Below are 144,179 nucleotides of genomic sequence, written 5' to 3' on the forward strand. Positions count from 1 at the left end.
GCTGAACAATGGGGTGGAGGCACACCTTCAGGAATAACTGGAATCATATAATTATATAATCATAGAATTGTAGAGTTGGAAGGAATCCTGAGGGTCATCTAATCCAACCCCCTGCAGTGCAGGAATCTCAGCTAAAGCATCAGCGACAGATGGCCACCCAACTTCTACTTAAAAACCTCCAAGGAAGGAGAGTCCACCACCTCCCGAGGGAGTCTGTTCCAATGCGAACAACTCTTGCTGTCAGAAAGTTCTTCCTGATGCTTAGTCGGAATCTCCTTTCTTGTAACTTGAAGCCATTGGTTCAAGTCCAGAGCAGGAGAAAACCAGCTTGCTCCCTCTTCCATGTGACAGCCCTTGAGATATTTGAAGATGGTGATCGTATCTCCTCTCAGTCTCCTCTTTTCCAGACTAAACATACCCAGCTCCTTCAACTGTTCCTCACAAGGCTTGGTTTCCAGACTTTTGATCATCTTGGTTGCCCTCCTCTGCACACGTCCCAGCTTGTCAACATCCTTCTTGAATTGTGGTGCCCAGAATTGGACACAGTATTCCAGGTGTGCTCTGACCAAGGAAGAATAAAGTAGTCTGGATTATGGATTTCCCCCTAACTTTCCAGGTGCTTTTCTGCCCCTGCTGAAATCCATGTTGGTGCATGCTTTGTTCTTTCCATGCACTTTTGACTTGCTTTTGATTTGCCTTCACTCTGAAACCACACATGGTGCTCCCCCATGCCTTGGGGCTGAGGACCAAGCTCAGAAACTGACCCCACTCTGTGGGCGTCAGAAGTTACTGGCGGCTCGCAGCGACTCTGCTCTCACCGGAGTCTGGCTTTATGGGCATGGCCTCGAGATGTTTCCCTCCACTTAATTAAAGAGACCGATAAGTATCTAGGTGGAGTTTGCAGATGCGTCCAGAACGAGTTAACAGCTTAGGCTGGTTCACTGCGCCTATTGTTGAAAGCCAAGATATAATATCAGATTAGTGTGTTCTATGTGCCTATTATAACTCTATGTCATCATTCTACATGACATCTTATAATTAAAGCTGGAGCTGGAAACGAAATCGTTTGACATGGGATGTGTTGCCTTAAATGCTTTCGTGGCCAGCGAGGGCTCTGGGTGTCTTGTTTTAACCCCTTGCACCACTGCGCATGTCTGCTTATCGAGAGCTCTTTTGCTCTGTCTATGTATTTCAGCACGCTTAGGAGAGGGAGAGATTTGGAGCTGGTGCACCCAGGTGAATGGGAAAAAGAAGAAGTGAGGACCAGGTGCAGCCCATCATTTCCCAGGGCAAAGCTTATCTGATAGGCGTGTGGGAGAAAGCTGGAAGGATTAAAAATCATTCCAGACATGGGAAGAAAAGAAAGTGTCACTGTCCTGGAAGCTTCCTTTTTCTCTTAGTTCTCATCAGCTGGAATATGCCCTTGAACTCCAAGAATGTTGTTTGTGTGGAGGTTACAGAGGGGTGTGTTGGTGTGTGTGCATGTGTGTGTAAAGTAAGATAACATACAGAGGTAAAATTTACATGTGCTACTCTGGCCACCTTTGCCTCTGGCCCCACCCAGCAGTGGCAGGCAACCCCTGGAGGGTTGCCCATGGGCTAAGAAGATTTCCCAACCCCTGGTATGAAGCTGCAAGAGGCCACCGCCTAGCTAAGGATACCCAAATCAGTGGGTATCCTTAGCTAGGCGGTGTATTCAGTGCATGGATGTGGGGAGATTGCCTGGGAACTACATGTATGTTCTGCAGTCTTGGGTTCCATCAAAAAAATCTGGGAGAGAGGGGAGATGCCAGCAATCTCTTTTTTTAAAAAAAGGTGACAGAATGGATTGCAGAACTATCGAGGCATGTCTTTATTAGCTGCGGCCGGCAAAATTCTTGCAAGGATCTTGGCAAACTGTCTCTTAACAATACCCAAGGCGACCCTTCCTGAATCCCAAAATGGTTTTAGGCGTTCTAGGGGGGCAATGGACATGATTTTCACTGCTCAAAAGCTTCAAGAAAAATGCAGAGAGCAAAACCAGCCCCTGCATCGATCAGACGGTCGGCGGTTCAAATCCCAGTGACAGGGTGAGCTCCTGTTGCTTGGTTCCAGCTCCTGCCAACCTAGCAGTTCAAAAGCGCACACACACACACACACACACACACACAAAGTGCAAGTAGATAAATAGGTACCACTCTGGTGGGAAGGTAAATGGCGTTTCCGGCCACTGCTCTGGTTTCAGTGTTCCGTTGTGCCAGAAGCGGCTTAGTCATGCTGGACACATGACCTGGAAAAACTGTCTGCGGACAAAGGCCAGCTCCTCGGCCTGTAAAGTGAGATGAGCGCTGCAACCCCAAAGTTGTCTGCAACTGTCAGGGGTCCTTTACCTTTACCTTTAAGGCCTTCGACACTGTAAATTGTAATGCCTTGTGGACTGTCCTTCTGAAAACTGGCTGCCCAGTTTGTGAACATCATTCGTCTCCTCCATCATAATAGGACACAAATGCAAGAAAATACAAATGTAGGGAAATTAATAGATTAGGATATAAATGTAAGAAAATAAACAAATATTTGACGCATCTGGACAATTCTCCTTCCTCCTTTGGGCACCCCTGAACAGCACACTTCCACATCTACATATGTTATATAGGGTTGCCACCTGTCCTGTATAATACAAGATTGTCCCGTATTTCAGTGTAAAATGCTATGTCCTGTATTGATACAGTTTTCTTCTGTATTTCAAGTATACTCTCTCTCTCTCTCTCTCTTTGCCAAGTTAGGGATACTCTCCAAAGCATGTATTTGAAAGCATGTGTGAAAGGTCATGTGTTTAAGCTCTCAGACATAACAGAGGCTCATTTATGGTTAGTCCAGTGTGACAAACTCTACACATGAGCAGAGATCATTACATCACATTTTCTGGGTTGAGACTTGCATTGCAAATACGTACCGCTGTGCTCTAATGGGCCCTGGCTCAAATGCAACAATTAATTGCAATGCTTTTCCCCCCCTTCAGATTTAGAGAAAAGGGTGTTTTGGATCAGGAATAGTTAAATGCAACTCTCCTGTTCCGTTTCTTAAATCTACCTGTGCTCTCTTCATGTAAAAGGGGAAGGAGGAATAATATGAAAAGTCACATAGATTAATGAAGAATACTGAGTAAACCCTAACAAAAATTCCATACCCTCTACATTGTGGGACATCTTCAGGAGGAGAAAAGGCTAAGGAGCAAACCCTACAAAAATCCTGAGTGCAGCCCCTAAGATGGATGGCAGGAGACACTGGGGCAGCAGATCCCAATGTGGATCTTGATTGATTGATTGATTGATTGATTGCAATTACAGTGGATGCTCGGGTTGCAAACGTGATCTGTGCGGCATGCACATTCACAATACGCAGTGTCCGCAACCCGCAGGAGCACGTCTGCGCACATGCAGGTTGCGATTCGGCGCTTCTGCGCATGTGCGACCGCCGAAACCCGGAAGTAACCCGTTCCAGTACTTCCGGGTTTCGGCAGTCTGTAACCTGAAGAAACGCAACCTGAGGCATCTGTAACACGAGGTATAATTGTACGTCCAAAACAAAACTTACAAACTTGAAAAAGAGAAAAGAAATTAAGAAAGAAAAACAGAAACGTAAGTAAATATCATATACCGATACAGTTGAATCTTAATAAAGAAAAAGGAAAATGATAAATAAAATGACATTAAGTCATTCATTACTAATCTAATACTTTACAGATCAAACACATATGTTTTAAACAATTTCCTCTTCCGTGTTATCCATTTCCCTAAGGTGGGTGGCAGGAGAGACAGGGCCAGCAGATCCCAACGTAGATCTTTATCCCCCTTGCTCCTGATACAGATTTTCACTCACCTCTTATTCCCTGGTGGGGAGGAGGGTGCCATTTTGTGACTCACCTCAGGTGTCAAAATGTCTTGAGCCGGCCCCAGCATTCAGAGACCTTGGAGAGTCATGCTTTCTGTTCAGAAACACAGCTTGGAGTGGACAAATTATAAAGGGGAGGGGGAAGAAGGGAAGGTGATGCTGCAAAGCTATATTGTCCCCGCCCAAGATTGGTGGTTTGTTTGCTTGTTTGCTTTGGCCGGTGTATTCTGCAACATGTCACTGATGCATTATTGTTGGCATCCGTCTGTCTTGGGAGACAATGGAAGAGTGCACCTTCAGGAGCAAAGTCAAAATTTTGGAGAGTTACAATGCCTGCTGGGGCAGCAGAGACTGATATGGGAGAGACATGTTTTATTGCAGGTGGGGCAAATGAAGACATCCAGTTTTCCTGCTACAGGTGTCCCATGGTGTTTTTTCTCTCTCTGTGCTTCTCCCAGCATTTGTGGATCTGTAGTGGATTTATACTGGACAGTCCACACATCATTCTGCTTTGTCAGTTGTTCTGCAATGGGTACCCAGCGTTACTGCAAGATTGCTACATGGAGGGGGGCACTCTTGCACTATAGTGTATCAAAAGCAGGACATTCCCCTTCCCCCCCCCGCCCCCAACTGCACATTAGTGGTATGAAAAGTTTTAATGATAATTTTAGGTTATATGTTAGTGACTAAGTTTCAATTTATATATTTTTAAACTGTTGCTATATCTGTATTGAGAAAAGCAATGACAAACCTAGACAGCATCTTATAAAGCAGAGACATCACCTTGCCAACAAAGGTCCGCAAAGTTAAAGCTATGGTTTTCCCAGTAATGATGTATGGAAGTGAGAGCTGGACCATAAAGAAGGCTGATCGCCGAAGAATTGATGCTTTTGAATTATGGTGCTGGAGGAGACTCTTGAGAGTCCCATGGACTGCAAGAAGATCCAACTTATCCATTCTGAAGGAAATCAGCCCTGAGTGCTCACTGGAAGGACAGATCCTGAAGCTGAGGTTCCAATACTTTGGCCACCTCATGAGAAGAGAAGACTCCCTGGAAAAGACCCTGATGTTGGGAAAGATGGAGGGCACAAGGAGAAGGGGACGACAGAGGACGAGATGGTTGGACAGTGTTCTTGAAGCTACCAGCATGAGTTTGACCAAACTGTGGGAGGCAGTGGAAGACAGAAGTGCCTGGTGTGCTCTGGTCCATGGGATCATGAAGAGTCGGACACGACTAAACAACTAAACAACAACAATATCTGTATTGTCCCTTTTATACCTAATTGCAAATTCAAATGTATTCCTATTGTGTTTTATGACTTCCTTGATATTGTATGTGGGCTGGAACTGGTCTGTGACCGAAATAATAAAATTCATTCATTCAAAGTTGCAGGATTTCAGCACATGCACTGGTTAAAAAAACAAAGCCATATGTCTGCCCCAAACATTTTGCAGTCACAAGCAGTATTGAAAGTGGCAGCACATCTAATTGCCCTGATACCATTAGCACAAATAATCCTGAATGCATTTAAAAAAAAAAATCAAGAGGGCCCTTTGCAAAAAAAGACACCCCGCACCTGTGCTTTTAAAGAAGGCAAGAACTTACCTAGGCTGCAAGAAGACACCAGCTCGTCGCTAATGTGTTCATGGAGGGAATCAGGTCTTGCATGTTTTCTTCTTGAGAGTGGATTCCCAGTTTAGATGGGCAGAAGATCCATTCTGCTGACTTTCAAGGTCATTCCAAGGCTTCCACATTTGAAGGGCCATCAATCTGCATTCTTGTTCTTTGAGGGAAAGCAGTGCTTGCTAATACAGTGGTACCTCGGGTTACAGACGCTTCAGGTTACAGACTCCCCTAACCCAGAAATAATACCTCGGGTTAAGAACTTTGTTTCAGGATAAGAACAGAAATCGTGCTCCGGCAGTGCAGCGGCAGCAGGAGGCCCCATTAGCTAAAGTGGTGCTTCAGGTTAAGAACAGTTTCAGGTTAAGAACGGACCTCCAGAATGAATTAAGTTCTTAACCCGAGGTACCACTGTAATACAACTTGACTTTGTTGCTTGAGGGGGAGATCCACAGCATACATTCAGAGCACATTCAATGAATGGTGATAGCACATAATCTCTGGTCTGGGACCATAACCAATTAGTTCATTCATTATAGAACATGACTTCTTCGAAAGAACCATGGGAACTGTAGTTTTCCTTAACACTGTACTATAATTCCCAGCACCTTTAACAAACTACAGTTCCCAGGATTATTTTGCTGGGAAGCCATCTGCTTTGAATGTGCATTAGATGTACTTTAAATGTATGGTGTGGATCTGCCCTCATTACATGGAGCTATATTCTTTGCCACAGATATCCCGTGTTGATTCCCCTGTACTAGCATTTTTCATTCTCAGTTTACACAACCAATCGGTTGTTGGGCAAGAAGTCCAAAAAAAAGGAGCCCCACCCTTCCTGTAACTTCAACTTACTTGAGCATCACAAAAAAATGTTTTACGAAGACATACTTTGTCTGCTGCAGAACTGAGCACACTAGATAACTCAAGCAGCAGAGTCAGTTTGCATATAGCAAGAACTGATTGCTTTTGTTTTAATCCCAAACACACCAGCAAGCAGCCAATGTGTTTTGCAATTTAGGTATGTTATTTTCCTGCTCTGCAAAAATGTGTTTTAAAAAATAAAACTAAGCAAAACAAAACAATGTAAAACTTGGGGCTGCCCTGCTAATTTCTCTGAGGATTAAACTGTCTCTCCTTTGCCAAGAGCTTTCTTTCAAGCCGTGTTTACTGAAACCCAATCAATCATAGTTGTCCCACTTTGTTTGATGAGTCAAGCAGAATTACAGAGAGGGTTTATTGCTATTACATGCTGTCACTGTACAGTGTATTATTAGGTACTTAATAAAACTGTGACTATTCCCACCAGCCTATGGAATGTCCTGCAGCCTAAGGGGAAGGCAACTAGGCTGGAGGGCTGACAGCAAAACTAGCAGTGTGTGCGTGCGATAACACATGAGACACTCTCATATAATTTCGGACCAAATTTTGGCCGGTCATTTCAGAACACAAACACACCACTGGGAAAAAAAGGAAAAGAAACAAAATTACAAATCCCCCTTTTACCCAGCCTGAAGGCATATTTCAGATGGGAGCAATAGCAGCAAAGTTCATTCAGGACGCATTTTGCAAGCTACAATTGTTTCAGCCTTCAGAGATTTTGGAGGTGGCCAAAGAGCTCTGCTAGAGCATGGGTAGCCAAACTAAGGCCCGGGGACCAGATCCGGCCCAATTGCCTTCTAAATCCGGCCCACGGATGGTCCGGGAATCAGCTTGTTTTTACATGAGTAGAATGTATCCTTTTATTTAAAATGCATCTCTGGGTTATTTGTGGGGCCTGCCTGGTGTTTTTACATGAGTAGAATGTGTGCTTTTATTTAAAATGCATCTCTGGGTTATTTGTGGGGCCTGCCTGGTGTTTTTACATGAGTAGAATGTGTGCTTTTATTTAAAATGCATCTCTGGGTTATTTGTGGGGCATAGGAATTTCCCCTCCCCCAAAATATAGTCTGGTCCCTCACAAGGTCTGAGGGACAGTGGACCGGTCCCCTGCTGAAAAAGTTTGCTGGCCCCTGTGCTAGAGGAACACAAGTTGCGGCTTTCCTCCACTCCCATCTTGGGTGCATAGATGGTTATCAGCAGCTTAAGCTTAGGAGGTGAGTTAAATCACCATCACTGCACAGCAACTGAAGGACCTGGAGCAGCTCCTTGTCCTTATCGGAGGTTGTTGCTCAGCAGCAAATGAGACAAGGTAATTTAAGGTTGCATCCAGATAGTGGGCAGCACCTAGCACGGGCCAATAATAAGCAGACAGGGTGTCCTCCTCTGCTGCCATCTCAGGACTAAATCAAGCAGCAAAGTTCACACCATGCGTTCTCGAAGAAGCACTGTCCTGTGTGTGTGTGTATATATATATATATATATATATATATATATATATATATGCTTTCGTAGATTTTCACGGGTACAGGAATGCAGGTTTTGGTGTCCTCGGGTGTCTTCCCGTGTAAAACTATATATATAGTTTTGAAACTACAGCTCTGTGCAGTTCAAAAGCTCATACGCACCACTGTCCTAATAGTAATAAAACGTTTGTCTTTTCTCCTTCCCAAGCTGCAACAGCTGAGGATCTTAACTTGTGAGTAAGAAAGTTGTCTTTATTCAGGCAAGTAGCGGGAGCAGCTCAGCAGTATACCTACCCAAATCGTAAGATCATCTTCAGAGGCCCTGCTCCCTGTGTCCTCTGCCCAGTGAAGTCAGATGGGTGGCTAATACAGAAAGGGCCTTTTCAGTGTTGGCACCCTGGCTGTGGAGCAGCCTCCTCCCATTACATGGGCCGCTACTGCTTCTCCCTGAGGCCTTTTCCTCAGAGGAATATAGTACAATATAGTGCTAGCATTTTATAGCTATACAGTGGGAACAGGTTTAATTCTAGAAAGTGGGAGAAATGGGAGGCTTCTTTTCTCTCTCTCAGATAGAATCATAAATCCCTGGTTTATAGTGCAGGGGGGGTGTTAAAAAAATTCACAGCATTCTCCTGCCCAAGCCTATCCCAGGATGCTTATTCAAAGCTGTTAGAGACTTAGAATTGTAAAATTGGAAGGGACTATGAAGACCATTTAGTCCAACTCCCTGTAGTGCAGGAATGTTTTGCCCAATGTGGGGCTCAAACCCACGACCCTGCAATTAAGAGTCTCATGCTTTATCAACTGAGCCATCCCTCAGGACTTCACAAGGTTGATTCACCTTAATTGATACTTCAGCATTTTGTACATCCTGGGTTTTAAGCATTATTATTTTTTGTTTAATTTGCAAATAATACAGTGGTACCTTGGGTTAAGAACTTAATTCGTTCTGGAGGTCTGTTCTTAACCTGAAACTTTTCTTAACCTGAGGTATCACTTTAGCTAATGGGGCCTCCCGCTGCTGCCGCGTCGCTGGAGCACGGTTTCTGTTCTCATCCTGAAACAAAGTTCTTAACCCGAGGTACTATTTCTGGGTTAGCGGAGTCTGTAACCTGAAGCGTATGTAACCCGAGGTACCACTGTACTTCGGGTTACAGATGCTTTAGGTTGTGTTTTTTGGGGCTATGGATGCGCCAAAACCCAGAAGTACTGGAACGGATTACTTCAGGGTTTTGGCAGTCGCGCATGCACAGAAGTGCCAAATCACAACCCGCACTTGCACAGACGCGGCACTACAGGTTGCAAATGCTGTGGGTTGCGAACGTGCCTCCCACACAGATCACGTTTGCAACCTGAGCATCCACTGTACTTCTGTGTAACTAAGTAATCCCCTGTTCCTGTTTATTGTTGTGTTGCAGTTGTTGTAGTGACCCTTTTTCACCTACAAACTGATAAACACTTGACTCCCCAAATTTTCTGTTGGTAGAACTGATAATACAGATTAACATTCAGAGTGCTCAGAAGAACACATATCTCAGTGATCATTGCAACAACTCAAGGATCATGATTCCCATATCATAAGGTAAAGGGTAAAGGAACCCTGACCATTAGGTCCAGTTGTGACCGATTCTGGAGTTGCAGCGCTCATCTCGCTTTATTGGCCGAGGGAGCCAGTGTACAGCTTCCGGGTCATGTGGCCAGCATGACTAAGCCGCTTCTGGTGAACCAGAGCAGCGCACGGAAATGCCGTTTACCTTCCCGCCGGAGCGGTACCTATTTATCTACTTGCACTTTGACGTGCTTTCAAACTGCTAGGTTGGCAGGAGCAGGGACCGAGCAACGGGAGCTCACCCCGTCGCGGGTATTCGAACCACTGACCTTCTGATCGGCAAGTCCTAGGCTCTGTGGTTTAACTCACAGCGCCACCCACGGCCCATTCTCATATCATAGGTAAAGGTAAATGACCCCTGGATGGTTAAGTCCAGCCAAAGGTGGCTATGGGGTCTGGCGCTCATCTCGCTTCAGGCCTCAAATTATAGCTCATATTGTAGAGTGGATGTTGAGAGATGGTTTATAAGCCAAATGCTACCTAATGCATTCCTGGACAGAAAGAATTTTGGAACCAGGGATGCTCACGCTTTTAGCCACAACAGCAAGACATCTCTTTAGGATTCTTGTTACCCGGTCAGCAATGCTGCCCAAGCCCGCTCCAAACTGCTAGCCACCTCCGGTGGCCAAACAAACCATGGAAGAAAGCTATGTTCACATGTAAGTGAAAACAAACCCAAACTTTGGCTTCAGACTGTGGTTTGTTGGCAGTAAATAAATCATAGTTAAGCTGTGTTGGGCAGATGTTAAGCCATGACTGAATAAACTGTAGCTTAATAAATTATGGCTAAGTGCTGTAGAAACTAGGCCGATGCTGTGCTCATTGGGTTGGTGGCTGGACTTAATAAAAAGAAGCATCACATACTCGTTTGCTTTCTCCGACTGGCTGATTGAGGCTCCGGGTCTCAGACATTTGCCCAAGCCACTTGCACCTCTCCCAGGCCCAGATTTGAAACTTATAACCCTGAATTTGCTTACATTCTTCTATGATAAGCGTTGAGGAGCCATTATTGATATCTCTGATGCTCTTTGGTCAATACTAGGTAGGTCATCGTTCTGATTTCAAGTGAGCTTTTCCAGCCAATGGAGGTGGCTCTGAAGGCCAAGTAGTCACAAACTCGAACAACCATCAGGGTATGGGAATGGAGTCAGTCACCATTTCCAGAAGATGATAGTGCAGGGGCAAAAGGCCAGACTGTCGCTCAGCTGGTGGGGTTTTGCCCATGATGAAACGCTCGTTACGTAGGAAGGTGATTCATGCCCTTTCCCATCTGCCCCAGCCTGTCTCCACTTCCTCAAAGTAGATGCCATGAAGCCTCAAGAATGAATGACAAGCCCTTCAAAGGGTAATTCCCACTTTGAGGCAGAAGGGATTGCGACACTCTGAAGCTGTGGATTTCTTCCCTTTGCTTTGGGTGACTTTGAAAACGATAAGTAGAATCCCAGCCTCTTTTGCATGGAGGAAGACGTCCAGAAGAGTCACCGTATTTATCATTTATTTATTAAGATTACGTTTATCTCACCCTTCAACAGACAATGCCAGGGTAGGCTACAATACAGTAAAGTCCACAATTACGCAAGGGTCACATTCCGGGGATCAGACGTAAAGCCAAAATGTGTGCATAGTCAAATTGCATTGGGTTCAATGATGGGTGGGATTGCCGAAGCCTTTTTCCTGGATGCCCGCCCCGTTTCCACTCCCTTTTCTAATTTTTTAAACATTTTTGCCAAGCGCATAAAACACACAAGTTAAATGTGCGTAAGTTGCAGGCTTATTGTAAATTAAAAGGCAAAAAATGGATCCAATACAATTTTAAAACAGTAGATAGAACACAGCACATCATTAAAATTTCAAAAAGCCCATAAACTCAATTGCATCAGCACCCAACACTAATCTTCTCTGAGAAATTGTGCCTGTTTACTCTCCGGGTGCTTTCAGGTGACCTGTTTATTGTGCCTTCGTCCTGATTTGTTTGCAGGGAGGTTAGATGAAGCTGTCTATTTATGGAGCATGCCTTCTGATCTTGTTCACGAGGAGTTTAGATGACATTCCCATCAAGCAAATGCTATTGCACGCTTTCCGGTGCGTTTCCCCAGCCCTTTTCTTATTGCAAAAGGTCCCATCTTTTTGGGAAGTGGCTTTGTTGCGGTGGACCTCCAACTGTAACTGCATAACCTGAAATGGCTGGTGCACGAGGGAATCCCACCTGAAAATAGCAACCGTCTGAAAGCTCCTTCTGTAAAAACCTTTCGAGGCTGTTCCACTTCAAAGTGTGTGAAGCTGATATTTGTGGAGACACCCTTCTACAAACAGCTCCCTGCATATTGTAAACTAGCACATCAGTGGAACGGGAATGTGAAAAGTCGAGAGAAGTGGAGCAAGAGCCGCCTTTTCACTGTTAGCTAAGGTCAGTCACTTGGCTGGACAGAACTATGCCTAGTTGATCTCGCCTCCCCTTTTTCCCATTTTCCTTCCACAGCAAACAACTGGGTTGTTGTTTTTTTGATAATAACATTCAGTCTGCACATGAAAATGAGCCTGTCTGGGCCACCTCTGCTCCTGCTGAGCATAGCTTGTCTCCTCCCCCCTTTTTTAAAAATAATTTTTATTTGATTTTAAAAGTATAAAATTATATATAACAACACAACCATACACATCCACATTTAAAGATTTCTCCGAATCTTTGGACTTCCCACCTTGCCCTCCATGGGTCCTGTTATTAATCCTTTTCTACTGCATCTTTTTCAATAGTCCATATTTTACAGAAGTCCATTATCTCCATAGTACTTGCTACATTGAGAGTGTTATTGCAATCCTGCTAATGTTTTCATCTGCTTACAGTGGTCTCCAAGATAAATTATAAATTACCTCCATTCTTTGTTAAAGTTTCGATCTTCTTGGTTCCTGAGCTTTCCGGTCAGTTTTGCCTTCTCAGCATAGTCCAACAGTTTAATTTGCCATTCTTCTCTGGTAGGAACTTTATCTTCTTTCCATCTCTGGGCTCATAACATCCATGCAGCTGTCGTCACGTACATAAAAAGTCTTTTCTGCTCCTTTGGAATATCAGCAACTACAATTCCTAATAGGAATGCTTCTGGGTTGTTGTTGTTTTTTATGAAAGTTACTCTAAACATTTTTTCCAATTCAGTATATATCATTTCCCAGAATGTTTTTATTACCTTACACATCCACCACATATGATGAAAGGTGCCTTCTTTTTCTTCACATTCCAGATGGAGATCCACAGTGAGCCCAATAAAGCTGCTATTTCTCCCTCTCTGTCTTCTTGGGGCAAGTGGCATGCATGACATCCACAGGTACTCAGGGTTTGACAATGTCCCACTAAGTTCTCCCTAACTGAGAGGTAATCATCACATGCACAGTGAAGCCATATGAGTTAGCAACTGCAGGGAAGCGGTCCAGCACCTACCTGCCTGCCTAGGTGGGCCCCTTATAGACATCGATTGGTGGCTGCCTCACTTTTGACACTGTTCACACCTGCAAAAGTTTTGGGGCATTTTAATGTCCTGCTTTCATTGTGCTATAGCTCTTGTGGACAGCAATCATGTGGTAGCATTGTGGAAGCATCACAGACCAAACTAAAGCAAAATAAATCCACCACGAATGCTCTGCTATTGTGTTAGGAACAGAGTGAACTCACAATAAGACAGCAGACTGGAGGGGTCCTTTGCGCAAATGTGAATTCCTCCTGATTTCAGACAGAAGCCAGTGCATGACCTCTTACTTGGTTGCAAGTATGGATGTTAGGGCATTGTCCTCAAAACACTCCGCTTGGGATCTCCTGCCAACGGCCCTGCTGTTTCGATTCTATGTCTCAGGGGGAAAGCTGCTGTGTACTCAGTGATGGCTCAGCGATAGCCATCATGGTGCTTGCCAGATGATGTGGACTCCCACCAACCCTGACCCTTGGCCATGCTGCCTGGGGCTGGTGGGAGTTGGCTATCCCTGTTGTAGTGCATCTGACCTAGTTCTCTCATGACCTTCAGCATGGCCCTGAGATGCTGAACGTGACAAGGAATGGAGACATCTAAGGGAGTGGTCCAAACCCAAGATCTACCACGATAAGATCCAGTTAAGATCCAGCAGATCTCCAACTCAGCTGGCAGGTTTCTGGCACCGCCAGGCTATGCTGGCATAAGCCCTACATATCACCTCAGCTGAAAATACACAAGTGTAAACCCCGAATTATGGGGGTTCCGGGGAAGGGGCCAGCAGGAAGGGGGGGACTTATTATGGATCCTAACTCTATTCAGCTTGGCCACATGACCTGGCAACCTGGTGGAACTTAAATCAACAAAAAAGATCATGTAAGTCAAACTCTAGTTTTCCCTTTGCCAGGCTTAGGCCAGCTCAGCCAAGGATATCCACACTCCAGAACGGAGTTTGGAATTGGGGTAACAAACTGAAGCTGAGGTAAGTCTCAGGGACTGGCAGGGCTCAGAAGAGAGTGTGGTGGAGGCAGGAGACCAGGAGAGGGGACCAGTGATATCTAGGGTGTCATGCCACCCATAACGCAGGAGCCAGGGGAGGAATGAGAGTCAGGGCAGTCTGAGGAAGACTGTCTCCTAGAACCAGGAGGGGTTAAAAAGGGAAGAGCAGTGATGACGTCCATGCAGGAGAAGTCTCAGGTTGCTAGCATGAAACCCTTCAGAGGAGGGAATATAAGCCAGAGGGGGAGCAGGGCTCCACTGTTGCTATGACGGCTTCACAGGGCCTAGACCTGTGGACAGCTACCTAGAGCCTCAATGTGTGTGAGCTTGTGTGTATCTGGAGCACTGTGGGAGCTGCTGTAAGTGTTTCACATAGAATCAAAGAATTGTAGAGTTGGAAGGAACCCCCAGGGTTATCTAGTCCAACCCTCTGCAGTGCAGGAATCTCAACTAAAGCATCCATGACAGATGGCCATCCAACCTCTGCTTGAAAACCTCCAATGAAGGAGAGTCTGTTCCACTGTCAAACAGCTCTTAGGGTCAGAAAGATTTTTCTTATGTTTAGTCGGAATGTCTTTTCTTGCCATTTGAAGCCATTGGTTCAAGTCCTGTCCTCCAGAGCAGGAGAAAACAAGCTTGTTCCATCTCCCATGAGACAGCCCTTGAGATGTTTGATACTTGTCAATAAAGCTTTAACTATCAGAAGTGTGTCTTCCTTATCTGGGACAGTACATTTCACTAGCTTCATTTAGTTAGGATTGCTCTGCAAGTAGGATTTCTACGTAGCCATCTTTTTATCTGCCAGGTTGGGTTTTTAGCAGCCTGAATTGTATTCCTGGTGGCTCCCTTGTCCATGATCTAGGACAAGAGGAGAAGTCTAACCTTCCACTTTTGAGTGCTCAGATCCCGGCAGGTGCACGAAGAACATTCCATAATCGGTTGCAATAATCTGAAGGCTAACAGACTAACCCAACTACTATATTATCTTTCCTGGTAAGGCTCCACTGGCTTCAGCTATTGTCTTCCAAACTGCTGGAGCCTATGGATCTTGGCACCAGACATTGCTAAATTAATAAGCTATTGCTTCACAAGTCTCTGATCCCCAGCCAGTTGCTAACACCCTGTTAGGTAGGCCAGGCACATACATTCCATATAACAGGGAACTCTCCTTGTCATTGAGAAGAACCAGAATTCTTAGTGGCCTGCCTGAGCTTGAGTTGACCTAGATTGGGAAGTCTGTACCTTCACTCTGGGGACCCAGGTTCTGCACGGCATTCGCCAGGCACACACCAGAACCACCTCAAGGCCACAGTAGAAAGCGCATCTCTGAATAAGCCTCAGGCCATCTCCAGACCGTACATATTTTATGAGAGGGATTTGAACACATACTGGCAATCGAGGCTTGCACAATTTATGTGGATTGCAGAGCTCAGTTACACAATAAATTCACTTTTTAAAAATTGACTTTTTGCAGTTAGGAAAGTGAAGGGAAAATGCAATGAAAAGTGTGAGGATGAATGATTAATGGGGAGATTTGTACACCTTTCATAAGCAGATGAAGATGAGTTTGCCTAGAATGCTTGGTTTCTCTGGTGAAAGACAAGTAAGGGCTTATCTGCTTTGTCACAGTGAAGGCTTCTCTAGATAACATATTTATTGAGAGTTCATCCTGCTTTGCTTGCACAAGGCTTATGTGGAGGTTAGTCAATGCCCAGTCTTTCCTGAACATCTGATTTGGTTGCACAGTTATAAGACAATGAACATTCCTTCCGATTTCATCCTGAGTTGCGTGCACAGTGCTTACACACCTTCTCTTTAATTATTCACCCACAGCACATTTTCTACTGCATTTCCTCATCACTTTCCTAACTGCAAAAAGTCAGAGTCTTTCTTAAGGTGGATTCGTTGTGGTAGAGGGATTGAGTATTTTTATCCAGTTTAAGTGATCAAACCTAACTTTATGGCATGCAGTTGAATCCCTCCTGTAAAACTGGGGCCCATGAAGTCCCTTCCCCACTCCATGAAGTGGGGAAGGAGATTACCATTTCCCCCCCTTGAAAAGTCCATAGAGCTGAAGGAGGAAGTTGAAAGAGTGGCGCACTTTCCGACTTCCTCTTCCAGCTCTGTGTGCTTTTTAAGGCTCAGATTAATTTTACTGGGTCTGACTTTTGCCCAGATCCCTCGGGAAAGCAAAGTATGTCTGTGAGCTTTCACTCTTTCTGTCTCTCAGGGCTGGGGATGATCCAAAGGAGAGACAAGAGAAATGACCAGCTGGGAGGCGCCCATGGCACTTTCTCAATAATCTGTAGGAGCCTATGGGCCAAAAGAGCTTACCAACCAACTTTATACTCTGCTTATTATCGCTGTGTCACATATTAATCATGGCCCATTTCTTAAGCTCCCATTAAGCCATCAGTCCTTTGGGAAATATATATTTGACTACATATACTTTAACCAAACTGCGAGAGGCAGTGGAAGACAGGAGTGCCTGGCATGATCTGGTCCATGGGATCACCAAGAGTCAGACACTACTAAACAACTAAACAACAACACTTTAATCTGATTATACCTTACCATTTGCCATCCTGAGCCCCTTTGGGAGAAAAAAGTGGGATATAAATTTAATAAAAGAAATAAAAGAAAAGAAACATGATGCATTTATCCAGATGGGTAGTCATCTTAGTCTGTTGTAAGCAAAAAGAGTCTTGTGACACCTTATAGACTAACAAATTTATTACGACATAAAGTTTCATAAACTGAACAGAACATAGGAAGACAATTGGTCCATGCAGCTCACTGTTGTCTAAACTGACTAGCCCTGGGACATTCCCAGCCTACCTGGAGGCAGCAGGAATTTAACCTGGGATTTTCTTCCTGAATAGCTGGTGCTGTATGGCCTCCCCCTTGAAAACTCACAGAGACCGTTCACAAAAACAGTGTTTGCCCTGGTAAACTAAGAAAGATATACAGCGGAGTAAAAACTTGTTACCTTGATTCAGGCCACAACTGAAATAGCAGCGGCTGTTTTCAAGCCCAGCGTTTGTGCAAATTGGCTTTCCAGTGCCAGGATGCTTGTGTTATCAACAGCGCTGCTTTGTGAAAGGTCCTTGGGACTGTTTTATAGATAGATTTGCTTCAAATGCAATTGCCACATTGCATTTTGTTCCTCTTTGCCATCACGGTTTACACACAAACACACACCCTGCTCTCTCTACATCAATATGGATGTAAATGTGGGTGTGGGTGTGCATGCACACATGTGTCCACACCCCCACACCCACACCCACCCACACAGCCTTTAATGAATTGGCCTCTAGCCCTCAAAAGTTAATACTGTAATAAATTATTTTTGTCTTTTATTCTTGTCTCAAAACTAGACAGGAGCCTTTGGTTAATTTTCATTGATTCCTATGTTTCCCCCTTTGTTTGATTTCATTTTACCTTTGAATCCTGTGGGTTAACTCTATAAGAAGAAGTGGGGAGCACTATGTAATGTTGCATTATCATTATTTTATACAGCCACACTATCAGATGAAGAGTTGCAATTATCACTAGAAGAACAGGCGCAATTCAGTGTTACCTGGTCTGAAGCAAGAGATCTGACCTGTGAATGGTTCCACAACTGTGAAAAGAACATGGGCATCTTGGTCTTCAAGCACTTTTGCTTGAAACTGAAGCAAGACTCCATTTCTAAAATAAATTTTAAATCTCTGAGACCAGTCTTGGGATCTTAGGGTGAAGAGCAGGAGGGTAGGTAAGACAACAAAAATAAATAGGAGGAGTAGGGTGGGGAAAAAGAAGAAAGCCCTATGAATCCAATCGGACTCATTTAGGAGGTTTTGGTTTTTTATTATTGCTGCTGTAAAGCTGGGGGAGCTGCTGGGTGGTTTTCCTGCCTCAGGTGACTATTTTTTATTTTATTTGCTGCCTTTGGGAACAATGCACCATGTCTGGAGGCAGCAGGGGAGGGGGTAGTTAGGGGTTGTCATTTGTTGCTTTGCCTCAGGTAGCAAAATGTCTTGGGCCTGCCCCAGAAGTGTCAGCTTAATTGTGGGTTTCTGGGGCTGTGGGTGCCATGCACTGTGCATGGCCCTGGCACCAAAATTTGTAGGTTCCTTCATAGGGAATTTTGTGGGTGCTCAGAGCCCCAGGGAGTTCACCCCTATGGCCTGCCCTGACCACATCCTAAAAAAGAAAACATGATTTAACGCCAGGGTGGCACTGTGGGTTAATCCACAGAGCCTAGGACTTGCCGATCAGAAAGTCGGCGGTTCGAATCCCTGTGACGGGGTGAGCTCCCATTGCTTGGTCCCAGCTCCTGCCAACCTAGCAGTTTGAAAGCACGTCAAAGTGCAAGTAGATAACTAGGTACCACTCCGTCAAAGTGCAAGTAGATAACTAGGTACCACTCCGGCGGGAAGGTAAATGGCATTTCTGTCCGCTGCTCTGGCTCGCCAGAAGCGGCTTAGACATGCTGGCCACATGACCTGGAAGCTGTACGCCGGCTCACTCGGCCAATAAAGCGAGATGAGTGCCACAACCCCAGAGTCGTCCACGACTGGACCTAATGGGCAGGGGTCCCTTTACCTTTTAGGAATAGGAACAGGAACTGAACAAAAGACTCAGCCAGCCAACAGATCCTCGCCCCCTCAGTCCCCTGAGAAGGCTTGGGCACCTTTCTTTATCCCTCCGAGCCTCCTTCTGTTTTATTCCAGCCAAGTAACTGTTTCATCATGTTGCAAAGAAACATTTTTTCCCATTGCAGCACTGCAACGTTAATTTCACCTCATTGACATATGCATAAATCTGGCTTGTAAAACTCCTGTGGACACAGATCGCTGGCAGCCCAGCGTAGGAGGTGGATAAAGTTTATAAACTTTAGCATTGGTTTGCGAGAGTCCTGATCGCCGTTACTGTCATTTGGAGGCCGATTTGGCGATCTTCCCCTGATACTAATGAATTGCTTTTGCAATCAGATGACAAACCCAAGGTATTTATAGAAAACAAACACGTCCCCATGCTTGTTTCGAAGGGGAGGACAACTGTAATTTTCAATGAGCTGGTCTTAACAACAGCTGTACTTTCTCAATCCCTTCCTTTGAATCTTCACTCTGATTGGCTCACAACTGTATAGGCCTGGGTTAGGGAGCCAATCAGAAAGCAGCTTATTTAATTTTTTTAAAAAGTCTCTGTGTGAAAAGTGAATGGAATTTAGGTACGTAGTGAATTTGCAGTAACAATTTTCTGTGCACTGATTCCTCAACATATAAAACTGGCTGGGAGATATATCCTTAACTGAAGGGGCGGGGGGGGGGGGAGAGATTTCTGTGAAAGCATGCAAGCTTTTGAGGAAGACAGAGCTACTCATGCATTGTTCTACTATATAGTTAATTTGAAAGCTTGCACTGTTCTCAAATGTTTTGTTAGTTCCATACTTACCAATTTCTGGCCCAGCTTAACTACAACAGCATAAACCCCACATCCCAGTTAAACTGATCCCAGTCTGTGTTAACTCCCTGGTCTGGGGTTATCCAGCTGAGCTGAATCCAGTGGATTTTACACCAGTTTAAGTCCTGAAAAATGGGTGTTCCAGGGGAATGGAAAAGGCAGGATTGAGCAGAGGAGATTTATGCTGGACCCTAACTGTGACCTGGTGACATAGCTGTCAACTTACAGATCTGAAAATAAGGGACCAGCAGCCTTGAAAATAATGGACCAGCAGCCAAAATAAGGGACCTGTTCCAGGCACTCCAGTCTTCCTGTCCTCCTGCAGTCTGATCAAACTCATGCTGGGTAGCTTCGAGAACACTGTCCAACCAACTTTGTAACCAGAGATTCAACTGAATAGAATCTGAATCACATGCACCACAAGGCCTATGCAGCCTCAACTTAAGATGGCTCCCCAGCCTGGCTTTGCACTGCAAAGTTTGCAGCAGCACGTGCAACAAAATGACGTCCAACATTCAAAAAACCCCTCAGCTTGCATTAACTAGCTACACACAAGGCATACAAGCTCCACCCCCACCCCCCGCCGTTCTTAGACTTCTTATTGGGTGAGCAACACAGCCAAGCAACACAGTTGGAGCCTCCCTCCTCCCTGGCCGGCAGGGAGGGAGGGAGAGGCGCTGCTTCCTTTGAAATATAAGGGACATCATTTAAGGGACATCCATCAATAAGGGACAGCAGCGGGACATGGCGCTGGAATAAGGGACTGTCCCTTCAAATAAGGGACACTTGACAGCTATGCCTGGTGACCTGGCAGAACTTACACAAGTAAAAGGTAAAGGTACCCCTGACCGTTAGGTCCAGTCGCAGACAACTCTGGGATTGCACATTCATCTCGCTTTATAGGCCGAGGGAGCTGGGGTACAGCTTCCAGGTTATGTGGCCAGCATGACTAAGCCACTTCTGGTGAACCAGAGCAGCGCACGGAAACACCGTTTACCTTCTCGCCGGAGCAGTACCTATTTATCTACTTGCACTTGATGTGCTTTTGAACTGCTAGGTCAAACTCTGTTTTAAATGCTTATTAAAGGCTTAGAACAGGGGTAATTTGCATCAGCTTAATTTAAGCTAGTGTAAATCCTGCTGGCTTCTACTCAGACATGTTTTTCTCTGCCAGGCTTCAGGTGCCAAAATAATTTTGACTAGCACTTCAGCTGGTACCCTTGCATGAGGATATTACGTGAAATGCCACCTCAGGCAGATAAATGTCTTGGGCCAACCTTGTCTACCAGAAAAGGTTTGGGAGTACCCTTAAGGTGGAACAAATTTGTCTATTCTTTCATTTATTCTCATAATCACCAGAGAGATGGTGGCATTTGAATTTGCTGCCTCTGACACCAAAATATCTGAGCTCATTTTTGCATTTTTGCAGCAGGGAAGAAAGACTAAACAACCAGAGCTGGTTCCTCCCACTTCTGACTTTGGAAAGGGTACAAGAGCATGAAGTCAGTGGAGAGCTGGCAACTGTACACACTCCCAGCACTTTGGTTATCCACCCACAAGGTTCTCATTCAGGAGAATGTGTGTTCTGTGGCCAATCCCTGCGCCATCTTTCTGAGATCAAATCTGGATCAAAGGGGAGCGCAATTGGGATCTTAGTCTGGCCGCTGTATGACATCCCAGTTTTCCAAGGATGATCTCCCCTGGATCTTGGCAACCATGTTGCACCTAGACATTTCCTGGGGAGTTGCAAGTTCCTTTTCTTGCTTGAGGAGTCCTTGCCAGCAAGAGCAGCAACTTCTGCATATACCTTCATTCAATGCTTGTCAACTCTTGTCTTTATGATTTATGTGGTTTCCCCCTGACTTTAGGGCTTGATCACAGATATGCTAAAATGGAGCTGGCTTGCGATCTGACAGGTACTGGATTTGTTTGTACTTTTTTGCAATTGGATTAACATAACTTTTTGTTTCAAAGGTATGACCATCAGCACTCCATTCAACATGAACATTGGTCCATTGAAGTCTCACACCATGGTCCTTGGCCTGCTTACTCAGCCTGCTGAGTCCAGGGGGACTTAAGGTAAAGGTAAAGGTACCCCTGCCCGTATGGGCCAGTCTTGACAGACTCTGGGGTTGTGCGCCCATCTCACTTAAGAGGCCAGGGGCCAGCGCTGTCCGGAGACACTTCCGGGTCACGTGGCCAGCGTGACATCGCTGCTCTGGCGAGCCAGAGCCGCACACGGAAACGCCGTTTACCTTCCCGCTGGTAAGCGGTCCCTATTTATCTACTTGCACCCGGAGGTGCTTTCGAACTGCTAGGTTGGCAGGCGCTGGGACCGAGCAGTGGGAGCGCACCCCGCCGCAGGGATTCGAACCGCCGACCTTTCGATCGGCAAGTCCTAGGCACTGAGGCTTTAACCCACAGCGCCACCTGCGTCCCAGGGGGACTTACTCCTTAGTAAATGTGTATTGCAGTGCAAGCGTCGGCTGTAGTCCTAAGCCCACATACCTGGAAGTGGGTAGTCTCACTGAAATCAGGACTCATCTTGGGGTGCTTAGGATCAGATCGTACCTGCTTGTTCTCAATTCTCAGCTCAGAAACCGCCCAACATTTATATAACTTCATGGAGTTACCTGTTCTTTTCAAGGATACCTTCCTTATCACCTTGTTCACTTCTGCAGTGGTTTATTGGCATGTTCTTTCGGCTTCTTGCAAAAGCAACTGGCACTGATGACACCTGAGAAGCTATCCCATATTCCTCTGTGTATTACTGACAATGTGACAAAGCTAACCAGCCGAGGCAGGGTGAAGGGCTCTCTGTTGTGAGACTGCCTGAACTGGCTTTCCAAAGGTGGAAGCAGCATTAGCCAAAGGACATGTTGGTGTTCCAGCAATGCTTTAGAATTATTTACGTGCCTATTTGGAACAGGACATGTGTGCCAATTTGCCAGGAGTCTTGAGGCGCTGTGCCTTTGTGCGCGTGCATAGGAAAGGGGAGTTTTTCAAAACAGCTCATCTCATCATGGTTAAGAGGAATATGCCTGAAGGCCTTTTGGAAGGAGACATGTCTTATCTCATCCAGGCCACACCTGGGGGTTCTAATCTTCTGACCTCTCTCTCCCAAGCCTGCTTATCCCCTTTGTACTCCATTGTCATCATTTGAATTCTTGGCCCATTCCCGCATATCTTATTCTGTCTGGCCTTCTTGGCCCTGAGCAGAAAATGGGCTAGGAGAGAGGACAGGCAGTCTGATTGCTTCAGCATCCCAGAGGAGATATATATAAATGTGAGTGCAAGGCCATCTCCCTCAGGACCCACCCTCTGCAAATTGTTGCTTCCTTTCATGTGCTAGCTTCAGGATTTCTCAAAGTCCCCCAAAGTTGGCTGGGTCCCAGTGGTTTATTTATTCAGCTCTAGGGTCTTCTTTTTTTCTCTTCAACGAAGTCTAATATGCAGGAGGGTGGAAAGACTGAGTGCTAAAAGAAGAAGCCTTTGCATAGCTGGCCCATTGTATGTCAGATGAAGGAGAATGTTGAAAACTCGTGTCGTAATAAGGACTTTCTCAACCCCATTTATTTGGGAAACTGAGGCAGTCCCATTAAAACCATCAAAGACTTACTCCCTTGCTGTGGGTGCAATGGCAGCACTTGACCACAGCCCAAAACGAGGGTAATTTTTGTGTCCATTGATTTTCATTGGGATTACACAAGCCAGCCCTGCATTTGAGGACTTCTTCCATTCCAAATATGGGTGTGGACACAAACCAGGCACTTTTTCACATGGATGGAAAAACCACAGCTGTGCCTTAGACAATGAAGAGAGAGACAGCTCCTACAAGGGGTGTCTGTCTGTGCTACAGTCCTTACCAGGCTAGTCGGAGATCGGATTAAGCAGGCTGCATCCGAGAGTTGGAAGGAAGGGAATTGACTAGCAACATTCAGTAGATCCGGGAGGAATTTATGCAATGTAACTTAAATGGCCCTTTCCACCTCACCTCCCTCTCAGTTCCCAAGACATGGACTGGTCCAATATGAGCTGATGTGGCAGGTGATGTCCCTACACAACAGCTCTCCGAACAAGACTAGCTCTGGTCAAACCTTCCCTGTGGTCTGAGCATCAGCAACACTTATGTGAAGCCCAGTTCTGGCCCTAAACGTTGCATGTCTTTGTGAGACACAGAATGCCCTCTTCACGTAGCACAGGTCTAAGGCACAGCTGCGGCATGATGCATGTATGTGATCAGTGCCATAGCTGTCAACTTTCAGATTTGCAAATAAGGGATTAGCAGCCTCACCTGTCCCGGGGACAGTCTATGGGATATCTAACAATCCTGGATAGCAGCGGGAAATGGCACTGGAATAAGGGAATTTCCCACAAAAAAGGGGTGGTTGACAGCTATGATCAGTGCAGTTTTTTGTGTTTTTTTAAGTATATCCCAACTTTCCTCCAAGTAGTTCATTCAGTAAGTTTCAGGACTGTGTGGTGGGATTTCAGCCTGCCCCCCCCCCCAATCCCAAGCAGTCACCTCACCATACACATGGAAATCTCTGCACATGGGCTCTAGGAGATGGGACTGTGACACAACTTGGATGACAATGTAAAAGGGTGGGGGGAGGTCCAACAGTTTGCTTTGCTTGTGCCTGACGATAATCCACATATTTCCAAAGAAATGATAATGTACAGTGTAGGCTTAAACATAATCCACCTAGGATTACTGTCTTTAAAAAAAGATTCCTATATATAGGTAGATTTCTAACATTCTCTTGAGTTTTTCTTTTCAAAAGTAAAAAAGCGGGGAGATTGATTTTGAAAACAGAATAACCCCCCACATTCACAATGGTGCAAGAAGAATGCACTTGAGAAAATGATGCAAGATACTTGGTTTATTCAAATATTGAGGGTGATATGAAACCGCGGTGGCCTGCTTGCACAATGGTTTGGTCTCATACAAACAGGACTGTTGCTTCCCCTCATCTGCACCTGAAAACTGCCAAACCCTGGAAAAAGAAACCTGCTCTGGGGTATTGGGGGGCCCCTTCTGCTTTAATTTACATCAATCTAATTCAAAATATGTTTTTCTTTTTAAATAATTATGACTAATTAAGCATTGCTTGAAAAACACAAAGAATGGCCTAGCTAGCATGTATACTATATCTCTCATTCGCACACTTGCGTGTGTACACACTTTTTTATGAATCTCTTTGCAATAGGGGAACCTGCAAATTCATATCCCTGAGACAGGTTAAGTTAACTGATCTGAAAGCACATTATAGGAAGCTAATCAGGTCTGGTTCTGATCAGACCAAAAAGAAGGTCACCTGAGAATCCATTTGTGCCACATTGAGTTGCATGCTGGGTGAAAGTTTGTTTATAAATGCAAAGAAATGAATAAAGAAATTATTGCTTACATTCTGTTTTAGATTTATGAGACTAGTTACACAATCTTCTTAAACCCATTTGCTAGTAAATATATTTCAACGTAGCATATTGGTAAAATCACACACAGTTTATTTTATCAGTGCACAATTGCGTTCGGAAGAAGTCTTACAATTCCTTAAGTCTATTGTAGCAAAAACTTTTGTGAAGAAGTCCGCTTATGCTACAGAAACTCTGCTAATCTTTAAAATACCACTTAAGTAATTTTTGTATGATGTAGTCAGCTGCCTTGGGCTTCTTTTCAGATAAGAAAAATGGGCTACAAATCATCAGAATGGGGGGAAACCCAAGATTTTTAAATTGATTTTGCTGTAGTAACAGACTAACAATTGTTAATACCATGAAATTGTAATCTATGTTTGTTTGTTTTATTATTATTATTATTATTATTATTAATTTATTTTTTAAAAAAATAAAAAGAATGTATGTGCATTCATATTGCTATTTTGGGACATAGGGAAGGCAACCACAAGCCATTGTTGAATGGAGAGAAATAAGGCATTAAATTTATTTAGATCCACAAACCTCCAACACCACAACAAATGCTACTACCAACTTCAAGATAATATATCGTGCCTAGTGGTGAGATGGAATTTTTAATTGTTTGAATCAAACCATTTTATATATTTTAAAAAAAAAACAGATAAGGTTGAGAGACTAATTTACACTGAACTTTAAATTAACTAGCAAGTGCTGAAATATATATAAAACCACTATTTTAAAACCCGGGAATCTAGCAGTCTAGCTCCAGAGGGAGAGCTAAGCACATACTTAAATCTCTCCCACTTAAGTAAATTAATTTTAAAGTGCCTAACCCTGCCTGGATCACACCTGGAACTGTGAACTTTTCAAAAATTCTGGAAATTTGTCTTTAGTTCTGAAATAACTTATTACATTAATGCTAGGCCAGAAGAGGGATATCAGAAAAGGCAAAGGATAATTATTCTCTCTGTTAAGAGCCATTAAAAATTGCCTCACCGAAACACATACAGGAATCAGCAAGAAAATCTGTCAAAGAACTGTGCTGTTAGTGTCGTGGAACAAGAGTTGCTTTGGCCTTTTGTATCGTGAGCAGCAGCCTCACATAGTGCACAGCAAACTATTTTCAAGTTTCAAAAGCAAGTTGTGATATAGAAGGACAGCTTGCTATTCAAATAACCCATCCTCAACAAAAAATCAAACGAGCACAGGAAAACCTTTTTAAAATCTAGGCCTTATTGAGTTTAATGAAGCACAATTGCAACCTTAAAACCACAACTCAAAAAACTACTTTAGGAACCTTTATTCCCACTCGCTCCCCACAACATATTTTTTTTCCATGAGATCATAAAGTGCTTCTGCTATGTGGCATAGGGAACTGCTGTACAAGAAATACAGGTCTTAAAGGCCTCCTGGGCACACAGAGCTTCTTCAGTTCTTGGGATTGTGGCCTGCATTTTGCAACTAAGAAGTTAGCGCTTGCCCCAAGAACCTGCCCTTTTACAATACATTGGACCTGAATACACACTTACTCCAAGCTGTTGCTTTTCCCAGACTAAGGCTGAACTTCCCACTTATTTAGGATGAAGTCCCACAGAGCTCCATGAAACCTACTGCCAAGGAGACATATATAGGGTTGCACTCTAAGAGACTGATCCTGTGCATAGTTACAAAGGCGGATTTAGGGGAGCTCGACTGGTTCAGCCACAATGGGGACCCCACAACTATTATTTAGAATGGAGCACGAGAGGCAGGGGGCGTGGAATTTTGGTGTCACACAGGGCACCGCTGAAATTTGAGTCTCCAAGGTCCGCCACTGCCTATTTACTCAGCAGACCAGCAAATTCAATGGCATGTTTTTTCCAAGGAAGCACGCACAGAACAGCAATCTGAGGAGGGCAATAATTTGTGTGAAAATATGTTAGATACAAGACTCTACTTTGCAGAGAGGTTGATCAGTTCCACTTGGGGAACCTGCGGCCTTTCAGCTGCTGTTGGACTACAACTCCCATCATCCCTGACCATTGATCATGCTTGGATCTGATGGATCGGAGATGGAGTCCAGCAAGATCTGGAGGGCCACAGGTTCTCCACCACCGGATACTGCGTCATTTCAGCAAGCCTTTGCCCTTGATGAAGGCCAATGAACAGAAACGGTTCACGCCGTTTTCACATTCCCTTACCTACGAACCATCTGCAAAGCAACATAAAGACATTATACCCTTGTTCTTCTTGGTATGCCTTTGCAAGCCTTTGGGGAGGTCATAATACAGTTTGGCAAACCAAACGATTGAAAGCCTGAACGTAACTGGGCTGTGGACCACTGTAGCTAAAAACTGAGCTCAACTTTTCCATGAAGCTGCATTCGTTGTTAGTGAAAACCTAAGTTTCATCAGCAAGCAGAGAATTAGGAGCTGCTGCTGCTTTTCCCTGAAGGGGATATCGACAAGAGCAATGTTTAGGTCAACAGCCTCCAAGCAAAGTGAATTCTGCATTTCATCAGTGCAAAGGGCAGCAGGGAAGATTTAAAGCTTTTTTCTTTGATACACGTATCAGAATTTAGAACCTAGAAGTACTTTAAAAGGGCCTAAATTTATAGTAAATTGCTGAATAAGACCAGTCCTTTACCAAGCTCTCCTCTACACACACACACACACACACACACACACACACACACACCAACTTCACATACTGTTAACATTTTACTAGCAGTATAGACACATGAGCAAACTATGCAAGGCTAAGAACATTCAGCTTCCTGGTCTTGAGAAATCATAGATTCCACAATCGCTAGCATGAACTTTTGGATATCTGCCTGTCCAGTGCGCTTCCCCTGTGCAAAAACACTGCTTGCTCTCAGTGCACTGGACAGGCAGAAGTTCTACATGAACATCACTGCTTTTGCCACAGGTTGCCTCGCTAAAGTAAGTAACTAAATAAAGTTGGACGGAAGATGCTAGGCTAGGCATGCTCTATAAATAAAGAACACTGGAAATCCACACGCCAGAGGCGGGGGTTAATTGCCTTATTTTTACCTGCAATTAACACACTTTGCATCTAATTCACTTTAATATGGTAGCTGCTAGGCTTGGGGGACATAGATCTCACTTATTCTGCAATCCCTTCTTTCTGTTGTTGTTAATTGCCTATGCAAGAATGTTGTTCGAGATTGTCACAAACAAGTTAGTTTGACATTTAAAAGTATGACATCCTTTTTTTTAAAAAAGCAATGAGATCCGAAAAAGAATTTTAACGCCTTACTTGGCATCTGTGTTTTGACACTGTATCGTTCTCAACCTAATCTGTGTCATGAGGCTTAGAAACTTCCCCCGCCCTTAAAACTAAAATCTGGGCATTCACAAAAATGGACTGCAGAGAAGTAGGCTGCCCACAACTCTTTCAGAAATTCTGGAAAAGTTTTGAAATAGATATGCCTAAAGAATTTATTCCAACCTTTCATGATGAATGTATTCTCAGTATAACCAGCTCAAATGTATCCCTATGACACACAAATCTATCTTTTTCTTATTCCTCCCGCCCGCCCCCCCAATCCTCTGCAGTTACTTAAACAGATCAGAAATATTGGTTTATCACACCAGGAAAATAAATGAGAAATAAAGGAAACAAGACCCATTATGTTTTTGTCATCCCCTTATACGTTACCTGCAGTTCCAGGTCTCCCCAATTTGTAGTCATTCACAAGCAGATCGACAGTTTCAGCAACAAGGCAGTGAACTGGAAGAAGTGACTGCTTTGGTTCCAGGCTGGTTCTCTCGGGAATTTCTGCTGAACGAAGAACTGGAAGAAATCTATATTCTATTTCAGCCGCTGGGACACCACTCAGTTATTTTAATGGTTCTAGATTGCCCCCCTCCCCCCCTTGATATAGTGGAGAGTTAGCACCTTGAAGAAAACAAGCTCTCATTTTCCGTCCTGACAATAAAGTTTTATTAAAATTGTTCATTAATGCTTCATGTGTAGCAAGAATGCATAGATCCCAAAATATACATATGTCTTTTTTTCTCCTTATAGAAATAGACCATTCTTTATAATAAAAAACAACTGTAGGAACATCTTTAACAGATTACTCAATCCATGACTGACAGTTACACGAGGTTGCATCATGTGTAGCCAGCTTTTCCAGCCATGTTTTAAAGATTGCATCACTCTGGCCTCTCTTTCTCTCTACTTTATTCTCTCTCTCTTCTTAAATAACACAAGCATTCAACCCAAAAAGAAAAAAAAGGGGGGAAAGGGGGGGGAACCGCTGCAAAGACATCAGATCGGAAATTAAGTGGCTTGTGTCGGGTTTGCCGTCACCTTTTTTTTTCTTAGAAAAAAACAGTAACAAGAAAAGTTGGAGGGGGTAAAAAAAAAAACAAATCACGATTCCTCCATGAGGTTTGCAGAGGTAAATGGAAACCGCCAGGAGACTCCCCGCGCCAGCCGAAGGAGTTGGACAGCACGTAGCTTAGAGCGGAAGGCTTCTCCCACCTTGAGCGCGCGAATTAAAGGTGAAATAATAAAAATAAAAATGATACGCATTCATATATGTAAACCCTCTGGGCTCGCTCTCTCCCTCGACTTCTCCCCCACGATTCTGCCTCGCCTTGTAAGGAGCGAAGAGACGCGCGTGTACAAACCCACCCCAGATCCCACCGCCCCCAACCTCGCCGATCCTTCCCCCAAACTCCATGCGCCGCCTGCGCCCTCCTGCTCCCCAACTCAACCCCCTTCCCCCCTCAGCTCTCGTCGGGGGTCTGTTGGGGGTCAGCAGTGTCCGGAGGTGGCCAAGAGCGGCTCGGGCAGCTGTTTGAACAAGTTCCTGAGCGTGCTGAGCTCCCGGGAGAGCTGGTCCACTTTCTTTTGCAGCCTCTCGTTCTCGGCAGTCAGTTCCAAGACTTTGTGCTGCGTCTCCATGTTGCGCAGCTTGGCTTTGTCGCGGCTCTTGCGCACGGCGATGTTGTTCCTCTCGCGCCGCAGCTTGTACTCCTCGCTGTGCTTGTCCACGCACTTCTTCGACTTGTGCTTGCCGCCGCCGCCGCCACCTCCGCCGCCGCCACTACCGGGGCCTGCCGGGTAAACGCCGCCGCCGCCGCCACTTCCTCCTCCGGCCGAGGCGGACTTCGAGGAATCGGACGGGTTCGGGGTGCCCGGCGGGCTGGAAGACGACGACGTGGAGAGGTTGCCGCTGCTGCCGCTCGGCACCGACTGGTAGCCCAAGTAGGAGCGCACGGTGCTGCCGTAAGGAGAGGACATTCCCCCCAGGCCGGGCCCTGCGCCGCCGCCGCCGCCGCCCTCGTCCTTGCGGGGCCCTTTGCAAGAGTCCAAGTGCTCGAAGACCGGCTCCACTTTGGTTTCCACCATGGGCGGGTAGCAGCCCAGCAGCGTGCCGGCCTTGTGGCCTGCTTGCCCGACGCCCGGGTGGTGGTGGTGGCCGTGCCTGGCTAGGCTGATGTACGCGTAATCGGGGTGCTTTTTCCCGCCGCCTTTATAGTCCTGCTCCGAGAAGAGGTCGGAGAGAAAATCTTGGCTGCTGTTCCCGCCGCCGCTGCTGCTGCTGCTGCCTCCGCTGCTGCTGCAAACCGGCTCAAAGTTGCCCCCTGCTGCCGCGGAAGGAGGCGGCTGCTGCTGCTGCTGTTGCTGCTGCTGCTGCGCCTGTTGCTGCTGCGATGCTAAAGGGTCCAGGTAAGGGCTGAAGTCGATGGCTCTCTCGTGGTCTCCGACGGTGAGCTCGGTCATGGAGCGGCCCCCTGGAGCCCGGGGGTGCAGCTTGCTCAGAGCAGCCAGACAGTCCGCCTCGTAATAGAAATTAGCCACTTCCATGGATTTAAAGGCCGGCGGCTGGAGCGGGAGGCATGCCTGGTCCCAGGCTACCAGGCGTTGCATGAAAGCAAAAGGAGAGGCGGGGAGCAGACGGGGAAGGGGGCGAGGGAGAAAGGGGGAGTCCCGGCCCCCCGGAGCTGCTGGGGCGGTCGAGTCGCTGGCTTCAGACGGCGAGCACGATCGGTCGCGCAAAGCCCTTGCGTTCCTTGGAGAGGGCTCCTTTCCCCAGCGCGCCCGCTGACCGTCCGCGCTCGCAATGCTTCAGAGACCCCGAAGCTCCAGGCTCTCCTGGACCCCGGTGCTGGTGCTGCTGCTGGTGCTGCGGCCGCTGGCTGCCGGGCTGTGTGGCTGCGGGTGAAGCTCGCTGCGGACCATCTGGTTGCTCCGGGTGCCGCGCCGTCGCTTAAAAGTCTCCGGACTTGGGAAAGTTCCTTTGCGCGCAGTTATTTATAGGGGCGGCGCGTCCCTTGGCAACGGGACGTCACGCCTAGCTGGCTGGCTGCCACGAGCTCGCGCAGCGCACGAAAGCGCCTCGCCCGCTGGCTGCAGCCTCAAAGGAGCGCACTCCGAGTGCGTGTGGACCTCCCGGAGCCTGGGCCATTCATAATAACAACAACAAGGCGCGGATCGAGGGGAGGGGAGGAGGGAGGCATGGGTGGATTGGGTTTGGCCTGGGGAGGGGCTTTATTCTCCCCAGCCGGGACAAAGTTTTCATTTCAAGTCGATCGATCTGTCTAACTCTCTCTGTGCGTGTCTTTACCACGCTGCTTGGATCTTTCCAAGGCAAGAACAGGCGATGCGACCTTGCAGCCAAATCCACCGGCTCTTTTGCAGCCTGGCCCTGGGAGACGCGCACTCAAAAAGAGGAGCCATTTGTCCAGTGTATTTCATGTTCAAGATGCACACTCAAGATTGTTTCCTTTTGCGTCCTGGTCCGTGGAGTTGAGTTGAGCTTACTTACTCTGGAGTAAACGTGCTGAGGATTGGGGGCTCAGCAGGGTAAGGAGGAAGTTCTTCTGTACAGAGTGGAGCTTCTGAGGAAGGAAGGGTCAGGATCAGAGGAGGGCAACAGCAGAGCCTCTTTGCTTTCAGTGCAGCGGGGTTTAAAATCTGTTTTAGGCTGCAATGCTAAACACACAACTAGGGACAGCAGGTTTTTTTCTTTCTTTAATACCTGAGCCTCGGTTTGTGCACCTCAGGGATTCTGAGCGCAGGAACAGAGCCAGTTGTGTTTCACGTTGAAGCAAATGAGGAAGAAGTGTCCACAAGTGCAAAACTGAGGCCAGTGAGGCAAAGTTACTCAAGTTTGGGGATGAGATCCTGCACGTTCCATTTTAGAACCCTGAGCCTTTTCTCTCTCTCCTTCTCTTTCACATGCTTCAGAGATGGCCACCTGTTTGAGGAACGGGAAGAGAAATCACGTAAGGGAGCCATGCCCTAGACTGGATTCAAAGGAGGCTAAAAGGAGGGTTTTAATGGGCCTCTGGAAGTGACTGGAAATGGTCATTGTGTGTCTGTCAGCCTTTAAGTCTTGAGCATGTCTGGGCATCACACCACTTGCCCAGTTAGACCTCCTTAATCCTAGATCTGGTTCTGGAATGATGGGAGGTGGAAAGTCACCCTGCCTGCAATCAGAACTACTTCCTTGCTTCACGCATTCCTGAGTTCTGCCTTGGCACTGAATACTTTCCAAGCCTTGGAAAACAATGGACTTCTAATATTTGAATTGCCCCAGAGAGCTGCACAAGACTTCTGAGATTAACCTGGCTGGGCAATTTCTTCTTGCAAAGGCTGTGGGCCAGATACTAAATTGTCACTATTTGGGTCTAGCAACTTCAGACGTGCCCAGGCAGAAAGCACTCCTCTTTCCAACATGAGATTCTTCTTTTGTTTTGCAACTGCTCCAGGCCTGCGTTTGACCTGGTAGTGACAGGTACCACACTTTAAGAAGCCTTGCTTGGTAGGGCAGTGACAGTATATGGCAAAATACAGCCCTGACGGACTCCTGCAGTCTCCTACTGGGACTGGGGAAGCATGACTGAGCTGGAAAAGCCGCAGCAAGCTTGGTGAAAAAGGAACCCTGGTACCCTCTTTAATTAAAGACACCCACCTTTGGAGCCAAGCGTATATTTCACCCTCTTTCACTCCCACATTTACCTGTTTACAAGATAGTGACTCACTCCCAGAATAAAGGACATCAATTTAAAACAAAACATATAATTAAAGAAAGTAGGAGTGTCCTTTGCAAAGACGACCCAGTGCTGAAGAGAACATGGCATTGCCTCTCAGAGTGATGTGAAGCAATTCTGCGGTGTGAGAAGCATTGTAACGTTAAGCCAGAGGAACAGGTATTGCATTATGTGATTCAAACAGTCAACAGTTCACGAGGGCTCAAACCTCAGAGAGATTCAAAAAGAGGAAGAATTCGGAAATCGGGTTGTACAGACCTGTGTTCCCTTCCCTTCTCTCTCTCTCTCTCTCTCTCTCTCTCTCTCTCTCTCTCCCCCTCATCTATTTTGAAAATGATTTTCTTCATTGGAAATGCAGTAATGACAGAACACCTAGAAGCCTTCAGGGCTGTTGTACCATATGTGCGCTCCTTTGGCTTCGTGGCCTTCTGGGTTGCTTGTTGTTGTTGTTTTTAAAAAAGTTTTTCCTCCTTAAAAGTAGGTTTCTAGTCCTCATGGTTTCTAGTCCTTTGAAGCATTGCATGTTTTATATGCCAAATGCTGAGAAAAGCTGAGGACATAAGGCGGCTATGTGCATGCTGTACCTTTAAAGCACATTATTTCCCTCAAAGATTTCTGGGCACTCTTGTTTGTTAAGAGTTGCTAAAACGCACCAAAAAGTATGTTTTCCCGGGGAATGTGGCAGGGTAAATGGAAAGCTGCTCAGACCTCTGCATTCTAGGCACGGGACAAGCAGAAGTGTAGGCAAGCCCTGAGGCCCAAATCAAACATGTGTTTTCAAGTCCCTCACCATTGGCCGGGCTGGCTGGGTCTGATGGGAGTTGAAGTCCAACGACATCTTGAATGGCCACAGGTTCCCCATCCCTGCTCTGTGCCCACCTTCACACCTGACTGTGAAGGCAAGCATCTTCATCTCTGTGGGTACCATGGCATCTTGTGTAGGCTGCAGGTGGTTGGTACGTTGCTCTGGTTCAAAGTTATAGGGTGGCCTCTTGTTTAAAAAACCAGAAGCCTTTTTACTGGGTATAGTGGGTGAAGAGATCCCAAGGGAAGATTAAAGACTGTTTATGTATGCAACAACCGCGGCAAGAATTCTTTCAGCCCCAAAATGGAAACAACAAGAAGGGCCAACGAAAGAAGAGTTGCAGATGAAGAGGATGGACTTTGCAGAACTGGCGAAGCTGACAGGAGAAATCCGAAACCAGCACAATCAAGTATTCCAAAAGGATTGGAGGAAATTTATACGATATCTGAAAGATTATTGTAAGCAATTAACATCACTAGCAGGGTTGTCTGAAGACTTGTAATGAGAAATTTTCTATCTTTCTATATTTATTTAAATTTTGAGCCATTTTGTAATGAGTATAATTAGAATTGGAAAACGTGTAAATTGCAATGATATAAAGGTTAATTTCAAAAGCTATGAGGCGGGAGGGAAGGAAGTCGATGTATAATATTAAATGGAAAATAAAAATTATACACAGAGGGAAAGAGAGAGAGAGTTATAGGGTGGCATTCAACTAACTTTTACTCGGAGTAAACTTATTGAAATTAATGGATTAATTTAGGCGTGGACTCTCAGAATTGTAGCGGCCCTGAGGGTCATCAATGAAACCCCTGCAATGGAGGAATCTCAACTAGATAAAACATGGCAGTTGGCCACCCAACCTCTGCTTTACAGCCTCTAAGGAAGGAGAAATCAACACTTCTCATAGGAGTCTGTTCCACTAAGAGCTCTTAGTGTCAGAAAGTTCTTCCTGATGTTTAGTTGGGATCACCTTTCTTGTAACCTCCATCTTCAATGTACATTATTTTTTAATGGTTAAATTTAGGTGGATATCACCGATAGCTAGTTCTGTATGCAGTTCTCTTCCTGTTCTGTGCCATTATCCTCTTGAAGAGTGGATCACAGCTGCTGCACCTGCATTTCAAGACAGACACTCCTCTCATCAACGGCTGAGAAGCCCTTTCCAAAGAGCTAAGAATAGCAGTATTTCTATTGCTGGTTTGTTTGTTTTTTTTAAAAAAGAAAAAAAAACCTGAGTGTGTGGATATATTTTTTTTCTTTGTCCTGTTTTGGAAAGGAGAGGTGCTGCTGCCAAAAGAATGTAGTGTGATTAATCTTTTTGAAAAGGCGAAGGGAGAAGCAACTGATCTTCAGTCAAGTCCAGGCTCATGGTTTCATGGTCTCCCTAGATTTCACTTGCTCTCCCCAAGATCACATAGTGAAACCTACTTGTTTTCCTTCTTCACATGATGATCCTTCCACCTAACAGCCCAATTCTGTACATGTCTACTCAGAAGTAAGTCCCGTTGTGTTCAGTGGGGCTTCCTTCCAGTGAACTGGATGTAGAGTTGCTGCTTTAAATCTGGAATGCGTTTTTCTAATGTTGACATATGAAAGATTGCAATTTCTAAATAGAAAAAAAAACCTTTTGTTTTATACATAATATTAAACTATGGTACTGGTGGCCTATTATTTTCTAGTTTACGGGCACTCCAAAATAAAATGAAATGGCACCACTTTTCTGACATTGGTATTCCATAACAAGGTTCCATAAGAGTCTGGAATTAATTGTTTGTTAGCTTAATGTGGTTTCCTCGTTGTCCCAGTACTTTACTAGTAATGTTTTAGCAGAAGGAAGGGCGGAAGGAAGGAAGGAAGGGCAAAGCTTCACAAGGTACTGAAAAAATACTTAAATTATAGCAGAAATATATTAATGGCTACATGTAATTAAAACCCATTGGGTCCACTCAACTCCCAAGTAAGTGGGAGCCTAAAATACGGAGCTTGTTTTTGATTAAAGCCTTCTTCAGAATCACTAAAATAACAAGAAGTGTATGGCTCAATAAATAAACCACAATACATGTTATTATTTATTTATATGAGTGCCTGAAGAAGCCATTGGGCTGTTAGCTGCTTATTATCAATTGCCATGTATTTTTCCCGAGTGCCATTTTGAGGCTTTCTGTTGTTGCTTTTTCGTGGCTCTCTTGCATGTCAGCACCCCCCCACCCCCTTCTTTCTCATTCTCAGTAATATTTTGGCACAAGTAAATGGATTCCCAATAAAGTCTCTGTGTTCCTTCATCACATTGTGTTTCAAGGATCCAAAGATAATTACTAGTAGGACTAATTAGAATTTCATAACCAATCATAGCCTTCATCTTCTCCACCAGTCTTTAGTAACCTGTTCCTACTGGTTGAAGTTGGGCAAAAGCGAGAGGGCAGACTCCTTCCTGAAGAACACCAACATGTTAATTCCTTGGCTATTATTGGCTTACGTGACCATAACAGGAATAAGATCGACTTCCCTACAAGAGTGGCCAGGTCAATGTTGCTGGACTACATTGCCCATTATTCCTTGCCATTGGCCATCCTGCCTGGGGCTGATGGGAGTTGGAGTCCTATTGCACTTGGCAGGCCACAGGTTCCCTATCCTTTATCTGTAGCTCCAACGAAGAACAGGAACCCACTCTCAGCCTTACCTGGAGATCCCAGGGATTGGACCTCAACCTTTCTACATGCAAAGCTTGTGATCATCCACTTTGAAAGACTAGCACATTTATTATGGCACAAGATTATGATCCACTCCATCAGATGCACGAAGTGTTGTCCTGAGTTAGAGGTATATACACATGACTGGAATGAGGATTGTAAACAGCGAGGTCAGAAGAGGAGGAAGTTCAGAAAAGTACATAGCATGGTAATTACTAATAGCGGCCATTCTCACACACAAGAAGTTGCTGTTAATCCAAACATCCTGGCATCGGTAAGACCATCAACACATGTAGTATGAAACAAAAGCTTTCTCCTGACTCTGCAAGGCTATAATCTGAAGAATGTTCTCTTGGATGCAAGGCTCACCCAAGTCAGTGGGGCTTGCATTCAAAAAAACCTCTATAGGGTTGAGGTGCTAGCTATAAATGTCAGTGTCCGTCCTTCCTTCTATTGCTTTGTGTATAATATTCACATTACAATGAACTCCAGACTCCACGAAATAAAATTAAAGTTGTCCCCTAGTTTTCATTGGTAGTCAAGTTTCCAGAGATGGGCTCAGAGTTTGCCACAGTCCTGCTTTCGACACTTGTCAGTACAGTCATACCTCTTCTTGCAAACACTTCATGATGCGTTTTTTCGAGTTAAGAACGCAGCAAACTTGGAAGTGTTTGCTTCCAGGTTTCGCCGCACCCGCAGAAGCATTCTGCGTGGTTCACACAGGCACAGAAGCGCCGTTCTGGTTACAGACTTTTCAGGGTGCAAACGGCACCCTGGAATGGATCGTGTCTGCAACCAGAGGTACCACACTGTACTGCCAGATAAAGAGATGTGTTGTCAATTGACTACTCCTAGTGCTCAAAAGCAATATTTCAACTCTACCTAGCCAAGTGATAGGCTCCCTGGACAAATTTCCACACAAAGGTGAGGCCAACACCATTTTGTCTTCAAAGTACATTACATTCCAAATTAGCTGTGAATATAAGTTTTCTCTCTTAATATTGCACAACATCCATTGGTTTTAAAAAATCAAGAATGGGAATGGTTTTAAAAAATCAAGAATGGGAATGCATGAGTCACTATAACTGTTGTTAATGCCTCACCTGCAGAAGACGACAGTTTTGTAAATGCTAATCTTTTCGGTCACTGATAATCTGTCTTTACAAATGGTCCAACAATACCAGTGTTTTCAGACACCTAAATGTTGAAACGTTTCTTTGATTGTCCTTGAATCTCTTCGCCACACTTGCTCTCCTCTCCTGCAACACCCTTTGAGAGCCACTGGGCTGATGTGAAGCAAGTGGCTTGATGGCACGGTCTCCACTGTTTGGGGGGAAAGTGTCAAAATGAGTTATGGATGAGCCCACCAAAGAGAAAACGATCCCTGGGTCCAATATTCAAAGCATGCCCTAGGAAAGCGGAAAGCGGGCAGGAGAAAAGATGAGCCTATCTTCCTAGCCCCTGCTTCTTCTGGTCTCCACCGTGCTTTAAACTCATCCTGTTCCAGGCTCACCTCTGACCCAGCACTCCCAACCTTTGTAGCACGTGAGGTTGCACAACCTTTCGCTTTATCTGCCCAAGCGATGCTCTTTGCCCTACAGGGTACATGAGAGACGTCACCTGGCCATCGGCAGCTCCTGCCTGTTGCCTGTGGGACAGCATGACCAAAATGCTTTCCTCTACCTCTCGGAAAATTTCCAGTGCATCGGAGAGGTCAAAGTAGCAGCTGCGTTTCTCGTCTTTATGGAGGAAACTGCTGGAAGGGCTAACCCACACTGACGGGGCATTTTCAACCAAGGCAAAATGGAATTTTTGCTTCAGACGCTTTGTCTGACTGAAAGGAGGCCTCTTTGCCTTTTACAAGTACTCAAACATGAAATCAGGCTGCGCATACCTTCATATGTAAAGTCTGAGCTGAATAAATGCCCACTTCCCTGGGTGTTTTTGCAGCCAGATCCCATATCTATCCCATGGTATCTGCGAGTCTTATTTCCAGGTAAGTAGGCTTACTACTATAGCCTTACAACATAATTACTAATCTCTAGGAAGCGATCATTGCTGCCTTTCATTAATTCATTGGCTAATTCGTTGCTTGGTCTGCTTATGGCTTAATCACTGCACTCCATAGGAAATGGATACTGAATACAAGACCTGAGAAAGCCCTTCCTAAGCTGCGAAGTCCCCATTTACATCTCTGTTTCTAGGGAAATTCATATAAAATGGCTTTCTCATTCAATGTAAACGCAAGAAATTGATTTTCAAACAAAACCAAGCATGGTACACTAATTTGTTACATACACACAGGATAGTGTGTATATTAAGATACACTGCTTTTAATAACTGTACAGTCATACCTTGGAAGTCAAACAGCTTAGTTCCCGAATGTTTTGGCTCCCGAACGTCGCAAACCCAGAACCCTGTCAGACGTTTGGCTTCCAAAAATAGCTCCCGATTGGCTGCAGAAGCTTCCTGCAGCCAATCAGAAGCTGCGCTTTGGTTTTCAAACGTTTTGGAAGTCGGATTCCGTTCACTTTCCAGGATACGACTGTACTTGGAATCCGTAGTGCATTCCAAATGCAATAATAGTAAGCTGGGCCAGTATTACCACCTTCATACTACAAATTGAGGGACAGTGACTTGACTAAGACAACCTAACATATTCACATCGGGATTTGAACTCAGCATTTCACAATGTAACTCTGATCGTATACAATGCCAGATACTTGCAAACAATCAAAATGAACAGTGCACCCAGCGAAAATGTTTCTGTCCAACCAAGCCTTTTGTTGATTAATATTCTACGGCCTTTTAAAAATATTTGTGGGAAGGGGTGTTATTGCTTTGTTTTTATTCTAACTATTTCTCCTTTTATCCTGTATTTTTATCTTGCAAACTGCCCTGAGATCTTCGAATGAAGGACAGAATAATAAATACGTAAGTAAGTCTAACACACAATACACCATACAGTCTTGCATGGCTGTATCTTATCTTCTTCCCTAGCCACTCCTGCAAGAGCGGTTCCCATCATAGTGGGATGCAGCAATGGATTTGTCAATGGTATGCATGGCTATCCTCTTCCCCTTCCCCTCCACTCAATCACACACTGACTTACTCTCCAAACAACTACCTAGGTGCAAAATGCTCTTGGAACGATCTCTCCGCCTTTGTGCAATAGCAGCTTGCATGTTTTTATAGCTGCCAACACAAACCCATTTAAGACAAGCCCATGCAGCCCAAACAATTACTTTATTCTTCTTTTCCCTATGTTTAATTGCTCTGTGCTCGCTTACTCCCTGAAGCTATTGACATCATTTCAGTTTATTTCCTCGGTCCAGATTTTGACAGATTGCAATGAGTTTTTGAATGCCAAGATAGATGCACGGGTACATAGTCGGAAAGTGGGGGGGGGGGAGGGATTTTAGACAGAGACAACAACAATTAACAACAACATAACATCATAATGAGAATAATAATAGCAAAAACTGGCTCCTAATTAGCTACTGGGTGCTGGTTGAAGGTGTTGGTTTTGGAATATAAAGTGGTATAAACATCTCTTCACTCTGGCCTTTGACACATAAGAGGTATATTTTTAGGATGCATCCTATTTTTGTGACTGTAAGTGGTTTTAAACTATTTTCAATGTTGTATTTTAAATGGTTGCACCTTAAGGTAAAGGGCAGGCAAAATTGATAGTGTTAGTAGTAGGACTAGTAGTAATCACACAGGTTAGGACCAGGATACCTGAAATATTGTTTCACCTCTTGTATACCCTAATTGATCACTTCACTCTGCAGGTGAGGTTCATGCATCACAGGGGGGTTGGGTTAGATGACCCTTGAGGGTCCCTTCCAACTCTCCAATTCTATGATTCTAGGCGGCACCATCTCATTAGGTGATCAGGTGCATACGGTACAGGAATCAGGCCATAATGCTGTGGAATGAGCTCTCCTTACCTGAAAAATAAGAAATCAAGATAACAAACTTTTTATAAAAGAATGGAAATGGTTTACTGAATATTTGCAAATTAACAGATAAGAACATTGGCAGGATTATTGTAATAGCCTGCAGTTTGATAAGAGTATATATTTAAAGTAGATGAATAAATGAGTAAGTTAAGTTAATTTGGAATATGCAGAAAATATAAAAAAATAAATTTAAGGAACCACAGAAAGAGGGGGAAGGAAGTCGAGTTTTGAAATGTTAAAATGATTGTAAAATTATTGAAATGTATAAAATTGAAAATCATAAATAAAATAATAAGAATTAAAAAAGGAATGAGCTCTCCTTGAATATTAGATATGTGTCGTCTCTGTTGTTCCAACAAGCCTTCTAAGTAGATAATCTGTATCTGTAACTGGAATTGGTTTTTAGGACATTTTTATTTTTTCACTTTCTGCTCTCTGCCCTGGACAGGAGGGGCAGGAGATATAAACAAACGAATGTTTCATTGTTCTTTGAATGTTTTCCCCCCTGGAAGCAGGGAAATGAACACTAAACCTGCCCCATGCACCATTGTATTTCTGGAACTGGCTTTTATGCCGTGTAGAAGCTCAAACGTAAGGCAGACATTAACAGTTAGGGGGAAGTTGTGGAAATGGAATAAATCGCTGTGTGCAACACAGGTCCCAGTGCTCTCTGGCTGCTGTCAGACTCCAAAACCCATCAGCCTCAGCCAAAATGGACAGTGGTAAGGGATGATGGGAGTTGTAGTACCAAACAACTGGGGAGCCACCACATTGGGCAAGGCTCATCAAAATATTTACTGGAGCTTCCAAGACACGAATACAGAGTAAAAAGGTAGAGGTACCCCTGACCATTAGGTCCAGTTGCAAATGACTCTGGGGTTGCGGCGCTCATCTCGCTTTATTGGCCGAGGGAGCTGGTGTTTGTTCGCAGAGAGCTTCTGAGTCATGTGGCCAGCATGACTAAGCAGCTCACGGAAACGCCGTGTACCTTCCCGCTGGAGTGGTACCTACAGTATTTATCTACTTGCACTTTGACGTGCTTTTGAACTATTAGGTGGGCAGGAGCTGGGACTGAACAACAGGAGCTCACCCCGTCGCGAGGATTTGAACTGCCAACCTTCTGATCGGCAAGTCCTAGGCTCTGCTGTTTAACCCACAGCGCCACCCCTGTCCCTTCCAAGACACGAGTACAGAGTAGCTGCTGCTAAAGCCCAAGAGGTAGGAATGCCTTCTTTTTGGCTTATCGGAACAGCGCCTACCAATTTGAACGGTCCTTTCTGCGCTACTCTAGGCTGACAACCTTTTGCATGGGGGACATCTCCCTGCGGTTTTGGGATGCTGTACCTGTGCAGCTCATTCTGCTTGCCTGAAGTCTTAACGCTCTCAAATTCCTTGCCCTTGACTTGAGATTTCCCCCTAGGATTTTTAATGACTTCAAGAGAGTTGGCAGTGAGCTCATGCTGCCATCTAGTGACCTAACAAAAGAAAAAGAAAAGCATTTCCCTCCAAAACGTGAACGCTTCCATGTTGTTGTTGTTGTTTAGTCGTTTAGTCGTGTCCGACTCTTCGTGACCCCATGGACCAGAGAACGCCAGGCACCTCTGTCCTCCACTGCCTCCCGCAGTTTGGTCAAACTCATGCTGGTAACCTCGAAAACACTATCCAACCATCTCGTCCTCTGTCGCCCCCTTCTCCTTGTGCCCTCCATCTTTCCCAACATCAGGGTCTTCTCCAGGGAGTCATTTTCCTCCAAAACGTGAACGCTTCCATACCTGGCATTTATTATCATTTTGTTATTTATCAGATTTCTATACCAGCCTTCATCCGAGGAACACAGGGGCTGTTTACAATATAAAGCACAGTCATGGCTTCCCTGAAAGAACTATACAGTGGTACCTCAGGTTAAGTACTTAATTCGTTCCGGAGGTCCGTTCTTAACCTGAAACTGTTCTTAACCTGAAGCACCACTTTGGCTAATGGGGCCTCCTGCTGCTGCTGTGCCGTCGGAGCACAATTTCTGTTCTCATCCTGAAGCAAAGTTCTTAACCTGAGGTACTATTTCTGGGTTAGTGGAGTCTGTAACCTGAAGCGTATGTAACCTGAAGCGTATGTAACCTGAGTTACCACTGTAGTTTGTTCTGGGAATAACTCCCAGCACTCTTTAACAAACTGCAGTTCCCACAGTTCTTTGGGGGAAGAAGAAAGGTTTGTTATGAAGAAAGGCTGCAGCTTTTGCAACTTTTTAGTTTAGAGAAAAGGCAAGTAAGAGGCAACATAATAGAAGTTTGTAGCATGGCATGGAGAAAGTTTTGCTCCCTCTCTCATAGCGCTAGAACTCACAGGCATCCAATGCTGGAAGATTCAGGCCACGCAAATGGAAATACTTCTTCATGCAGTCACACCCTCCAACATTTCTCTAATGAAAATAGAGTCATCCCATTCCCTAATGATAATTTTACTATTTATACCCCACACATCTTACTGGGTTGCCCCAGCCACTCTGGGCAGCTTCCAACATATATAAAAACATAATGAAATATTAAACTTTTTAAAAAAATCCCTATACAGGATTGCCTTCAAATGGTTCGGGGGTCAGATAACGCCATACCCTCCATCATTTCTCCAATAAAAGTAGGGACATCATATGAAAAAGTGGGACATTCCAGGATTAAATCAGAAACTGGGATGGCTTCTCTAAATCAGGGATGTCCCTAGAAAATAGGGACACTCGGAGGGTCTGCACGGTGCATAGTTAAACTGTGGAACTCACAAGAAGCAGTGGTGGCCAACAACTTAGATAGTGCTTCTGCCTTCACAGCTGCAGGGAGTAATGCTTCTGAATACCAGCTGCTGGAGGCCACCAGTGTCTGGTCAGTCACTGTGGGAACAGGATGATAGACTAGATCAGTGTTTCCCAACCTTGGGTCTCCATCTTTTTTTGGACTACAGTTCCCATCATCCCTGACCCCTGGTCTTGCTAGCTAGGGATGATGGGAGTTGTAGTCCAAAAACAGCTGGAGACCCAAGGTTGGGAAACACTGGACTAGATGGACCATTGGCCTGATCCAGTAGGCTCTTACGTTCATCTCATTGAGCCTGCCTCCTGTCTTCTTGATGGTGTTTCCTGCTTGGCAGCAGGTTGGACTCGATGGCCCTTGTGGTCTCTTCCAACTCTATGATTCTATGATTCTGCACATTTTGAATGCCTGGCAAGGGTTTAGAAATCAGTTAAGTCTTCAGGGCTCCTATGACAGGAGATCTAGGAGCTACTGCAACCAGCTGAAGAGAGATAAAACTGTAGAAAAGATAGGCTCCTAATAACAAGTAGTTTGAGGACTGTAATATCTTGGACAAAAGAAGTGCTTGTGTGGTAAATGAACGTTCACTTGCACTGATTTCCAGCTTCCAAGTTAGCAAAATTCTAATCTAGTTTAATCTGTCCATGCATTCTCTTCATAAGGTCATTTACATTTTAGCGTAAAAATTAGTACAGTGGTACCTCGGGTTACATACGCTTCAGGTTACATACGCTTCAGGTTACAGACTCCACTAACCCAGAAATAGTACCTCGGGTTAAGAACTTTGCTTCAGGATGAGAACAGAAATTGTGCTCCGGCGGCGCGGCAGCAGAAGGAGGCCCCATTAGCTAAAGTGGTGCTTCAGGTTAAGAACAGTTTCAGGTTAAGTACAGACCTCCAGAATGAATTAAGTACTTAACCCAAGGTACCACACAAGAGAGGGAAGAGTTGACATGCTTATATTGTTGCAAACATAACCGAGGATCTTAGCCACAAGATGGAGCTGTTGCAGAGCTTAATTGATTTTTATACTGTACCAGCATTCCCTCTAAGGCGGGAAGGATTTGTCTTTTCTCTTGTACTTATTGCTTCTTATTTTATTTTATTTTTTAAACTTTTTAAAAAAATAATTCCCCCCCTCTCTTTTTAAAGTGTCCTTGGATTCTTTGGGGAAAATCTGGTAACCTTATCCTAAAAGGCTGAAATGCAGGGAAATGAAACTGAGACCCCCTGGGAAAATATGAAGAACAGAGGATCTGACGAACGGATTATTAAAAACGCGTGAGGTAAGCGGTGGAAGTCTTTTTTTAAAAAAAACAAACAACACTTTAAGGTAGATAAGGACAAGATGAAATTATACAATTGAATATAAATATAGATGGGAAACGGCTATGTATTGTGAGTACTTATCTACCTTTAAAAATTTTCACCGATGATCTTTTTCTTTTACTTCTTTATTTTTTCTTTGTTCTTTTTTTCTTTTTTTCTGACATCTTATCTTTCATTTCACTCCTTTATTGTGAATAGCATTTTAGAGGTATAAATAACTGTAAAATGAAAATATTCTCTAATATTTTTTTTTACTTGGTTATATGTATCTTCTTTTTCTTTTGTATTTTCTTTTGTTGTAAACATGTATGTTTTCTAATTTGTACTTAATAAAAATATATTTTTTAAAAAAAGAAAAGAAACTGAGACGCCCTGTCTGTGAAGCAGCCGCTGTCTACTGTGCAACCTCTATAGACACAATATCCTTCTTGCGATCAGAATTGGGCTAACCCAGAAATTTCTGTGGACCTCAACTGAAGCAGGGTACAGAATGGCCCCAGGAGTAATCCCTCCAAGAATACTCTTTAATCGGGAGATTTTTACCTTTACCGGTCATCCTGCTGCTGAAAGGGCCATCAATCAGTGGTAGATTGCACGCAGAAGGTTTTAAGTGTAAACCCTCGTATTTCCTGGTAGGGAAGGGACAGACCCCTGCTTGAAAACCTGGAAAGATGCTGCCAGACAACCATTTTATCTAATTATTTAATTAAATCAGCAGCTCAAAGTAATAAGAGCATACTTAGCAAGGCCACTGTGTGCTAGGAGTTCAGGCAGAGCTGAAATGAATTTGTACTTCAACATTCTCCCTTGCATTTTGTTCCTCTAGATGTTCTCTGGATGTATGGATATTTGGAGAATATTCTCCAAATGTTTCAGTTTTCAGTTGTTGTTGTTTAGTTGTTTAGTCGTGTCTGACTCTTCGTGACCCCATGGACCAGAGCACGCCAGGCACTCCTGTCTTCCACTGCCTCCCGCAGTTTGGTCAGACTCATGTTTGTAGCTTCGAGAACACCGTCCAACCATCTCATCCTCTGTCGTCCCCTTCTCCTTGTGCCCTCAATCTTTCCCAACATCAGGGTCTTTTCCAGGGAGTCTCCTCTTCTCATGAGGTGGCCAAAGTATTGGAGTCTCAGCTTCACGATCTGTCCTTCCAGTGAGCACTCAGGGCTAATTTCCTTAAGAATGGATGCGTTTGATCTTCTTGCAGTCCATGGGACTCTCAAGAGTCTCCTCCAGCACCATAATTTAAAAGCATCAATTATTCGGCGATCAGCCTTCTTTATGGTCCAGCTCTCACTTCCATACATCACTACCAGGAAAACCATGGCTTTAACTATACGGACCTTTGTTGGCAAGGTGATGTCGCTGCTTTTTAAAGTTTTCAGTATCTAGCACCAAACAGGGCATAAATATCGTTCAGATTAAAAGACAGACATGAAGTAAGGTACTTAGGTTGAGTAAAATCAGCTTCTAGGCAATTAGCTTGTTGTGTACCACTAAAAAAAAAGAAAAGATAAAATTTGAAAGCATTTATCTGCAAGGCTGTAATAGGGAAACTTGAATTATGGAGATTCACACTGTTAGTTGCTATGGGACTTGCTATGGGACTTGATTTAAGAGACCTTTTGCCCAGTAAATCCAGGAAAAACAGAGATAATATTAGCCAACCATTTGCTCAATAGACTCATCTTTCTCTAATTATTCAACTTATCTGTTTTCAGAAATAGGTTAATGATTACAGTCAGGTCAGCCTGATATGCACAGCTGCGTTCAGTGTCTGGATGTGAAGCAGGTTTCCATGTGCCCAGAGGAATGAAAAGGTCTCTTGGACTGGGTGCACACCATACCTTTAAAGCACATGACTTCCCCCAAAGAACACTGCGAACTGTAGTTTCTTAAGGGTGCTGGGAATTGTAGTTCTGTGGGAGGTAAACACACAGCTCTCAGGATTCTGTGGGGTAAACAATGTGCTATAAACGTATGGTGTGTACACAGCCTAGTGTTTTAAGACGACATAAGCAGCAAGATTTCATGTCCAGAAGAGGTTAAAAAAGCAGGATTTGGAAAATATCCACCCAGCTGCACGTTCAAATATTTGGCAAATACTCCACAGTTGTTTTTAAATTTGTATTTGACACCCAGTGGTCTTTGGTTTCTGCATTTGTTATGCAGCCATTCATTCATTCCTCCGGGTATAGGGCGGTATATAAATTATAATAATAATAATAATAATTTCATTTAACTTAAAAAAAATGCTGCAAAAATGGTATATAGGACTACAGAGTTCGCTCTGTAGGGCTGACTAACAGTCCCTTTATAAGTCCCTGACTACAGCCTGCACCCTAGCTCCCCTCAGGGAGCACAGGCCTTTCTCCAGCAGAAGCAAGTGAAGTGGGGGAGACCTCCTTAGGGTCCCTTCCGGAAACGAGGGTTATGTGCTCCCACTCCTTTTCTACATTCCCAAGCAGTGGCGTAGCGTGGGGGTGCAGGGGGGGCCGACCGCACCGGGCACAACATCTGGGGGTTAGGGTAAAGGTAAAGGTAAAGGTACCCCTGCCCGTACGGGCCAGTCTTGACAGACTCTGGGGTTGTGCGCCCATCTCACTTAAGAGGCCAGGGGCCAGCGCTGTCCGGAGACACTTCCGGGTCACGTGGCCAGCGTGACAAAGCTGCATCTGGCGAGCCAGAGCCGCACACGGAAACGCCGTTTACCTTCCCGCTGGTAAGCGGTCCCTATTTATCTACTTGCACCCGGAGGTGCTTTCGAACTGCTAGGTTGGCAGGCGCTGGGACCGAGCAGCGGGAGCGCACCCCGCCGCAGGGATTCGAACCGCCGACCTTTCGATCGGCAAGTCCTAGGCGCTGAGGCTTTAACCCACAGCGCCACCTGCGTCCCAGGGGTTAGGGTAAGGGGGCGCAAATCCATGGGTTAGGGGGCGCAAATTACTTGCCTTGCCCCGGGTGCTGACAACCCACGCTACGCCACTGTTCCCAAGTCTGGCACGCTGCAACTTGGAAATTACTCCAGATTGGCTTTTACCTTCTCTATTTAATAATGCATCCCGGCAGAGCTGCTACTTCAGACGCACTGTTCCGTGGCCTGCACAAAAGAAAGCAACAAGGCTTCCCGTGTTCCACAATAGGCAGCCAAAAGAAATTGCTTTGGATGTGCTGCTGTTTCTTTTTGCCTTTTTATTGGGGTCCGGGCACATTTACTATCTCATCACAATCTAAAACAACCAAAGATTCTTGTGGCACTTAAAAATAAAATAGGTACAATATTAATTGGGGCATGTTTTGTGGACTTTGACAGATCTGGTAATTTTGCTGCTATAGACTAACATGGCTAGCCATCTAGAAATCACCACAGTCTATGCCAGGGTTGGGGAACCTGTGGCTCTAGAGTTGTTGTCACCCCCAGCCCTTGTGGCTGATGATCAGGGATTATGGGAGTTGTAGTCCAACAACAGCTGGTCCGCACTCCTGGTCTAGGTGATCATTTTTGTCCAGTTGTCACAAAAGCAGTGCCATTGACCATACATTCTGATATCACACTGAGGTTGGCTGAGCAACTCTTCTTCACGTCCTATGCTAAAGTTGGCTATTGGATGAAGAATCCAAAATCCACAGCAGAGTAATATCAACCAAAATAGTACAAAATCTGGCTCATACTTTTAATTAATATTTTATATAGTTTTATGTAAGCTGCTTAAAGACTTTTGTCAATTAAGCAGCATACAGTACAAATCTTGGCAAATAAATGTAAGATGAAGTTCCCACCAAAGAATGGATAAGCAAGGTGATGGACTATGCAGAATTGGCAAAGTTAACAGCCAAAATAGAAGAATCTAACAATGAGAGCTTTGTGGAAGAATGGAAGCCTTTTCTGGACTATTTAAAGACATATTATGGTTTGATGAACTCGCAAGCAGGGTTTGAAATATAAGCAACAGAAAGAATTAGAGCATACAGTATTGTTGTGTTGATACAGTGGTACCTTGGGTTACAGACACTTCAGGTTACAGACGCTTCAGGTTACAGACTCCGCTAACCCAGAAATAGTACCTCGGTTTAAGAACTTTGCTTCAGGATGAGAACAGAAATTGTGCAGCGGTGGCGTGGTGGCAGTGGGAGGCCCCATTAGCTAAAGTGGTGCTTCAGGTTAAGAATAGTTTCAGGTTAAGAACGGACCTCCGGAAAGAATTAAGTATTTAAACCAGAGGTACCACTGTATATGAAATAGAGGGTATTGTGCAGCAAAGGGGGGGGGGGGCAGAATTAAAACACCCTGAAAAATGGGACAGGAAGTTAAGAAAAGATAAATTTATTATATATTGAAGTATATATGTCATTTTTAAAAAAAATTCAAGAAAAAATTATTACCCCAAAATTTTCAAATAAATAATACAGTAAGATTTCGACTTCTCTTGCACCCACTGATTATCCACTTCACATTCACACTTGTATGTTCCATCACTTCCCTCTGGTTGCTTGTGACATAATGAATGAGCAATGAGTCATTTGGGCCTAGTCTTGTAAGATACAAATATTGGCAAATAAATCAATAAAGCTAGGCTCCAGGACAGTTGCATCAGTGCAACGCCATGCCTATAATACTATGCCAGTGTTGCTAACCAATCTATGACACGGTCATGGCACAACATTATGAGTCGATGCTACTATGGTTACAATGGTTATCAAACTCAAGTAAGACACGTTTCCAAGTAAATATGCATAGGACCAGGGTATAAGAAGCACAGGAACGAATGGATAATAGGGGACATTGTCAAAATAGAATGACGTCAACCCAGCTTTCTTCTCTTTCCAGAACTGGTCTACCAGATGCCTCCAGAAAGACCAGAAGAAGGGCATGAAGACCACAATATTCCTCAATTATTATTATTTTGTCCCCAAAAGTCTATTGTGGCTCAGTGGTAGAGCACCTGCTTTTTTGTGCAGAAGGCTCCGGGTTCAATCCTAAGCATCTTCAGGTAGGGCGAGGAGACCCATCTGAAGTCCTGGAGAGTTGCTCCCAGTTATTGTTGAAAATACTGAGCTAGATCATAGATCAATGGTCCAACTCCCTACAAGGCAGCTTCCTATGTTCCCATGTCTCTGAACTTGAAGGTTTTCTAACAGCTTTGCTCTCCTAGCACACTTATTTGGGAATCAGTCCAGCTCCCAGGAGTTCAAGAGACCCTGCTCCTTGAGACCATCGCCCAACCTTGCCTCATGGTTGGGCCGGCGCTGCCATTACTTCTGAACGAGGCAACCCGGGTGTCATTTATCTATACATTTTATTTTGTTTTTAAAGACTGCCATTTGAGGGCAAAAGCTGCCTTGATTTATATGTCGCTTTCCCATGGCTGGTGCTAAAGCAACTTCTACAACAGCCATTCAACGATTATTTAAATGCAACCTCACATTTGAAACACGATGTTTCTGTGTTTGCAATCTCCCTTTCTTTGCAGCAAGCTGTGTGTGTGTTTGAGTGTTTGTGCACACCTGTAACTCAGTACTGCGGAACACTTCCTGTATCTGGTGAAGTGAGCTGTAGCCTACAAAAGCTGATGCCCTAATAAACTTCCATTACCCTTTTATGTCAGCAACAAACACTCTGCTTTTGCCGCAACAGCCAGGAGCGACACAACACACCCTTCTGAAAAATACCTGAACGTTTAATTTAAACACTCTATGTTGTTGTTGTTTAGTCATTTAGTTGTGTCTGACTCTTCGTCACCCCATGGACCAGAGCATGCCAGGCCCTCCTGTCTTCCACTGCCTCCCGCAGCTTGGTCAAACTTATGCTGGTAGCTTCGAGAACACTGTCCAACCATCTCGTCCTCTGTCGCCCCCTTCTCCTTGTGCCCTCCATCTTTCCCAACATCAGGGTCTTTTCCAGGGAGTCTTCTCTTCTCATGAGGTGGCCAAAGTACTGGAGCCTCAGCTTCAGGCTCTGTCCTTCCAGTGAGCACTCAGGGCTGATTTCCTTAAGAATGGATAGGTTTGATCTTCTTGCAGTCCATAGGACTCTCAAGAGTCTCCTACAGCACCATAATTCAAAAGCATCAATTCTTCAGCGACCAGCCTTCTTTATGGTGACATCAAACACCCTATACAGTGGTACCTCGGGTTAAGAACTTAATTCGTTCCGGAGGTCCGTTCTTAACCTGAAACTGTTCTTAACCTGATGCACCACTTTAGCTAATGGGGCCTCCTGCTGCCGCCACGCCGCCAGAGTACAGTACAATTTCTGTTCTCATCCTGAAGCAAAGTTCTTAACCCGAGGTACTATTTCTGGGTTAACGAAGTCTGTAACCTGAAGGGTATGTAACCTGAAGGGTATGTAACCCGAGGTACCCCTGTACTAGCCGCCTATCTGGATTTGATGCTACAGAAGCAGCCGCCCCCCCCCCCATTTTTTTTGCATTGCTCCGTCCTGAAGTCCGAGACGCGGTTCGGAATTTGCATCTGGGGGGGGGGTTGCCCCCTTTCCTTTAGCGCGCGGCGGCGAGGCTGCCACATTTGTTGCCCCGTCCCCTCCCGCTCCGTAACGCCGCCTGCGGGCGAGGCAGAAAAGAGAGCGAGCGGCGAGGAAAAAGAGGCGTTCCCTCCAGCACCTCCCTCAAGAGGAGTGGGCGGGGACCTGAACCCGCCGTTCCCCCGAGGCGGTCGCCCCTCCCTCCCACTCGCCAGCTCGGGCGCCATTGGCCGTCTGCGGCCAGCGGAGCTCCTCTGATTGGCCGGGCCCTCCAACTCGGAGGGGCGTGGCCCGGAGCTGTGGGCCCGCCCCGTCCCTCCGTGCCCCCTCCCTCCTGCAGGGCGAGAAAGAGGCGGCGAGTCGCGCGCGGCGGCTGGCCTTTGGGCGGGTTGCCTCGCGATGCTGCTGCCGCCGCCGCCCTCGTCGCTTCTGCCGGGAGGCGCCCCGGGCGCTGGAGCGCGAGCCATGGCGGGGCCGGAGCTCCAGGACGAGGCCGGCCTCCGCGAGCAGCAGGACGAAGGCGGGGAGCGAGGCCGCAGCGGGGCCACGGCCGAGTGCGCCCGGGGCCGGGCGGCCGGGGCCAGCAGGGCGGTGTCCGAGGCGGAGGCCGCTGCGTCAGCTGCCCAAGGGGACCCCGACGGCGCCGGTCCCCGCTGGGGAGCCCAGCACGCCGGAGCCCGCGAGCTGGCCGAGCTCTACTCCCCCGGTGAGGCCGGCGTGAGCGGGGCTGGGGGGGGGGGGAGGTGTTCTTTCTCTCGCCTCTGGGTTAAAACGTGGCGCGGGTGGGACTCAGGGTCTGACGCAGGTCAAGGGTTCTGTTCACACGTGACGCCCGATATCTGCCTTCGGGCGCGCGCCTGGAACCTTTGAAGCCTTCCCCACACACGCACCTCGCCCCTAGTGGAAAGCGTGGCCTGGTTCACACCTGCAAGGAACGTCTCCTTTACTCTTCTACTCGGGATTGTTGCGCACTTGAGGAATGGCAGCCGGGCGTGTGAAGTGACTCCCTTGAAAAGGGAGTTCCTGGGAATATTCTGCTGCTAGAGAAGGGAAATCGGCACCATGCTCTAACCAACTTTTCTTTCTGCAAGTTGTGACTAGATTTTATGGCTTAGCTTAGGTTAGTTGGTTGAAAAGAATAATAATTATAATCTTCCTAATCAGTTAATTAATCTTTCTCATAAATATATTCTACCTGATGACTCCTTGGCTCCCTTTATTAGCTAAACAAAAGGATTTATCAAATCAATCCAACAAATATTGTTCTGGTTGGTCCTTTGACATATGCAGGTCCATCCTAGAAGTGGCAATACTTGTGGATGTAAAGTGGAAGAGAAGGTTTTGAGGCCAGCTGGCATGTGGGCATGCATACTTGAAATTCAGATTTAGTCGGCAGAATATTGTTAATTAACTACTATTTCTTTCAATTGATGATATTTTCAATGTAGTGATTTTATAGTAAAAGTAATTGGACTGTGAACTTGTCCTGTAAAGTCAACAAACACGTATGATACAAGTATCCTTGCCAGCTGTGATTAGCTGCAAATCTCTGTTGAGTGGCAAATGTGTGGTTGTTGCCATGTAATGTGTGAGATGACTTTCTGGAGGCATAGAGCCAGGTATGTTGCAAAAGCTCACACTGGCAAACCTGACCATTTTTTACAGTTGAATAACTACTATAAAGTAGCCGTGTCCTTAACATTCTCCACTGGGAGATTATTTCCCAGGAGATTTGCTAAAAGCCTGAGGCTGTGTATCTTAACAGAAGTTACTGGTATGTTGGATGTGTTTATTCATAGTGGCTTTGGGTGGTTAGGGCAGGTAATATATTTTGTGGCAAGTTTAGGCTACAAGGCCAAAAAACTATTCTTATCTATTGTTTTACAGTGAGGACAGTGGTGTGATCTTACATATTCACATGTGCTTTAGTATTCCCACTGCATATGAATTTAAAGAAAAATCTGCATTTCATCCTAATAGTTATGATGATTCGTTTTACGAAATAGTGTGTTTGAGTAGTTGCCCATTTCCTGTTTTCTTCTCCAAAACTTTTTTCTTCTCCAAAAGTAGTGTTACAAAGGCCCCATGGTCATTTCAGTCTTTTGCTGAAATTAGTTACTATGTTGGGAGTATATACTGTATCATATGAAGGAGCTCTTTGAACCCTTTCTACAGTCCTGTAATGGGGGGCACCTGTGGCCCTCCAGATTTTGGACTATAATTCCCATTATCCTGGCAGTTAGACTTGCTGGTTGAGGCCGATGGGAGTGGAAGTCTGTCTGGAGGATGCCCCTATCAGCTCTAATATTAGTTTACTATTTTAGGTGGTGTGAGGGTAAGCAAGCTGGTAATTCTTGTGTTTCCAGCTTTGGGTGTGGTGAACAGAAAAATGGGCATGCAATAAAATTTCATTTTTTATAGTTTCTAAGTTCAGTTTCCCTACCGGGCATCTGGCTGAAACCCTACTTAAAATAATTTACCCAGCCGTGAGGGCAGGCCCTGACTGGTTGGCCTTTCCCTTGAAACCCAGAGACTGATTATTTTGGGCAGACCATTCTGTTGGCCCAGCCGGTGTGATTTGATCAGATATTTGTTATCTCAGCCTCACGGGTAGCTGCTACATGGCTGATAGAACATTTTGAGCTGGGGTGAGCAGCCCTCAGCCCCATTTTGTGAGAGGAGATAGATGTAGTGATGGAAACCCACTGCAAGTGATTGGTTCAGGACTCTGTCGAGAACGATCTGCCCTTTCCCCAGTTGCCACCTGGGTGGGGAGGGTGAGAAAAAGGTGTCTGAAACAGAAATGGGAGTGGCAGGGAGAGAGGGTTGGGTGGCCCTGCTCACTTTTGGTATGCACCACTAACAGAGGGCATTAGGGTCAGAGGTGTTGCCAGAAATCCAGTGCATGCTAGTCATTTGAAATCCTTTTTGTGACCCATCATAAATATTGTTTCCTTTTTTAGTAAGTGCCGGCTGGCAGTTGGAACAGGAATCTGGAGAAAAGTCAGAGACCTTCGCAGGATTTCCTACTTCCCTTGCCCTTCATAGAACACCATTTAAGAAATGATAAGCAGCAAGCTTGGGGAACATAAAAGAAAGAGCAAGGCTTACGGATCCTGTAGTGCCAAACATTTGTATATACTTGGGAGTCTTTTGGACATCTCCAGGGCTGGTATCTTTAAAACTCGCTGGTAACTTAGATATTCATGGCATTCAGAAACTTGGGCCCTCCTTCAGTTCAGCACAAGACATTTTGTCTTGGCCAGCCGAACACTGTGAGAATCTAAGTCCCGCCTTCGTTCAGGAAACAGCACGTACTTCCTTCGGTAACTTTCCTGCCTCATGTGACTAAGGCTTATAAGTGTGCTTTTTAGGTCACTTTCTTGCTGTACTGAAAGACAAAACCCCACCCATCCCAGGCTCCAGTGAATGAAGCCTGCAGATGCCAGCCCTTAGTGGATGCAGTTGCAGTGCAAACTGATCTCCTTGATTTAATTCTGTTTTGTCAGCCTGTCATCTTGCCACTGCTGATAGGAGCTAGCATCTCTTCAGTGTATAAGAAAGTTGTTTAAGGTATTTTTTTTTAAACTGTTTACAGTCTTACTTGCATTTGGAAAGGATTCTGTGTTGGGCTTCTTGAGACAAAGCATGCAAATAAGCCCGTGAGTCACTAGTCCACCCCACTTAACCTGTCTGTGTTATTCATGGCACATCAGTGTGCCACAGAAGATCCAACTCCTAAAATTTACAAAAGCTTCACTGTCTTAGTCACCAGCAGGTGACTTGGTACTCTGCTTGAGTGAGTGGCTATTTACAAGTCTGCTTTGGAGCAAGCTCCTGTTCGTAGCAAAATCAACTGATTAACCCCACATTTAAGTCTCCTTCACGGGCTATTCCAAACATTTTTAAAGATGTTTGGGGAGTCTGAAATCCAGTCGTCTGAGGACGTGTCTGGCTATATTGATTTTGTTCCAGAAATCTAGCACACGCAAGAGCTGGCAGTGTCCCTATTTTGCAGTTGTTGTAGGAACAGCAAATATGTCTTGTTCAAGGTTACAGCACAAATAGAGGAACCCTTTGTGTTCCTAAAGGAACACAGAACTTTTTAAGGTTTGGAAGAGGCTTAAAATAGGAATGGCAGCTTAAAGGCTCTCCACTTTAATCAGGTCCTCCGAGGGGGTACTGCCTGACCCACGTTTTGCCAACCCAGAGGAAAGACGTGTGTATTATGAAGGGGATGGCATCAGTGGTAACAGGACTTACCAGTCCTTCATGCCTTAACCCATTCACAGAACAGACGTCTAAGAAATCTAGTTACTGAACAAATTTAAAGGGAAGCTGTTGGAAAAGCTTTGCTTATGTTTCTAGATCTGAAGCCCTGCACTTCCATTGTTTCTAACAACCATTGTTGCCTAAAAAATAAAATGTTGGACTTGGATCAACAGATTCTCGCTTCAGATTTCTTCTTAGCCATGTGTGACCCAGCACACATCCCAATCTGAATATCTGAAACTGGAAGAGTAGCAACCTATTAAAGTGCTTGGATATTAAATACCACACTACTCATAATATGTAAATGAAAATAGGCAACTTGTGTGAGTAATGCTGGAAATAGGTTTCTATTCAGAATCTAAGCCTGCAATTATGATTTAGTCCATGTGCTTATTAGGGTGCGGTGGAGGGAACCTGAGTCAGTTCATTGTGCTCTGGCAGTGGACTGTCCCATTGATACACATTTGATTTCCAGTGGCATTTTTCTTTTTAAGGTGATTTCTGAAGAAGTTAAGAAAGGGCAGGTTCTTTGTTATGTTTAAACATGTGTGGCTTTAAAAGAGGACAAGGTATCCTATTTTTTTCTAGGAGTCTAATGATTGCTACCCAAGCTGTTGCCAAAATTGAATGCAGTACAAAAAGTTCACTGAATGTAAATCTGTGGATCACTGGTGCTCACAAGAGGATGGTGCAGAAAGTAACCTAAATTGAGAAAAGAAACCAGAGTTTTTAAAGTTTGATGCAAGCCAAACTGGGTTAATTCTGTTGGTAGAGCATGGACTCTTAATCTCAGGGTTGTGGGTTTGAGCCCCACATTGGGCAAAAGATCCCTGCATTGCAGAGGGTTGGACTAGATGATCTTTGTGGTCCCATTCCAGCTCTATGATTCTATGAAACAGGAAGCTTAGATGCTCCAAGAGGGTGACTTGACTTATTCCAGGAGCCATGATCACAAGTATGGCTTTGTAGGGGCTGTAAACCACATGTAAAGTGGACTGTATGGACATTATCTCTCTCATAACAATTAAGCTAGATCTATATGTGCTGTCATGGCACTGAGCATTCCACTCCTGCTTCACTCCACTGACAGTTGCTTCGAAAGAAAAATAACTGGTTACAGTGACACTGAATTACATCTGTTTTAAATGTCATTGGGATTATGTAGGTTGGCAGCAGACATGATTCCGTGTTTCCTTTGTGCAACTTGCAGTTTTACTGTGAGTATATCATTCACTTTGCTCTGACTTACTTCTATGTGGCTATGCACCAGTGTAAATGACAGCATGGAGAACTTCAGTACATGTATTAGACCATGGCATTTGGATTTAATAGACATTTCTTCTTCGCTACTCTGGGTCTCTTCCACACTTTTTTAGCAACATAGATTTTCATGCTTGGTTTTTAATTTGAAGGTGATTTCAAAATGCTCTTAGTGCACCCACCTGTTCAGAAACTTTGGGTCGTATAAGTTGTTCCTACATCTCTGATGAAAGGCACATGTCAGTTTCAGCAATTTTCCCTCTCCATACATCCCCCTAAAATTTGTTCTATAGGTTTCAAGGACACTTGAAGGTTTGGGAGGGTGTGTGTGTGTGTGTGTGTGTGTGTGTGTGTGTGTGGATAGGGTGGTATCATTGGAAATTTGCTTCTCTCCACATTCTGCTGAGAGATGCCTTCCATCAGAAAAGGGATACCAGGATACCACCCATTATGGATGTGGACTGACAGTTCATTTGCAGTTACACCGTTACAGTAACAGGTAAAATAACTTCTAAATTTCACATGATGGAAAATTTTCTACCGCTGTTGCAGGATAATTGCAGGTGCCTTTGGCACATTGCCAGCAGACTTTTCCCTTCGCTCAACCTAAATCATTCAAGTGAATAAAATGTATTGCAGCATTTAGTAGCTGTGACCATTTTTGCTGCTTTCAACAGAAAAACCCTAAACTGCTTTTGGGCTAAAACACCTTAGCAGGCAGGTTTAAATATAAGAGTGTGCACTATATGTGGATTGTGGATTTTCAGCTCTCCAGTTCCCTCTGCTATTTAGCATTTGTCAGGTGGCCTATGCCAGCTGAACAGTTTTACCTGTTTGCCGCTGAGGTTTGCCGTTGAGCAGCTTGTCAACCCATCAAATCTGCCTGTTTCAGTATCTGAATGTTTATCGTCGTCATCATTTTTTAAATCCGTATTTTGTAATTATTAAATTTGTCCAGAGAAGATGCTGTAATACTCTTGCTTTAGAATGCGTTCTGTGTTAGATGAACGTGGCTATTTGTGGGAAGTGTTTCAGTCCTCAAAGCAGGCACCTTATTACTTCCACTGTCTCTTGTGTGTGAAAATTGGTGGGCAATTTAAGCCCTGTACTTTAAGGGAATCTGCTAATCTTGGTGGATGCAATGTGTGTTCACCAGACTTGCACACTGTATGACCCGCCAAGCAGTCATGAATTGTGGTTTGCCAGGTGCTTGACAAGCCTTTTCTCAGGCAGTTGGCAAAAAAGGGAGTTTTCTCAAGCTGCTAGTGGACTGTAGTTAACTTTGTGGGTCCAAAAGCCTGGCATAAATCGTGAATGCACTAAATGGATTAAATTCGTTTGCACAGTTAAAAAATCCTGTAGCTCCCCTTGTAAAGCTGGCAGCTGTACAAATACAAATGATAATCATTGTTATTAAGGCTTGCTACCTGCCCTTCACTCTTAAATTCCCAGGGTGGGTTACAGTGACTCAAATAATATAATTTAAAACCACATAGAACCCAATCACAATTACAACAACAGTCCTACATTTATTAGCAATTTCCAGGTAAATCACCAAAATACTTTACAGCTGTCAAAGGCCAGGGTGTGTCTTCAGCATGTAACAAAAGGCAAATAATTATGCTGGATGTACCTCTATAAGGGAGGGACTTGCAGTTTTCAGGCTGCCGCAGAGAAGGCTGTCTCCTGGGCCACCAGTTCTTGAAACCTTTACAGTGTGTTGGTGTAGATGGTGATTCACTTTAAAATCCGTTGCTGCAATCTACGTGGCGTTTTGCTATTTGTCACTGAAGGTTCCACAGCGCTATCAACACTTGCTGTCTACCTTAATCTAGGCACTTTACAGTTAAGTTCATTTTTGGCCATACTGTATGGACAGATTTGGATTCCACGTGGATACATGCATATGGGGTGACTTCTCGGTCCACCAATTCTGCAAAATCCTCAGCTTTGACTTGAAATGGCAGGGTTGTCTTCACAAGCAGCTTGCACATGGTTCCCTTGGGTGATGCATGAAAGCGCCATGAAGTTTCTCTTTTATCACCTAAAGCAGGCATACTCTGCCCTCCAGATGTTTTGGGACTACAACTCCCATCATCCCTAGCTAACAGGACCAGTGGTCAGGAATGATGAGAGTTGTAGTCCCAAAACATCTAGAGGGCTGAGTTTGCCTATGCCTGACCTAAAGCTACATTTCTGGGTTTGCTTGTTTCATTTGAGACAGGGCCAGTCTTTGTGTGGGTGTGGGCATGCTATGCATACTTCACTTAGGTACATTTCATCCTTCCCTACTTCATGCATTTGCTTTGCATAGTGGAGGAGGGAGCTTATCCTCACCATCATGCAGAGAGAGGGCATTGTGAACTGTGTGCTCTATGCAAATTTATGTCCGTTCATGCAGTTATCTTTCCCACTGCCTTATAGGTGGACCTTGGTATGTCTGAGCACTGATACGGATCACCTGGTTAATGCTAGATGTCTGATAATAGAAGCATGCCAGTTCCATACCACAATTCAGGGTGTAGATGATGAACTGCAGTTAATTTTTCAATGGGAGTGGAAGCTTCTAATCGTATCTTTGTGGCCATGCTGGTTGGGGAACATTTTAGCTTGGAGGGAGGGCTAGGCTTGTTCTTGTAATGCTGAGCCATAGTTAGCTTTATATCTGACTGCAGCCTCTAAATTGTGGGCTGTAATGGTTACATTTCAAATTATCTAGATAACCTTTTAGTTTCATTCAGATGACAACACACCCCATGGGATGTAATAGCTTTGCTTCTCAAACTTAGCACAGTTTGTATAGTAAGCCAACAGAGACCTCAGAGAATCATTTCTTGTGTTTGTGTTGGGGAGGGGAATAATGCAAGATTGTTGTTTAGTCGTGTCCGACTCTTCGTGACCCCATGGACCAGAGCACGCCAGGCACTCCTGTCTTCCACTGCCTCCTGCAGTTTGGTCAAACTCATATTAGTAGCCTTGAGAACACTGTCCAACCATCTTGTCCTCTGTTGTCCCCTTCTCCTTGTGCCCTCCATCTTTCCCAACATCAGGGTCTTTTCCAGGGAGTCTTCTCTTCAATTTGGCACATTAAAGAGCATGAGTCTCTTAATCTCAGGGTCGTGGGTTCGAGACCCACACTGGGCAAAAGATTCCTGCATTTCAGGGGGTTGCACCACATGGCCCTCGTGGTCCCTCCCAATTCTACAATTCTATTATTTCATGTGTGTCTCTGATGAGATGCAATATTTACTTGTACAAGAAATATTGGGTGGGATTCACCTAATGAGTCTTGTCATCAGAAGCCCTGCGCAAGGACTTCTGCTTGCACAGTGGGGCTTTCCTCCCTCGCCTCTCCCTGTGGCCTCCAAGAATTGGTGGGGAGGGGAGTCAGAAGAGCTACTAGAACAGGGGAGGTGGGGGAAGAGAGGGGGCAATCATTCGATCTGGCAACCTGCAATTATTGGGTAGATGTAACATTTGTAATAGCACAATGTTGAATTGCACCCATTAATTTCTAAGCAATACACTTGCAGCGCTGCCCAGTCCTATACACAAGGGTAATGCTACCACAAGTAAGACCCTTGGGCAGAGCCATAGCTATGGGGTAGGGGGGCTTGCTGGGGTTTTTTTGCCCTAGGTGAAGCCTCCAGAGGGGCACCATTGAGGCTCCCAGCCTGTGTGTGTGTATGTGTGCAAATATGCATGGGGTGTGTGTGCCAAACTGGGTTTTTGACCCAGGCGAAATAAAGCCTGGTTTCGCCCCTGCCTTGGAATAATCTAGTGGCATTAATTTGTGCAATCTCTTTGCAACTTTCACAAGTGTGCAAAAGCTGATCGCAGCTGAGGAGCCCAATTCAGCAATGCAATATAATGGAGAGAGTATGCTGCGAAAGGAATGTTGCTTATACCATTTTGCTCCTGGTAGTAGCCTATAGCGGATAGGTTTGCTATTTTGCTACTGCCAGTAGCTTCCTCTTACTACTCATAGACTACAATGAACCAGTGATAGAAACTGAGATATGAAAACTAGGAGCTAAACCTAGATTGTGGGCACAACAACGGAATGTCTAGGCACACTTTTTTTATATAACAAGAATACAAAGCTGAAAATGAAGGAACTGCAGCTAAAATTTTACGTTCATTTTTCACATGGTCTGTTCCTTCCCCTGTCCACCCCACCTCCATAATATTCTTAAGAGGGTCTCTGCTCCAGTCTTCAAAGAGTAGCTGGAAGTACAGAGGCAGAAAAAGGTCTTCCTTCCACTCTGCAGTTTTAATCTGAAATCGTAGGCACAGTACTGCGCCCAGAGCTGAGAAATTGCTTGCACTAATGAACTCCCCTGCCACAAAATGCGCCTAGAACAATGGGAGTTTTGAACAGAGCAAGGAGCTTGCCCATCCATCTGTCACTTCTTGTGCTAGGCCATTGTGGGAAATGGGATGCTGGACCAGATAGACCTTTGAACTGCTCCAGCAGTGTTTTTCTTATGTTCACTATTGTAGAATTTAAAAAATAAGTGCTGTGTGTGTTCACTGTTCAATCTACCTGTTAAATAAAAAAATGCTTTCCTTTTTTTTTTGTTAAACAGGGAAGAGACTGCAGGAATGGATTAGTGTCATCCTATGTTTTTCTCTGATGTCTTTCAACTTCTACCATCTTCTCTTCTGCTTGAGACTGGAACATGCCTTCTCAATTATTTTTGGGATATGTAAGTATGAACTGATTATATAATGTTGTTGTTTAGTCGTTTAGTCGTGTCCGACTCTTCGTGACCCCATGGACCAGAGAACGCCAGGCACCTCTGTCCTCCACTGCCTCCTGCAGTTTGGTCAAACTCATGCTGGTAACCTCGAAAACACTATCCAACCAGATTATATAATACAGTAGGCGAATTGCAGAAGTGCACAGTGGAAACAAAGATGCCATCATAAATGCTTATAGCTTAATCCTTAGCTCCCTAATTAAGGGAACCATGTTATTATCTGCAGCATCTATTCTATTCAGGTGTGCTGTAGAATAGGTGAGGGCTTAAAATGAGTAGAACAACACACACAAGCTGATGCCTGTTGCCTTCACTTATGATCCTCACACACTGAACACAATGTCTGAAGTAGGATTCTAAGTGTGTTCTAAGTGCTTACAATATTCCCTGTGACTGAGAACCTTGATAATGCAATGTTCCCATTCACATGGAGGTTTCTAAGCTTGTTCAGTTGGGTAAATGTAGAATTTTCATCAGAATTTCATGCTAAGTGCGCAGAGGCTCAAAGTTTCTTCCTGTGGGGATGGGGATGTTGGGGACAAGGATAATATTCGTGTTCCTGCCTCCTCTCTATACTCATAAATCTTGGGCTCTTGAAGGTGGCTTATAAGTTGAGAGCAATAAGATTTGGTGTGGTGGATATGGCTAAGTAAAATCTGCAAAAGAATTGGTTTTTGTAAACGTCTTCAAGTTTAGTACCCATATCCTTTGGGCTGTTTGGTAGAAGTGCTAGCAGTCGGATGCCGTGAGGGCGTATATTTTTGTTGTGTTACCAAACCACATTTGGCTTCTCAGAAACGATGAACCAAGTAGTCATCTGGTATATAGCTGAGCTTCCTTCTTCCTGCATTTTTGCACTTGTTGCTCCTGCTTGCACAAGTCAGCTTGGCAAATAGGAGCTGTGTAATACGCAGCCTACCTTCGGGTTAACTGAGAAATCTGAAACAGAAAATGTTCCCTTAGCCATATTAATGCCACTTCGGTCATTTGAAATGCTGGTTTCATTGGAACCTTCCATTGTGAGAGTGGCTGCTGTGTGCTGACCCCAGCAAAAGAGGATTCAAAGTGACTTCACTGACTTCTATTGAAGATGCTGTGTTTTTTGGGCTAGCAGCATTTAAATTTCTGCCCTGACTTGTGCTGTCCAGTAACTTGCTACCATACCAGCACCTGGCCCAAGAAATCCTGAGGTTTGGCTAGCCCTTCCCGAGCATAGGCCTACCCTGTGGAATGCGTTGCCTATAAGCAGTTCAGCAGGAGCCACTATCACTTGCTTTTAGATGTCTTCTAAGAGCTAGGGACATGGGTGGCGCTGTGGGTTAAACCACAGAGCCTAGGGCTTGCCGATCAGAAGGTTGGTGGTTCAAATCCCCATGATGGGGTGAGCTCCCGTTGCTCCCTGCTCCTGCCAACCTAGCAGTTCAAAAGCACGTCAAAGTGCAAGTAAATAAATAGGTATCGTTCCTGCAGGAAGGTAAACAGCGTTTCTGTGCACTGCTCTGGTTCACCAGAAGCAGCTTAGTCATGCTGGCCACACGACCCGGAAGCTGCACGCCGTCTCCCTCGGCCAATAAAGCGAGATGAGCGCCGCAACCCCAGAGTTGGCCACAATTGGACCTAATGGTCGGGGTCCCTTTACTTTTACCTTTAAGAGCTAATACTCAGACAGGCCTTTCAAACCTGAGATTCTTTGCCAACCAGCTTTACTGATGTGTTCGACATGTTTACAGCTGTTTTTGTTGTAATACTGTGCTGTTACGTTGTATACTGCCTTGTGATATTTTACATGAAAGTGTGGTTTATAAATACTTAAATGAATACAAAGATATCATTCTGACACCTGATACATTTGTAATAACTTTATTTGACTGGCTCCTCGGCACTTGAGTGTAAATTGTCAATATTGCCTGTTCAGGGAAATGGTTAATGAGTTGGTACTTAAGGGCTCCTGTGTAGAGAGATTGAACTGTGGTTCTTAGAAGTTCTGTATCCGAGCTCTGCATTGCAGGCCAGACAGTTCTTCCACCTTGGCTTAGTTTGTAATATCAGGGATGTATACTTTGGTGTTGTCATTCATAAAATGTATTTGTTGACTTTCAGAGAAATATTGCTGCAGTTAATGCTGCATGTGGTGTTGTGCTTTATGCAAGTGCCTGTGTGAAACCCATTCATCTTAATACAGGTCACCCAGGAGCAGCATTTTGTGGCTTGTTCTCTCTGGCTTTGGGATCTGGTTCTGATTTGGGATTCTGCTAATGTCCTGTCTAAACGTAAATAGCAGTTATGGGGGAAACTGGAGCAGCCTCAAATGTGGGGAAGCTTCACAAAACAACCTCTCTGGAGCTGCTACTTGCATCTCAAGGGATGCTTGCACAGAGCAGCTTCAGAGAGTTAAATTGGGCAGGGACTATAACAGAGAGAAATTTCTGTTCCACCCACCCACCATCTAGAGGCTGCTTAAATTTCCTTGCAGCTGCTATTGCATTTTTTAAAAATATGTCTATTGCCCTCACATATAAATTGTTCTTTTTTGCATTTTATTACAATTTAACCCAGTCATTCGCAGTTTTTCCTTCTGATCATTGTACATATCTGCTGAAGATAATTTTTTAAAATTTTAATTCAGTGGATTTCTTACTTGTCCAGGATGGGTTACAATAATAAAACAGACAATTACAGAACAAATAAAATGATTGCATAAAACAAGAAATTGCTATGACTTTATGCAGATCATGAAGTGGCTACCGGTTGATGAAAACTCAAGTGATAATAAATTCGTTCTGCTGAAATATATTAAGCAAGGATGGTGTTAAATGAAGTTATATTCAGAGTAGATCCATAAAAATTACCGTATTTGTGCAAATCTAATGCACCATTGAATCTAATGTGCACCTCAATTCCAGGGGTGTCCAAACTTTTTTCAAAGAGGGTCAGATTTGATGACGTGAACCTCTTTTTTTTTTATTGAAATTGTTGAGCTTTTATTGGATTTCCCCCCAGGAAATAGACTGCCACAGGGGCCGGATTAAACCGACCGGCGGACCAGATTAGGCCCCGAAATGGACTTCATACATGCATGCCTTAAAACCATTTGCCGGCACTATCAAATCTAATACGCACCTAATTTTTGCATCACAATTTATCCCCTAATGGTGTGCATTACATTTGAATAATTGCAGCAGTAAACATGACTAATTTCAGTGAGTCTTCTCTGAGTAAAACTTCCTTCAGTATCATCCTTGGTTTCAGCAATGCCACTCATGGCTCTTCTTGAGTGGAAGGGTTTTTATAGCTTGTTTGTGGATGAATATGTATCAATGCATTCAATGAGCATCGAGCTGCTGAGCAAGTGCCACTACCACCTCCTCTTTCTTTTCAGGGGAATTCCTTTTTTTTAAAAAACAAAACAAAACTTGGCTCAGTCTTGCTTGTAGAAATATATATGGAAGATTCACCTGCTGCTTTTAGTTCTCGCACATGTTAATTGATAGCAGGTACTTCTCACATCTATGGTGATAAGATCCCTAATCTGTTGTCAGTTCAGCTACTAATTGATAAGGTTGACAACTTAACTGATAATATTATTTAGATAGTAGTAAATTATTAAAATAGTGGAATTGTGATTCAGTGTAAGCAGAGCTTCCTGGCAGCCACTGGCACTCCTTTTCTTTTTTTTAATGTTATCTGTGGTCTAGATCAAAAGAAGCAGCCAGTTGCTTACACTTGAGGAATTCCTCCAATGTCATGTGACAAGCTGAATTTCTATTTGCCAGGAGCCCTAAAACAGGGCTACTAAGCAGTATAGCTGTGTGTTCTGTAGGCTTATATTCACTTACTCAGAGGGCGCTCCATAAACTGTTGAGCGAATTAAAACTGTTTGGCATTATGAGGTTAGTAATTGTTCAGGACATTAGGCACCCGTTGTTAACTTAAACAGCAATAAAGGGATTGCTGCTGCTGTTATACTGTGCTGTTGATGGAAACCCAAGAATATTGGATTCTTGCAGGAATCAAACATAGGCTTCCTGACTTGTAGGTTCTAGTCCTTAGGACTTGTTCATTCCCTTTCTAGCAACTGATATCTAACCTGCACATCTCAAAACCTCTTCCATTGAGTAGCTGTGATATTGCCACAGAGCTTTGTTGTCTTGCATTAACGAGCTGCAAAGAACTAGATGTGGAATTCTAGCCTGGAGCAGAGAGGCTCGTTGACAAGATTGTGTGCAAGAGCAACCTAATGTTTCTTCCAATTCTTATTTTGGTATCAAATGGGGAGCGCTTTTAATGCCTGTTGTTTTAAGCCCTGTGGCTTTGACTGGAAAAGAGGAACTTAGTGCAAATGTGTGGACACTAGATTACACTTAAGTCTTAAGATCTAAGGTACTGTATGTACCTTAGCAAGGCAGCTACCCCCCCCCCCCCTTAGCAAAGTTCAAGAACTGGGCCCTTGATCTGTAAGTTGTTTTGCAATAACATGCCTGGCAATTTTCCAACAAGGCTGAATATGATGGGGTGAAATTTCATGCACTTTAAACTGACATTTGTCCTAATGTCAGAAATGAATTTACAGAAGGATAATAAGCAAGCTGTTTGCTTTTTAGTGAAACATGATTTAGATTTTGAAACAGATGCTTCACAGTGGTGTTGCTCCTATCACAGTTTTGCAGGGATAGAGCTGTCTTGCTCCTGAGATAAGCTCAGGCACTAGGAATCCTAACACGTGTACAGGTATGAGAATGCAAGTATTTGATTCTCCCCATTTCACTACACTTTGTATCTGGATGAGATGCGGGCGCTGAGAGGCTGCGCACTTTCTTCTCCTTTCTCTTTTAAAAAAAGCAAATAGTTTCTTGTCTGTATTTTGCTCATTGGCTAGAGAAACACTGCAGATTATACAGCTGATTTCACCAACTTGGCAACCTCCAGATATTTTGGAGTATTTTTCTCCCATCAGCCCCAATTAGCAGAAATGAGTGATTAACTGCAGTTGTTTATTTATTTTGTAAAATTTATATACCGCTTGATTGTAAAGAAAACCTCTTAAGCAGTTTCCGAAAAGAAACTGGGAACTGTAGTTCAAAACATCTGGTGGGTGTCAGGTTTAAAATATAAAACAAAGCCAGTAATTTAAAAGCACATACAGTACACTTGGCTAAATTGCAGAAATGCAGTCCCAAAACATCTGCAGGGCACGAGGTTGGCTAACGCTGCCCTAAAACATACAATAAAACTGTAACATTAACAATATTAAGAGGCAGAAGCTAAAAACATAACACCAACCTATGTCATTATGGAACTTAAGGTGTCTGGGGGAAATGGTGATGTAGGCGCTAGGTGTTGGGTTTTCTGTAACCAAGAATCACCACCACCGAAATAGCTGCCTTTATTGTTGCGTAGTGTGCTTCTGATGAGAAGGCACTTGGAGATCTGCTGAAGCTCTTCTCCAAAGACAGGCAGGCTGGTACTCAAGTGGTTCTGTCAATTTGAAAATGCATTCTTGGGAACTTCAGTGGATGTCAAGTGGTGCGAGTTTCAACTACTTTGAAACACCTGACCCTTGGGCATCTCCCCTCTTCTCAAGCAAGATGTCTTTTGAATTGTTTAATCAAGCATTTTAGAAGAGGATGTATTCCACTCAATATAGCTACCTAGTTTTACCTTTGGTTGAAGCGAAATGGTTGGTTTCATTCTGTCCCACCCCCCTTTGTGCATTTGATGAAGCAGTTTCCTAGCCCAAAAAAGCCTTTGTCACAATATCATCATTGATTTTTAATGAATGTGCCTCAAGACTATTTCATTGCTTAACACAGCTGCCTCTGCAATATAGGATGCTTCCCAATCACCTTCGCAATCCGGCCCACAAACGGTCCGGGAATCAGCGTGTTTTTACATGAGTAGAATGTGTCCTTTTATTTAAAATGCGTCTCTGGGTTATTTGTAGGGCATAGGAATTCGTTCATATTTCCCCCCAAAATATAGTCCGGCTCCCCACAAGGTCTGAGGGACAGTGGACCGGCCCACGGCTGGAAAAGGTTGCTGACCCCTGCTCTTGGAATATGTCTCCTGTATTTGGCTTCTATAACAGAAAAACCAAAAGCAGCCATTGCTTGAGAAGGCTGTGGCACTCTGATACTGTTATCATGGTTGCTTTGGTAGGAAAACAAATTCTCATGAGTCCTGTTATCACTATTTCTAAAGAATAGGACCTGTTACTCTGTACTAGATGCATTTCTCAATTCCTGTACCTTTTTTCAGCCCTAGTCCTTTCTGACATTTCCTTGACATTGCAAACAAAAAGCACTGGGTGCTCACATGGATCCTTTTCGGATCTGATACTTGAGTATTACTTGCGTTCCTACACTTGGAAGTGTTTCTTGCATTGCAACTTGGCTTGCCTTTTTAACATTGTCCCCTGTGCTCCTTGAACAAGATGGTGAGGCTTTATTTGTTTATTTTTGTCAGCAGATACATTGGAATAATAATAAAAAAACCAGGAGTGGTATCCAACAAATTAGTTCTGTTAATGCAAGAATTACCATATGCACAACATAACTTCTTCACCCTCTTTGTTTACCTTCCCCAAATCTGCTCCAGAGGGTTGGCGGAAACCTCCGAATTAGGTGGATGTGAGGGGGAGGAGGGGCAAGTTCTGTTGCTCAACAGGAAATCCTTGTGCCAACAGAACTGCTTCATTAAATATTTATTTATTTATTTATTTATTTATTTATTTATTTATTTATTTACTTACTTACTTACTTACCTACCCGCCCGCCCACCCATCTGGCTGGGTTCCCCCCCCCCCACTCTGGGTGCCTTACAACCTATCTAAAAACATAATAAAAACATCAATCCTTAATAACTTCCCTAAACAATTTGGTTTAAGTGTAAACAATGAAATACTCCCTTTCTGGAATATAGAATTGTAGAGTTGGAAGGGACCCTGACGATCATCTATTCCACCTGCCACGATGCAGGAATATGCAGCTGTCCCATATGAGGATTGTTTACATTGTTGCTGTTGGCCATTTCCTGTAGGCTTCCATGCTTTGAGTTCTATCTAACAAGATGGGTCTATTTTTATTTAATTTATTTGCATTATTCATATCCTACTCTTCTTGTTCCTGTAATCTCAGACTAATAATCAATATTAAACTTCCAATTCTACAGTTCTATGATTCTATTAAAACAATATTTCTTTTGCTTACAAAGGTAAAGGGACCCCTGACCATTAGGTCCAGTCGTGACTGACTCTGGGGTTGTGGCACTCATCTCACTTTATTGGCCGAGGGAGCCGCTTCCGGGTCATCTGGCTAGCATGACTAAGCCGCTTCTGGTGAACCAGAGCAGCACACAGAAACGCTGTTAACCTTCCTGCCGGAACGGTACCTATTTATCTACTTGCACTTTGACGTGCTTTCGAACTGCTAGGTTGGCAGGAGCAGGGACCGAGCAACAGGAGCTCACCCCGTCGCAGGGATTCAAACCGCTGACCTTCTGATCGGCAAGTCCTAGGCTCTGTGGTTTAACCCACAGCGCCACCCGCATCTTTTGCATACAACAATATTAAAAGACAATCTGCTAACAACACCAGCAGTCAAGGAAGGGACATCGCTCGAATCAAATGCTGAGATAGCCATGTTTTTGCCTGGTGTTGAAAGTGAGGTGTTGCCTTTTTCCTACCCATGGCCCACGGCATGAAAATTTAGGGCAGCTTTCCCCTACCTGGCGCCCTCCAGATGTTTTGGATTGCAACATGCATCAGCATAAGCCTGCAGAGCTATGCTAGCAGGGGCTGGTGGAAGTTGTAGCCCAGAACATCTGGAGAGCCCTAGGCTGTGGGAGGCTAGTTTTAGGGTGTATGAGCAGTCATAAAGCTTTTGATAGGAGAGCCTCTGATGGCAACTGTTTGAATGCAGACAGTCGTTCTTGCTGTACATCACAGCCTGGCCAGAAACCGGTAGCAGGAAGGAGAAGTTAGCAATTGCATCATCCTGGAAATGGGCAGCAACTAAAATTAAAGCTGTGCTGAAACTAGTTTTGGAGAGGAGTGGACAGTGATAATCAGGGAAGGGAGGGGGAGAGTATTTGTTGTGTTAGGAGTGGTAGGATTGCAACAGCAGTTGGAAGGGAGTGAAGTCATGTGCGCACAGGCATAAGGGGAGAATGACACAGTGACTCTGGGGAACGGAAAGCACTTGTTGGGTACACATGTGGGCATGGTGTACTTCAGAAGAGGTCCTGGATTTTCTACGAGACTGTTCCAGTCCTGTTAATTTTGCTCATGAGGTGACATTGGGAAGTTCAACTCTGAATACTCCATTGTTTGTAGGCAACAGTGAATCTATTACTGAGCTTGAAGGCAGAGCATGGACGCATTGACAAAGAATATTTTGTCTTGTTATAAAAAGACTTTTTCATTCACAAAAGGGGCAGAATGAATTCTGTGGAGGTCTCAGTAGGAACTTTCAGTTCCAAATGTGAATTGTAACTTGAAGCAAGGGTCCACAAATGCCCACAACATAGGAAGTTGCCTTGGGCAGAGTGAGGCCAGTGGTCCATCCAGCGCAGTGTTGCTTACACTGATTGGCAGTGACGCTCAGGGTTTAAAGACAGGAAACCTTCCCAGTCCTGCCTGGAGATTCCAGGGTTTGAACTCAGAACCTTCTGCATGCAAAGCATATGCTCTTCCACTGAGCTGTGGCCCATTCCCTAGGTCAGCTTGACATACCAGCAAGCTTATTATTCTCCTTTCTCCCAATTTATTGAGCCCTCTAGCAACCAGAGAGGGCTGGAGGGGAGGCAGCCTTGCCTCCCTTGTGCAGACACTCGGATGGGAGAAGAATCAGCGGAGCGAATTCCTGCTGTTTCTTATTTGGACTAAAGCATACCTGAGAACCTGTTTGCGGTTCCTTGGGAGCAGTGCTAGAAAACAGGTGCCAGGCATGTTTTGCAACTAGCTCGGGTCCAATTGAGACGACATAAGAAATCTCTGGATGTCAGGTTGGCAACTGGGGAAAGCAAAATATCACTTAGAGGGATCTGATATATATCTGAGTTCTATTAGGTCAAATGAAATGGCAATTTCTAAGTAAAAGTATGGCAGAAAAGATGGCGGTTTGGGAAGGTTTGATGCATGAAGAAGTAAAGGTAGAAACTAATACAGCGGTACCTCGGGTTACAAATGCTTCGGGTTACGTGTTTTCAGGTTGCGGGCTGTGGGAAACACGAAAGTACCGGAAAGGGTTACTTCCGGGTTTCGCTGCTCACGCATGCGCAGAAGACCAAATTGCGCCATGCATGTGTGGAGACGCACCGCTGCAGGTTATGAACGCTGCGGGTTGTGGACGTGCCTCCGTCACGGATTACGTCTGCAACCTGAGGTTCCACTGTATGTAGCCTTGTGGTTTTCTTACCAGATCTCTTCCTAGACAGAATCTGCTAGCAAACTTAAGAAGCTAACACTAAAGTAGTAGGGCCAGCGCTTTGTCAAGTTTAAAGCATGCATTTCTGGAGAGCAGCATTGGACTCAAGAGTCTGCTCTGTCCCAGAATCTTGGCACCATATCATGCCAGACCATGACTGTGAGACTGTCTTCCTCCACAGCAAATCTGATGGAAATATGCGTCTCCTGGGAAGTTATGGCTTCTTGTCACCGTGGTGACAGCTTGTGTGTTGGCTTCTGTAAGCCTCATTCCATCCCCAGCCATGCCTCCCTCACAAGCACATATTTCAAGCCCTCTCGCCTCTGCAATCACACACCGCTCCTGGCATCACAAAAATCACAGTGCAGGCAAGTAGGAACCAGGCACTAATAGTATTCTCAGCACACCAACCCAGTTAACTAACTTGCTCAGACGTTCACCCAGCCCTCACTCGGCAGGGTAAGATTTATAGGGGCTGGGGAATGCTGGCAACCAGCCAGCCCCATCACATGCTCCCACTTTGGCGACTAGTTGTTACAACCTTCCTGAGGGGCCTCACCCAGCGATACTTGCTCACAGGATCACTACTTCATGACACAATGGACATTAAAAAAACACACCTCGTGGCAATCAAGTAGGGTGGTGCCCTTGTCCCAACTCCTGACCTCAAAGGAACAGCTTCTCTTAGTGGCTGCTCTTATAACATGCCATACATAGCTCCTACATAGGTCATGAAGCTGTCTCCCCCCCAAGATACAGGTGTTAAAAGCCAGCTGTTCAGCAGCAAGGAGCAGAAAATAGCTGCCCAGCTATTCTGCTAGCAGCTATGACTCCTAAGGCTAAATGGTCAGGGCTCACAGAAACACAGGGGTAGGGGAAGGCATACAAAAAAATTATGAAAGCTTCTTGATTAAATGTTTGATCAGTCACTTGGCCAGCATCCCAGCCTGACTTTAAAGGGCACACTTCACTTTCTCTTTACAGTGTTTCCAACTTTTAACTCTTTCATATTCCTGTTCTAGGTGATCCATGCATATATTTCCTGCCGGATCAGTTACGAAACCCCGAATGTAATTTCTGTGTTGCTGAATTTATGTTCTGATATTCTACTCATTGAATATTTAACTTTAAAACTCAGCATATAAGGGTCAACTACACACCCTGCTGAGAACACTAGGAAACCTGTTGAGGCTCTTTGCCTGAGTAGTTTCAGAATACCGTACATAAATTCTGTTAAGAGCTGCTGCTAAATTGCATTAGACTTCCTCATACTTGGCCTGTGAATCATGAATCTCTGCGTGCTTATTGCTGTACTACAGAATAAGTGCCCAATTCAGGTGAGAGTGGCTCTCATCCCTGCCTATCCAGTAGCTGGCAGCTTTTTCTTGCTTTGTAAGTGGTTAACAAGTCACATTAGTGTCCTGTTTCTTTTCCTGAAGAGAGATGAGAGATTATTGGACAAAGCGAACATAATTTGGAGCCACATTCATATTTACTCTTGCATCTTATGAGTATCAGAGACCTTTTGAGCTTCTGTGATTAGAAATTAGGGATAAATTATAATTAAGCATGTACTCCCAAATGTATTGCTCTGCTTTCCTTTGGACCACATCAGCGAGACCAAGGGGGGAGGGTCTTGTCAACCTGGGCAACGCAGGACCTCCATATACACTGCCCAGGCTTGTGCCCCAGGTAGCTCACTTTTGTACTGCTAACACAGCAGATTGACTCCTCCCCCCAATCCAATACACTCCATTGTCTCTTGAGACAGACGGATGCCAATAACTCCTATTAATATTAATGTGACTTAAGAGTGCCTGATTTGGGTTGGACCATGGCCTTTATACCAATGCATAATACAACTAGATGCAAAATGAAACAGAGAAGGTAGCATGAACTGGTAATGTGAAGGATTTATATTCTTCTTCTAGCGTTCTGTGTATCTTTTGGTGCCTTAGTGTTGCTGGTGCCTTAGTGTGGCCAGGTGCATTAGAGATGGAATGCATTCTTGACAGCCTCTCCTGAAACATTTCGTGTAGCTTATCAGGAATCGCAAACCACAAGCCACAAATTCAATCACTGTAGTACAAGTGATTGTTTACCACAAATTCCCCCCTAATGGCCAGTGCTTCCAGGCAGCAGGCCGCAAGAAAAGATTCTTCAGGTGAAGTTCACTAGGCAAAGGTTGGAGACCTGTGCTGCTCCAGATGTTATGTGACCTCAGCTCTCATCATCCCATGACCATTGGCTATGTGGGTTGGGATCTGTTGGTGTAGAGTCCAACACCATCTGAAGGTAGAGCATGAGACTCTTAATCTCAGGGTTATTGGTTCGAGACCCATGTTGGGCAAAAGATTCCTGCATTGCAGGGGGTTGGGTTAGATGACCATCTCCTCGCCCTTGCTGACTTTGGACATACCTGCTCTTGGCTGATTTGTGACACTGGGTAGAGTTGGGGCAATTAGCCCTGCCCAGGGGCTTCCATAGACTGATCTGGTGTTGGATGTCCATTGTTATTTTTAGAATCTGATGTGCTATTTGCTACTTATCTGCTTTAAATGGCCTTTGCCAACCTGATGCCCTCTAGCTGTTTTGGACTGCTTGGCAAAGGCTGTCTTAAAAGCCCTGGGCTGTGACATCTATTTGCAAGGTTTCTATAGCTGCAAGGTCTTTGATGTATAGCATCATTTATCAGGGTTCCCTCCCCCTTACTTCCATTTCCATCCTCCATTTCCACAATGATGTGTACAAGGCAGCTCTCAAAGCCACCAGTCATAAAATGTAAGCTTAATAAATGGTCCAGCAATGAAGGTAGCAGTGAAAAGCATCAGAGGCCAAATTAAGAAAATGCCTGGGGTAATAAAATCCTCGGTGCCTGTAGGTCTTGTGCAAGCCGGCCTGCTTCAGCATTGCTCTTCCTTGTTTACCATGCCCTTTTAACTCTCAGGAGAGTTCTCTGTTCCGCATTTGGTGAGAATAGAGTGTTTAGGCATCTCATGCTTGCATTTCTGCCTGGGAGGATTTCACAAGAGTATTATATGCGCTCAGTTGAAATCATGCACGCTTATGTTGTGATGGAGGTGAAGAGTCCGATAGTCTTTATGAATGTAAATGGTTGCTTTAGAGATGTAGTACACTCTGTGTTGAGCAAAGTGAACCCCTGCCTGGCTATGCGCTAATGTAGAAAATAATTCCTTTCTGCAAATAGATGAGAAAAAGCAATATGCTGCTAAAAGTGAATGACCTGTCTTCCAGATTGTTACACTTATCTGCTGTCTGGAATCCTGCTAATTCTGAACCAAATCCTGTTAACTGGGATCTAAGAGAGCTGATCTAAGTGGCCTGATTGGAAGATGAAGTTTGGCTCGCCAGCCATGATTTGTGTGAGCCACGTGCTTAGATTTGCTCATGGCTCAGGGCAAATGATGCGAGTTCCCTTGTTAAGAGGGTAAGATATATTGGGACCCAGTGCCTCCCTCAACACCACCTTCTTGGCCTATTGAATTGGGACTAGGCTACACCAAATGTTAATTGCATTAAAGGAATATGTTTAAGAGTGTAAATAGCTGCCGAGCGACACCTAAGCAGGATAGTGGCTGTTGCATTGGGAGGATAGACTTAAGTCTTACTGGTGAAAATCCATCCACTCTCCTGCCTCTTATAGCTGGTTCTGATGGGAACTTCTCACCCAGGGCAGATAGCAGCTTTGGGAAAGGGGATTTTCACCAGGAGCATGTCAAGGGCTAATCCACACACAGTCCTGGCCAAGGGAAGCTTTCATGGCAAATATATGTATATATACTCTGCACCTCATGTGTAGTCTAGCCCTTTGTCCCAACTAATCAAAACGTGCAAAATCTATGCCCGCAAGATGAGCCTCTTTTTGGTTTCTTTTTTTTTAAATTAAATTTTTATTAAAGTTTCCACAAACTTATAACATTCCAACACAACACAATAACCAACATAAGAAAAAAGGAAAAAAGAAAAAAGACATTATGAAAAATACAAACATAAAACACATATAAATTCAATTTTTTCTTTCTTATAACTTACTTTCCCGACTTCCTCGTGCCTCCCCTTTCTGGATTCTAATTTCTGATTAATTTGTCAGCAAATCCTTCCCTTACTTTTAACTTAGTTTTAATATTATTTATTTTCTTTAAATTATCCCTTGCCGCTATTAACCCCTTATTTTGTAATCCAGCGTCATTCTAACATTCATTAATTTTACAATGTTTCTTTAGATATTCTTTAATTTTTTTCCAATCCTCTTCTGCCGTATCTCTTCCCTGGTCTCGGATTCTGCTCGTCATCTCTGCCAGTCCCGTATAGTCTATCACCTTCATCTGCCATTCTTCCACGGTGGGTAGATCTTGCGTCTTCCAGTACTTTGCGATAAGTATTCTTGCTGCTGTTGTAGCATACATAAAAAATGTTCTATCCTTCTTTAACACCAGTTGGCCAACTATGCCCAGGAGAAAGGCCTCTGGTTTCTTAGGGAAAGTGTACTTAAGTACCTTTTTCAATTCATTATAGATCATTTCCCAGAAAGCCTTAATCCTTGGGCACGTCCACCAAAGGTGAAAGAATGTTCCTTCAGTTTCTTTACATTTCCAACATTTATTATCGGGCAAATGGTAAATTTTTGCTAGCTTGACTGGGGTTATGTACCACCTATAAATCATTTTCATAATGTTCTCTCTTAGGGCATTACATGCTGTAAATTTCATGCCGGTGGTCCACAACCTTTCCCAGTCAGCAAACAAAATATTATGACCAATGTCCTGTGCCCACTTAATCATTGCAGATTTAACCATTTCATCTTTTGTATTCCATTCCAACAGCAAGCTATACATTCTTGCCAAATTCTTAGCACTGGGTTCTAACAGTTCAGTCTCCAATTTTGATTTTTCCACCTGGAAGCCAATTTTCCTGTCCATTTTTAAAACTTCCATTATTTGATAGTAATGAAGCCAATCTCTCACTTTCCCTTCTAATTTTTCAAAACTTTGCAATTTCAATCTGTCCCCCTCTTGTTCCAAAATTTCTCCATATCTCGGCCATTTGGCCTCCATATTAAGTTTTTTAGAGGCCTTTGCCTCCATTGGCGACAACCACCTTGGAGCCTCTTTTTGGTTTCTAGGCTGCTTGTTTGCAAAATGCTATTGAACACAGTAGCTTGCGAGCTCTTTATGACTATTTCCAGAGTGCCATGATTGAACAAGCCACACCTTGCTAGTCAAATCAAAGTGCTTTGTTCGTAATCTGATTGCAATGCAGCTCTCCTTGCTGCTCCTCTGCTTTGTTGCAGTCTCACTCAAGTAATCAGATCACTCTTGCATTATCATTATTTGTGAATGAAAACTGTGCAGCCTGGTTTACTAGTACTTTATACAGGCCTCAAGCAAATGTTACTGGAAGCTAAACTTCGGAACCTTGTGGGGATTCCTTTTACTTCGTGTCAGGTTGCTAACATTGGGATCAAGAGGTAGACTTAATTTAATCTTTCTCTCTTGCCCCTGCCCTACCCTGTTAGATGAGTCACTGGTGTAGAAATGCCATTAACACTTCAGCAGTGTGTGTTGTAAAGTTGCAGTGCAGTGAGCAATTTAGCACAGTTAAAACTGAATTGGGAAGCTCCTACTTCAGACCCTGCCTTTGCTATAAAGTTTCTATCAGACCCTGCACTCCCTTGGCTTTCCTTCTGCCCCTGCAATGTGGTGGTAGTACAGACCCCGCTTACAGGATACCATAAGGATTACTGAGAAAGTATGCATGAAGCTTTTTGAACTTTTAGAAGTGCTTTATTAATAGCAAATGGCTCCTGTGTGTCAACCTAGAGGGAGGGCTTGGGTGGAATGCCACTTTGTCTTAGGTCTTGTGCTGCTCAACATCTTTAGAAATGGCTCCAGTGAAGGAGGAGAGGGGATGCTTAACAGCTTTGCAGATCACAGGAAGCTGTTGGAAGGGGTGGCTAAACACCATAAAAGACAAAGTCAAGATTGAGTTGGATGGTTTAGAATGCTGGGCCACAACCAACAACATGAAATTCAACAGAAATAAATGTGAAGTCTTGCATTTCATTACCAAATTTCAGTGGTGGAAATGCAGTGTGGAGAGAGACCCAACTCAGCAGCAATGCATGTGAAAAGGATCTAGGTGTCTTAGCTGATCTCAAGCAGGACATGAGCCAGCAGTGCAGCTGCTAAGAAGGTTAGTGCAATTGCAGGCTGCATTAATAGGAACATAGTGTCCAAATCACACGAGGTAGTAGTTCCACTCTATTCTGTGTCAGTCAGGCTGCATTGGGAATGTGCTGTTGGTTCTAAGTGTTGCATTTTAAGGAGGATACTGTCCAACTATGGTATGTCCAGAGAGAGAGTGGCTGGGATGGTGAAGAGTCTGGAAACCAAGTCATATGAGCAACAGCTGAAAGAATTAACCTCGTTTAGCTTGGAGAGGAAAAGATTGGAGGGAGGGAGCATGATGGCAAACTTGGATTTACCTGAAGGGCTGGCATGCAGAAGATGGAGCAGATCTGTGTTTTCTCACTTCAGAGGACGGGAACTAGGCTGGAAATAAGAGGGAAGCTTAGCATCAAGAGAAGCTTCCCAATGGTAAGAGCTGTTTGACAGTAGAAGAGGCTGCTTGGGGAGGTGGTCTGCCCTATTTCATTGGATGGATTGAAGCAGAGACTTGGTGGTCATCTGACAGGGATGCTGCCATTGCATCTGCGCTACGGATCCTGTGCTGAACAGCGAGTTGGACTAATGACCTCAGATTCCATGGATGCTTGTGGGCAGTGGCATGCCATAGCTTACCTTTGGTACTTGCCAAAAGCATAGGTGTTTTTGTGTACAAGTTGCATATGATAGAGGTGGTAGTGAATAGATGCAGCAGTGGAAGGTAAGTAGTTTTTCTTGTGTTTTGGGAGTTGGTCACAGAAGTGATTTATTGTCTTGAGAGGGGGAAGTCACTATGTATCTGTCAAAATAGCATTTACACATACTTAAAATTGATCTGAATGTCTCACGAATCTATTTTCTTCTCTCTCCCCTCCTCCCTTTCTCTTTTAAAGTTGCAGGAATCATTACTGCTGATTTTGCCTCTGGTCTAGTGCACTGGGGAGCAGATACCTGGGGATCTGTCGATCTGCCAATAGTTGGAAAGGTTTGTCTTTTTATTATTGGGAAATAATAAACTTCAATAATCTTCAGGCAGTAATAGAACAAAACACTATCACTTAAGTAGGCAGAATTTGAGTGCAGAGCTTGAGAATCCTGAGCTTCACCTTTTCAGAATTATCCACTGCAGTCATTGTATCTAAACTATTATTTGGCTGTTGGGAATATGCTTTGGGCTTGCACACTCCCTCCAACTCTCTCTTTCACTTCTCAGTTTGCGGCAACCATGGTTGGCCAGGTTCAGATTTCATGGCAAACTTTAGTTAACTGCAAACCAGGGAAGAAGGGAATCCAGTCACGCAAAGGGAGGAGGAACACCGTGAGCCCAAAACACATTCCTAAAGTCTGGGTTTGGAATCTGTATCTGGCCAAAGTTGCAGGACCTCATGCTTTCAAACGTCTTAAAGCGTAATGGCAAATTGTCATGTTCCAACGTAGATCAAAACAACTTACTCGGATGTGCATCTTTTGGAGTAAGATTACAGGAGCACATGCAGAATGTCTTCTGACCGGTTTGGGACTTTTTAGTGTTATTGAAAACAAGCAAATGTTGCTACTGAGATCTGCAGTACACAGCTTGTGCTTTCTCCCCCACCCCTAATCTACCAATCTGCTTTTGGTACTAACAGTTCATCCTCACTTCACTCTTTGCTGTCGTAATGCTGACTAATGCAAGTGTCTTCTCTGTTGATCAGACTAATGAAAGACGGCATTTGCTTTCTCCTTCCCTACTCCCCACTTTATCCCATCTTAATAAGCTTGGTGTACTTAACAGCAAAAAGGACGTGTAACCCTAGGTTAAGCTGGTTCTAGGTTGAGCGAGCCAGGATATATTGAATAGCCATCCCTGTGACATGCCCTGTTGCTAACTTTGAGATTACAGTGTGTGTGGTGCTAAGCCAGCTCCTAGTCGCTTGCATGGTGATCACACTGTACCTATAAATACAGACACTAACATTTGAATTCAGGCCAATAACAGTGCTTAAGAGTTATCTGTAACCTGTGAGTCCCTGCGTTCAAATCTCACCTCTGCCATGAGTTCACAGCGCGTTTGGCGTTAAAACAGCCAGCAGAAATTGCACCTTAACACTGTACTGTATCCCTGCTGGAGGAGCACACTCCACCCTGGGTTTAATCTGGGACTCAGAGTTTGGGAAAGTAAGAAAGCTCTATTACAGGAAATGCATGCTTCGCAGGAAAGATGCTAGTTCTGTCTATCTCAGGTGGAGAGGCCTTGAGACATTCTTGCTGTTGCATCGCAACAGGAGAAGCACAAAAGAGGTCTCCTCTACCAAGGTGAGGGTGAAGAAGCAAGTTGGAAATGAGATCAGCAAACTATGAATATGAGTAGCACTTGGGAGAAGTTCAGCACAAGCTAGGTCAGAAAGGACAGACTAGGAAACTTGGGGGTTCCTCTTTCCTATGCAGACACATCAGCCACTAGTTCAAGCTGTCTTGCATCCCAGCACTTCCAACGTAGCCTCAGGCAAGCCCACCATATTTCAGTATGGGGGGAGAATAACCCCTGTTCTCCTAACCCAAGTCACTGTGGCCTAGAACTTGAAAATAAACTAGTTGTCTGCTTGTGGAAAGAGAGGATTCTCTCCAGGTGACAGGCCAGGTTGCTAGGTCTCTTTTGGGGACCTAAATTAACTACGTAGGTAATTTGTGGGCAGGGCTATCTAGTAAAAATTTGTGCAGGCTATGGGCTTCAAAGACTGACAGACATCTCCCCCACCCCCGTATTTACTTTTTAAGGCTTTTATCAGACCCTTCAGAGAACATCACATTGACCCAACAGCAATTACAAGACATGACTTCATAGAGACCAATGGAGATAACTGCATGTTGACAGTAGTTCCATTGGCAAACATGGCCTACAAACTGGTTTCTTTATCACCAGGTAAGTGACTATAAATCCATGAATAAACCGGACTTGCAGCTTCCACGGTGTACAGTGAATAGGCCTTTGACCTTTGAAGAGACAGGCAGAATGAAGCTATTTATACGGAACAGCTGAGAAGGTTGAATGTATTTGCGAGACAGACTGCCTTTCAGCCCCTGCAAGGACCCTGAAAGTGGTTTACCTTTGTGGGTGGAGCAATATAGTATCCGAGCAAGAAAAAATAGTTGCAGGTTAGTAAAGGAGTAGAGTGGCATGAGAACTAGCTTGCCATCATTTCAAAGATTTTTCTAGAATATTTAAACCATAAGTTGCAAGGTTTATATCAACCTAGTCTTAACCTGATATTTGAAGATAGGAATCACTTCACCTAGTGTGTACTGTGGCAGAAGCAAAGGTAATCTGTAAGGTGCACCCATGTTAAGAGATGCATCTGGTGAGTGAACCAAGCCAAATACTAAAAGTGGTGGCCCAAAGCATCCCTCTAGTTGCTAGCAAATCTTACACTAGTAAAGGGAGAATGGGAAGGATAACCAGATATTGTGATCGTTTTCGCTTTGGAAGCGAAACAAAGCCTATTTGGAGCTACCCTGAAGATGTAGCTTGTAATTAAACATCCAACACAATTTTATTTTATGAGTAGCTTAACATGGATGGAGAAAGGGTGCTTCCAGAATGGGGCTTGATACTGTTAATGGGTTGATCAGTTAGCACAAATGGGTTGTGGTCAATAGTATTTTGCTTTTGTTTTTAGTTTATTGGGGTTTTCCTGGGAAGCTTAACCCCAGATTAAATGGGGGTTGGAATATGGGCCGATACTCTGGCACCAGAGATGTTGTGCAGACACTGAAAAAATTGCATGCATTGGGAGCACCCATCCCACCATGAACCGCCCATCTGGAAGCACCCCAAGAAAATGTTTCTGGTGTAGTTAAGTAGAACTTAAGTGCCTATCAGTTTGAACTTGAAGGTCAGTTCATGCTTGGCATGGCAAATGTGCCCTGATGTTCACAGTGCCAAATGCCTCAAAGTGGGATGGGAAAACAGTACAGTCTTGAGTGGTAAAAAACACATGTCCTTATCAATAATTGGCTTGTTGAATCAGACAAAGTTCCCTCTGATGAAGCATTCTGGTGTTGCACAATGAACTGCTTAAATGTAACCAAAGTTTAGAAAAAGTTCTGGGTTTTTTTGGCGGGGGGGACGGACCTATGTGTCTAGGCACCTTCTATTGCCAGCTTATTTCAGTGAGAGTCATGTAGATCCTGCTCCCTCTTTTCTCCCCCCTTTCTAGAAGCATTACACCAATCGTGCCCTTGGGAGTGTTACGTCTTTGCCCTGGCTATATTTGGAACCTTGACAAACCAGATTCACAAGTGGTCTCACACCTACTTTGGTCTTCCTCGCTGGGTTATATTCCTGCAAGACTGGCACGTTATCCTGCCACGCAAACACCACCGGATCCATCACGTGTCTCCTCATGAAACTTATTTCTGTATTACTACAGGTAAATAGAAGTGAAGCTTCTCTTTCATTGATGAGCAGACTATAGGCTTATGGGTTCTATTTTTTCTGCTTTATAAAAAACCTAAAACTGAAACCCACCAGCTGGAGCCAGGTACAACATGTGGAAAAATGTTAAGAGTCAAGGAACAGGGCGAATGTGCTCAGCCCCCAGGTATTGGTGACCATTACTGAAATCAGGCGCATAGGCCCGTCAACAGAGTTACTCCTGCTTCAAACACACACACACACAGTGCACTGTGCTTTCCATCAGCTAAGGCTGGTGAACCTGCTATAACTCCTTTTGGACAGGTATAGCTTGCAATGCAGTTACCCAAACTCTGGCGGTCGCCTGTAATGCATTGCCTGTGCAGCTGCCATCTGAAACTTCAGCTAGAGCCGCAACAGAGCTGCTGACTGGGACCAGTCAGTGGGGATATATCATACACGTGCGTTAGCAACTTGCTATTCCAACACGAGCCTGTTTGTACATTTAGATCTCTTTCGAGTCGCCTCTTCTGGGTGTCGACACCATTTTGGAATGAGGCAGGCAGCGACTGCAGAGAGAACTTTCATTGCTGTGAGCGCCCCTTCTTCAGGGATGTTCACCTGCCATGGTGAGGAGGTGCTTTTGCCCACTGGAAGTGCATATACTCTCTGCATTCAAAAACTCCCGGAGCCCAGCAAGAGCCACTGCAATGTAAATAGTGCTAAGCTAGATGGACCCAGTGGTTTGACTCAGTATATACATCAGTTTCCTGTTGCACCAAATGGGTACCCTTCTTTTCCCAGGCTCTTGGTTTCTGGTTGTTTTAATGCTGCAATTCTATCCCATTTTTAAATTTTGTTTTGTATAATCTGGTAAGCAACCCTGGAATATATTATATTGAAGTAAATTTATAAAAATGTTTGTGAGCAGAAAGCGCTTCTTTGAGTACACACAACTGTGGGGCTAATGTTTTCATCCAGCGGTAGCTCTCTAGCACCTTGCCTGGGTCTGGAGGGTCAACTTTTTAATGTGTGCAGGGAGCTGGTGCTGGAATGAGGGAGGTTGCACAGGAGCAGAGCGCTACCTATGAAAGTTTGGAATCCCATCATTTATTAAATCACATCTGTGTTGCAGTCCTAATTACTGTTTACAGCAATACTTTTACACATAAGACATTCATAATCTGGGACTGGCAGATCAAACCACAACGGTTTACCGTTGGAGCCAACATTCCACCCCCCTGCCCATTCCTTTGAAAATTTTGACGTGGAATAAATGGTATTGGGTATCATTGTTTCGACACTTGATATTCCTATGTTTGACAACAACACATGATTCCAGGGTTTATATCTGATAGCTAGCATTCAGTGATATTCAACACCTAATGTTCAATGGACTGTTAAATTTGATGGCTTGTGGCATTTGGTATTTTGACAGCTAACACTCATTCCAGCCCAGTCTAAATTACTCTTAATTTTGTCATACTAAAATTTGTTTTGTGGCCAGATTCCGATTTGAGATGTTGAGCGACTCCAGAGCTCTGTCCCCTCAACTAACTGCAAAGTTTATCTTTCCACATTTCCTGTCCTTCACTTTCCCTGCAAGGGGAGAGCAGCAGAGTGTATCAGTAACACCTCTTTCCCCTTGACACAGCTACTGCAATATGTTCCCAATTTTAAAGGGGATCAGTTGCTGCTTTTGCATCACCTCTTCAAAATTGGTCTTGGCATTCCAGTTTTCACTGGCGTGTAGCAACTAATTACAAATGCATGCTAGTTGAACAGGAGCTGTGTGTAAAAGTTGAATAAGCTGGTTGGTGTATGGAAAACCTGTACTATATCAAACTTGGTTGACAGTTTGCATGGTTTGAAAGTAGCCCTTAAAAATGTTGTTAATGAGACTTGTGTTGTGTTGAACACTTTTAGTTTCAAAAATAAAGCTCCCATATAGGTGAAAGCTTTAGAGTGCAATTGTTTATACACTTACCTGAAGCCAATCCTATTGAAGTTAATGGGATTGACATTAGGTAACCTGCTTCTACCTGACCCTCCATAAGATTGGGGGTACACACTACTCCTATTGAATGACCCAAATAATCATTTGCCTTGCATTTTACTTTTTTATTAGACTATCTTAAAACAAATTAATTCAATTATCTACATCTGTACTTCTTCATTTACATCTGTATTCTCCCTTTCTATCGTTTTCCAGGCTGGCTCAACTACCCGCTGGAGAAAATCAGATTTTGGAGGTTCCTCGAGATTATCATTCAAGGACTGACCGGAGAAAAACCGAGAGCAGATGACATGAAATGGGCCCAGAAAATAAAATAAACTCTTGCCAGGCTTCTGCAGTCCTTATACTTGTTGCCAATATTTTTAAAAGAAAAAAGCCATCAGCCAAATTAAAGACTTGTAAAGAAATAATGGACTAAAGCACAATGCTTTTAAAAAGTGCTAACAGACTGCAGTTAAAGGACTCACTCTTCAAAATAATACTTGAAAATGCAAATGGCTAATTCCCATTTGTACGGAGCACCTTCTGTTAGCCACATCTGCTGATGTTGACCATTTTCATCCTTGAGTCTCAAAAGCCATTAGTTGGAGAAGACAATGCACCATTTTCTAGTAAGATATGTCATTGGCACAGTAAAATGTGTTGTATCAACATGAATTACCACTTTGAAAACAGGGTTAAGACCAATGTGGAATAATGAAGATAAGCAGACGAGCACTGCGTTTTTAAGGAGCAGGTTCAAACTGCTTGGGGGAAAAAACCAGCCAGAGGGGAAGGGAAGTTTATGAAATTGTCACCACTTCAATACATTTAATGTTTGGTACACCTTCCAGTTGCTTCATCTTGCTATCATGTCCAGTCTTAGTCTATGTGGTGTGCAACAGAACATTTGGGAGTCTCGTTCTGCTAGTGGATAAGGATCCTTATTGTCGTCTGTCTCCTGAAATAAACAAGTGTTTTTACTTCCTTGATATCTGAGCAGACTGTTGCTGTATAAGCCTGCAACTGACTTGGTAGCAACCTGGGAAGAAGAGCAGAACGTGTTCTGCGCAAGTGTCCAAACATAAAAGATGCTTGTGTTAGGTCTTTTAGTGTTCAGCAGTTGGGATTCCTTTCAGTATGATTCCTCTTCCAATAATCATTGTTCGAAGTAGCTCTAGGAAATTGGGCACATGATTTATATGTTAGAAAGGGATAGGTTAATGGTGTGTATTTTTTAAAGGTGCTTGCTCATTCATGTAAATATTATAAAGCCTTAATCTTTTTGGTGTAACATGGATTAATATTTTAATGTGGTCTGAATGTATATAATATATTTATAACAAAGCAGTTCGATTATACTAATTGCATTTGTTCTGTCTCCTTACAATTTTTATTTTTGTTGTGGTTTGAGGGTGTAACCTCATCTCTAGCAGGCAAATACAAATCACAGAGCAATTGAATATATCATGCTGACCCTGACAAAACCCATGAAGCTGTGAGTGGATTTCTTGATTTGTACAGAATACTGTTGAAAAGTCAGTGTTCTAGAAAATAAATCCATCAAGGTAGATCTGTGGAACTCTGTGCCTCTACAGAACAATTAGAAATGTAGATATTTGTGCTGCAGTGGGTTGATTTAACTCAAGTTTCCCATTGAATTCTTATTTCTTAATATAAATCTGATGGCTAGACACGGTTAACTTACAGATAAAATAGAGGTATTGCTTATGGTTTCATTCTTATAACCAAGCTTTTCCATCACTTTGTGGCACTGTGTACATTTTGTGTGTTTTATTTTTATTTTACCTATATCACCCTTCGGCCTTCAGGACTTCCCAGTTCTCATCAACCTCAACCAACATGACAGATTATCATGGCCATTGGGAATTGCAGGCCAGTATCATCTGGGACAGTTTACTACTTCTGAGCCATCTTGCTGTTATTAACAGATTCCACAATATCTTTCGCTCTCTTTTTAGAAATGGTCTGACCTTCTAAATATTTGTCTATTGGGCTCCTTTATGAACCACACTTTTAAGTTAGAAAATCCCAAAGCAGTTCACACAGCAAACTCCCTTCAACCTCAAAACAGTGAGTTCATAGAATCATAGAGTTGGAAGGGGCCACGAGGGTCATCTAGTCCAACCCCCTAAATTGCCCAGTGTGGGACTCGAATCCACAACCCTGAGATTAAGAATCTCAAGCTCTACCAACTGAGCTAAGTTAAAACAATACCATAGACTTTTACATTTACAAAAACTTGTCATAATCAACACACTTTCCAAATAAAATAACCCAGTGAAAGGGAAGGCATTATTTACCTTTGCCATCAGCTGATAATGCCAGACGGGTCTCTAAGATGACTGATCCAACAGCCCAGATTGGAATGATCTAACAACTTGGGAGTCGCTGCGTCATTAAACTTCAGATGATAGACTTGGACAACAGCCCAGATTGGAAGATTGGGATGGAGCCAAGGAAAGCTGCACTGGCAAATACAGTTGAAAAAATATATATACACAAATAAAGCTGTATTCGACGGACGAAAGGATATATGATTTTTGACATGACTGAGAATTGTAGCGCCAGGGATGGAGAACTTTAAAGTGTTAAGATTGGGATGTGGAAAATATGAAAACAACGAGAGGAGATAGGATTGAAGATTCGGAGATTTGCTTCAAAGGTGCAGACTATGGGGAGTCCGGAAAAATTAATAATTACAATCTGCTCTTTTCTTTTTAGTTTTTTTTAAAATCAGATTATGATGTGGATATATTGATTGGCTATCTTTATTGGAAAATCAATAAAAATGATTTAATAATAATAAGATGGCTGATGGCTGTCAACACTTGTTCTGGACAGCTCAGGGATTGAAGTATCTGCTTCGCATGTCGAAGCAGGTAGGGCTGGGAGACCACACCTAAAACTGAAGAGAACCACTGTCAGTGACAGTGTAGACAGTACTGAGTTAAATGGACCAGTGGTCTAATTCAGTATAAAGCAGCTGTTGATGTTCAATTCCTGGATGGGTGTGTGACCATTATGGAATTGTAGAATTGGAATGTTTCCCAAGGCTCATCTGGTCCAGCTCCCTGCAATGGAGGAATCTCAACTAAAGCATCCATGACAGATGGCCATCCAACCCCTGCTTGGAAACTTTCAAGGAAGGAGAGTCCACCACCACCCAAGGGAGACAGTTCCACTGTTGAACAGTTCTTGCTGTCAGAAAGTTATTTGTGATGTTAAGTCGGAAACTCCATTCTGCTAATTCTGAAGCTGTTGAATGTTTAGGTCCTACACTCCAGAGCAAGAGAAAAGAAACTTGCTCCATCTTCTAGTTGATTGCTCTTTAGATATTTAAAGATGGCGATCGTATCTCCTCTCAATCTCTGCTTATTCAGGCTAAACATACCCGCCTGGGGATAAGCTGTGCCCTGCAGTCCATTAAAAGATAATAAACTGAGCTACCTGTTTATAAGTCTCTGTCCATTTGCATTTTTTTTGTAGGAAGCATTTTTTATTTATTAAATCCACAAACCACTTTTCCCCACGAGGTGTAAATCCCAATGTGATTGTTAACAACAAAAACAGGACAACAATAGAAAGGGAATACAGATAATATCAGGAAGCAGCAAAAATATAGAAAACCGAATGCAGATATAACTAGAGCTTCAAAAAGCCTGTGAGAACAGAAATCTTTTAATTAAGCAACAGAAACACATTGAAAATATAATCATCCATGCCTCCAGGGTGAGGGAATTGCAGAGTATGGCAACTCCTAAGTCTCGAGGGCCAAAAGGTGATAAGGCCCCCCCCTTTTTTTAAACATGCAAAATGAATATGGTGCTACGAAGAGTTGTAAGGTCACGTTATATGAATTTCACATCCCCACACAGAGTGGTACCTCCTTGTCCAGTGGGACAAGGAGGGTCCCCTCTGCCAATCTCAGAACCTTGGCTGGATGATGCAAGGAAAGGCACCTTTTAGGTCCCAAGTTGATGCGGCTTTTTGTTATGTCAAACACCTTAAATCGAGCCCTGTAGCATATAAGCAGCCAGTGATCCTACAAAGTAATTGCAATGTGGCAAAGCATCAAAAGTCCCCATACATGGACCCTGACAACAGCATTCTGCACCAGCTGCAGTTTCTGGGCTGTCTTCCAGGGTAGCCCCATGTGGACTGCATTTCAGGACTCAAGACAGGAGGTTCCTGTTGCATGCAAAAGTGGACAAGCTATCACGATTCACAGGCAGCCATAACTTGGGAACCAGTTATGGACCTGAAAATAGGTTCTTGCTGCTGAAGCCATGTGGACTTCTAGTGACAAGGATGGATCTGGGAGCAACCCCCCTGCCCCCCCCCCCCAAAGATCCTGTTCCTCCAACTCTGTAAAAGGAATAAAATACCTTACCACCATAATGAGAACATTCATTATAAATATGGAGGTAGGCACTCTTATTTTGTCAAAAGGAGAGTAGGAATGGTATTTGCAGTATCCTTTTAGAAATCGTTTAATGAAAATCAGTTTGATTTATATCAAACTTGCTGTCTGTTTTTCACCCTCCAACTCTCTTTGGAGGGGATAAATGGCTTTTAAAGTGGATCGCTTTACTTGTTGGTCGTTTAACACAATCTCGTCATTCTTAACATCGGAGATCTGGGACTGCGGGCGTTACAGCTGCAACTTTGGCATCAGTCTTGTTATAGATGCGTTTTGTCATTGTCTCTTACCATTCCTTAGGTGAACAGGGACTCCTGCCGGCCACAGTTGGATATTGCAACGGCTACATTAAAGGTTAAGTATCCAACTAGGTGCAAAAGGGTTTGGAAAGGGTAGGGTTTTCTCTTTCTCTTTGAATTCTTGTTTTTCTTTCTCCTCCTGCACACACACACACTATATCATAAATGGCCTCATAAAGTCTCCTTAGTTTCATTGTTGTGATTTTTGTTTATGTGTTTTTACAATTTATATATACATCATACAGTATCCATCATTTATCCCTTTTGCTCAGACTTATGAGTACATCTCTTCATGGCATTCTAGGTAGTCTCTTGTCTGCTGCATATTCTATCATTCCAATCTTTTTCGTGTCAAATATTCCTTTATTTAGTGCTATCTGCTGCTCAGAAGGTCATATTGACAGTTGCACCCTCTAAGATACTCTCCAAAACACTTCCACTCATCTCTTATCTGTGACTCATCTTTATTTCTTAATTTCACAGTCATAGTTACTAATTCTGTGTATTCTATCATTTTATTTTGCCAATTTTTTCCCCCTCGGTACCTCTTTTTTTCTTTCCATTTCTTCGCATATACAACTCTAGCTGTGGCAGTCACATATAAAAAGAGTTTGAGTGCCTTTTTTGGCTCCTTTGTTCCAAAAGTGGTTTGCGGTGCAAATAATGTTTGAGAAATAGAAGCCCAAAGGTATCCAACTAAGTCATGCTCAGAATGGAACCTCCCCCCACCAAAAAAAAGGGAGGGAGATGGGGGGCAGGGCGGAACAGAGCAACAAAAATTGTTGTACCTAAGACATTTTGGTATTAAATTCCTTCATCAGGGCAAGACATCTTAGCAGCAGCTCACAAGGATAAAGCTGCTGCAATGTGCTCCTTTGCTGATATTTGCTGACTAATATGGCTAAAATTAAGTAATGGCTCTGATCCAAGTATAATTTTGTCAGGTACTACCCAGAGTCGCTTTGGCTGCATGTAAGTAGCTGTGCAGCTTTTTGGATCATGTCCATGATGTGAAAAAAAAGTTTGATCAATTGATCTATCTATGGGAGAAAGTTTTAGCATAAGAGTCATGCATGTAGTGGGGAAAAAATTATTTCTGTGTGAAGTGTTTCTAAACTAACGCTGCCTTCAACACTTCCCACATTTAGGTATTTTAAACCATTCACCTTCACTTTGGTCTGTCAATATTTTCATATACGCCAACCATTTTAGATACAGATCTTCCAGATGCAAGATCTTCATGCATATGTTTTCAATGTGGAAATCATCAAGACGCTCTTACCTTGCAGGTGCTTGGCTCTACAATATGCATATCAAGGTGTGTGTTTAGGGTCAAGGTGTCAACGTGTGTAGGCCATGGAATCCTATTGCCTCTGGATTAGAGTTTAGGAAAACAAGGCAGAAAGAACTAGACTCTGAGCCCAGTGCATTGGAAAGTTTGCTTGTCCAAAGCCCCATTGGAATCAGCAGATCAGAGCAACAGCATGCTTGTTTAAAGTTGTTTGGTTGGGGAGCTTCTCCTGGGATTGTACCCTCCATCATCTTAGTTTACTGTCAGCAAAGAGTTGAAAAGAAAGGCCTGGGACCTTCTGTCCTTAACTGCATACCTTTCCATAGGCCACATGCTAGTGCATGGACAGAACACATGACTCTGTATAGCAGGCTGCATTCCAGCCATGGAGAAGTCAGAGGTTTCTACACATTCATGTCTCCATTTAGGCAAGAAACATCGCAGTCCAAGAACACATGCCAACTAGGCGAAAGTGGTTGAAGGGGACATGGAGCAGTGGCAGTGACAGGTGGGATTTGGAGCAAGTCCTGAGGTCTGGATACAGAGGCCTGAATAATGCACACATCAAGTTTTTAAAATGAACGGTGTGTTTCAAATTCAAGTAAATAGGCTCCTTTGACAAATACAGAAACCTGAACAGTACACGCTTTGTGGCAGGTGAGGTTTAACTCTAAAGCAGTCACATTTTTCTCACTGTCTCACCATCACATCAAGCTTGACAGGCAATGGGGTTTAGCGGTTAGAGTAAATGTTGACTATAGACCAGGGAGACCCAAGTCGTTTTCCTGAATTGCTTGTTTGTTGAGCACTTAAATAACCAACAAACAAGATATATTTGCATAGGTACAGTCTATATCACTGGAGTAAATGGAAAGCCCTCTACAAAGTTTTAATTTGATTATATTATCTGACTTGCACCTTTGATTTATTCTTAGGCAGCTGCTTGAGAGTGCAGCCCAGTGCATACTGAACCAGGGAGTAAGTCTAAGAATGGAACACAGTGAATCCTACTTCTGAGTAAATATGCGTAGAATTCCACTATTAAATTCTCAATTTATCCAGGATTTGAGAAAGTTTGAGGCTGTTTGGGGCCCTGACTGACTCTGCTAAAGCCTGACTGAAGCTGCTAAACAGACCCCTGGGCTGGGGTGTTATTTAGGTGCATGTATGTTGTTGCTAAGGAACGCGGTGGTGCTGTGGGTTAAACCACTGAGCCTCTTGGCTTGCTGATCAGAAGGTCGGCAGTTTGAATCCCTGCGATGGGGTGAGCTCCTGTTGCTCGGTCCCAGCTCCTGCCAACCTAGCAGTTCGAAAGCACATCAAAGTGCAAGTAGATAAATAGGTACCGCTCCGGCAGGAAGGTAAACAGCGTTTCCGTGCGCTGCTCTGGTTTGCCAGAAGCAGCTTAGTCATGCTGGCCACATGAACCGGAAGCTGTACGCCAGCCCCCTCGGCCAATAAAATGAGATGAGTGCCGCAACCCCAGAGTCGGCCATGACTGGACCTAATGGTTGGGGTCCCTTTACCTTTATGTTGTTGATCTTATTCATTTTTTGCATTAATTTTAGATCTTCTTATGATTTCATTGGAAATTGTTTAGCTAGGATATGGGTACTTTTTGCTGTTTTATTGTCTACAACAACAAAAAATTCCTTCCAGTAGCACCTTAAAGACCAACTAAGTCAGTTCTTGGTATGAGCTTTCGTGTGCATGCACACGAAAGCTCATACCAAGAACTGACTTAGTTGGTCTTTAAGGTGCTACTGGAAGGAATTTTTTGTTGTTTTGACTATGGCAGACCAACACGGCTACCTATCTGTAACTGTCTACAACAACGTTTTTTATGTTTGTAATTATGTAAGCCTCCTTGAGCATGGCTTGAACTATGGAAAGGTGGCATATAAATAAAATGATGTATGTGTGTGGATACAGAAAAAATTTCTCCCTCTCAGAAGACTAGAAATGAAGCTCAATGAAGATTCAGGAGAGAAACACAGCGCATAGCAAAAACTATGAATTTTGCTCACACATTCGTTTTTTTAAAGTGCAGCATGAGCGGTTCTGTGTTAATAGCAGGAGACCCTGAGGATCTAGGCCTGACATATCTCAGGAAGTCTCTCTTCCGCATAGGAATCTATCTGCCCACCTTTAATCCCCAGGGGTGGATATTGTAGATATTGTAGATATTACTGGGCTGCAACACATATCAGCCCCAGACAGCAAGGGTTCCCCAATTCAAGTCCCTTCACACAAGGATGAGGAATCTGGCCCTCCAGGTTATGTTGGACTCCAGGTATCATGGGCTTCAGCCCAAATGGTCAGTGACAGTGTTCAGGAATGATGTGGGACACAGCTTATACAGCCCTGGCTCATTGTCCTCCCTGTACAGCAGATCAGGTGGGATGGGCAGAACATGCTCCCGGCCCAACCTGAGTTTGGAATTAGCAGCCTTACAGCATTTTTCTAAATATCTTCAGGTGTAATCAGTAATGAAAAGTGCAGCTGAACACCCTAGTTACTTAAAGATCTGGATTTTCACCACAAAACTCACAAACTGGCCCATGGACCCAAAATTATATTTCCCCCCCCCACTTCCTACTTATGAATTGTGGCCAGGGATTCATTCTGGCTGGGGACTCAGGCAGCTGACTTTAAGATAGCAAATGTTTTAACTTATTGCTATTTTATTTTTTTAACTGCCAGGGAGGGCAAGACTGGTTCAAGAAACAAAACAAAACAAAACAAAACAAAACAAAACAAAACAAAACAAAACAAAACAAAACAAAACAAAACAAAACAAAAAACTTGTTGGCTGGTGAGGGTGCCATCTGCCTTGAAGAAGTAAATGGTCTTGGGCTGACCTTCTCCTGTAAATTAATGCTATTATTTTGCAAGAGAGCTAATATGTCATCTGCAGACCTGCGCCAAAGTTTTTTTTTGCAGTTGTTTTGCAGCGAAAACCCAGTGCTTTGCGGCGCCCCACACAAACCGAGTTATTGATCCATCAAACATGGGTCTTGTACCTAACATAAGCTACCCTCTGATGGCTTTAAAAAAGGATTGGGCATGGAGAATATGCTTCTGAACACCAGTGGCTGAAAACCAACGGGAGGGGAAAATGCCCTTGTGGTCCAGTCGTAATCCGTGGCTCCCCCGCACCTGGTTGGCCCCTGTGAGAACAGGATTCTGGCCTAGTCGGGCCGCACGGGCTCTTTTGTTATGTTCTGACATCCCGCCCTCCCGAGCGCCTCCTTTTCCCCGGCGGAATACGTGCACCGCAAAGACGTTTCAAAGCAAAACGAAAACCCGCGCGCTGCGGGCAGGCCAGCTGCGGCGAGACGCTGTTGGTCCCACCCGGACCTCCCTCGGAAGGCGTGTGCGTCTGCGTGCGCTTTTGTTCTTTTGGTTCGCCGGGCCCCGCGCCCTCCCGCCCCCGGAGCCACTTACCGCCGCCGCAGCTCACTTCCCGCGTTGAGGTGACGTGGGCGGCAGGGAGGCCGGGCTCGCAGCGACAAGCGGCGCAAGATGGCGGCCACCACGGGCTCGGGTGAGCGGGGGACCCGGCAGCCGAGGCCGGCCTGGCCTGCGGGAGGAGGGCACGGGGCCTCCTCCCCCGACAGCGAGGGGTCGGGGGTCCTCGGGGGCGGGAGGAAGGAGGGACCCGCTTCATCCTCCCCCCTCAACCAGGCGGGAGCCACCCGGGGCTCGGCGGCTGGGTGTGTCTGGGGCCCGAGGGGCGGTGGCCGGGGAGGCCGGTGTGCTGTGGGGCCGGAGCGGGGCTGAGGCGCGGGGAGGCCAGGGGCCTGGGCCGGGGTGGCGCTGGAAGGCTGGCGGGGGCGGGAGGGGGCCGGTGGGCTCCTCAGGAAACGTGTCAGGGAGGCTGATGGACGGGACCGCATGCGGGCAGCAAAGTAGAGCCTCCATGTTCAGAAGCACTGCACCTCCGAAGACTGCGGCGGCCCTCGCGCCCTCCCTCCCAATTTCTAACTGCCCGTGTCCGATTCCCTGGCAGGCTGCGACTAAGAAAGCAGGATCTGACGGGTTGCTCTTTTTTGCTCTTATTTATTACAATGATATGCCACCTTTGTCTTCCAAGGAGTTCAAGGTGGCCTGCATGGTTCTCCTCCTCTTTCATCCTCTCAACAACCCTGCGAGGTAGGTTTTTCTCAAACCTGGGCCCCCGCCCTGGATGCTGTCAGACTGCAACTCCCATCACTCCTAGCCAGCAGAACCATTGCTCAGGGATGATGGGAGTTGGGTCCCCAGCTGTTGTTGGGCTACAAGTTTGAGAAACACTGGAAAAGACAGTGACTGGCCCAAGGTCACGCAGTGAGCTTCGTGGCAGAGTCAGGATTGGAACCCTGGTCTCCCAGGGTCAAGCACTCTTAAAAGCATCACGCCACACTGGCTCTTGTGGTTTTATTTGGGGTGGCCACTGAGGAATCCGGACCTGGAATGATAAGCAGCAGTTTTATTTTCCTGCTTGATTATATCCTGCCTGCCTTCTCCGTTGGAACTTAAGGCAACATGCATGGGACTCCCAGGTGGGCTCCATTCCAGATGCTGATCAGCCCCAGCACTGATTAGGTTCAGCAAGGTGGCTGCATCCTGTGCCATCAGACTGTGCCCTGTGTTCAAGGTTGTTGGGGTTTTTTGGAGCACAGTGTATTTTTCAGTCACTACTGCTGCCTTAAAAAAAGAATTACGTATGTTGGTTTGCCAGCATGGAGGCCTCCAGGTATTTTGGACAATGACTCCCATCAGTCCCAGCTAAAATTGTCAGTGTTCACAGGTGATGGAACTTGTAGTCCTGGAGTGCACCGCGTAGGCCACCCCTGCTGTACATTATAATAATAATAATAATAATAATAATAATAATAATAAATAATAATTTTTTTCTTCTTTGATCTTCATTTATTGTAAAATGCATGGAAGTCCTTCTAGGAAGAAAAATGGATATAAATATGTTAATCTACAGTGGTGCCTCGCTAGACGAAAAGAATCCGTTCCGCGATTCTCTTCGTCTAGCGGTTTTTTCGTCTTGCGAAGCAAGCCCATTGACAGCTTAGCGGATTAGCGCTACAGCTGTCAAGCGGCTTCTAGCGATCAGCTGTTAAGCAGCTTATCAGCGGAACAGCTGATAAGCGGCTTAGCGGCTTAAGAAAAGGGCAAAAAAAGCGAAAAAAAACCCGCGGGGGGATGCAAGATTTTTTTCGTCTTGCGAAGCAACCCCATAGGGAAATTCGTTTTACGAAGCGCCTCCAAAACGGAAAACCCTTCCGTCTAGCGGGTTTTTCGTCTTGCGAGGCATTCGTCTTGCGGGGCACCACTGTATTTGTTTAGTACAGGATGGGGTGTGACTTCTAGGACACTACTTAGAGAAGAGGCAGGCTAGACAGGAAGACAGATAGATGTCTTGCAAGGAAGCTGCTCTCTAATTATTACTGTCTCATTCATCCTCCAGAATGCTTCTCTTGCTACACAATAGGCCCAAGAGGTTGACTAGTGTAGCATAGTAACAGCTAGTAGCCCCAGTTAGCATGACAAATGGTTGAGACTTATGGGAGTTGTACTTCAAAATATCTGGAGGGCAGCATAGTTCAGGAAACCATGAACCAGGAAGTCTCTGATTCAAATCATGCCTCTGCTATAAGCTCACTAGTAAGGAATTGTTAGGTAAGCTGGAGGTTTTTCCATCCCTGAGTCCAGTCCCCACACCTATCATGGCAATGCTAGACAACCTAACCAGGCCATCATAAGGACTGCTGCCATTGTAAAGTGAAGCGTTTTGGATATTAAAAAGTTATATGCATAATAAGTATTTACTAGGTTAGTCTACAAATGATGATCAGAAAGCATCATAGCTGAACAGGGTTTTGAACCTCACTCTCCATGTTCAAGCTCAGCATTGTAACTGCTACTGTCCATAAAACTGAGATCAGTTTTCAGGAGGTAGTAGAGTCAATGATAGTAACCTTTGGTGTTGATAACAAGAGGATGAGGCATAAGTCAGAATGGTTGTATACTACTTCTTGTAGTATACAATTTTTCTAGATTTCTTACCTGTAAAGAAATGGATGGGCGTCTAGGAAAATCAGTGCAGTATAGAAAGCTAGTTAGATCTGGGAAAAATGAGTTCAAGCTCCACCTTTGCTGTGGACAAACTGCATGGCTTTTAGCAAACCATGAAGTTCCGTGGCCACATCCTTATCCTGTAAAATGGGAGCAATTGTGATGCACCTGCCATTATTGCTGCAGTGTGGACAAAGTAATTAGAGGGGAGTCACTCTCTTAATACCAGAATTCATAAGAAGAGCCTTCAGGATCAGGCCAGTGTCCAGCACCACTGTTCTCACAGTGGCCAACAAGATGTCTGTGGAAAGACTAAAAGAAGGATCTGAGTGCAATTGTATTCTCCCAATTGTGATTCTCAGCAGCTGGCATTCAGAGGCACACTCGGAAGTAGTTCAATGAAACTGATTGGTAAGAAATTCAGGATAGACAAAGTCAGGGCAGAATTACAGGAATGCTCTTTCACGAGTGAATTGTATCCATTTCTTGAGTTAGAGTGATCTTGTATTTTTGTTGTTGTTGTCTAGTCGTGTCCAACTCTTTGTGACCCCATAGACCAGAGCATGCCAGACACTCCTGTCTTCCACTGCCTCCCGCAGTTTGGTCAAACTCATGTTGGTGATCTTGTATTTTAACCTCTATTTAAAAGCTACTTGGTTTGGTAGCTAATAAAATGACAATTGGGTGCTCAGCTTTAAAGCCCCAAATGGATTTGGCCCTGTGTACACGAAGGAGTCTCTCCAGCCCCAACGTTCAGCCCAGATACTGAGGATTAGCTCCAAGGGTCTTCTGGCAGTTCCTGCAATGCAAGACCAGGCAGAGGACCTCCTTGGTAGTGCCACCCAGTCTATGGAACACCCTCCCATCAGATGTCAAAGAGTTAAACATTTATGTCCTGTTTCAGGAAGCTTTTAATGTTTGGTGTTTTGTTTTGTCGCTTTATATTTTGTTGGAAGCAGCCCAGAGTGCCTTGGGTAACCCAGTCAGATGGGTGGAGTATGAACTATTATTATTATTATTATTATTATTATTATTATTATTATTATTATTATTAATTTTACTGATGAAGAAATTTTATTCTCAGGATTTACCATTGATCTTCTCAAATTCTTTTCTGGCTGTTGCTTCAAATTTGGCTCTGATCAAGATGTTTTAAGGCAAAAATTGGCAAAGGAAATAGCATGCTAGGCTTCTATGGTCAGGTGGTTATTTAATACTCAAAATCCTTTCCAGAGCTTAGGATAGAATATATATCTAGGGGCTATAACTCTATATAGGGGCTTTGTTACTCTATCCTCACAGCAGCCTTGTGAGGTGGGTGAGCCTGAGTCAGTCCCTAGTCTGATGCTGTAAGCAATATACCACTCTGTTATCACTCCTACTTCCGGGCAAAGTTCTGTTGAGCAAAAATACGTTTCCTGAACTTGTTGGACAAAAACGCCTACTCTCAGTTTTAAAGTGTTTTTTTTTTTTTTACAACAACAACAACGATGTTGGAAAAAGTAAAAATACAAAATCGTAAAAACACAAAAATTGTGAACCAGAGAAATGATTAAAGTTTGCTTCACTCCTCATAACTGATACTTTCTGCTTTGCCTGTGCAGAATAGAGCTATAACATTGGTTTTGTTTTCATGTTCTGCCTTGAAACTTTAGCATAGAGACCTATTTAAATACATTACCACACAGGAAATAATTCTTGAATGAGGAATTGAAAAGCTACCTCTGCTGCTTTTAGAACCAGTTTTCATTTTAGAAGTTTGAGGCGGAAGTATGGTTAACAGTATTTTGCAAAATGTCAGTTAATTACTTAAACTTGCTTGAGGCTCACATTTTTACAGAGATGTTTTTCATTCTTCCTATAAATGAGTTCTGTTTCAGCTACAAGATTTGAAGTGCTGGCACCCCAGTTCTCAGCACTTGCACTAGCTTGGTGTACTATCACTGCAGTGCCAGCCTAATGCCATGTTTTGTGCCATTGCACTACAACAGTGGGTGGTACATTCTCTGTTTGCTCTTGCAGGAAGTTCTAGCACTGGGCTGTTTGTATAAAATGTGATGCTGACATGGGGACCTCATGTCCTTTCATCCTGTCAAGCCTGCAGTCTCTTAATCCTTTGCAGCTGCTGACTTTGCAGTTTAGACTTGGTTGGAAGAAGAACAAGGCAAATGACTTTTATTTTCCTGGATGGCTTTGAGAGCATTCACTGAGAGATGCCACTCTCCTATTTCTCAAAGAAACAGACTTACAGTTTGGGTGAGTGGCTTCCACATAACATTAGGCAGGCACCTTCATTGTACAGTTTTAGGCGACTGCCAAAAGCTTTTATTTGTTTATTTCAGCAAGCCTTTCTGGCCACATAATTCAGTCATGTATATTTGTTTTTAAATTCTGTCAATACTGTCTGTGTTTTACTGAGAATTAATTTAACTGTGTTATGTGCACTGTGAGGTTCATTGAGTAAGTGGTTTATAAAATGCCTTAAATAGCAGGATAGCTGGGTAGTAATTTAGAATGTACCAGGCCCATGCACATTCAGATAATGCCTGCCTGCCTGTCAGTCTCTACCGCAAGATTGACCTTGTACAGTTAAAAGTAATGAGATGTATCTTCCAATTTTGATCATGGAAGGACACACATGTGTATTGACAGTTATTGCTTAAATTTGAAAAATAAATAATGGGGTTTGGTCATATCTTGAAGGTAGAAGGTGTGGCCTACAGATCTTGAACTCCAACTCCCACCAGCCCTTGCCAGCATGTTTGAAAAAATTCTTCTGGTGTATGTTGAATTTAGCATTGTGTGAGATAGATAGATAGATAGATAGATAGATAGATAGATAGATAGATAGATAGATGTGTGTGTGTGTGTGTGAGAGAGAGAGAGAGAGAGAGATTTTGAAACAATTTTTTTTGAAGTAAGCAACTACGGTAAATAATAATAATAATAACAGCAACATATTGAGGGCACCATCTTGGCTACCCCTGGCCTGCAGCGTGGGTTTGGGTAGTTCTTAATACATTTTGGAGCAGAGTGTCACGCTACAGAACTTCTGGCAGTAATTCAGGTTAGGGTGGGCCTGCGCTTTTGTCCTTTGTCATGCTTAATTTCTTCCTGTGCTTTCCCCTCATTACTTTTGTATTGCATGAAGATTCAGCACAGGAGTAACAACGTGTAAAGAAATGCAACCACCCCTGTGACTGTCTTTGCGGCTGGCAAACATGTGCTTCTCTAGTAGCAGTGAGCAATATATGGCATATGGACAAATGGGGCTGTTAGGCAAATGGTCCACCACACCACTGGCTGCTCTGACTGGCAGAAACTCTCCAGGATTTCAAACAGAGTGGGGAGGGGGGCTTTTCTAGTCTTACTACTTGAAATCAACCGGAAATGCCTGTATCTTGGGCACCTGTGATGATGAGTTGGCAGCCTTCCTTTCTATCTATGAAGCTGTAGTGGTGTCTACCGATTGTCTACCAATCCTTGCCAACTTCCCAGTGCCAATGTTTGGAGGAAGGCTAGGGATTGTTTGACAGCTGTGTAGCCAGGGTGCTCAAAGATCCTTGGCTGTGCAGGGCCAAAATAACAATACACACCACCCGTAGGCTTTTCACGCTCCAGAGCAGGAAGGGTGGGCAGGGAGAGCATTGTCCAGTGGTGTATTCAGGCTCTGGTAGCCAACAGTCTACTCTTTCCACCTAGAGATACCAGGAGGGCTTGATGGGAGCAGAGGGTGCTGTAGCTGCTGAGTACAATATTTGGCTTTCCTAACAAGGTGAGCAAAAAAATATAGATCCCTGGTTAAAGGTGGGTTCCTAAGCTTGGAAAGGCTCAATGCCTAAAAGCTCTAGAGGATTGTGTGGAAAATCATGGTCTACTTGTTTGAAAAATAATGAACACGTAATATCCAGAAACCCATGCTGTGGTCCAGAAAGGGAGATATTTCTTACAGTTTAATAGAAAGGTTAGTAATTTATGGCCTATCTGAACAGTGGGTGAAAGGAAAGTCGATGCTATATTCTATGTTTATGTGAGTTTGAGCAAAGGCTGTAGAGGGGATGTTTCTTTGGGTGAAAAGTAAGTCCCATTTCAAATGCATACATCAGGGATTTCTTTTTGTTTTCAAACTGACAGGGAGCATCTTTTCTAGCAGGTAAATTAGAAGTTATCATTATGTGTTCAAAGAAAATCTAAAATGCATTGTCCAAAATGTCAAATAGATTTATGTTTTAGGTTCATTCAGAATAGGCTGTGAAAAGTAGAAACAACAGGATTCATTGATACTAGCTTCCATTGATGTAGAATTCAGCATACGAAAGATCTTGAAAGGGTTGTTTAAAACTTAGGACAGTTCCAAACCAATTCTCTTCTTTGTGAGTAGGATGAAACCCTAATAAGGGCAAAGTGTCTTTGGGTCACCATTCTGCCAGATGTTTAACATTCCCTTCTCTCCCTGCTTCCGATTCAGATGGAGTTGGCTCTTGATCAGTAGCAAGGGTGCACCCCAGGATCTATCAACTATCAAAATTGTGAAAACTTAAGATTTGTGACTATATGGAATTATAGATAAAAGTAGGTTAATTTAAAATAGATTAGCTGTAACTTATGTTCCAAAATGTTATTTTTACAAACCTGTGTAATATCCATAGAAACCTTTTTTTTTTTAAAAAAAAGAGTTCTGATCTCTTTAGAAATAATGAATTTTATTACGAAATCACAAGAATCAGCACTGTGATCTCGTGAATGCTATTTCGTTTGTGGTAATACTGCCTGGCTGTTTCTATTAACGGCATGGAATGGTATTCATAGATTACAGTGAGTAATATCTACCCATGAACTCTGAATAACCTCTGACATAAGATTGTAAGAACTGACTTTCTAGTTTAGACCAAAGGCCCAGCTGGGTAACGAATTGTGGCCAGTGAACTGCCCTGGGAAGTTTTTGAGCAGTACAGGGTGGAAATAGCTGCCCCTTATTGAGCCCTAGCAGAAGTGCAAGGCCTTTGAATATAAAGCTATTATGGCAAATGCTTCTGATAAGTATACCTTATCAGAATTTGTCTGATCTGTTTTATGGCTTCTGTTAAGACAAAATATCCTTTTAAATATTTTGTTGTTGTTGCATGTGCTGTGTATTCCCCCAGTGGGGTAGGAAAGTTGCATCTCAGTGACAATTGCATTATGTACTAAGAACAGGAGAATGAGACATGGATTGCAGAATCTCTGTGCCTCTTACAATGCCTAGGTGTTTCCTTAGGTGCATAAAAGGGTATAGATGTTTTAAGTGACAAAGAGAGATTGGTAGCAAAAGCAGGTGATAATTCTTGGAAAATATTGTAGCAATGAACGGTAGAAGATGCTGTGAATCAAAGGATCTGATAAATGCTAATTTTGACAAGGGGGTGGGAAATCATTGTGAGTTTTAAACCCCAGTTTAAAGCATAATGAGATCCCAATAGGATGGAGCAGTTTACATTTCATTGCCACATTAAATTCTGCCTGGTTAATATGACAGATTCATATTTTAATTAAGCTTTGGACAAGAAGCAATAGAATGTGAAACACTTAAGTGCCTTTCTGGGTTAATATTGAATCTAATCCTGTATCTCAGACTGGCATGACGCCACAGAGATGCAAGGTGCAAGCTTGAGAGCTTGTTTTCTCTTCCTGGTGAACTATTCCAGTAAAACAATTGTGTAAACCTGATAAATCTGTCATCAGTCAAAATAGGATGGGTAAACTAGCTCAGCCCCTAGGCTATTTAGGTGGCTACCTTTCGGTGCAGAGGCAGACAGTTTGCTCTGCCATGTTCATGTCTGTGCCCTTCCCATTACATGTTTGCTCATGTTCATGGCAGAAAAAGTTGTGTGTTGCTTGTTGCCATGCTTTGGGTGCAGTGGCAGCGTTCTTGTTCTTGTGATCTCCGAAATATAGTTGGGAGGAATCTCCAAGAATCTCCCACAGAGCCCTAGAGTGCCTTGGAAAACAGCAAGAGGGTTTGCTGCTTTCTGAGACTCAGCACAACAGGGAAGAATGCTGACCTCTGCCCCATCTTGAAGGTGGGGAAAGAAACGGGAACCCGGCCCAGCCAGATTGCAGGGGCTCAAAGAAATTTGGAATGCCTCCAAAACATAGCATGACATCTTGGGAGGCGGGCATGGTTGATGTCACAAACAAATATTTGCTGGTTACCTTGCCAGGTGCCTCCTCAAATAAACTAGTTGCAGTGCCAAGCTGCGGGGGGGGGGGGGGGGAGAGGACATCTTAAAATTTTGAGGTTTTTAGTGATGTTTCCATAGAAATGTGTTTTGACAATTTGACAATTGTTTTTAATATTCGGTTGGAAGCTGCCCAGAGTGGCTGGGGAAACCCAGCCAGATGGACGGGGTATACATAATAATAAATTATTATTATATATTGTTATTATAGTACAGCAGTGATCTGGAATGCCCCCTCTAGATCATCAGTTCAGATTTGGCAGACAGATCATATGATGATATTGTAGAATTTAAATCATAGAAATCAGAATTTTTACTAAGGGTGGCTTTTTAAACAGTGAAATTATTATTGCCTGATTTGAGTTAACGTATATCTTGAAGCTGCTATCAACCTCTCTGTTTTTTGTTTTTTTTTTTACTACTGTAGGTGTCATTGTTCCCCTTAGGATGCAAAGTAACAACTGATCAGTTCTGCTGCTTGGCACAAAAGTGATAATAGGAGAGAGCAGGATATTCAGGAAACCTGTCACTGTGTCAATTATCTTATCAAGCATTCATTTTATGCCTTGACTTTTGAAAGTTCTAGCATGGCTGTAGCAGAAAAGCTTTGCCAAAGTAAAATCTATTGCAGGTGATAGTTATTCCTAAATGGTGCACCTTAACTTCTTTCCAAAGGTAGAAGTCTGTGCAGCTAACTAAATCCATAAAATAATACAAATGCAAGATTTAAACAATCATAACATACTATTGTGTTAAATCATCATAAGCATATGAATGGGGTAACATAATATGTGCTTAATAATAGGTGATGAACACCCATAATAGCGACAGGTCTGTGCTGTTGTCTAAAATGTCTCTTGAGTAGCCACTCATATTAATGATTGGTTAATACTGGTTTTAAATGTTTTTATGTTGTACACTGTCCTGATACTCTACAACAAATGGTATACATATACTTAAATAAATGCATAATTTTTCTAGTGTTTTCTTCTACTACTTAAAAGTCAACTCTGGCAGGTCTTCCCTATAGACTAAGAGCTTATCCACATTTGATCATTATTTAGCAGTTAATCCACACACGCACACCCCCCCCAATTCAGTTGAGACCAAAGTTGTCCACCTCTACAGATAATTTGAATTTGTATTTGAGGAGCAACTTGGGTCTTTCCTGTTCATATCAGTAGGCATTCCCTTTTGTGTTTGTCCTTGTTTCCTAATTTGTTGATTACCGGTATATTATGCCAATTAAATACAGTGGTAACATCGGGTTAAGAATTTAATTTGTTCTGGAGGTCTGTTCTTAACCTGGAACTGCTCTTAATCTGAAGCACCACTTTAGCTAATGGGGCCTCCTGCTGCCGTTGCTCCGCCGCTGCACGATTTGTGTTCCCATCCTGAAGCAAAGTTCTTAACCCGAGGTACTATTTCTGGGTTAGTGGAGTACGTAACCTGAAGCGTATGTAACACGAGGTACCACTGTACAGACATAGTACGCATCCAGATAGCTGTGTGCTAGAGGAGCACATTTCCTAGAAGAAGGTGTCTTCTCAACTGTGATATATTCTCATGCAAGCATTATTAGTCATTGAACCTATTTTAAATTGTACCTAGAAATGAATAAGTGGGCACTTGCTCTCAGGAAGTACTTTTTTTTTTTTTTTTTTACTAACTAGAGTATTCAAAAAGTCCTTCTGTATAAAGCATGTTGCACAGTAATAGACACTAGAGTTACAAGAGGTAGAGAAGATGTTTCTTGTTCTTACAGAAAAGAGAGCAGTTGGTATATCAGATGTAATTAAAGGTATAAGGAAAATAACATGTACAGTGGTACCTCGGGTTACATACGCTTCAGGTTACATAAGCTTCAGGTTACAGACTCGTCTAACCCAGAAATATTACCTCGGATTAAGAACTTTGCTTCAGGATGAGAACAGAAATCGTGCAGCGGTGATGCAGCGGCAGCAAGAGGCCCCATTAGCTAAAGTGGTGCTTCAGGTTAAGAACAGTTCCAGGTTAAGAACAGACCTCCAGAATGAATTAAGTTCTTAACCCGAGGTACTACTGTATAGGAAAGAGTTCAGTCAAACGCTTTGACTTTGCCCGATACTGTGAAACTGGAGAGTTCATATTTGTCATGGTTTCACTGAAGAAAAAAATGTAGTAGGCTCACTCAGATGGTTTATAGTATCTGCTAAACAGATCTGAATTGTTTTCTGCTTAGTTCATGTTGCTTATAAACTGTTTATATTGCATTTTCCCCTGCATCATACTTATTAAATAATATAAGCTAAATATTTGTTTCTTAGCTTTCTCATCCTTCATGGAATGTAACTGAAATGTGTTCCAGTGAGTTTTTCCATCACTTTTGGATAGCTATTGTTCTCTTGAGAAAAACCTTTTGGCTGCTAATTTGGAATATACTAGTATACTTAATTCATTGTATTTTGAGTTGTTGGGCGATTGGGTTTGCCTCTGTAAGGTTCTGTTGTACTTCTATTATATTTTTCCTTGGAGCAGACCCTTAGTGGAAAAGCAACTCATGCATTGAACTGGGAAACCCAGCCAGATGGGTGGGGTACAAATAAATTATTATTATTATTATTATTATTATTATTATTATTATTATTATTACCACCATATTTTTCGCTCTATTAGACGCACCAGACAATAAGACGCACCTAGTTTTCGGAGGAGGAAAACAAGAAAAAAAATATCCTGAATCCCAGAAGCCAGAACAGCAAGAGGGATCTGGCTTCTGGGATAGCCTCTTGCTGTTCTGGCTTCTGGGATAGCCACGTGAAGCCTCTTCAGGGCAGCGGCTATCCTCAAGAGGCTTCGCGCGGCTAAGCCAGAAGCCAGGACAGCAAGAGGTATTGCTGCGCAGCTGGGCAGCAGGAGGAATGCTCCCCCAAGAGCCGTGCTCTCTTTAAAGAGCGCACGGAGCCTCTTGGGGACATTTCCCCGAGGAGCGAGAAGGGCAGCCCTTCTCCTTCCTCGGGGAAAAGCCCCCAAGAGCCACACACATGCTCCACACGGCTCTTTAAAGGGAGCGTTGAGCAGAGCCTCCTGTCTGCATTTGCTCGATAAGACGCACACACATTTCCCCTTACTTTTTAGGAAGGGGGAGAGTGTCTTATAGAGCGAAAAATACGGTATATTAACTAGTAGTAATCTGCTGGAGTAGTATGCATCCCCCCAAGCCTTGCATTAAAAATAAATGTTTGTTAGACACATGCTAAGACACTGGTCCAGTCAGTAAAGCAGCTGGTACTGTTGATTATGTGAAGCAAGACGGTGAACCAAATGGGTAATTGGCCTGATGGAGAGAGGCTGCTTGTTCCTTTGACAGGATGGGTGAAAACTGGGATTTCTGCATAGTTCTTTTCTTTCCTTCTTGTGTTTAGTTTCCCACAATTTTAGTCAGTCAATGGGTACCGTTCTTTGAACTTGGGTCCTGTTTCACAGGGGTGCTACAGCACAGCTTAGATCACTAAGAACCGCTTCATTTTTATAAAGTTGAGAGGGCTGCATCGCTACATTACCCGTAGAACAGAATTTTTGCTGCAGTTTTAACTTGGTGGGTTTTTAAACCCATTCCTCAATCACTGTTGTCCCCCCAGCCTTCCTTCTAGTTGTCTCTGCCACCTGTTGTTGAACTCATAAAAACCAGCACACAAGACTTTCACTGATCATAATTGATGCAGGTAAACCATGAAGTGTGGCTGGCTGGCTGCCACTTTCTGCGGAAACTCCACAGTGCGTATTTGCATTCAGGGAAAGGCAAAGCAAAGCAGACATTCTGATGGACATTCTCTCTCACACACCCCTCCAGTTCTACTCTCTTCCCAAAGAAATGAGAAAGGGCCACAGATAATTGTTACCAGTGATTTTTCTCGGGGACCTGATGTTGGCTAGCAGATTTGCTTGCATTGTGCTGGCCCAGTGTAGTATATAACTCTTGGGCATGCCATAATAGCCTCTTAAGTCTGCTAGCATAATGTGGTTGTTCTGCCACTTCATTGAGGATTTTCTCCAGGCTCCTCTTCGGTATTGGTCTAAGATTTTGTAATTTATCCGTAAAGCCCAAATGGGTTACCTTCTGCAGAAACTAACTTTAGATGCATGTTGTTGTTTTCTTAAGATATTGTATATTGTTGAAATTGGTGTGCATTGTTGCTCACATTAGTATTATCTTACTTGTAACTTTACTAACTGCACCATTTCTCACTTTGGGGGCTGCAGTCCTATACCCATATCCTTGGGAGAAGCCCCATTGAATTCAGCAGGACTTCTGAGTAAACATTCATAGGATTGCAGTGTTAATTAATACAGTGTTCAGCATACTGGTGAAAAGCATCAGCTACCTTATTTTATTACTGTAAGTTCTCATCTCAAAACTGCATCTTGATTTATTTATTTTTAGGTGTAAAAGTTCCTCGTAATTTTCGACTGTTGGAAGAACTTGAAGAAGGTCAGAAAGGAGTTGGAGATGGGACAGTTAGCTGGGGTCTTGAAGATGATGAAGATATGACACTTACAAGATGGACAGGCATGATTATTGGGCCTCCAAGAGTAAGCATAAATTTAAACACAATATCCTATAAATCCCTGCTTTTTCTATGTCTGTTTCTGCCAGTGTGTGAAAGGGTTCACTGGTTTTTCTGCTTGTGGCTTTTGTCATATAGGTAGTGGACAGTATGGACCATGTCATGCTAAATACTTGGAGTAAGATTTTTTTTGTCCAAAATTGGGTATAAATCAATTAACCTAGGTTCAGTATTTCTGTCTTTATCCGTGCTAAATGTTGGAATAATATATGAACCATTTTTAGATTGCAGCATCAGCAAAACACAATTTGGCTTTTTAAAAACATTATGGGATGTTGCTGTGATTTTCTGTGCCTGGTAGACAATTTTATTCGTCCCCTGGAGTCCTGCATACCCCTTGAGATACAGTTTGCAGACCAGTAAAATATCAGACTTTTCTTACACCATTTCTAGAAAATAGCATGTTTATCTAAATGGGAAAATGTCATACAGTGTCCCCCCTCCCCAATGTTCAATAACAGCCAGCAATGGGAAGTTTCCTGTGTAGGTGGTGTTAACCATGTTCTGTGATGCCTCTCTTTCTTTCCTTTAAAAAAGCACTTTATTCTGACATACCCTCACTCATGGGAACATTAACTTGCTGTCATGTAGATGCATGCATACAGACACATCTCTGAGCTGTACTTAGGTGTACTTAGTCATACCATGTACACAAGCACACACAACCATCCACAGGACACAAGTTTTAAAATACAGTACATTCATGGAGACATGCCTTGGACATGTGCTCTTTTCACCTCCATTCTCAGGCAGGTAAAATAATGCACCCTGAAGTCTCCTCTTCTGCCTGCTTTCTTCTCTTCTTCTTTTCCTTACTTTGGTTGGATAGTTGCAAGTCTTTCCCCCCCTCTTAATTATTTCTTTTCTTTTTTTACATTCTCTGCTTTCCTTTTAGCTACAGACAGTGTAGCTAGGAGAACGAGAAAGTGTGAAGATAGTATGAATTGTTCTGATAAAATACCTTGGGCCAAATTCAGCTAACAAGTCCCACTAGCAGATGCCCACATAAGGACTTCTGCTAGCAGGCGTTCTCCGCTCTCTTCCTTCATGTGCCTCCCATGCCCCCAGTTTGGGGGGGGACGTTGTCAGGAGAGTCCCCAGAACACGCAGCGGGAGAAAAGATAAGGGGGATTGTTCCATCTGGCAAGCTGAAATACAGTCCATAGTACTGTGTTGAATTCCTCCCCTTATTTATTCTTACCAAAGCAGTTGCAAACTAATAAATATTGTGCCTTAACAAGTTGCTAAGTTATAGATTGCTATCACAGAATCCATATGTAAACCCTTTTGAGCTCCTAGAAGGAAGGTCAGGGTATGCATCTAACAAATTTAGGTCATATCCAATGCTGCATGTGTGATGTTCCACTCAACGCAATGCAAGTTCCCTTCCCCGCATGTCCTCAAATCTGTTTCAGAGGGTGCTCCAACCTTCTGGAGGAGATTTGGTGGGTTGGGGGGGGGGCTGCTGCTGCAGACAAAAGGAAAGGAAAATTCTATTCCATAAGCAGAAGTCTGCTGCTCTAGCACATGGGCAAGCATTGGATAGGATCCTGAATTTGCAAGTCACTAGGTCCCATTGAACAGTGTGCATCTAATGCCAGCTGTTCTTTACTTGTCAATCTTTTTTAAAAAAATTTGGTTCCTGGGAAAGCTAAGTCAGAATGCGGCCCCAGGTCCATTAATCTTTTACTGCATCCAAAGGTTCCACTGAGCAAGCTGTGCCACCTATCTAAAGCCTTTCATTCCCCATCCCATAACTGGTTCTGAATTATATATATTCCATATATGGAAGCAAAGGTCCTTCTCATGCTGGAGGATCCTTGCAAGCAAGCAAGCAAGCAAGCCAGCCATGATTTAGTGTAGGGTTTCCCAAAGTTGGGTCTCCAGCTGCTTTTGGACTACAGTTCCCATCATCCCTGATGACAGGTTCTGCTAGCTAAGGATGATGTGAGTTGTAATCCAACAACAGCTGTAAACCAAAGTTTGGGAAATCCTAATTTCGTGGAGTGCAAGCTTACAGCTCCTTCCTCCCCCACCACTATTTGCAGACGCTGACAACCAGTCATCACAAAATGGGCAAAGTTTGTTCAGAAGAGGGTGGCGTTTTGAGTGATAGATACATTGATTTGTCAAAAAGAAGAGAAGAGTGTGATCAGTTACATCTTGGAGATGCAAAGACACGTTTGACGCTTCCATTAGACATGAATGTCCATCCATATTGAAAAGCCGTTTCCTATTGTATCATGAAATCAGTTCATGCAAACAGCGAGGGCACAGCAGAGTGGGAATGTTATCTATGCTAATGTGAAACTTATCTCTCTGTATATCAACTGAATGTGGTCTTCCTTGGGTGATGGATCATCTGACACACTTTTTTTCCTCCCTCAGACAATTTATGAAAACAGAATATACAGCCTTAAAATAGAATGTGGGCCTAAATATCCAGAAGCACCTCCATTTGTAAGATTTGTAACAAAAATTAATATGAATGGAGTAAATAGTTCTAACGGAGTGGTAAGTGTTACATCCTTTGTGTCCCAGTATTTCATGTACTGTTTTGTTTGCCAGTTTTCAGATGGGAACAGTTTAATTCATCTATGTAAGCGTATAGCTGTTTCTTTGTTAAATCTCCCTTCAAAGTTAGTGTCTGCATTACAGCTGTATGCGTTTGGAAGAATTTCAGTTCTTCCATCATCTTTTAACTGGTTCAATTTAAACAAGTTTGCGTAATAACCAAAACTGCAGTATAGATAGATGCCTTTTCCAGATACTGAAGGAAGTACGATAACTTATCAGTTAATAAACAAAACTTGCTGATAGACGGAAAATAGGTCTTTAGTTTTTTTCTCTGTAAATTTCCTATGGCAGTAACCAGAACCGAAATAGCCTAAAAATAAGCAAATGTGCCTTTCACCTTCCAGCCCTACTAATTTAAATTGGCTTTTGCTGATTGATTTGCTAAATCTTTGACTGATTAATTTACAGCCTTAGGCCAGAATCTGAAGTACTTTAGATATGTTTAATTTTGTGTGAATGTGATTGTGTTTTTTTTTAAAAAAAACTTATTCTGCAAACTCCCCACCACCAATGGGGGTTTTGAAAATCCAGTTTGGTAAAAGTGATGAACTGTGTACATTGGGGGTATTCTTCTTTTAAGAAGTACAACTCAAAAGTCACCTTGAGCATGTGATAGTACTTGTGTGAGTCTTTAGATCCTGGCAGTGGTCATTTTCAGTGTTACAGGTGCAGTGGGAATGCGAAGCAATTTAAAACTCATGGCTGTGGTTCTTTTATTTGTTTTTAGGTGGATCCAAGAGCCATATCAGTCCTAGCAAAATGGCAGAATTCTTATAGTATCAAAGTTGTTCTGCAAGAGCTCCGGCGTCTAATGATGTCTAAAGAAAATATGAAACTCCCTCAACCACCTGAAGGACAATGTTACAGTAATTAATGAAAAAAAAACAAACCAACAACAACAACAGAAAAATCATGCCCCTTCATCAATTTAAGCTCTCTCCATTTTCCACAGTAGTAAATTTTCTAGATGCATCTTGTAGACCTCCAAAGTACTGGAAAGGAAGTTCCCTTGCAAAGGAAAGTCTATCTTGAGATACTGTAAATGATACTAATTTTTTTTCCCCATTTGAAAATAAGTTGTGCTATAACAAATAATGCTGTCATGTGTAACCACTGTCCATAGTTGAACTTCTGGTATCAAGAAAAAGTCTATTTAAATTTATTACTGTCAAGACCAGTGTGGCACATTGAACTCGACTGTGAAAAAAGCATAAAAAGCAAACGTCACACAATCACATTGCTGTGTGTTTGGCCTGGGTTTATCTCTCTCCACCCCCTTTCTCTTTCCCTTTCCGTCTGACTTGTCTGTCCGCAATAGGGTTGACGCTCAGGGCTATTTATTAGGGTAGACACGAAGGGCACAATCCGCGGGGAAGTTCTCCTAGACCTTTGAGAAGAAGCGAGGCTGCGCAAGAGTGTTGTCCCAGGCCGTTGCTCAGATCTCATTCATTCCAGTAAGGCTTGCTGAGGACCATGTCTCAAAAGGACTGTGCCCAAAGGTTTTAATCCCCAGTCCTAGGCTGGGGTTATCTGGACTACTAATGGCATGTGTTGGTATCCTCAGTCATCCCTCCCTTTGTGCAGGCTCTAGTAAAATGCTGAGTGTGTCTCGGGGTTCTTCTTTATTTTCTGCTTTTTTTTTAAAGAATACTATAGTATTTTTTTTTTGCAAGGGGCTGTGAGAGGAGGCTCTTCTTTCTCCCCATAACCTTTGGCTAAGGCATAGATTGTACTTCTGCACCATCACCTTCCCCCATAATGTGGGCCTTGGGGCAATAGATCCAGGGCGGAGGGGTGTCTTTCAGTCTTTTTCCCTTTTCTCATAGTTGGGGTGCTGCTTTCTATTTGCCCCTTCTGTGACGCTGTCTTTTACACCTGGCCAAAAAAAGAGGTAAGTGGCTGGCAAACTGCCTGATTTTATTATTATAATTATTATTATTATTATTTTTGCCTCGTGCTTCCGACTTCTTCTGGGCTATCGGTTTTAGTCTTCGCCAGCTGGGAAAACAAGAGTGTCTGGTTTTGTTTTGTTTTTTGCCCGCAAGTATCCCCTTCCCTTCCTGCCCTGTGGCGCTGCTTCCACACCGTCAAGCTGGCCATGGCTGATGCTATTAGATAGGCTTTTGGTGAAAAGAGCAGTAATTTACCAGGATTGCTGAAGCCTGTTCAGAATGGCCAGATATCGCGGAGTGATCTTTTATGTAGGAAATTCGAAACAAAACACTCCAGCTCCCTGAGCTGAAGGTCACTACCTCCGCTTGAGCGACACATCTTAGGGACAGGTCTGCTCTGTGCAGTGCAGATTTGGTCCTGGCACACTGCAGAGAGGAGGACTCCTTCCTAAATAAAAAATACGGGATGGCAATGCCATGCAGAGTGGGTTAGGGAGACTGTGATGGACAAGGCTTCCTGGCAAATCACTTCCTTTTCGGACTTCTTGTTTTGGACCACTGACTGCTGAAACATGGATGCAAGCTTAAATGCAAACAATCTAGTGTGTCCTCTCTTTTTGAGTTTTACAGAATAAAAATGCCGTGTTTGTGTAAAAAGAAAAAAAGAAAGAAAACGACAAAAAGTCATGTTTAAAAGCAGAAGCTTATCAAGTCAACGAATAATTGATGTTTCCATTAACTCTTTTTGAGGAAAATATTAGTTGTAAGGATTTAACATCCTCTGTAATTAAAAATTTAACATAACAGTATTCCATAAGCAGCCTTTTTATTGTATCAGACCATTGCCTGATTTTAATATAATAAAAAGTGTGCATTAATATTACTGTGCTGTAATTGTATTTATGTTTAGAATGGAGATCCCTGCTGAGGGTTTGGCGCAGGGGACGCTCACCATGCATGGCCCATCAAAGTAATAAGAGCTGAGGAATTGCTTAAGCAGCTTCCGTGGATTGCGTTGACGCTAGCAGCAAGGCGTTTCCCCTCTCATCCATGTCTGCTGCTGTTTAATCTTGCTTGGATTTCGGAAAATGTTTTTAATAGGAAGATCCATTATTTAGGCACAACCTGAAGGCATACAGTGGTACCTCAATTTAAGTACTTAATTCGTTCCGGAGGTCCGTACTTAACCTGAAACTGTTCTTAACCTGAAGCACCACTTTAGCTAATGGGGCCTCCTGCTGCGCAGCTGGAGCACAGTTTCTGTTCTCATCCTGAAGCAAAAGTTCTTAACCTGAAGCAATATTTCTGGGTTAGCGGAGTCTAATATGAAGTGTATGTAACCTGAAGCATATGTAACCCGAGGTACCACTGTACCATTTCTTGGACGAGTGTAAGAAAATAGGAGCTGGAGAGGCATTCTCATTTAGCAGCTTTTCCCTCGTTTACTTTTTTTGCTCCATGCCTATTCCACCTTTCCCTCAGATTACATTGGGATGTGAACTCAAACAAACTTCCTGAGAGCCAGTTTGGTGTAGTGGTTAAAAGCGGTAGTCTCGTAATCTGGTGAACCGGGTTCGAGTCTCCACTCCGCCACATGCAGCTGCTGGGTGACCTTGGGCTAGTCACACTTCTCTGAAGTCTCTCAGCCCCACTCACCTCACAGAGTGCTTGTTGTGGGGGAGGAAGGGAAAGGAGATTGTGAGGGTAGTGATAAAGCAGGATATCAAATCCAAACTCTTCTTCTTCCTTGGGAGTAAGTCCCATTGCACTCAGTGGGCTTTCCTTCAGAGTAAATTTGCAAAGGATTTGCACTGTTAGCAGAGGTTCCTTGGTAGCCAGGCACTGGTGAGCCCAGTGCAGATTGGAGTTTGAACTGCATCAAGCATCTTCAGGCCATTTTCTTGAAATGAATGCCTTGAGTTAGGAGGGAAACTGACAAAAACCTAGGCCTCCTAGTGGTGTAGTTAGCCCATTTGTTGCAAAGCTAAGCAGGGTGCAGAATGGTTTTTGAATTAGATGGCAGGCCCCAGTTGAGATTCCTGCATTGCAGAGGGTTGGACTAGATGACCGTCGGGGTCCCTTCCAACTCCACAGTTCTTTAAACTAGTACAGCCTTCCAAAACCTGGTACCCTCCAGGTAACAACTCCCATCATCCTTGGCTATTGGCTGTGCTGGCTGAGGATGATGGGAGTTGAGGTCTAGCAACATCCAAACAAGGCTGAATTTGTTAACTGCACCAGAGATGGGAAGCCTGTGCCATTCCAGATGTTGAACTCCAGTTCCCATCAAGCCCAGCCAGGCGTGGCCAATGGACAGGGATGATGGGAGTCATAGCTCAACAGCATTGGGCTGAGGGGGAGGCTCAGGTTCCCATCCCTGAACAAAGCAATATGATCCTGCTAGTCATTCCTTCATGGATGGTGAGGGGGCAGACAGTATTTTTTTCTATTCTACAGTCAGTTAAATTTCTCTGGACCAAACCTTATTCTGTGCATTTATATAACACAGGCTGGGTAGGTGGGATGATAGAAATGAACAGCTAGCAGGATGTCTGCTTTACTGGTTGATGCAATAATGTTTCAGATGCTTGCTGTTCTGCATTTAAGACCTCATTTGTGAGTCTGAGGTTATATTCCCAGGGATTATTTGCCTGAAGGTGAGTGGTCTGATAAACTATACAGTGGTACCTCTGAACGGGATCCGTTCTGGAGCCCCGTTCGCATCCTGGAGCGAACGCAACCCACATCTGCACGTGCTTATGTTGCTGCTTCTGTGCATGCGTGTGACGTCATTTTGAGCACATGTGCGAGCAGCGAAACCTGGAAGAAACGTGCTCTATTACTTCCGGGTCGCCATGGAGCGCAACCCAAAAATGCTTAATCTGAAGGTACTTCAACCCGAGGTATGACCGTAGATCTATTAGACAGCCTTTCAGTTAGAGTACCTTGTCTACCACCTGCGCTAGAAACCGAGTCTTCCTAAACTGCAACGCCATATAATATAATTCAGGGACATCCAACTCCCAATGGACTGCGATCTACTCACAGTATTAAAAAAACTGGCAGTGATCTACCCATTGTCATTGGATGGACCAAAGTTGGTCTTCCCAGTAGATCTTCCCCGCAATCTACCTCTTGGTCATGCCTGATATAATGCAATATTTTGAGATGGAAGCATTGTCCAGGAACAGCCCTCTTAACCTGAGCTGCTGTTTTCAAAAGCTGCCTGATTTCATTCTCCTGAAGACTTTACAGCTGTTCAGATGCAGAAGAATTTTACCGGAGTGTTCTGCAAAATATTGGAACTGCAATGGTGAGGTGGTGTTCCCTCTGACACATTTCCAAACAGTCACAAGCACGAAGGCAGCGAATGTTCCACAAATGTGCTAAAAACGCACGACGCCCGAGTTTGAACAAGCAGCAATCTGAAATGCTTTCATTTGTGCCGTGTGTTATCCTAACCTATTCTAAAAAAGTACCCTGCCTTTCAGATATAAATGCTCAAGGGTTGATGTGCATAGGCAATTCATCAAACTAAGGATGCTAGCCAGACTTTTCAGGGAAGTACTCCAGTACAAACCTGCTTGATAAGTCCTTTGCAATTGTAATCCACCTCGCAACTTATCCTGTTGATATTCATGTTTGGTGTTTTATGTGCAAGGACCTTAAATGGGAAGAGAGAGATGCAGCTGAAGTTTGCAAAAACATACTGAAGCAGCATTTCATGCAGAGATTTAACAGTGTCTTAGACCAACTTACCTGTCTTGGCTTTGCTGTTAATGGGGAGTGGCGTAGAGCACTGGAAATCATATTCAGTGGTCCTTCCTGCTTTTTAGATCTCAGTAGGCGCTCCTGTTCCAAAAATGCCTTTACAACCTTCAAGACCCAAGTGACTCTTGAGTGCAGATTCTATAGAGGAAAGCAAGGTTATAAGTATCTCAAAGGAACAAATCCAAAGGGCTTGCAACTTGTGCAGATGCGGCATATTTTGATACAAACCAAACCTTATTGGCGGTGGTAGAACGCCAGTAGCAATCAGCAGGCAAAGTTCCTCTTGCCAGCGAAATGCGAAATAAAGTTTGGTTATGGCAGTTCTTTCCCAGGTACCACGGTCACTATAAGTAGAGGAAACCGCAGTAGTGCTTGGTTGGATATACATTTCCAACATGAATGCGTATGTTGAAATAGCTCAGTTGGTTAGAGCATGGTGCCTATAATGCCAGGGTTGCAGGTTCGATCGCTGCAAGGGACAGTCGCATATTCCTGAATTGCAGGGGGTTAGACTATAAAACCCTGAGTGTATGGTTGAAAATAGTCGTGTAAGCGAAGCAGAGCTGTGTAGTCCTACAAACTTTCAGGCACCTAAGCATTTCGCCAGCAGAGGGTGCAAGTGAGCTGTACATCAATTGAGCACAAGGGCTGCCAATGTTCTGTCACTGCAATAACATGTAACATTTTCTGATTTAATCAGAAGTTCAGCGATTTGAACACTGCCTTCAAGCTGAAAAGTTTGGATCTCTTGCACCGCTCCCTGCTGCCCTTTCCTTATTTAAATGAAAACGGCACAGTGGGAAGAGCTCAAAACGTTCGTTTGTGAAATTAATGCAATCTTTCTCACGTTATTTTGGAAGGGGATTCTGCATTTATTTGTTTGCAGGTCTTGGTATTGTTTCCCATCCTCGCCAGGTGTCGCATAAGCCCTTCATCCTGTGCCCAGTCCCTGATGCTGGCTGGCCACGAAAGGGCAAGAGCACCCTCTTCTGCCAAACGCTGAGCAGATCTGGGATTTTCTGAGGAGCTTAGGTAAAGGAGTAGCAGGGCTGTGACCTCTAGGAGTACAACTGCGGGAAGATTTAAGGGTATCAATGGGTACTATGTTCCGCTTACTGTCTGAGACAGTAATGCTGAATGCCAGTTGCTGGAAGAGGGGAAAGTGCTACTCTTGTGCTCCGGTCCTCCTTGTGGATTTCCTGCAGGGATCTGGTTGGCCAAAGGGAGAATAGGATGCTGGACTGACCCAGCAGGCTCTTAACGTTCTTAATCTGGCAACACCACAACTTGGAAGCTTTCCTTTCGGTGGTCACGGCAAAGAGATCCTGCACTGCAGAGGGTTGGACTAGAGGACCCTTGTGGGTCCCTTTCAACTCTATGAATCTATTATTGTGCTTTGCTGCTGGCGCTGCATTAGCCCAGAGCCTTTTTCTAGGTGAGTGTGGGGTTGTCGTTTTTAAAGTCCAGTCCCCAAATTGAAGTAGAAGAATGATCTCTAGGCGCTGGGATTTGCTTGTAAAACACATCACATATTGCTTGCCTTTGCTGTTCTGGGCCCAGGGTTCTCCGGCAAGAGGAAATAGCTATTAAACCAGTTTGAGTTTGTCTCTTCCCATCCCCACCACCCCTGACACTGAATAATGTAGCATGATCCCTGAAATGAGCTGTCATAAAAGATCCAGGTGTTGGGAGATGGTGCCGTGCAAGGATTTTCTCACTTTCCCAAAGACAATTTCAAGGCAGAGAGTGCCTAAATCTCATCTGAAATTCTGAGCAGGAAATGCTGCCTGCCACTAAGTTTAATGGGGGGTGGGGGTGGGGCGGGAAATCAAAAGAAGAAACATGTTGGATCTTCTCTCTTCCTCCTCCGCCCACTACCCCCATCCTTTAACTTTGGAAAACTTGCTTATTCAGCAGACATGTCAAGTGCTGCTGGCCTTAGTAATGAGTCTGGCTCCTATATACTGCGCCATTGCTTTTTATATTCTTAATGTTCACTTCTTTAATCTGCATAATCTCTGGGGTGGGGGCTTGGTGCATTTTGCACTTATGCTTGATTTATGCCGGTACACGGGAGAAAAAGAGGGAGGGGGGAAGAAGTCTTTCTCTGTGCACAGACTGAATAAAAGATCTCTCTCCCTCTCTCTGTCGTGTGTGCTTGTGTGTGCATGTGTGCATGCACATGCATGCATGTATGTTATTTTCCCACCCTAAGTAGAAAAGACGACTTCGCCTTTTCTGGCTTTTTTCTGTCCCACTTCTTCCAAATCGAATTTACCCATAGGCCTAAAGCTGTCCTTTTGGTTATCAAATTCAGTATAGCACTTGTAAGGACACAGCTGTCTTCTACTGAGTCAGACTGATTGGTCCATTTAGCTCAGTATTTTAAAGACTGGCTGTCTCCATGGTTTCAGAAGTGTTTCCCAGTCTCATTTGGATATAACTGAGGATTGAACCTGGGACCCTCTTGTAAGATGCATGCACTGTCAGAGTGTGTGTGTGTGTGTGTGTGTGTGTGTGTGAGAGAGAGAGAGAGAGAGAGAGAGAGAGAGAGAGAGAGAGATTTGACTGTCACGTATTAATGAGAGGATTCCAGTAGTGATGGGAGTTGTAACAAATTGTGCACACACATCTATTAGGTTCTTCGCTGCTCCAAGATTTTGTCTTGATTCATTTAGTTCAATCTTCAGCATCGAGCGTGCTAACTGGAACTGTTTTAATAGATTATAAAATGAATAGGTTAAGAACGAGGTGACGGATTGCTCTCAACCAATTCATCACCGAAGCTACTGAGACGCTTACAGTTAACATAACTTTAATCTGCTGACAGTTCTTGTAGCACTTTAATTTTCATTAAGTCTACTGGCTCCCAGCCAGGGAACTCGTTTCATTACACCTGAGGGCTTATATATTAGTTGGACTTCTTTTGTTTGCCTCTCATGGTTCATCACAAGCTGCTTTCTGAAAGTTTTAAAAGTAGTTTCCCATGCATAAGGTTAGAGCAGGGAGCGAAAATACCAAAAACAATGCCCTGCTTTTTATTTGGTCAGGACTAATAATGATGCAGAATCATCATATCTGCTTCCAAAAGCAACCACCATGCACCTCCTTCATAGAATCATAGAACTGCAGAGTTGGAAGGGACCATGAGGATCTGCAATGAAGGAACACTTCCACCCAACATGGGACTTGAACCCACAACCTAGAGATTAAGAATCTCATGCTCTGCCAACTGAGCTATCCTTACCCTCCCCATAACATTGTAGGTGGAGATCTTTTCATTGTTTGTCTGTTTGACATCTCATGGGAGGGCGTTCCACAGGGCAGGTGCCACCACCAAAAAGGCCCTCTGCCTTGTTCCCTGTAACCTCACTTCTCACAGTGAGGGAACCGCCAGAAGGCTCTCAGAGCTGGACCTCAGTTTCCAGGCTGAACAATGGGTATAGAGACGCTCCTTCAGGTATACAGGGCCGAGGCTGTTCAGGGCTTTAAAGGCCAGCAACAAGACTTTGAATTGTGCTCAGAAACGTACTGGGAGCCCGTGTAGATCCTTTAGGACCGGTGTGATGTGGTCCCGGCAGCCGGGAAGTTGCCAAACTTCATTCCCTCCGGACACCGTTCCGATCCCGGGCTACCAGATTAGATGTTCTCTAAGGTTAATGGCCAGATGCATCTCAGCTGCTCGGCAGAATTCCAGCTGAGAGCCAAATGAGTGGCGACCCAGGCAAGCAAGTATTAATATAAACATCGCAGAGGCCTAGCCTTCAGCAAGCCATTAAAAACTTCCCACGATGCTGCAAAGGAGACCCTTAGAGACCCGTCCAGAATTGTACGTATGTAGCTTGAATATCTTGTGTGGTTTGAGCCTGAGCTGCCACCTGCTAATTCAATGCTGGGGCCAAGCCTCCCGCCCCCCCACCCCCTTGCTCTAGTGGCGCCAGAGCCGTGTGGTCCCTGGAATTTGATTATTTGTGTTAGCAGATAATTTAGGCCAGAAGGCTTAGAGCGCTCTCTCAGTCCGTTAGATGTCGTCATGCTTCCCAGCAAACGAGGCCTTCCCCACCAACCCACCGCAAAATATCCCCCCCCCCTATTTTTTTTAAAGCCTTTTAAAAAGAAAAGCTGCACCTAGGCTCCTTTCAACCGGTTAAAGCCAATTTTGCACAAAGTTCAACTTTAATTTTAATTTATTTTTTTTTAAAAAAAGGAGGATATGATCAAACTTAATGCGGTGTGGGGGCTTTTTTCCCTCCCCCCCTTTCCTGTTTTTGTTGCTTAAGCAGATTTTATGGGCTTTAGCAAAAAGTTGTTGTAAAAACGAGATCTGTGCTGGCGGTGTTGCGTGTGAAGGAAAAGAGCAGGCAAGGAACACATGGTGGGTGTCTGGGAATAACATATTTTCTCTCTCTTCAGATAATGATGTCAAATCAAAGTGTAATTAAGATGAAAAGATAACGAGGAAGAAGCAGCAGAAGCAAGTGTCAGTGTGGACTTTTTTGTTGTTGTTCGGGTTCCTGTTTTCCATATCACAGATTCAGTCATTCGGGGTCAAAATTTATTTAGCTCGATATGTGTTTGTTTATGTGAGGGATTTTCCCAATCGGTGGACTCCTCACTTTCCTTTGCCTTAATCCTGAACCAATTTACTTTCAGGCATGGTTGGATAGCTGCAGGTTCAATCCCCAGAGGTGACAGCCGCATATTCCTTCATTGCAGGGGGCTGGATGTTCCTCAGGGTCCCTTCCAGTTCTACAATGCTACGGTTCTATGTCCCACTGGGTTATAGCCAACTATGTTGTGCTCAGAGTAGATCCACTGAAATAAATGAGCATGAGTTCTTGCTGTCTTTCCTCCTGAAGCAGCCCAGGGTGGGAAACACATTAACAATTCCAAAAACCATTAGGGACAGGAATTAGGAAAAATGGTGGAATGAAATCATTTGGCTTTAGTAGAAATGATATTAGGAGTTATGTATAAATAAGTATTAAGTTTTAGGATTTAAGGTATTTAATCGTAAGATAAGGTTAAAATAAATTAAGGTAAATTGAATGACAGAATATTGTGAAAGATGAAAAGGATTTGCTGAGTTAATTGATAGGTTAGACTCTTAAGATAAATTATCCAATAAAAATTGAGAAAGATGGAAAGAATTTGCTGAAACAAATAATTAAACTAGAATACAAAAAGGGAGGTGTGAGGAGGTCGATGAAACAAGTAAATGAAAGACAAAGAGATGGAATATTGGATGTGTGTGTTTTTTTTATTGTTATTGCTGTATTTTTCATTCTATTTTTATTTTTTTATTTTTTCTATCTATTTTTTCTATATTGTAATGTATATGTTGTTAATTTTTTTGCTGTTTGTTTATTTTTGTTTTCTCTTTTCTGTAATCTCTAAACTCTTAATAAATATCATTTAAAAAAAAAACAACCATTAGAGACAATATAAAAACAGTGATTTCAGGATTTCAGGATTGCAATGAACAGTGTCCTTCAGCCACCAAATGCCTGGGTAAACAGGAAAGTTTTTAAATTTCTCCTGAAAGTCTGTAATGGAGGAGAAAGATGCACCTCACCGGAGACAGCCTTCCACAAACGGGGACCTGCCACCGAAGCAACCCTGCCAACTGACAGCTCCTAACGGAGGAGACACTAACAAGGCTTCACTTAACAAGGGTCCAAGATGAGGCACTTTTTAAAAATGAGCCGTGCCCATTAACTTCTGTGGGTCTACTCTGAGTAGGACTGGCATTTATCTCCTTGACATCTGATGGGAGGGCGTTCCCATCATTTGCCTCAAAAGTAAACTACCGGCACATTTATCTCCAGCTGAATGTTGCGGCCCCATATGAACCAGGGATGGGGCACCTCAGGCCTGGGGGCCAAACGAACCCTTCAGGCATCTCTATTTGGCCCCTGGAACTCTCTACAGGCCACACCCTTGCACCCTCCCCAAGTGTTTTTACCAGGCCGGAATGTGTCCCCAAATTGTCCCTGCTGGTCAGGGTGAAGGTTAGAGACATTTGTACATTTGTAACTCTGCCTAGTTTTGCCTCTGGCCCCACCCACCTGGGAGGTGGCCCTCAGAAGGTTGCATATAAAGGAATGTGGCCCCTGGGCTGACAAAGGCTCCCTACCCCTAATGCAAGCTCTGCAGAGAGGAGCAGCACCAAGGACCCACAATAGGCTGTTCTTTCCACACACCCTTTTGAAAAGGCTTCACCTGACTGTTGCTACTATTACTCTGTGTGTGGTGGGGTACTGAATGGGTGATTTTAATTAATGAAATCTGCTTCCCTTAGGTAGGCGTCCCTTCAATTAGTTTTGCTATTAAGTGGTCTCCGTTTTTATGATTCCCTTCTTGGGGATAGGATATAATTTTGCAATGTTGCTATGGGATTTTTTTTTTTTAGCTTGTTTACATAGTCTGTGCTTGATCTGCAGATTGAATCCATCAGGTTGATAGCCCTGTGACATTTTTACACGGGTGAACATTTCCTGTTAAACCATAAATACTTGGAGGGGGAGGAGAGGGGGGGGTCTAGAGAAAAGGGAATTCTTAAGACGCATTACTACTAAGGTTGTAGTTCACTCCGTTGAAATACCAACATTGAAACAATGATCTCTGTTTACAGAGCCAAAAAAACAAAACTACCATCAAAACGCTATTTGAAAAATGTGCGCTCCAGTGCTCTTTCTGAAATGAAGTAAATAATATAGAATTCCTTCCTGTCTGTTGCAGGATTATAAAGTGGAGCCATACTTTATGAACTGAAGTGCTAGCAAATAAAGGCTTTACTTAAATCTTTTTTGTATACAGAAAGGGTTGTGTTTGTATGCTAGGCTTTCATTAGCTCATTTTGCTCTCTGCCGTGTTCATCATTTGCCCTTACAAATATTTTCTTTCTTTTCCTTTAATGTTATGGTTGCGATACTGCAATAAAAGCGAATGGAGTCACTGGGTTCATGGATCTGTGTGTTTGCACATCCAACATGACCGAATAATGAAATGTGATTTCTCTTGAATATGTTACGAGAGAACCAGAGGTGGATGATGTTCTAAGCTTGTCATGTGCAAATAACTATTTGGTTCTTTCTGCAGCCTAACGAAAGGTGGAAGAAGCAGGTGGGAAACGCTCAGAGGGCAATGATGTCAGGTAGAGATGCTCCATTTGAAAGTCAGTGAATAAAGTACAAGTATGAGAGGAGGGAACTGTATGTTTGTGTGTGTCAGAGAGAGAGAGAGAGAGCTCTGTGAAGTATAGAGAAGAAAGGTGAAGGATTGTCATAGCAGGGTTCAGAGAGTGGGAGATTTTTTTAATGGGTTGATTCTGCAACATGCCATCAACATAATAAGAGTGCATTTTTGGTAGATTTATACTAGATCAGCCACACGTCTATTTGCATTATTAGTTGTTCAGCCACTGTTCTTACCACATTATGGCTCTCTGGATGGGCATTCTTGCACTAAATAAATAAAAGTAAGGCATTCCTCTCCCTACCCCCCAGAACATTTGTATTATAAGAAGTTGCAGAATTTAACCTTTGGCAATTACTCGTAGCTGAGTAAGATTGTCTTTCATGAATATGGTCTTAACAGTGAGTCCGTAAGTGACTGCAGAGACCAGTTCTGGATCCACACGTCCTTCCGCAGTGGGGACATAGGTTTCTGAGCGGGAGTTGATCACAGTGAAGGTTTGCCAAATGTGCCTTCCTCTTAGCACGTTTCTCCCTTTCGTCCTGAGTTCGTGCTTCTTCAAAGTCCACGACACCTTTGGTAAAAGCTATTTTCCAGTTGGAGCGCTTGCAGGCCAGTGTTTCCCAACTTTCCGTGCTTATACTGCATTTTTAAAGATTTGCCTTGAGAGCATCTTTAAACCTCTTTTGTCGTCCATCGGCATTTTGCTTTCCATTCTTAAGCTGGGAATAGAGTAGTTGCTTTGGAAGACGGTAGTCAGGCATCCGAACGACATGACCAGTCCAACAGGATTTCACCAGAAAGTTATGGGCCGTGCCCTGATTGAAACCAAAGGAGCACAGCTGCCTTGAAACCTTTGCCGGTGCAAACGGTGTTGAAAGTGATTGCATCTAACTGCCCTGATACCATCCTGTGTGCAAATCATCATGAATGTGCAACAAACAAGTGAGCAAACAGAGGGGCTGGGTGGGAAGGGAGGGGTATTAACAGCATGGGTTAAAAGAATACCAGAATGGAACCAAAGTGCTTTCCCCCCAGTTAACATAGCAATGTGGCCCTCTTGAGGTAATACAAATATTGAAGTGAAGGATAACTGATATCAGGATCTGGCGTGTGTATATATCAACCCAATACCCGCCCTGATCATTTTCAGAGAAAGCTCCCCCCCCCTTTTTTTCATTTACCACATGGAACACTCCTAGCCATTTTCATACCAGAACCAGCATGTGGCTCTATGTGTTTGCCAAGGCTCCATTTCTGGAGCTCCTGTGGTTATATTAGTGTTAATTGATTGCAGTTGCATAGAGGAATTCTGCGCTTCATTCTTTCACTGTTCCTTCCCCCCTCCCCCAACATTCTCTGTAATCTTACACACAAACCTCTTGTCTTGATTAGCCACCCTCCATCTCAGAGCTGTGGCCCTCCTGCAGTGATAGAATGCAAAAATGAAGGGCAGGGGGTGTAAAAAAATAAGAAAAACAGAAAGCCTTGGAAAGTTATTTCTGGTGTTCCTTGAAATCCCACGGGGCATTCAAAGAGGAATAAGGCTGCATCGACAGTCCCTGTCTGGGAAGAAGACACGTGGCATGTTGTTGGGGAAAATCCTAACACTTGGCTGTAGCTAAACTCGTTGAGCATTTGTCTTTAGCCTGCCTGAATCGGGGGGGAAACCGCAAGCATATTTGCCCAGATGCTGCAGTACAACAGCAAGGAAATCTCAATGGAACCACTAAGGCTGCCAAGTCCAGAAGGAGGTTGCAGGATAAAGGTAAAGGTAAAGGGGACCCCTGACCATTAGGTCCAGTCGTGGCTGACTCTGGGGTTGCGCCGCCCATCTCGCTTTTTTGGCCAAGGGAGCCAGCGTACAGCTTCCGGGTCATGTGGCCAGCATGACTAAGCCGCTTCTGGCGAACCAGAGCAGCGCACGGAAACACCGTTTACCTTCCCGCTGGAGCGGTACCTATTTATCTACTTGCACTTTGACGTGCTTTCGAACTGCTAGGTTGGCAGGAGCAGGGACCGAGCAACAGGAGCTCACCCCGTTGCGGGGATTCAAACCGCCGACCTTCTGATCGGCATGTCCTAGGCTCTGTGGTTTAACCTACAGCGCCATCTGCATCCCAGGTTGCAGGATAGCAGTCCTTAAAGCCTTGAAATTACAGTGCTCCCTTGGTTCTCAAACTTAATCTGTTCCGGGAGTCCATTCGACTCCCGAAACCATTCAAAAACCAAGGCGCGGCTTCCAATTGGCTGCAGGAGTTTTTTGCACTCAAGCGGAAGCCGCGTCGGAAGTTCGGCTTCCGAAAAACATTTGCAAACCGGAACACTTACTTCCAGGTTTGTGGCATTCGGGAGCCGATTTGTTCGGGAGCCAAGCCATTTTGAGTACCAAGGTACCACTGTACTAGCATTATCCAAAGGTAAAGGGAGGACCAACTGCAAAAGGCACGAGAGAAGAGTAAAAGCCCTGCTCTAGTCAAAGGTTTTAAAGTGTCCCAACACATGATGCACACATTTTTTATCATTCATTCCCTACAAAAGCCCAGTAAGGCAGGTCAAGAGAAGGCGGATGTTTGCAAGATCTAAAATATAGAGCTGTTGCATAGTAGTGGTTAGAGCAGCAGTTCTCAGACTCTTTTCTTTGGGCCATGCACAAAAAATTCGCTTGGGCTGCACCAGTTTTTTTAATTGATAAGAAATACATTGGAAAACAAAAAAGAAGCAGTGTCTGATTTATAACAAAGAACACGACTATTTTGGAAAATGACGGTGGGACATCCAGAACGTATAAAGCTATTCAGCTATATGAGAACAGGAATCATTCCCAAAATATAATTATAAATGAGCCTGAAATGTTCAAATGCTTGTTTGATTCCCCTTTCCTCTTTCTGCCACAGCCTTTGAGAACCACGGGGTCAGAGTGTTGGGCTAGGACTTGGGAGATCAGGGTCCCAATCCCCGCTCAGCCATGATGTTCGCTGGGTGACCTTGGGCCAGTCCTTGCCTCTCAGCCAAAACTACTTCACAGGCTTGTTGGGATTAATTGAGTGGTGTGTGTGTTGGAGAACCACGTCCACCTTGAGCTCTGCAGACCAAACAGTGGGATAAAAATGGAATAGAATGAAATAAATGAAACAATAAAATAAAATTGATCTGATGAAGCATCAGAGGAAAAGGTCTATCTAATCTAGCTGCTCTGGAGACCTAACAGAGCATGAAGAGCAGGGGTCAGCAATCTAAGGCCCATGGGCTGGAAGTGGCCCGTGGAGGTCGTTTGGCCCATGAGCTGCCCCCGAACTGAGTTGCCCGCTCACACGCTGCACTAAACCGGCGCTTCCACAGCGCCGGAAATCACGTCTGTGCAGATGCAGATGCCGAAAATCGCGGGTGGGCGCGATCCGGCCCTCGGAGGGATCTCTGCGGGATCGATCTGGCCCAGGCAAGATAAACCTTGCTGACCCCTGATGAAGAGCATGCAGCTACCTGTGCCTGACCCAGCAAGGCCTCCTTCAAAAGCCACTTGTAGCAGCTGTTTTGACAGGGCTTGGAAATAGGAGTGGTCCCAAGTGATACCCCTCCATCCAAATGAATGGGAGTTTTGCCAGTGACTTCTCTGCACCAGCAAATATTTCAAAAAAACCCACCCCCACCCGTTTCTTTTCCTGACTTACCACGGACCATATTCCATACCTGAGATCTCTGCAGCGGATGCTCAGCCGCATGTTTTCAATCAGCCCCTCTCCTCATACCCCCTGGTTGGCTTTCCAATTTGTTTTTAATGGTCCTGACACCCTTGTTTGTAATAATAAATAGCAAACCCTGGAACAGGATGAAATCATTTCATGTTTTTTTTGGGGGTGGGGGGTTAAAGATTTGCAGCAAAGAGGAAAAGAAGAACAAATCCCCCCAAATCAGGGGAAAACACAATGAAGACTATCTCCTGCTCCAGAGAAATAGGATTTTGATATTGCCTCTGTGAAAACACGGGTCCAGATAGCTAGTGTTTCATTGCCTTGACTCTCTGCCAACTTCTCAAGACAAGACTCCCCTTTGTACAGTGCCTGACTCCAGTTTTCAGGGACCAGAACCGCTCTTTCCTTGTCTTCCAGCCCCAACGTGAGTGAAGGCAAACAAGAAGCAAGGTAGTAGACTGAAGACATAATATTATTGGTTTAGCTAAGTGAAACACTTAAAAGAGCCTGTGTGGGGAAGGGAAGAGGAAGTGTTAAGGGACTAATCTCATATGGATTTCAAAATGGAGAGACCGTAAATAAATGGGAAAGGGATGTCGACCAGAACCATCAGTGTTTCATGTTAACTTTCAGTAAGAGGCACAAGCGGATGTCTCAATTTTCATCGGAGAAATGTTGGAGGATATGAAGTGGTCACAATTCCCAGTGTGTCCTGGTTGGGATTTCAGGGTGCCTCCAAGACTGTTGCAATTTAGAGGAGGGATCCAATCCCATAACAAACTCAGGCTGTGCAGCTGATATGGTGCTTTTATTCGTGATTATCATGATTATCTATTTACTAACAAAATGAACCCAAGATAAATAGCAATACTGTTAAGGTGTTGGTTTCTGCTTCTTTCACTGAGCAGCGAAGTGCTTGTCACAAGACAATGTTTACATTCCACAGTCAAGTGCTGTTGGGTTTTCTCACGGGAAAGGAGACTGGATGTGACGTACACTGGTTTCCTGTTTTTCACTGTTCTTTGCAGTTCAGTGTGATTCTCTCCGTGCTTTAGAGGAGAGAGGATGCCTTTCTCTGCTCCGGCAGAGGGAAAAATGTTTTTCTGTAAATTACCAGCTTTGAAGTGTAAATAAAGTAATATAGAGCATGTTGGCACGTACTTTTCATCATTCCGCTGTGCACTGGACACTGCTTATATCCAACATTTGGTTATGGGCCCAGAAAAACGCAGTGTTTTGAGAATGGACTCCAGAAGTCGGGCTCCTGGCAAAGGAACAAAGGAGCAAAGAATTGGAGTGCCGGCAAAGGATCGGAATGCAGAGGGCCGGATCGGACGATATCTCTGCGCGTCAAGATGATTTGATGAGGTATGTGCTACAGCTCCGGGCAGCCTGCCAGCTTCTAATTAATGGCTTTATGGCTGGACTTTGAACTTTTATAGCCGGTTTTGCCGTGGCACAGGCAAAAGGCTAGAAGGATAAATTTTTCCTATGCTGGGGGAAATCGAAAGTAAAGCAGCTGCAGCAGTGTCGCAGCATGAATTTAAGACAGCAGAGAGAACTTTCACTTTTGAACTTGCCTTTGGAATGCGGTTTGAAGCAGCTGCAGATAAGCAAAGCAGTTAAGCAGAAAGGCACAGGTTCACAAAGCAGAGGCTGTTTTTGAATTTGCTTTTGGATTGAAGCAGCTGTACACAGACGCAGCATGTATAAAGCAGCCTGATTTAAAGCAGCAGAGATGACGCAGAAGGCTAATGCCAAAGTCATGATGGCTAGCTGCAGAAGGCTGGATGAGGCAAGTGGGGAATTTGATGCCAATCAGCCAAATGCTCAACTCACAGTAGCCAGTGATACTGCCATGATTCAGAATGAAGCAGACCGCCAGGGTGATAGCTGCATGGGCAAGGGGGAGTCTTCACAGACGTCATCCCATAGTGCAGTGGAACCACCAGATGGCGCCAAAGCTTTGAAGGCAGTGAAATGCTACACGTGTGGATGTCTAGGCCATATGAAGAGGGAATGCAGATATCCCAGGGCCAAGACAGAGCAGCGCAGCGAAAGCTCATCGCGTGGAAAAGGCCGAGGCAAAGGCAAAGGTCCGGTGTCCAGGACAACGCAGCACAAGGCAATGGTCTCACGCTTCACTCCAAAGGTTGCAGAGGTCCAGAAGACGTCTAGATCTTTCTTCGTTGTTGATTCGGCTGCAACGCATCACATGTGCAATGATAAGCGACTGTTCGTGTCTTTTACACCGCAGGAAGGTGCGATTCACCAGGCGGATGACCACACAATTCCCAGTAAAGGCTACGGAACTGTTGTTCTTCACAGTTTGGACTTATCGATACAGGATGTGCTTTATGTGCCAGATGCCAAGCATAATCTGCTCAGCGTTGGACAGCTGAATGAGCGGAAAATTGACGTTTCCTTTAAGAACAAAAGGTGCATCATCACAAAGAAAAATGATTATGTATTGCATGCTGAATATGTTGATCGTTTGTATGTTTTGTATTTTGATGATGTTGTGCAGGATGACACTTGTTGCATTGCAGGTTCTAACAAAAGTTTGCATGCAGAATGTATTCACGATTTTCATAGAAAATTTGGTCATTTGCATTTTGAGGCAGTATCTAAAATGCCTGCCTTGGTTGAAGGTATGACTATTAAACCCTGCAGGTACCACATGAAGTGCAAGGCATGCGCAGCAAACAAAGTGAAAATGGCTGCGAAAGGTAAGGTGTCTAGTAGGCAAGCTACAGAACCATACCAGGTTGTTCATGCTGATTTGGTTGGACCACTAGCGCCCTCTTTGGGTGGAAACAGGTACTTTATGGTTCTCATTGATGCATTTTCCAGGTATATTTATGTGTACAATCTCAAGCAGAAATCAGAGGCTTTTCCAAGGTTCAAGGAATTCTGTGCTTGGTTGGAAAATGTGCATGGTAAGAAGGTAAAGACTCTTTTCAGTGATCGCGGGGGAGAATTCACTTCTCAGCAATTTGAAGCTTTTCTGACTGAGAAAGGAATTCAACACGATTTGTCTAGTCCTCGTTCGCCATGGCAGAATGGACTTGCGGAACGAGCAAATCAGACATTGCTTCAAGGGTTAAAAACCTTGCTGCATGATGCCAATCTTCCAGAGAGTTATTGGGCCGAAGCTCTCTCATGTTTCACTTACAGTTATAATCGCAGGTTATCTTCAGCGATTGGTTGTACCCCCTATGAGAAGATGTTTGGCAAGAAGCCATACATCAAACACATGAAAATTTTTGGTTCTGACATGTGGGTTCACTCACCACAAAGCTCCAAGTTGGACAAGCGTGGATTGCATGGTATCTTTCTAGGTTATCAGAAAGGGTCTTACAGAATAATGATGACTGACTCTAAGGAAATTAAGCTCACAAGAAGTGTTGAGTACAATGCCAAGTGGGGGGAGAATGTGGGAATTTTCCAATGTTATCCTGATGACAGTGATGAAACTGAGGATAGTCAAAAGCAACCGCAACAACCCACACCCACTGATGAAGGTTCTGATTCTGAGTCTGAAACTGAATCGGGTGATTCAGAGGATTTCAAGAGTGCGAAAGCCTCTATGCGACCCTCTGAAAGCTCTGATCAAGAATTGGAGGAACCATTGTTCACAATAGGTCACTTTTCTCCTAAGAAGGAAGAGGAGAGTATTGAAGACTTAAGGCTAATTCGTAGGTCACAGAGAGCGACGAAAGGCAGACCTCCAAAGAGATTTGCTGATGAGTTTGCTAAGATAGCAGTAACAGCTGTTAAAAGCTCCAAGAAGGTGTTTGAACCTTCAAGTTTCCAAGAAATCCAGGATTTGGATTCAAAGGAAGCTGAGCCATGGTTAAATGCCATGAAGGCTGAGCTTGATTCCTTGGAAAGGAACAAAACATGGGACCTTGTTCCAGTAGTTCCAGGAATGAAACTGCTTGGAAGCAAATGGGTCTTCAAAGCGAAGACAGATCAAAATGGCAAGATAGTCAGACACAAAGCCAGATTGGTAGCCAGAGGTTTTGCACAGGTACCAGGTGAAGACTATCACGAGACCTACTCACCCACCGTGAGGTATGAGAGCATTAGGCTTATGCTCAAGCTAGCTGCAGAAGAGAATCTACACATTAGTCACCATGATGTGAATACAGCTTTTCTGTACGGATCTCTAGATGAATCACTTTATATGCTTCCACCTGATGGCGTACAGGTAAAACAGGGATTTGTTTGTGCTCTGAAGAAGTCCCTTTATGGTCTCAAACAAAGTGCACGGTGTTGGCACACAAAACTCACTGAAGTATTGTTTTCTCTAGGTTTTAAGCAAGGGAAAGCTGATCCATGTGTATTTGTCAAAGAGGAGGAGCAAAAGAAACTGTATTGTTTGTTTTATGTTGATGATCTTTTATTCTTTTGGAAAGATGTCACAATGTACAATAACGCCCTAGCTCAACTGAAAGAGCACTTTGACATGAAAGATCTTGGTGAGGTAAACAACTACCTATCTCTGGAAATAGAGAGAGATCAAGATGGTAACATTCTAGTACACCAGTCACGTAAAATTACTGATGTGTTAAGCAAACTAAACCTGATGGATGCTAACCCTGTTGACACACCGATGACAACAGGTTATCAGGTAGATGACACTGGAGAAGCATTTTCTGATACTACACTGTACAGAAGTGTGCTAGGCAAGCTAAACTTCATTGCCAGATGTTCAAGACCTGACATTGCTGTTAGCTGTAATTTGCTAAGCAGACAAGTCAACAATCCTACTGTTAAGGATTGGAAAGCTCTGAAACGCATAGCGCGGTATTTGAAAGGCACTATGCATTACAGACTGAGATTTAACAATCAGAAGTCTGGTGGTCTTGAGATATTTGCAGATGCAAGTTTTGGAAGTGACACTACAGACAGGAAAAGTACGTCTGGAGTTTGCTATAAGTACAATCAGGGTCTATTTGATTGGTCATGCAAGAAGCAAACAACAGTTAGCTTAAGTACTTGTGAAGCTGAACTGAATGCACTGTCTTATTCACTTAAGGATTGTGAATGGTTGTTACAATTGTGCAAAGACATGAAAATTCCTGTCAAATGTCCAATCCAGGTTTACCAGGACAACAAAGCATGTTTGGCTTTGCTGAATTCTGAAGGTTGTAAGCAAAGCACAAAGCACTTGCAATTGAAGTTGCAACATGCTAGGGAACGTATTCAAAAGGGACTCGTAACGGTGTCCTATATGCCAGGTAATGAAATTCCTGCTGATGTATTGTCCAAGATTGTATCAAAGGATCAACACTGTACCTATGTGCAGAAGTTGGGTTTGTACTGATATTGTACGAACACGCTGCCCAGTGATGTTCACAGAAAGGGGGAGGATGTTGGTTTCTGCTTCTTTCACTGAGCAGCGAAGTGCTTGTCACAAGACAATGTTTACATTCCACAGTCAAGTGCTGTTGGGTTTTCTCACGGGAAAGGAGACTGGATGTGACGTACACTGGTTTCCTGTTTTTCACTGTTCTTTGCAGTTCAGTGTGATTCTCTCCGTGCTTTAGAGGAGAGAGGATGCCTTTCTCTGCTCCGGCAGAGGGAAAAATGTTTTTCTGTAAATTACCAGCTTTGAAGTGTAAATAAAGTAATATAGAGCATGTTGGCACGTACTTTTCATCATTCCGCTGTGCACTGGACACTGCTTATATCCAACATAAGGCAGGTTGAAAGCAGCAGAAAGTTGGACATTAACATTGAACCTGTTGTTCAAAAGACATTACAAATACTACCAATTTTTCCACAAGGCTGCTTTAGATGTATTATTTTGTAATGTTAGCTTAATCATAGTTACTATGGACCAAATGTTTTCAACCATTATGATATAGTAGGAGAAATGCTTTCCCCCATTATTATTTTTAGCCATATGGGGATTTTGTGCAATAATCCCTCTCCCCCCCTCCCAATCAGACTTTTTGCAAAGAAGAAAATCATGGGGAATTGCATAGGGAAAGTGTGGGATAACATTTGCTTCCTGAAACACAGAGCGAAAGAAAGATTTATAGATTGCTTAATCAGACAACTCTCTAAACACTGTTAGTAACGCTTCCTAGGGCTTGTTCACCTTTCCATGGGTCCCATGCCTAGAAAACATGGGTCCGAGCAGTTTCCACCCCAGAAAGCCCACTCTTTAGCACTAAGTCGGAACAAACAGCAATCCGCAGAAAACCCACTTGCTCTTTGTTCCAATTCAGTGCTAAAGATTGGGCTTCCCTGAGGGAAAGAAGTAGGGCAAATGGTGGGGGAAAGCCCTCTCTTGCTATAACTTTTCCCCTTTCCTCCTAGCCCATTCCTCAATCTCTGACACCAATTCAACAAACCTTCAGCTACACTTCCAAACTTCCTCTCGTGTCATAGCGGGTATTGTCCTGTTGTCATTTCCTATATGGTGTTTCTGAGTTATATTGGTTTCTCAGGCAAGAATGGAGAACCAGTGAGCCTCTGGTGTTCTTGGGATCCCACTCTTATCAGCCCCAACCAACATGGATAATATTCAGGGGTGACGGGAATTGGAGTCCAGTAACATTGATGGCCAAGGATGCAGGTGGCGCTGTGGGTTAAAGCCTCAGCGCCTAGGACTTGCCGATCGAAAGGTCGGCGGTTCGAATCCCTGCGGCGGGGTGCGCTCCCGCTGCTCGGTCCCAGCGCCTGCCAACCTAGCAGTTCGAAAGCACCTCCGGGTGCAAGTAGATAAATAGGGACCGCTTACCAGCGGGAAGGTAAACGGCGTTTCCGTGTGCAGCTCTGGCTCGCCAGAGCAGCGATGTCACGCTGGCCACGTGACCCGGAAGTGTCTCCGGACAGCGCTGGCCCCTGGCCTCTTAAGTGAGATGGGCGCACAACCCCAGAGTCTGTCAAGACTGGCCCGTACGGGCAGGGGTACCTTTACCTTTACCTTTAACATTGATGGCCACTGGTTCCATACCCCTGAATTAGAGGGGAGAGGCTGACAGCTAGAAAATGTCTTTTTTTGCCTTAGGTTTGGTGGTTCATCTGGCATGTCTGAAGCAATGCAACTCTTTGAACTAAGGGTTAGGATTACTTGAACTGGAGAATCAAAATTACTTGAACAAGAGGCTTTAATTTAGCAATTAAGTAAGTAATTAAGTAAGAATGTTAGCAACTACTCTCAGCAAGCTGGAAAGAGCTCGCTCATTTGCCAAGGCAAACAACCACTTGGATTTTCCTCAGCGGATCCTAGGCTGGCTAGTTCCTTGAGTTGAAGAGACCGTTTTGCTCCCCAGGGTAGATTCACAGAAATGTGAGGCCTGCTTCTGGTCACAGGAATGTTACTTTTGCATAGGGATCCTGGAAACCAACATCTCCAAAGTGAGATATTCTGTCCAAACCAGCGAATGTCATTCAGTCTGAAAGCAATAAGCAATATTTGATTAATAAAGGGCACCAATATATTTCAGAGGTCAGGCTGCCTCAGTCATTTTACAGTGGGTTCGAGCGGGTTTGCTGACTTTGCTTAATCATATACTGGCCATCAATCCTGAGAAGTTAAGCAGATTCAATTGCCTTGTTTTAATTGTCAAGGGCTCAAAGGGTGTGGCTCAAAACAAATTTGAATATTTTTTCTGACATCTTTTCTGACGCGACTGTTCAGGGTGTGTATATGTTGGCCTCTCCCCCCGAGTCGGAGATCTTTGGTTTAATGCCTCCTTACTGCAGTTGCTGTCAGACTTTCCACCTTCAGCAAACCCTTTCTAGTTTGCGAGAGCAGAGGGCCTTCTTGGTACTGGCACCTGCCCTGTGGAACACCCTCCCATCAGATGTCAGGGAAATAAATAACGATTTGACTTTTAGAAGACACCTGAAGCCAGCCCTGTACAGGGAAGCTTTTTAAATGTTTAATGCTTTATGATGTTTTTATATTTTTGCTGGAAGCCACCCAGAGTGGCTGGGGCAACCGAGTCAGATGAGCAACAAAGAATAATAACTATTATTGTTGTTATTATTAGGCACACTCGGTTCAAGATGGGTGCTGCCAGCTGGCCAGGCTGATTGAGCAGCCAGTCGCCCAGCGCACAGCGAGACAATTCACCACCTTGCAGGAGGCAGAGGTAGCTAGAGGGCAGTGTATTTCAAAGAAAATTGGCCACCGCTGCTGATCTCATTTAGGAATCCCCTTGAGGGAGTTCCTTGGAACACTGCCCTTTGGAAAGGAAATGTGCAACTGCGTTTGAGGGCTTTCTTCTCCTCGTCCTTGCCTCTCCTCTCTCCTCTATCAATGTTTACATTGTGAGATCACTGGAACAGAGACCTGTCCTTTTGTTACACAGCATTACATTGGATACAAGCCATAGGAAGCTCCCTTACACCACCGGTCCAAGTAGCTCAGGATTGTCCACATAGACACACAGCAGTCGTTAGGGGATTCAGTCTGGGGAAATTCCCAGCTTTACCTGGAAATGCTGAGGATCAAACTGGGACCTTTTGTATGCAAAGCAGATGTTCTATCACAGATCTGTGGCCTTTCCCCAAATCATGTGACAGTTGGGTGTAAATCATGTCAAAGTGAAGAGGTGCAAGAATACTTTCTGTATTGTCAGGGGGTCTGTCTGTCTGTCTGTTTATTTATCTATGGCAGTGCTTTTCAGGCCAGTGTGTTGTGGTACCCTGGGGTGCCTTGAATGATGGTCAGAGGTGCCACGGGCAACACTGGCCTCTATCCCTCTTTCCTTCCCTCCCTCCTCTGATACCCTCTTGTGTCTCTGACTCCCAAAGGCTTGCACAGCTGTTTGTCTCAGTAGCCCTGGCTACAAGCACCCCAGGCAAATGGTGCCTCTGGGGCTGGCCAGGGGGTGCTTCCCAGGCCCCTGTGGGGCAGTGTGAGAAGGCACCTCTCTTTGGGGCAGGGGGCACAGCTCAGAGACTGGGGAGGCAACTGCCCAGGAGACTCCCCAGGAGAGGAGAGAGGAGGGAAGACTCCAGAAGGGAGGGTGTTTGAAAAGGGGTGAGAAGCTGCCAGCTCTGCAGGAAAGGGGTGGCACAACTGGTCTCCTGAGCCCCACAGGGGTGCCATAGAAAGAATGTAGTTGATCAAGGGAGCCATGAACTCAAAAAGGATTTCTAATCTCTGGAATAGAAACCTTTCACCCACTTTCAGGTCACATACACACACTGGGTCAGTGGGGACAGCTCAGAGACCGGAGGCAGCAGCTGCCCCTGCCCAGAGGACTCCCAAGGAGAGAGCAGTGGAGAGGAGGCTGAGGGAACACTCCACAAAGTGGAGGTGCCATAGAAAGACTGTACAGAGGTACCTCGGGTTACAGACACTTCAGGTTACAGACTCTGCTAACCCAGAAATACTACCTCAGGTTAAGAACTTTGCTTCAGGATGAGAACAGAAATCGTGTGGTGGTGGTGCAGCGGCAGCAGGAGGCCCCATTAGCTAAAGTGGTACCTTTCAAGTTAAGAACAGTTTCAGGTTAAGAATGGACCTCCAGAACGAATTAAGTTCTTAACCCAAGGTACCACTGTAGTTGGTCAAGGGAGCCATGGACTCAAAAAGGTTGAAAGCCTCTGATCTGTGGTCTTTTTACAAAGGCTCCCAAAACAGCTTTCAATGATCCTTGGCCTCAGGTTTACAACCTAAAAGACACAACACAAAAAGCAGGAGAGAAGGATGGAAGCAAAGCAAGAGGACTTGATTGGGGTGCAGAGCCATCATCCCTGGCCAGCATGGCGCAGCTGCTTCTGGGGTTCTCCACTACTGCACTAATTCTGAGCTACCAAGTTCTTTCTTGCAGGGGGGGAGGCAAGCTCCTTGCAGCCATGCATGGAGCCAGTTGGGGCTTCTCCTTGACATCATATTCTGTCTGGGAGTCAAGGGGAGCAGATTCTCCTTGCCAGTGCCAGAGGCCAGAACACGCTGCCTCTCAGCTCCACAGTGCCAGGTTGTTTCTGATGTTTTTGATCTGTTTTATACGGCCTATTTTGAAAATCTAGATTAATAAAATTTGGGGAAAAAAGATGACTTTTTTATAGAATCACAGAACTGTAGACTTGGAAGGCATTCAAAGGGCCATCAAGTCCACCTCCCTAGAATTCAGGAATCGCTGGCCACTCAAACTCTTTTTTAAAACCTCCAATGAGTCCACCACCTTCCAAGGTAGTTCATTCCATTGCTGAACAGCATTTGCTGCCAGAAACTTCTATGCTTAGCCAGAACCTCCTTTATCACCTTGGTTGCCCTCCTCTGCACACGTTCCAGCTTGTCAACACCCTTCTTAAATTGTGGCACCAGAACTGGACACAGGACTCCAGGTGTGGCCTGACCAAGGCAGAATTTTGCTGTTGTGGTGGTTGTGGTTGTTGTTTAGTTGTTTAGTCGTGTCCCACTCTTCGTGACCCCATGGGCCAGAGCACACCAGGCACTCCTGCCTTCCACTGCCTCCCGCAGTTTGGTCAAACTCATGCTGGTAGCTTCGAGAACACTGTCCAACCATCTCGTCCTCTGTCGTCCCCTTCTCCTTGTGCCCTCCATCTTTCCCAACATCAGGGTCTTTTCCAGGGAGTCTTCTTTTCTCATGAAGTGGCCAAAGTATTGGAGCCTCAGCTTCAGGATCAGTCCTTCCAGTGAGCACTCAGGGCTGAATGGATAGGTTTGATCTTCTTGCAGTCCATGGGACTCTCAAGAGTCTCCTCCAGCACCATAATTCAAAATAGAGTGGGACTATTGCTTCCCTTTATCATACTTCTGTTGATGCAGCCTAGATTTGAATCAGACTTTAAAGTCTCTTTCAATTATGTGGTTCTTTGCAATGTTGATAGTCTTGGCTACCATCGTGGTCTTGAAAGATACCCCAAAGTTCAGCTGTCTGTGGCAGGAGGTGATGTTTGGGTGACGACTTGTGACGCCTTGTTTCCACTGTCCTTTGTCCTTACACTTGCTACTGTTTCAGGTACATAGGCATTCCAGAGAGCTGGTATCGGAGCTGACTTTTTAAACTCCAACTGGAGGGGTGGATTATTATTATTATTGCAAAAAAGCATTGAGCCTCCCGAAAGGTAAGCATTGCAAGACCCCACCTCCCACCCTCATGAATGAATTAGCTCCTTGCTGTGGGACTGATTTTGCAAGCAGGTTTTAAACAGTGAGAAAGGTCTGGTCCGCAGGAGCCAGTCTCCTGGCTTCCCACTGTGCGGGTGTAAGGGTCAGAGACCTTCCAGCAAATTAAAGGACAAAGTGTCTTTCATCCAGATCCCAAGATTAGCAGCAGCTCCTTGGAAGGAGGAGAAAAAGAAGCACAAGGAAGAATGTTTTTTCTTTTCTTTAAGTCCCTTTGTGAACATAGCCTGGAAATCAACAACCACCCAAAGTAGAAATGCTCCATTTGAATCAATGGGTGTCATGAGCCTGTTTAAAAGAATCTTTGTATTCATTTTGAAATTGCATAGATAGATGCCCCCAGGCGGCAGTCCTGACCCACAGCTTCAGTTGCAGCATGAACCATCAATTGCACAAGTTCCAGAGGGGTTGTAGTTGCTTTAATCCAAACCGCCTGTCTGTAGACCACACTTTCCCATTTTGGCCAAGCCACGCCCACCTGCCCAACATCTGGTGCCATATATGATGTCAGGTGTGGGGCAGGTAACAGCTGGGCCAGAAAGGGGTTTGCATGCACAGCCCATCAGCTGATCTGCTGCACCTGCAAATGCACTTTGGGGCTTGGACCATGAGACAAACAAGACTTTGGGGGGGTGTGATTTTTGCAGCAATGAAGAGTCATGCTTATGGCACCTTGAAGGTTTCCAAATGTATTGCAGCAAGAAGAGGCTCCAAGGACTGGAGTCCACGTTATCTGATGCTGTGAAGATTATCAGTGCAGCTTGGCTAGGCTATATTTGTGAGGAACCAGAAAGTCTATGTCTTTGCTCACTTTCCCCTTGGGGCACAAATGACTATGATTGTTTAATCTATACATAATGCTATCAGAGCACAGGATGCATAGTCATCCCACAGTGTAACCAAAGAGAGAGCGAGGGAGATAGGTCTCTGCCCCAAGGAGAATCCAATCTAATCACAACAGAAGATAAGATAATAGGAGGCAGGGGAGGAAACGAATCTCATAAATAACAAAAGGATGGATGTGAACGAATTTGATTAGGTGATTTATTTTGGTGGGATATGTGGTTTGAGGGTTTAAGACAAAGGCGTTACATGATTTCAGAGGATCCATTTTGGCCTTGTAACTTTTCCTTTTTAATTAGAGGGTATCTTTACCCACTACAGTCTGATCATCTAGTTTTGTATACCAGTTTTATTCCCTTAGGGGTCCTTCCCAACTCTACCATCCTATGATTTTATGAACCTTTGTGGCTTTTCACAAAGGCTTTCGGATACTGTTTCAGAGTGCTGCTACTTTCCTTGATCTGGACACTATGGTTCTTTTGATGCAGCCTAGGATAGCAGTAGCGCTTAAAAAAATTTTTTCCCTCTGCATCACACATGTTAACTCATGTTAAGCTTGTGGTCTATGCATAAGTAGGCTTGGATCAGGAAAAACTTCATGAATGGAGGTCCCTCTTCTGGAGAAGACCCATCTCTCTTAATGCTGATAATGGCAGTGTCTCAGGTATATTCCAGAATCATGGAGATACAATGCTGTACCCAACTAAATAACTGCACTCACAACTTTCACTTGTGCAACTGAACATCCCCTCCTCCTTCTCTTCCTCTTGTGCACCCCAAATCAGATCTGGAGGAAAACCCAGAGGAGTTTTTGGTGGGGTGTGTGTGAGTCATGCAATGGGAAGAGAAGGAGGGGAAGTTCAGTTGGCATGAGCTAAAGTCATTCCATGAACACAATGACTTGGTTGGACACAGCTTATAGATACCCATTCCTTCTATTTCCTTCCTCTGGTGCACACATGACAGATGCTTTCCCATTTTAAACAGTTTGGTGACGTTCGGTGTAATCACGGAATGGGCCAAAAAGGAGGCATCTCCAAAAGAGGCTCAAGGTACTGCAAGTCGTCTTGAAGCACGTTGCCTGCTTAATTATGAGCGTTCTGCAGTTTGCTACTTTTGAAAGGGACTTACCCTTTACTGCCATCATCTGGGAACTAAATTTGATGTGCTGAGGGCTGCCTATATGAACAGAGCAACTGGGCATTCCAAAAGCTTCTTGTTTCTGCTTTTAGAAGAATGCAAAGTTTCTAGTGCATAGGCTTGCAGAGGAGGAAAAATGTCTCCTGGCCAAAGCATCAAACCATGTGGATTTCCTGGGTTCTTTCCTGACTCAGGAGAGTGGCTGCAGGGTGCTTCACTTCCCAAGAGGAAGGGGAGGCAGCAGTAGCAGCAAAACAGCCAACCAAGTAGCTATAACATAGCAGAACATCAGGCTAGTCTAGGGTATGTGCCCCATAGAGGTCTGATCTCCAACCAAGGGGAATGGCAGAGGTTCGAGAGGAACTGCTTTCCAGCAGCCGCCACCCGAGGCCATTGCCTCAGCCTGTCTAATGACAGGGCCAGCCCTGCTACAGTCACAAGTGTGTGAAAAAAATGATATCAGAGTACGTTCACAGAGCTTTGAGGAAGGCGTCTGCTTACGTATCACTTGATCCTTCTTAATCTCGCTCCAACAAATTCCATGATAGAAAGCCAATGGTGAGAGAACGGCAATCTACTTTTCCAGCTGCATTACCAAAAAAAAAGGAGAGCACAGATTTGCATAAAAATATGCAAACACTTTTAGAAATATTAAGCACGATCTGCTCACCATAACAGGGAAGTGTAAGCTTTGTGAGGATGGCAAATCAGGGCGAACGCCCAATAAATAGGTCATTTGCAGGAGCCCTAGGCCTTTTCCTGCAAACATATGGACTAGAAACCTTTAAAAGTGGAAACGGAGATTTTCCAAAGGCCAGGCTGAACATCAGTGTTAAAGTAGCTCACCACATATTACGTGTAGCTCCCATATTCCTGCAATAAAAGCGAACCCCTCTCCCCAAACGAGGAAACCTGTTTAACAGGCGCCACTCTTCAAAGCCATTTGAAATGTAGACAGCCTCAAGTGAGCTGGAGCGGCAAACACTTAATTGCTGTCTAGTCTGTCATCGTGGCCAGCACTGAGGGTTAACAGGCAATCGTGCTGGCATGGGAGATGAATGAGGTTTCGGGATGGAACAGCAGTCCGAGGTCACTGCTCCAGCAGCCAAGTCCCGATGTGACCTTGGGGCAAGATAAGTGTTCTCAGCCCGTCCTCATCGCTGTCTCTTTCTAGAGATTACCTTCCTGCTCTACAATCTCATCCTCTCTCCTCCAAAATAATCTGGCAAGGTTACAGCTCTGCATGGGAAGAAGAAAACCTCTTCTTTTTCCCCCCTCACACCAATTTTGCAAAAACTACGCATTTGGATGCAACTCAAGTCTGTCTGTCAGGGAGAGTGGCACCCTTCCTAGCCATGAGTCCTACTTTACAGAGGATCGTTCTCTAGTTGAAGGTTCTGTTTTGGTTTTCTTCAACCTTGAGCCCTCATATATTATTGGACTTCAACTCCCATAGTTCCTGATCACTGGGTTTTCAGATGACTAGAGATGGTGGGAGGTTTGTGGGGGCAGAGTTGAAAAGCCCTGCTTTGTCTGAAGGGCTGTCCATGTGTCCATGACCACATTAAAGAGAAAGAGCCATAACAAGGAAGGGGCAGTTCCTGGAAGGAAGGACAGCAGGAGCCTTGAAGCTGCCCATTGGCAGACAAAGCTAGAACACAAATCACCCAGACACAGCTTTTCCCACTAGGGTAAAATGTATTATAGTATTATAGCGTGCTTCCCTCCTGGCCGACTTTGCCAGGAGCAGTGCTGAGGCTCCCACCAGCATCCTCTGGTCCTTTTACCTCTTCCCCACTGGAGGTGGGATGCGGGTGGCGCTGTGGGTTAAACCACAGAGCCTAAGACTTGCCAATCAGAAGATCGGCGGATCGAATCCCCACGACGGGGTGAGCTCCCGTTTCTCATTCCCTGTTCCTGCCAACCTAGCAGTTCGAAAGCATGCTAGTGCAAGTAGATAAATAGGTACTGCTCTGGCGGGAAGGTAAACGGCATTTCTGTGTGCTGCTCTGGTTCGCCAGAAGTGGCTTAGTCATGCTGGCCACATGACCCAGAAGCTGTCCCTCGGCCAATAAAGCGAGATGAGCGCCACAACCCCAGAGTCGGTCATGTCTGGACCTAATGGTCAGGGGTCCCTTTACCTTTACCATTGGAGGTGGGCTTTCCTCATCACCGGAAGAGGAACTGCTTCACAAGATTTTCGGAGGCTCCCTGTAACACAACTGCCCCTCTGTTTCCCGCCCCTGTTCTGATGGCAGTTCCCTGACACAGTTGATGGAAACCACAGGAGGGGAGAGTATTATTGTGGTTTAATCCTGCTTGCTGGCCTCCCACTAACATCAGGTTGGCTCCTATGAGAACAGGATGCTGAACTATATGGGCCATTGGCCTGATGTCAGTTCTTATGTCAGTTTGTTTATTTGTTATAGTGGTTCCGTGTATATTTGTTTGCTGAGCGAGGGAAGTATGATGATGTAATGCAATTGTATTGCTTGTATTCGCTTACTCTTGAAAACGCAATGCAAATTACTGTGTTTTTTTTTACAAAACAACATTTTTAAACCGCAGTTTAAAAAACCTTTATTACATTTTCAAAATTTACAAAGAAAGAATGAAAAGAATAAATAAATTGATCCTTAACTACATATTCTCAGATAAACATAAATGTCACAAAGTACATAATAGAAATGTTGAAAGATCTAGATAAACAGAATATCATTGAAGAAAGAAAGAAAAAAGAGAAAAAATGAAAACAAAACGAAAAAAGCTAAAAAATACAACAAAACCATGCTTTTCAAAGACAAGCATTATTTAGGAAGTTCAAACCCATACTTAAATATTCTGTACACCAAGTCCTTCATACTGGTTTGAGTCCCTTATAAATTTGTTGACTTCCGACTATCTCTTTGCGGTTTCGACTCAACTATTATAATTAAATAATCTGTGTTTGATTGTTTGTCCAAACAATAGGATTTTGCCCCCTTTTCTGTGAAATTAATCTAAACACAACCAAGTGTTGTTATTGGAACCGTATTTATTCAGATAATTTTTGAAGCAACCCCATTCTTTTTTAACCTTATCTACTGAGTGGTTTAAACTGCAGTTTGGAATAACTTGCAACATACAGTGCAATATAACGACGAACGACAAAGAATCTGCTTGGGTTTCAGAATAGCATACCATCCAACATTCCTCAGATGAAAATAGAGACGTTTCTCACTCCCAACCAACTGACCCTCCTTGAAACAACCCTCCCCCCCATTTTTTGTCCCCTCCTGCCCTCTGCAGAGCATTTCCACCACCCAGCTCTCTGCCTGCACCTCAGAACCGGTGTATCAAACAAGGCTGGGCCTTGGCGCCAGCAGCCTCTCCTCCTCCTTGCCTGCTCTGCAGCAGCCGCTATGAGCTACCCAAGACCAGCAGCAGTGGCCATGGAGAGGCAACAGGATGCCCCCTTGTGGCTGCCACTGCTGCCACCACCATCACTCAGGGCAAGCAGCGGTTCATCCCCAAGCTCAACGGCAATGGTACTGATGGGGGAAATAGGGACATTCTGGGATCAAATCAGAAGCCAGGATGGCTTTCGTAATTCCAGGACTGTCCCTGGAAAATAGGGACACTAGGAGGGTATGAAATAGCTGAAACAACAGTTTAGAAACAGGTACAGTGGTACCTCGGGTTACATACGCTTCAGGTTACAGACTCCGCTAGCCCAAAAATAGTACCTTGGGTTAAGAACTTTGCTTCAGGATGAGAACAAAAATCATGTGGCGGCAGTGGGAGGCCCCTTTAGCTAAAATGGTACCTCAGGTTAAGAACAGTTTCGGGTTAAGAACAGACCTCCAGAATGAATTAAGTTCTTAACCCGAGGTACCACTGTACTCTCTTTGACAGATGACTGGTTATGGAGTTGTGCTAGATGGGAAAGAAGAACACAATGCTGTCTCTCTCTCTCCCCCTCCCTCCCTCTATTGGCCGAAGCAAATCTATCTGTGGTTCCGGCTGCCATCTTTTAAAATTCAGCCCTGTAAATTGTCCCCTTAAAGAGCTGCTTGATCCGACGATGATCACGAACACAGCGGGGAGCATTCAGAGTAGACCCACTGAAATTAATGAACACGACCAAGTTGGTTCCATTCATTTCAACAGGTCTATTCTGAGTGAAACTCAAGTTGACTTCCACCCAATGATTTCTTCCAGAGGCTGAGCTTACTGTTAAGTAAGCCCACCCTAGACAATGTGTTTCCGGTCAGCTGGCAAACCTCTGCAGAAGAGGAAAGGTAAATATTTGGTCATAAAGCCATGAAAGACCTTTTGGCAAATGCAAGCCCCACTCTTTAATAATTCCTGCTTGCCTTTTTCAATGGTTGAGTTGGTCTCACCCCTATATCTGAGATGCCTGCAGATCTTACTAGGATTGTGAGAAGTGAGAAAAGAAAACAGGTCCCTTTCCCACAATGTAATATTTGGATAGTATGAGGTCTACCTCCTCCTTCCCGATCCTGAGGTTTACCCTTCATGCCGTTAGATGGATCACCCATGTCAAATTCAATAAGCAGTTCTTGTCCTCAAGAAGTGTATTGGGTCAAGCAAAAAGCCATTCAAGTCAAAAAAACAATAATGTATCTTTCTCTTTCTATATATATAAATACAGGAAGAAAATTCCCTATATCCCAGGGAATCCCAGACAAATTAATAACACCAGAAGAAATTGAATTTCTGGGCACTTCAGTGTATTAGCCAAGATGTACCGTAATAGTTGGTGGGCCTGCAGCTGGACCACCAGCCAAAGTTGATGGAAGGCACTCCACACCAACAAAGCCTCTTGCACCTTCAGTAACAGAAGTTGGTCCAGAAGTACCAAGCTGCACACCTGCTGCTTTACGAGGAGCAAAACACCTTCCACAACAGGTAGAACCCTACCCATCCATTCTAAGGAACCGGGGCCAGATTTAGGCTTGATGAGGCCCTAAGCTACTGAAGGTAACGGGGTCCAGCTGTCCTTTGTCAACAACAAATTGTCACTGTTTTTTGTGTTGAATATATGCTATATGGTAATTTATGGACCTAATAGGTATCTAAAGCCATTTGCACATGTTGCCATGCAACCAGTCCATGCAGAATGTAGGCACCTTATATATAGAAATGAGCAAACCAGTGATATTTTAGGGAGCAGGCTAGCAGGCGGGGCCCATTACTTACATTATAGGAGCCTACACAGCACAAAACACTGTTGCTGTAGGTAGGTTTTATTTTGTTTTTTAAGTTATATTTTGGAAATGTACATCCAGTGTTTTCCCCTTTAAATTTTTCGGGGGACCCCAAGAGAGTGGGGCCCTAAGCTATAGCTTGTTTAGCTTATACATAAAGGTAAAGGTAAAGGGACCCCTGACCATTAGGTCCAGTCGTGGCCGACTCTGAGGTTGCGGCGCTCATCTCGCTTTATTGGCCAAGGGAGCTGGCATACAGCTTCCAGGTCATGTGGCCAGCATGACTAAGTGGCTTCTGGCAGCGCACAGAAACACCGTTTACCTTCCCGCTGGAGTGGTACCTATTTATCTACTTGCACTTTGATGTGCTTTCGAACTGCTAGGTTGGCAGGAGCAGGGACCGAGCAATGGGAGCTCACCCTGTCGCGGGGATTCAAACCGCAAACCTTCTGATCGGCAAGTCCTAGGCACTGTGGTTTAACCCACAGCATCACCCACATCGCCAGCTTATACATAAATCCAGCCTTAAAGGAACCCCTCAGTAACAAGTGCCTCACTCTTACCGGGGTTGAGGTTCAGTTCCTTGGCTCTCATCCAGTCCATTACCGAAGCTAGACACCAACCCAGCACATCCGGGGTGTAAAGGAGAAGCAGAGTTG

General features: G+C 44.1%; 3 protein-coding genes and 1 long non-coding RNA gene across 6 annotated transcripts; 3 read left to right on the forward strand and 1 right to left on the reverse strand.

Moving 5' to 3' along the window:
• Window positions 1–28,686: 28,686 nt before the first annotated feature.
• Window positions 28,687–31,161, reverse strand: CEBPB (CCAAT enhancer binding protein beta). Its single transcript, XM_083744635.1, has one exon. It carries the CDS (start codon window positions 30,649–30,651, stop codon window positions 29,533–29,535), a length of 1,119 nt encoding a protein of 372 aa, XP_083600761.1. The 5' UTR covers window positions 30,652–31,161; the 3' UTR covers window positions 28,687–29,532.
• A 7,564-nt stretch (window positions 31,162–38,725) lies between these two features.
• Window positions 38,726–40,550, forward strand: LOC310847287. Its single transcript, XR_014565764.1, has 2 exons — window positions 38,726–39,213; window positions 40,070–40,550. It is a non-coding gene; the product is annotated as an uncharacterized lncRNA (long non-coding RNA).
• Window positions 40,551–51,232: 10,682 nt separating this feature from the next.
• LOC310847118 (plasmanylethanolamine desaturase 1-like) lies at window positions 51,233–84,489 on the forward strand. Its single transcript, XM_083744643.1, has 6 exons — window positions 51,233–51,554; window positions 60,970–61,089; window positions 77,644–77,735; window positions 79,508–79,652; window positions 80,947–81,159; window positions 83,356–84,489. The coding sequence occupies exons 1-6, from the start codon at window positions 51,248–51,250 to the stop codon at window positions 83,475–83,477; spliced, it is 999 nt and encodes a 332-aa protein (XP_083600769.1). The 5' UTR covers window positions 51,233–51,247; the 3' UTR covers window positions 83,478–84,489.
• Window positions 84,490–92,572: 8,083 nt separating this feature from the next.
• On the forward strand, window positions 92,573–111,422 carry LOC310847193 (ubiquitin-conjugating enzyme E2 variant 1). 3 transcript variants are annotated; one of them, XM_083744797.1, is made up of 5 exons: window positions 92,646–92,720; window positions 97,237–97,501; window positions 105,887–106,035; window positions 108,459–108,584; window positions 109,375–111,422. In XM_083744797.1, the coding sequence occupies exons 2-5, from the start codon at window positions 97,459–97,461 to the stop codon at window positions 109,519–109,521; spliced, it is 465 nt and encodes a 154-aa protein (XP_083600923.1). In that variant the 5' UTR covers window positions 92,646–92,720; window positions 97,237–97,458; the 3' UTR covers window positions 109,522–111,422. The 3 variants fall into 3 exon arrangements, with proteins under 3 accessions (XP_083600924.1, XP_083600923.1, XP_083600925.1); XM_083744799.1 differs by lacking the exon at window positions 97,237–97,501 and adding an exon at window positions 99,714–99,817 and having other exon boundaries at window positions 92,669–92,720; XM_083744798.1 differs by lacking the exon at window positions 97,237–97,501 and having other exon boundaries at window positions 92,573–92,720.
• Window positions 111,423–144,179: the final 32,757 nt, after the last annotated feature.

This window comes from Podarcis gaigeae (assembly GCF_964106915.1).
Source record: "Podarcis gaigeae genome assembly, chromosome: 6".
Lineage (NCBI taxonomy): Eukaryota > Metazoa > Chordata > Lepidosauria > Squamata > Lacertidae > Podarcis > Podarcis gaigeae.

Bases quoted from the DNA above. Each gene is read 5' to 3' on its own strand.
- CEBPB (XM_083744635.1), bottom strand. From the start codon at position 30,651: ATGCAACGCCTGGTAGCCTGGGACCAGGCATGCCTCCCGCTCCAGCCG.
- LOC310847118 (XM_083744643.1), top strand. From the start codon at position 51,248: ATGCTGCTGCCGCCGCCGCCCTCGTCGCTTCTGCCGGGAGGCGCCCCG. The intron at 51,555-60,969 runs GTGAGGCCGGCG...TTTGTTAAACAG, and splicing joins GGCCGAGCTCTACTCCCCCG to GGAAGAGACTGCAGGAATGG. The intron at 81,160-83,355 runs GTAAATAGAAGT...ATCGTTTTCCAG, and splicing joins TTATTTCTGTATTACTACAG to GCTGGCTCAACTACCCGCTG.
- LOC310847193 (XM_083744797.1), top strand. From the start codon at position 97,459: ATGCCACTCTCCTATTTCTCAAAGAAACAGACTTACAGTTTGG. The intron at 106,036-108,458 runs GTAAGCATAAAT...TTCCTCCCTCAG, and splicing joins TGATTATTGGGCCTCCAAGA to ACAATTTATGAAAACAGAAT. The intron at 108,585-109,374 runs GTAAGTGTTACA...ATTTGTTTTTAG, and splicing joins TAAATAGTTCTAACGGAGTG to GTGGATCCAAGAGCCATATC.